This window comes from Pavona decussata, unplaced genomic scaffold (assembly GCF_977016875.1).
Source record: "Pavona decussata unplaced genomic scaffold, jaPavDecu1.1 SCAFFOLD_2, whole genome shotgun sequence".
Lineage (NCBI taxonomy): Eukaryota > Metazoa > Cnidaria > Anthozoa > Scleractinia > Agariciidae > Pavona > Pavona decussata.
The window spans coordinates 1532623-1673510 of record NW_028145426.1 but is presented as its reverse complement, the minus strand read 5'-3'; the positions used below and the strand labels follow the sequence as shown (position 1 = coordinate 1673510).

At 38.5% G+C, this 140888-nt stretch overlaps 12 protein-coding genes and 2 long non-coding RNA genes across 17 annotated transcripts in view; 7 read left to right on the top strand and 7 right to left on the bottom strand.

The window, feature by feature from the left end:
- The window catches only part of LOC146489939 (myb-binding protein 1A-like protein), a 33775-nt gene extending 21628 nt beyond the window's left edge, over window positions 1–12147 (bottom strand). For both annotated transcript variants that reach the window (XM_085113018.1, XM_085113069.1), the window contains exons 1-12: window positions 11938–12147; window positions 9478–9714; window positions 7918–7998; window positions 7466–7579; window positions 6912–7034; window positions 6611–6703; window positions 3258–3369; window positions 2553–2638; window positions 1920–2012; window positions 1000–1079; window positions 394–457; window positions 178–269 (exon numbers count right to left, since the gene is read on the bottom strand). In XM_085113018.1, coding sequence (XP_084969144.1) covers window positions 178–269; window positions 394–457; window positions 1000–1079; window positions 1920–2012; window positions 2553–2638; window positions 3258–3369; window positions 6611–6703; window positions 6912–7034; window positions 7466–7579; window positions 7918–7998; window positions 9478–9714; window positions 11938–12147 — 1385 coding nt within the window. The remainder of the gene's footprint in view (window positions 1–177; window positions 270–393; window positions 458–999; window positions 1080–1919; window positions 2013–2552; window positions 2639–3257; window positions 3370–6610; window positions 6704–6911; window positions 7035–7465; window positions 7580–7917; window positions 7999–9477; window positions 9715–11937) is intronic.
- A 107-nt stretch (window positions 12148–12254) lies between these two features.
- LOC146489938 (stomatin-like protein stl-1) lies at window positions 12255–26016 on the top strand. Its single transcript, XM_085116547.1, has 14 exons — window positions 12255–12410; window positions 13846–13929; window positions 14426–14500; window positions 14956–15055; window positions 15162–15220; window positions 15967–16039; window positions 17776–17835; window positions 17959–18015; window positions 18130–18176; window positions 19385–19430; window positions 20055–20153; window positions 20608–20687; window positions 20969–21097; window positions 23800–26016. Exons 1-14 carry the CDS (start codon window positions 12363–12365, stop codon window positions 24049–24051), a joined length of 1209 nt encoding a protein of 402 aa, XP_084972673.1. The 5' UTR covers window positions 12255–12362; the 3' UTR covers window positions 24052–26016.
- A 2421-nt stretch (window positions 26017–28437) lies between these two features.
- Window positions 28438–34509, top strand: LOC146489937 (G-protein coupled receptor 161-like). The gene is made up of 2 exons (XM_085116193.1): window positions 28438–28850; window positions 32367–34509. The coding sequence occupies exon 2, from the start codon at window positions 32404–32406 to the stop codon at window positions 33670–33672; it is 1269 nt and encodes a 422-aa protein (XP_084972319.1). The 5' UTR covers window positions 28438–28850; window positions 32367–32403; the 3' UTR covers window positions 33673–34509.
- A 6083-nt stretch (window positions 34510–40592) lies between these two features.
- Window positions 40593–44122, bottom strand: LOC146489936 (melanocortin receptor 3-like). The gene is made up of 2 exons (XM_085117640.1): window positions 41358–44122; window positions 40593–41283 (listed from the first exon to the last, which is right to left on the bottom strand). Exon 1 carries the CDS (start codon window positions 42718–42720, stop codon window positions 41794–41796), a length of 927 nt encoding a protein of 308 aa, XP_084973766.1. The 5' UTR covers window positions 42721–44122; the 3' UTR covers window positions 40593–41283; window positions 41358–41793.
- Window positions 44123–47402: 3280 nt separating this feature from the next.
- LOC146489935 (uncharacterized) lies at window positions 47403–66704 on the bottom strand. The gene is made up of 19 exons (XM_085084876.1): window positions 66602–66704; window positions 63019–63370; window positions 61882–61942; window positions 60968–61509; window positions 60138–60434; window positions 59526–59748; window positions 58562–58839; window positions 58236–58287; window positions 56483–57033; window positions 55567–55863; window positions 55054–55356; window positions 54006–54171; window positions 52984–53189; window positions 52380–52564; window positions 51129–51566; window positions 50359–50570; window positions 49829–49869; window positions 49256–49352; window positions 47403–48792 (listed from the first exon to the last, which is right to left on the bottom strand). Exons 1-19 carry the CDS (start codon window positions 66626–66628, stop codon window positions 48606–48608), a joined length of 4515 nt encoding a protein of 1504 aa, XP_084941002.1. The 5' UTR covers window positions 66629–66704; the 3' UTR covers window positions 47403–48605.
- Window positions 66705–70048: 3344 nt separating this feature from the next.
- Window positions 70049–74162, bottom strand: LOC146489934 (uncharacterized protein CXorf65 homolog). The gene is made up of 5 exons (XM_085119154.1): window positions 73963–74162; window positions 73144–73230; window positions 71643–71759; window positions 70949–71017; window positions 70049–70738 (listed from the first exon to the last, which is right to left on the bottom strand). Exons 1-5 carry the CDS (start codon window positions 73985–73987, stop codon window positions 70482–70484), a joined length of 555 nt encoding a protein of 184 aa, XP_084975280.1. The 5' UTR covers window positions 73988–74162; the 3' UTR covers window positions 70049–70481.
- Window positions 74163–74225: 63 nt separating this feature from the next.
- On the top strand, window positions 74226–91712 carry LOC146489932 (angiogenic factor with G patch and FHA domains 1-like). 3 transcript variants are annotated; one of them, XM_085114636.1, is made up of 14 exons: window positions 74226–74336; window positions 74484–74785; window positions 75123–75187; window positions 75773–75889; window positions 76424–76628; window positions 77333–77438; window positions 78055–78106; window positions 78468–78569; window positions 79701–79872; window positions 86959–87065; window positions 87469–87539; window positions 88471–88536; window positions 89553–89652; window positions 90484–91712. In XM_085114636.1, the coding sequence occupies exons 2-14, from the start codon at window positions 74506–74508 to the stop codon at window positions 90778–90780; spliced, it is 1740 nt and encodes a 579-aa protein (XP_084970762.1). In that variant the 5' UTR covers window positions 74226–74336; window positions 74484–74505; the 3' UTR covers window positions 90781–91712. The 3 variants fall into 3 exon arrangements, with proteins under 3 accessions (XP_084970762.1, XP_084970687.1, XP_084970818.1); XM_085114692.1 differs by having other exon boundaries at window positions 74245–74320; XM_085114561.1 differs by having other exon boundaries at window positions 74226–74785.
- LOC146489933 (uncharacterized) lies at window positions 80036–86032 on the bottom strand. Its single transcript, XM_085115429.1, has 3 exons — window positions 85080–86032; window positions 82305–83486; window positions 80036–81852 (listed from the first exon to the last, which is right to left on the bottom strand). Exons 2-3 carry the CDS (start codon window positions 83475–83477, stop codon window positions 81523–81525), a joined length of 1503 nt encoding a protein of 500 aa, XP_084971555.1. The 5' UTR covers window positions 83478–83486; window positions 85080–86032; the 3' UTR covers window positions 80036–81522.
- A 1253-nt stretch (window positions 91713–92965) lies between the features above and the next one.
- On the bottom strand, window positions 92966–98427 carry LOC146489931 (immediate early response 3-interacting protein 1-like). The gene is made up of 3 exons (XM_085120205.1): window positions 98271–98427; window positions 96166–96264; window positions 92966–94179 (listed from the first exon to the last, which is right to left on the bottom strand). The coding sequence occupies exons 1-3, from the start codon at window positions 98359–98361 to the stop codon at window positions 94124–94126; spliced, it is 246 nt and encodes an 81-aa protein (XP_084976331.1). The 5' UTR covers window positions 98362–98427; the 3' UTR covers window positions 92966–94123.
- A 106-nt stretch (window positions 98428–98533) lies between these two features.
- On the top strand, window positions 98534–105174 carry LOC146489929 (uncharacterized). Its single transcript, XM_085118799.1, has 2 exons — window positions 98534–99023; window positions 103910–105174. Exons 1-2 carry the CDS (start codon window positions 98923–98925, stop codon window positions 104505–104507), a joined length of 699 nt encoding a protein of 232 aa, XP_084974925.1. The 5' UTR covers window positions 98534–98922; the 3' UTR covers window positions 104508–105174.
- LOC146489930 (uncharacterized) lies at window positions 99637–102783 on the top strand. The gene is made up of 2 exons (XR_014866797.1): window positions 99637–100437; window positions 101986–102783. It is a non-coding gene; the product is annotated as an uncharacterized LOC146489930 (long non-coding RNA).
- A 2730-nt stretch (window positions 105175–107904) lies between the features above and the next one.
- LOC146489927 (A disintegrin and metalloproteinase with thrombospondin motifs 16-like) lies at window positions 107905–128281 on the top strand. Its single transcript, XM_085120719.1, has 24 exons — window positions 107905–107932; window positions 109366–109432; window positions 109603–109916; window positions 110723–110895; window positions 113014–113125; window positions 113334–113420; window positions 114209–114333; window positions 115939–115952; window positions 116403–116508; window positions 116946–117077; window positions 117689–117851; window positions 119122–119217; window positions 119304–119443; window positions 121298–121364; window positions 121459–121537; window positions 122085–122203; window positions 122721–122844; window positions 123428–123520; window positions 124485–124642; window positions 125425–125563; window positions 126576–126702; window positions 127241–127454; window positions 127785–127941; window positions 128215–128281. Exons 2-24 carry the CDS (start codon window positions 109381–109383, stop codon window positions 128229–128231), a joined length of 2808 nt encoding a protein of 935 aa, XP_084976845.1. The 5' UTR covers window positions 107905–107932; window positions 109366–109380; the 3' UTR covers window positions 128232–128281.
- LOC146489928 (uncharacterized) lies at window positions 119938–120839 on the bottom strand. Its single transcript, XR_014866894.1, has 2 exons — window positions 120455–120839; window positions 119938–120101 (listed from the first exon to the last, which is right to left on the bottom strand). It is a non-coding gene; the product is annotated as an uncharacterized LOC146489928 (long non-coding RNA).
- A 3183-nt stretch (window positions 128282–131464) lies between the features above and the next one.
- Window positions 131465–140888, top strand: part of LOC146489926 (A disintegrin and metalloproteinase with thrombospondin motifs 1-like) — a 21919-nt gene continuing 12495 nt past the window's right edge. Inside the window, exons 1-11 of the mRNA XM_085120606.1 lie at window positions 131465–131569; window positions 132671–132716; window positions 133617–133645; window positions 133739–133805; window positions 134241–134560; window positions 135908–136055; window positions 136876–137036; window positions 137448–137534; window positions 138316–138440; window positions 139309–139328; window positions 140667–140772. Of these exons, the coding sequence (XP_084976732.1) occupies window positions 131519–131569; window positions 132671–132716; window positions 133617–133645; window positions 133739–133805; window positions 134241–134560; window positions 135908–136055; window positions 136876–137036; window positions 137448–137534; window positions 138316–138440; window positions 139309–139328; window positions 140667–140772 (1160 nt within the window). The 5' untranslated portion in view covers window positions 131465–131518. The remainder of the gene's footprint in view (window positions 131570–132670; window positions 132717–133616; window positions 133646–133738; window positions 133806–134240; window positions 134561–135907; window positions 136056–136875; window positions 137037–137447; window positions 137535–138315; window positions 138441–139308; window positions 139329–140666; window positions 140773–140888) is intronic.

Sequence of the window (140888 nt, the reverse complement as noted above, 5' to 3'; positions counted from 1 at the left end):
AATTATTAATCTCCTGCTTCTCCTTATTCGTGCAATGCTAACATGAAGTGCCAAGGTGGAGTAGAATGAAGTGGATAACAACGCAAAACACGGTAAGAAAAGGAAACGTCTTGCAACTAAGAAATTTTGTTTCTGTATGGATTTTACCACGTGTTTTCAATACATTTACTTTCTTACTCTGATTCTGATTCTGTAGAACCGTCAACAAGACCCTGCTCAAAAATATCCAGCAGCCAAGCTACAAACTCCTGTGGTCCAGATCCTTTAAGCTGAGAAAAGAGATGGGAGTAATCATGCATTTAAAACATTGATGTCATCTGCTTGAATAACAGCAGGCAGGAGTTAATACTTTCACTGGACGAGTGTTACAATTATTGATGCATTAGTACTCACAGTTCCAAGTAGATTTTCCACGGTTTTTGTCTTGGTGAGCTTGTCAAATTGCATATTTCCATACCTACAATTTAAGAAACAAATTTACTCTCATAATGCTAGCTACATGATTCTGCAGCGAAATAGAAGCAAATACAACATCTTATTGTCGATAATAATTGGTTAATGCTAAGCGCAAGAAAACTGTATTAATTTTGCAGTGTACGAGAATGGAAAGAAACAGCTTCAAGAAGTGATGACATTTGTTGAACAACATTCACTTACAAGGAAAGCCTACGTGCCACTGCGTTACCTCAACACTTTGGTTATCCAACAGTTCAACAATACGCATTTATTTTAGCACACATATCTTGTTTCAGGACACTCCAAGACGGCTATATAAAACCAACCTGAACAGCCTGACTTAGGGGAAAATCTGATGCACATGCCGATGACCTGTAGGGACCATATAACTCCAGAAACCAATGTTCAGCAATAATACCTTAATCTCTTTATCGGCCCAACACAGATTCCTACAAATGCCTATTGCCTACGAGATTGACCAGGTGAAAGCAGGTGTAGTAAGACCACAAACGTCACGCTAGCATTCTTTTTTTAGTCACTTACTTTCCCAAAAGCTGCTTCAACACCAAAACAGGCACTTCTGGGTCTTTGTTTTGATTGGCTACTGCAGGAAGACTTGATGCCTTAACAAATGTGAAATAAAACAAATTACAGTTACAACTGTAGTTTGGGTGAGGGAGATTTCCTGAGTATATTACACACGAATTTACTTACTACATGATTGTACTATTAACTAGGAATGGCTTTAGTTTTGCAAGAAGTTAGAAGCAATGCCTAAGCACAGCTCACAATCCTGGCAGCAACTAATAAAATATACCAAATATCGACTGAAAAACACTGAGACCCTTCTTCTGAGGGATCTGTGTAAGTATGCTGTTTAAATTTCAAAACTTGTCATCTTGCAGTTTTGGACAGTTATAAATGCAATGTACAGGCCTGTCTCACGTTTGTTTAAACCAGTGACATATATCATAAAATTAATGGTAGGACCAGTTTAGCATCGGCCTAGTGACCTTCTCAACATAACACGTTTTGATGACTAACGTAAACACATTTTCAACTTTCTGAGCAACACTAAGTTGATGTTGAATTCGAGAAACACAAGACGGCTTGAGCATCCTTCTCTGACTCTTTTCTGTCGTTCTTTCATCGTTTATGCAGCACATTCCCTTTCCTTCCTGTAAATTACTCTTTAAGAGCCAGGTCGCTTTACTAAAATAGGACCTTGAAAATTAAGCTAATACTAACATAGATGTAGACAACGATTCCTCGCCAACATCGTTCTGCACGTTTAAAACATTTTAATTCACACCCAATTACTCTGTTCTTGATACATCTTCATCGCACTGCTGCTTAGTTAGGAAACATTATTCGCAAATTGGTTATGAGCAGGTAGATTGAGGATCTACTTATTTTCATGCAAGTAAACAACAACAACAACAACAACAACAACAACTTCTTACCAACTGTTTTGCAGCCTCATGAAGGTAACTCTGTGAGGATGACAGGCTGTTTATAAAGGTTCTTATCATGTGGCCACTAAACACAACTGGGACCTGAAGGTTATAAGTTAAGAAATTTATAGCAAAAATAATATCTTTCGTGTTTGGACAGAAATAATTATGAGAGTGTGCAAAGTAATAGCTTCAAAGAATACAATTCATGTAAGTCCAATGTTGCATAGATACAAACAGCATCCATGCTATGAGAGTAACATACAAAATGCAAACAATGAAGGAAATTTTAGATGTGGTTAGTAATAGGTGCAACTGTTCCCTAAGCTTCATCATCGGCATCACTGTAAGTGTGATGAGATTGACCACTAACTGTTGTGACCCATTCAACATGCTGAGTGATGCGGAATGGAGTAAAGTCAAGTGATTCTATCACTTTCTGAGTCAAGTTGTTGTTGTTGTCATTTGTTGAGCACCAAAGGTTGAACGATTAGAGAATATTCTATCATTCCAAAAGAGCAAAGTCAGTGTCTGAAATGGGAGGCTTTAACAGGCAGGAGCTACAAAAGCAGTCATCATTAACTAAACTATTCCTGTGCTAAATGTGGAAGTTGAGATGAATCATGTTTAATACAAACTCGCCTGATTTGCACTGATTTGAGGGAGAATTTTCTTCACTAGTTGGAAACCAAGAAACTTCCTGTCATGTGTTGACTGAAACAGGCACTCTGAAATGAATTAATATGACAGACATTGTTAAAACTACATCAATAAATAAATAAAACATAAAATAAATTAATTATGCAATTAACTTATTATAACTTCCAGAGTGACATTGACATATATGTGTATATTTATTATTGTTTATTATTTATTTATTTTATGGCAGTTGTAGTAAAAAATTGACACCCCTTCCGGCACACATGATAATTATGGTTGTGGCTTTTAACGTCTACTTTATAGTTGAAATTAAAATTTAAGAGTACACACCATTTATTGACAGTAAATCTTTATGTATCACTCTAAAGTTGTCCTCAACCTTGCAAAATTTGCCAACCAGATATAATTTTATTTTTAAAACTGTGTTGAGTCTGTACTTTAGAGCACACATTATTTAGAGACCTTGAATATAATTTTTCATTAGCAACTTCAGAGATGTACATGTATAAAATTGCGTACATGTATTCAGATTCTTTGATAGATTTAGATACAATCTTGGTTAAATATTGGTTAAATTTGCACTTTATTACGATTATAATATGCAACAGCACTGGAAACATACAAATGACACACTGAACGACATAAGTATGAGCCTCTCTAGAAAAATTGATTTGTAGCTGGGAATACCGTCTACAACAATGCTCCAGAACTGATGAAGATCACTTGCAGGGTTGTCCAACAATGAGAAGAAAATTTCATCCCAAACACAATGTACTCTGGGATGTGAAGAGATGGAATCCTGAAATTAACCATACATTTAGAGTTATTAAATTCATAAAACGTAAACAAAAGATTTCCAAAAAATTTATTATTTACTTCACAACGAAAAATGAGTATTGTATAACAGAACGTCATCACGTAAGTGGCCAAAGTAGAATAATGACTCTTGTGACCTGAGTATTAGAGAACAGTGATACTAAACATCACATGTCACACACAAAGGGCCCTCAGAAAGCATTACTTCATCTTCATCTTCATCACTATCCTCATTCCTATCCTCCTTATTTATGCTCATGCTTATACTCATCCTTAGCCTGGCCTTCGTTCACCCTTGCTTCATCCACATCATGCTCATGCTTATCAACATCATGTTAATCTTCTTGGCAATGTTCATGCTCATGGTCATCCTCCTGTTCATCATCATTGTGATGCCCATCCTCATTCTCCTCCACACCATGCTTATGCTCATCGTCTTGGTCATTGTCCTGTTTTACGTTCCAGACTATGCTTATGCTCATCCTCATGCTCGTTTGCATCCTTATGCTCATTTCCGTGGTCATCTTCATGCTCAAGCTTATTGTCCTGCCGACACTCATCCTTATGGCAACCTTGTTCTCATATTCATCCTCGTACACATCCTTCTACTCATCCTCATGCTTAGCTTTAAGCTCACTCGCATCACCATGATAGTGCCCATCTCCTTCTGTACCCATCGCTTTTATGCACATCCTCATTTTCATCATGCTTATTCTCATGCGTATGGTTATGTTTATGCTAATCCTGATGCTCAAACCCATACTCACCCCTCACGCCAGATTCTTGCCCATCCTGATCTTGTGCTCATGCTCAACTTCTTGCCAATGCTCACCTCTGCAGTCATGCCTCCAGTCATCCTCATGCTCCTCCTTGTGCTAATCCTCAAACTCATCCTCACGCCATCATCACAATAACCCTCTCCCCATTGCTGTTATTGTACCCATATTTTATACCACACTTACATTGTGTATGCTTGTCCTCCACCTCTGTTTATGCTCATCCTCATATTATTCTCGTCTTTACCCTCATCCTCATGATTGCACTCAAGTTCCTCCTCATTTGCATGCTTGTGGTCTGCCTATGCCCATCCTCTTGTTCATGTTCATGTTTGTCCTCATCCTCATCCTTATACTGATGTCCATCCTCATCCTCCTGCTCATGCTTGTGGCCATACTTATGCTCACCCACATACTCATCCCCACACTCACCTTCTTGCTCATGCTTGTGATCATGCTTATGCTCATCCTCTTGTTTATATTCATGTTTGTCCTCATCCTCATCCTCCTGCTCATGCTTGTGGCCATACTTATGCTCATCCTCCTACTCATGCTCTTCCCCATGCTCATCCTTTTGTTTATGCTTGTCTTTATCCTCATCGTCACGATTATACGCATGTTAGTCCTCATGTTTATGCTCGTGATTATCGTCATCCTCGTGCTTATTCTTATGCTCCTCCTCATCCTCATGTTCATGCTTGTGGTCAGGCTTATTCTCGTCTTCTGTTCATGGTCGTCTTTACCCTCCTCCTCATGCTTATACTCATGTTCCTCCTCCTTTTTTATGCTCATCCTCATGCTTGTGCTCACCTCCCTCCTTATCACCATGTTCAACCTCATACTCATGATCATCCTCTTGTTTTATGATATATTGTTCATACCTGTGGCCTTGCTAATGCGATTGTTTTTCCTCCAACTTGTGCTCATCCTTTTGTTGATGCTCATGGTCATGCTTATGCTCATGTCCATCCTCATCCTCATTCATATCTGTTTATGTCCATCATAATGGTTTTATTCCTCTTCATGTTTATGGTCATGTCCACCCTGATCCTCATTGTTATCGTCTGGTTCATGATTGTGGCCATGCTCTTATCCTCTTCTTTATGTTCGTTGCCATGGCATGTTCATCTCATGTTTATGCTCATGACCACCCCTATCCTGATTCTTACTTATCCTCTTGTTCCTAATTACGATCATCCTCACGTGCGTTATCATCTTAATGGTCATCTCCATCCTCTGCCAACACTGATCCATCCTGATGGTCATCCGCATTCTCGTCATCATCCTCTTGCACATCTTCATGCTCATCCCGACTGTCAAAGCCATACTTATGTTTAAGACCATCGTCATGCCCATGCTCATTGTCTCGACCATGCCACCTCACCTTCTTGCCAATGTTCATCTCTGTGGTAATGTGTATGCTCATCCTCTTGCTTATACTTGTGTCCATTCTATCCTCATGCTTTTACTCATGTTCCACCTCATTTTCATCCTCACATACTTATGGCCATCCTCACGCTCGTTTTTATCCTAATGGTCATCTCCATGGTCATCCTCATCCTCTCCCGGCACTGATCCTGATAATGATCCTCATTCTCACCATCATCCTCTTGCACATCTTCATGCTCATTCTCCCTGTCATAGCTATACTCATGCTTATGACCATCCTCATGATCATGCTCATTCTCTTGCCCATCCTTTTCTTCTTCCAATGCTCATTTCTGTGGAAGTGCTTATGTTCTTCCTCATGCTTACATTAATCCACAAACTCATTCTTTTCCCCACCCTTATCATCACACACATACTTGTCCCTAGTCTTGTTCCCCAACTTCTACATGTACATGTGCTTCTAACCATCCTCCTGCTTATCCTCACCCTCATAATCATAGTCATCTTTGGATTCATGCCAGTGCATATCCACAGGCTTATCCTCGTCCTCACATTAATGCTTATCCTTGTGGTCATCCCAAGGCTCATCCAAGTGTTCATGCTTAGCCTCCAGCTCATTGTCATCCTCATAGTCATCTTCATCTCAGTTGTCACGCCCATTATTGTGTTCACTGTGATTGTCATAGTCATTATTATGCATGCTTATGGTTATTCATATGCTGCACTCATTCTCATTCACGGTCACGTTCATACTCATGCTCATACGCCATTACTCTGCTCCTGCTTGTGCTCATCCTTATTTCTCATTCTCATCATGACGCTCACACTTCCTTGTACTCATGCCCATACTAACTCTTGTTGTCATGGTCATGGTCATACATAAATCCTGCTTGTACAGTGTAACATACATGTAATTCACCCTGTATGTCAATGTGTAATGACAAAACGTTCACCAAATAATGCTACACTTCAAAGAAATTGCAGTACAGCAGAATGTAATTAGAAAAATGTTTTAAGATCTATTAATGTGAGCTTACTTCAGATAAGACGTGTTTGTACCTGCAAAACAGCACCAATTTGTTTGTAATTCTGTTTGTCAGCAATGAAAGAACATTTCCACGCTCCCTTTATAAGCTTCTTATCAACATGACCCTATAATTAGTCAGAGAACAGTTTTGTGTTACTGCACATAATTCAATTATGAATGACTCAAAGTAAAGAGCTCTCCGAGTTGGCCAGGTGCTACAGTGTATCCCAAAGCAACAGCTCTGAAAGAGGACTAAGATAAAAATTGGCTAATACTCAAACCACCAGGGCAAAAATAATAACAACATACATGTAATTGTGCTGTAATACAGACCCCCCAACATCTCTGAAGAGCAAGAGAAATGAGAAGTGTCTCAGGCGTGGCTTGTGCCCATCCTCCCTCTATGATCTCCTTGACAGATGGGTACACACAGTTTGTAAAAACATCAGTGGACACCTGAAATACAATCAAGAGATTTTGGTCAGAATATCAATATCCTAGAAATATGATTGCCTATAATTAATGATTTATAGGAAATTTGATTTTGCATCACATTCAATTGCATAAACTGTTACTTTTATTAGCAGTGGCTAAACAATGAGGATATGAAAAAGTTTATGCGGCAAAAGTATGGATAAAAAAAATCTACTAAGCAATAAAACCAGAGCATGTACAATTAACCACTTAAAGTTTCTTTACCACACATTTGTGTCTTACATGTTATGGCCTTATCATGAATTACAAATAATACAAATTGGGTTAAGACATCAGAAGTCAAGAGGTGCTGTTCCTAGTAAAATTAAGTTTAAGCACAAGTATAATTTCCAAAAGCATCATTACAGTACTAGGTACATGCATACACAGGAACATTCACATGTCAAGCTTACCACTGCAAAGATGTCCACAATGACCTTCGCACACAGTTCTTGCAAGTAACTCTTTTTCTTGCTTAACTCTATGACTCTTGCTACCAACACACCAAGCCATTCTGAATCGGGTGACTGTTAAAGGGAATGTTATTTCAAGGTTGTTAATAATAATAGTATTTGTAACTTAACAGTTATTCAGAAGATACAGAAAATTGTTTAACTTTTTGTCAACATCTGTTTAAAATTATTTCCAGTGGATAAAGCAATATTATTTCTGACCTCTGCTTAGATCATGCTGAATTTGGTAAGGTTTACACTCAAGTCAGGTATCAGAGAAGCCTCAGAATGTTGCGTGCTAACACATTATTATGTACTTAATACAGTGTCTATTTTACAGCTGCTTAATACCCTCAGTATAAATTAACCCAAAACTTCTTGGAGGTGTAGTTTAAATTAGAAAACAAACTTACAGATATTTTGTTGTGTTTAAATTGTGATCTCAAAATGGATGTCAACCCAAACACTTGTCCAATGTAGCTATCCCTTTCTTCCTGCAAAAAATTGAACAATTTGAATGACGTTAGTCATTGCTAAATCCTCCTTTAAGTGGGGTGTTTAAATGAAAATTATAGCTAAATGTACAGCAGACAATATAAATTTTCAAATAGAAAATGATAGTTTGCTGTTTGTTGCCAGAATGCTCACCAATAAACCATATTTATCTTCTGGGTATTGAACTGGATCTAGCTTGCGATGAAGGCTCTTGTGGGGGGATTAAATATTATATTAAAAATATATTTGCATGTGAAAAGATTTCCCCACTTAGGCCTCATGTACAAACTAGTTCCAGTTCAATGCTGAGGATACGAATAATGTCTATTGTCAGACTCTACATGTACATATTGCAGATTATTGCCTGACAGTTTACAGAGTCAGTTAACAGTTTGTCAGTTGTCACTTAACCAACAGTTCCATGTACACTATAGGTCAACTGGCAGGTTGTTTTATGTCCGAAAGAACCAATTATATGTAATAATTTAAACCCTCAAAACTACAGAACTTACAGTGTACAGCTGTACATACAGTACCGCTCAAAAGTAAGTTACCACCCTCTCGCTCGTCGCTATTACATGTAAAACGAAACCTTTGAAGTGACTGCAGACATGAGGTTGCTTCGCGCATCGCTTTGCAAACTTGTTACTAAACGAAACCTTTGAAGTGACTGAAGACACGGTTTTTGTAAAATAAATCATCTCTTACATTGTGCACGAATCAAAACCTTTGAACTGAATAAAGACAAAATTGTTTCGAATCACATAACTCTTACAATGCGAACACATTGGCACGCGTTTTAAAAAAGGCACGGACAAACGCATCACAAGACAAGTGCGCGAGAAACTCGGTGGTTTCCTTCTCACGAGAAACTCGGTAATATTCCAAAATTTCTGCTTCAGTGATTCTCGCGAGACGAGATTCTCGTATCGAGAGACGAGAGTCGCGTCTCTCGAGACGAGAATCTCGTCTCGAGAGACGCGACTCTCGTCTCGCGAGAAACGAGACGAGACTGGTAACTTACTTTTGAGCGGTACTGTATAATCATACCCTTCCCTCGCTAGAAAGAAATAATTATGAACAGAAAGTACAGAATCATAAAAATAATGATAAAAACGTATAATTATGTAATGTGACGTATAATTTCTAGGGCCTAGGCTCGGTTGCATAAAGCATTAAGACACTGTAAGTGGGAGTTGTCTACAACCGTTTCCTGCTTTTCAAAGGATTTCCTGAAGTGCTACATGTATATTGAATCACTCTGCTGAAGGCAGTTTACTGAGTATGGGGGACACAAACAGTGTGAAAATGCACTTAAAGTATCTACATGTAAGGGGCTTTATGAAACTGGGCCTAATTCTTAATTAATGTCTTTTAAAAGTCTTCAGTCCATACATGCATTGAATACATTGTATATGAAGTGCTGTATAATTCAAGCAAGCCTTCATGTACTTGTACATGTAGGAGCAGTGTCTTACCCAAGCTTTTGCACTGCCAGTAACCTCCAGATTTTTTGCAATTAATCTGAGAACCTTTTCAGGGAACAGGCAGTCAAACTCTGAGAGAACTTCTGTTAACACTGTTGCAAATCCTTGTCTTGCTCCTTTCCGCGAAGATGCTAAACCTTTTACAAGTCTTGTCACACTGTATTTTAACTCATCACAGCAAGCAATCTTGTCGTCATCCTCTTCTTCATCCTCTTCATCATCATTCCCCTTTAATTTGAAGCATTAAGATTCTTATTAGCTATACTGGACAATAATTTAGGAGACTTCCACAGCTGCCAGTCAACCAACAAGAGCTGCCAGTGAACAGAAAGAAAATTCTTACACTGGTACATGGTACATGGTATGTTGACATCTATGGGCAATAAAAATTAATTTGTTAAAGAAGACTGGAGTTTGAGAAATGCAAGTAATAAATACTGGTGTTACATGTACAGACTTGTGTTTATTTTTCTATTCAAGTATTTATTACATGAACAAGCAATATTAATAACATTTTCATGTAATAAACAACATACCGGCAGCATAACCTATAATAATATAGATATAATTATAAAGCTGCTCATATGTATCTAAGAGTTGTTACTGTCACTTTGTGCAAAATACAAATAATTTACTCGAACCTGGAAATTGTTAATTAAAATAATTCATGTATCTTTCAAGAAGAAAAAATTATAATAATAATTGTTATTATAATTCTTGCCTTTTTTTTATATAAAAAAGTAGTGTATTGCAAAATTGTCTTCCTCTTTTTGCTTAATCGTAGTTAGACATTGCCCTTCCTAATATCATGGTAACCATTGCCTTTCTCCATATATTACTGATTGTCATTGCAATGTAAAATAGTAGTGTAAGTAATTATGTGTAGTGTTAGTAAATAATCATTCGTTAACCTAGTAATTGCAATAGAAGCAGTAGTGTAACATTTTTGTACAGTAGTTTATAATAATAATAATAATAATAGTAATAATAATAATAATAATAATAATAATAATAATAATTAATAACGGATTTATTAAAACAAATCTTTCAAGAAGAAAAAAAAACGTGTTGTGGTCTGGTCTTTGTGTGTATACTCTCATGGTTGGGTGGGTAAACGCTCCGAGAGATTTATATAGCTGCATTAAAGCTACTCTTAAAAATCAGAGGGTAAATAAAGATATAATGATGATGATAATGATGATGATGATGATGATGATGATGATGATGTACATGTACATGTTCAATTGAACATCAGCAAGTCATGTATTCAATTACGTTAAGAGCAGTTCAGCAGATTTTAATACTGATGAGTATTGATGTCAACCATCTGCTGCAGGTCAGTACAAACAAACTATAAGATATTTGCCAACTTAGGGCCTGTTTACATGGAGGGAGGGTAACCCTCCTTGAAAGGTTACCCTTCTAGGATCCTCTATGTTTTTCCCGGTTTCGTTTAGATGAGAGGTAGGGTTACCCTAGGAGGAGGGTAACCCCACCTGCTTGCTAGGGTTATCCTTCTAGGAGGGTCAACTTTTTGTTTGTTTAAGCCATGTAAATGCTCAAGGTAGGGTTACCCTCCTTGAAGGGTCAAATTTAGGGCGATCAGATTACTGTTACATCCCCATCAACTATAAACATGGCTTCGTACGGTTACAAACCTGGGTAATTATTTTGGAGAACTATGCTGACAAAGCGGCAAATCCAAGCTGGAACGAGGGCAACATATTGGCAGCTGGAATAAAACATTCTCCTGATGGATGATGTGATTGTCCAACTGATAGGCAAAAAAAACTTTTGACCAAAACAAAGGCTTAAGAGATGGAGCCGTACTTTATCAGCCACGCAGTAATTTGAATGGTAAAAGAAAAGCAGCCAATCAACCAACTTCTTGGTCGAAAAAGGCAACGAAATTGCCATGGACACCTAAAACCGTTGAACTGCTTCTTAAATAAAAAATATATCAAAGAGTACAAGATAAAGTGTGAATTCAGTGGCGTCGATTTCGAAGTAATGGCTTCAGATTTCTGCGGCTTTGTTGGCAGACATAGCCCTGGGGATAACCCTACACACGTAAAGGAGCCCTGCTATCTAATGACCCTTCTACAAGGGTAACTTTTCTTCATGTAAACAGGACCTAGCATACTTGGTTTGAGGCCTTCAAAGCAGGGTTAAGCCACCAGCTTCGAATGTTCGTTTACAGCTTACGTGGGTTCCCCTGAGCTAGTTCTTTAACTTAATGTCCCACATTTTAAAATATGAACTTAAAATATTACCAGTGGAGTCCCTTTTCAACAAGTGAAACAAAGGCCTCAGTTAATTTCTCGTCGCAGTTTAGCATTAGGTAGCTTGCAAGCAATCGGCCCTATAACGTGAACTTTTGAACGGCTAACATTTGCTAAAGGCTTACACGAGTTCGCTCTATAAAATTAAGGTTTATAAGCCAAAAGCTACCTTTTCTCTTCCGTCGTATTGTTTTTGAGCTTCATCTAAAGCACACAATAGCTGCGAGGCTGCTTTTAAACGCTTCGCTTCATCAGTCGATGCAAGGTCCCAAAAATGCGAAAGGATGTTTTCTGAGGGCATCTTCTCATTTCCAGAAAAAATGTCAACAAAACAACATTTACTCTTCCTTACCCACGTGCATCGACTGCCATGTTGCATTCGTCCGAGGGACTCTGGTGCGAGAAAAGTGTGAGAATCTTCAATGGAAACTGGTCAGCGGGCTTTATGCGCGACGCATCTTTTGATGAAGGTAATGCGCTGGTAAGAACACGTGCTCATTTTCATTTCCGGCTGGTGAAACGATAGGAGGTTATTTCAACTGTTTTGATCATCACCAGGGCAAATTACTGCACAAAAGGTGACCTGATTTAAAGATGCTTAGTTCTAGAGTCTTCAAACGAGTCGTCAGCTCTCCTTGTCAGGTAAAGGGAGCCTAGAATCCGGGGATAGTTCTGGGGTGTAAACTGGTGTAAAGCGTGCATGTGTTGGCCTTTGTAAGCTTACATGTCACTGTCATTCTTCTGTCCAGTTGTTCTGATTTTTAATGTTGTAAAAGCACCATGATTACGTATAATGAGATGATTTTTTCTAGAGTGTACAGAGTAACTTACAATCTAATGGGTGAGGTACATGTAGTTAAGGTATGCTTGTGGGTACATGTATCCTGTTACAGTGTAGATGTAATATTCTTTCAGTTTCGAAGCTTGCAGATCAGTCCCCCCCCCCCCGTAAACCTGAAAAAACTGTTGGAAATGTGACGGTGACCTGTCGGTGACTTGTAGGCAAGTTTTTGGCAGGCTTTTGATATGTTTCCAAGATTATTGTTCTCTGAACAACATGGGACTGGGACGGGTGGAACAAAATGTGTTTTATGATAAGCAATTCGCCAACAAACAGTCAACAGACGGCTGGCAAACGGCCAACAGTTGGTCAACACACTATGGCAGATGGAACATTGAGCATGCATTTTACAAAAAAACATTGTTAGCCAACACTTTACTGATAGTCGCCCAACAGGTAGGGGGGGAGCTGTTCTTCAATTTCGCCACCCCTTGTGCTTCACTTGTTTCCAATTTCCTTCTGTTCCAAATCATCCCAAATAAATTATTTAAAAAAATCCAAATTTTTAGCTAACAAAGCTGTTTGTGTGGTCAAATGATAGGCATTTACCGTGCATGTAATAAATACAACAAAACCACAATTCAAACAATGTAAAGTGTGGCTCTTTTTGTGTTGCAAGAGGTAGCATCAGCAGGTTTGTTGTCCTACACTGTAAATTTCTCAACAGAGTAAATTCACGGATTGAATGCAATATCAGCCATATCTGTATTTCAAATGTGATAAAAGGAGAAATTATGCTAACTAAGAGGCTTGGTATGTGTTGTAACCTTCTATGGGCCATTGATGGTACAGCAGGCTTGCATTTTCTGTTGACCCGGCATAGTAAATCGAACCCAATCGAACTAAATTTCAATCGAACCCAATCGAACTCAATCGAACTCAATCCACGGATTGAGTTCGATTGAGTTCGATTTTCGAACGTTCGATTTACTATGCCGGGTGTTGAGCAGTCTTATGGCTGTCATTTGCCTGGATTGATGATAACCATTGTAGTATGAGCTGTATAGTAGTACATGTAAATGAGTGTTTTTTTTTTTGTCAATTTTTTATTGATTATTAAATATTCAAGAATACAATTTTAACCATTACAAAGGAAAGAAAAACATGTAATACTAGTTAATTAAATAAAATAAAACTACAACAGAAACTTTAACGAACAACAATACGAAGTCAATTACAGGGACATTTTGTATTGATATGATAAATGAGTGTTTTTATTTTTCTGCTCATCTGCAGGTTCTTCAACCATCAAAACTTGCTGTCAGGTCAATGGCATATGGTTATAGTAGGGCAAGAAAAAAACAATTACCTGTGAATACAGTAAGTTAATTATGTAATTTGTTTACTGGTTGTTGGTAATACAGGGGCAGATCCATGAGGAGGGTTGAAGGGATTTCAACCTCTACTTTAAGGTGGTAAAGATTTCATATTTGCCTTGTTTAAAGCCATTTTTTTTGTTGTTAAATTCTGGTGTGGTTGAGGAGTTGCATGTAAGATTGTGGGAGATTTTTTTATAATTATTACATGTCTGAGCCCCCAACTTCCCCAACTGGGCTACTGAGTGATAGAGTTAGTCTAAAGCCCTGCCAATGGATTGAGCAACAGATCTGTAATCATGGGGTCCCACATTTACATGTACATGTAAGTCTTTCTCTCTGACCTTCTGGATTTTTCTCACGGTAGTCTTGTGATCTGAATTCCTATGCCAAAGTTAATACCACTGAATGGGATTTTTAAACTGTTTCAGTTTCACTTTGTGATATTACTTTGTCTAATTTGCAGTGTTCTCAATGACTGTTTATTTTTTGTTTTTCAGGTAATCAAATTTGTTCCTCAACAAGAGGCCTGGGTCATTGAGAGGTTTGGTAAATTTAACAGAATTTTGGATCCAGTAAGTGACAGTTACAAGGCATTAGTTTGATTATTTTTTCAGTATACATGTAAATACAGTGTAGATGTTGTTTTTGCTCATCACACATTCCTCTTACACTGTATGCAGAGGTCTGCTGAGCATTGACCATGCCATGGAAATAGGCCATTTCCGAGTTGCTGTGAACCTCACTATGAAAGCGAGGCTAAGTGCAAAACTTTTCATATGAAAATTAGTTTTGTTTGCATATGAATGAAAACTAATTTTCATAACAAAAACTTTGCACTTAGCCTCGCTTTCATAATGAGGTTCAAAGCAACTCGGAAATGGTCTATTCCATTGTGAAGTGCTGTGTGACATGTCTCTTAAGCTTACAGTATTTGAACAATTTGCATTCTTCTGTATGTTTATGTGCAACTCTAATACATGGACAATGTACAACTGCACATTCATTTGATTACTGTCTTTGTCACTAGGGTCTAGCCATTCTTCTTCCCATCATTGATGAAATCAAGTATGTACAGAGCTTAAAAGAAGTAGCCATTGAAATTCCTTCACAATCTGCCATCACGCTTGGTAGGACAACCTTCCTTCATTTTATTGATTTCATGTACATTGAGTTGTACTTGAAGTGCAAATATAACTTGATTGTTGATCAATATAATATCAATTTATTCTTCAGACAATGTTACCCTGCACCTTGATGGAGTCTTGTACTTGCGAGTGGTTGAACCTTTCAAGGTTTGTTCTGAACTGTCTTTAGGTAAATAAATATAATTATCAAACACAAGGAGGTGTTTAATGTCATTCTAAATGCCAAGAAGTGGGATGAAAAGGAAGGTGCAGCCAACTTCAAGGTGTTTGGAAATAGAATGAAAAACTCTTTTGAGTGTTTGATATAAATGTAGCTTCTCAAACCATTGATAATTCTTGGAGAAATTCAAAGGAAAAGTTAAACAAATTTTATGAAGTTTAAGATTCAATTTCCAAACCTCCTCCATGGTAGTGATTTCCTTTGGCATTTTTACACATTTGTAGTTTTCAGGCTGCGGCTAGGCTAACACGTTACAGTCCAGTGAGGAAGGAACTGTGTCAAGTTGAGTGATTCAAGACTGATACTAATTGTACAGTCTTTAAAATCTCACTCTTTTATAATTGTTTTAAGTTAATCATCAGATGTTACCTCTCAGTAAAATCACACATGCACTGTAATACAGTACCGATATTATGGAAATTTGTTCATGTCATTGCAGCTCCATGCAGCAGGCAGTTATTCATCAATGTACTGTTTGTGGATTATTTGTAGCTGCCACACCTAAACAGTATTGCCGCTATCTTGTTGCGTTCTGCAATAGCACAATGAGACGAAGCAAACTGACATTCAACTCAGTTAAGAAGTACAGTATCAGTCTTTTATTATAACGGGCCCTAGCTTGTTTCTGTTGGTGGAAAAAATCTGTTAGTGAATAATATTTTTGTACATGTAGGCTTCTTATGGAGTAGAAGATCCAGAGTTTGCAGTGACTCAACTGGCACAGACGACCATGAGGTCTGAGCTGGGTATGTACAATGTATTCATTTAGTTTATAGATTGTTTGACATAAGAATTACAAAATGTAGAAATGGTTTGAAGAGCCTTTTGTTGAACGTCATACATTGTACATGTAGTGAGTTTGGGAGACCTTAATTTTCTCAAATAATTGGCATTTAATGTTTTAATCAGCTGTGCTGGTTAAAGAAAACTCATAAATTGGTAAAGTGCATATTAATTAATATTTTCATGATCATTCATCTGGTTCAAGATGCTACAGTTTAGATGTGAAGCCAGTCTGACATAAAGAAATAATTTTTTTTTTGTGCATTATGTTACATGTACATGTAGATGTACTGGCTAATTACACATGATTGAAAACAGCCTTGTTAAGTACAAATTATTATGTCATGGAAATACACTGTATGAGGCCCTGCCAGGGAGGGGGAGGGGGGATCCCGTGTTGCTTGTCTGAATCTTAAAATGTCCCGTGTCGGTGTTTTGTCAGTGCTTCATGTCGCTGTCGGAAATTTAATGAAAATAGTTTGTCCTTGTCGGAATTTAAGGTTGGGAAAAACGGTGCCTGATGCGGAAAATAGATCGCGAGCCGAGGTTCTTTATCATCTCAGACCCGCACACGCTTACCTTGTGAAAAGGTCTGCTAATAATGCAAATCAACGGTAAAAAAGTATATGGATGAAGGCTTCACCACTCGCGAGTCACGCCATCCTCTGGATCGCCCTTGCTCGATTTGTCACTGTCTTTATTTTTATTGCCCAAACTTTCCCCTTGTTGGCCTTAACATCACACTAAAATTAGTGTAAAAACATGAAATCACCATTCTTTGTCGTTAATTCTCGGCCTTATTGTCACTGTCAGAGTTTTGTCGAGAAAAGTTGTCTTTTGTCGCGAATTTATTTCATGCGCTGTCGCTACTTTTTGGGCCATGTCGCTTGTCGGAATTTACCTTGGCATGGTAAGATCTGATTTACATGTAGCATGTGTGTACTTCATATCTGGGGATTTCTATGTTTATGCATGTAAAATGTTTATTTATTTTGTGCTTTGAAAACTGCATGTCCCTTCAAATGTACAGTACAGCTCAAAACTGTTGGTGCATTAGCACATGGTAGTCGTTATTTTGAAGCGTCAGATTTTTAATTCATTGATTTAAGTTTTGTATTACACATAAGATACATTAGTTTTTAGTAGCATCTTTTAGCATTTTTATTCATTGTAAATTTTTAATTTTTAATTTTCGAGGTCCTTTTTGTAAACCACTTTTTAGTGAAAAAGTTTCCTCATTAAAGATTGTCATTATTATTATTATGGTAAAATCTTGTCTTTGCTGATCATGATTTCTGTGAATTCAATGGGGTTGTATGAAAACCTTGACAGCAGCAAAGATGAAAGCAACCAAAAGCGGTGGTGTATTAGACGCAGCAATGCCTTAGTAAAAATACTACTGACATATTCACTCATTACTGGATTGTATTGTTAGGGTATTGTTAAATTTTATCTCACCTTTCATCCTTTAGAAGCCCTCATACAAGAGAATGTATTAAGACTTAAAGCTTTGGACTCACCAAATCAGAAGCCGAATGAACAAATTCAATTTGTAGAGCATAAATGTATAAAGATACCAATTAAGATTGAGGGTGCAAAGACTTTAACCTCAATCATTTGCTTGATGTTTAAAAGCCCAAAAAGTGTCTTAATTCTGTGATTTGATTTGTAAAATAATGTGATTTGCTTCGTACTGTAGGTAAGATTAGCTTGGACAATGTGTTTCAAGAAAGAGAAAGACTGAATCACAACATAGTAGGTAAGGGAAAGTAGTGCCTGTAAATTTAGATGTTATTACGCAATTGAATCTGCATATTACATGTATTTTGAAATTCAAACACTAGTGTGTACTTTTACTGATTTCTTTATTCCTTGTGTGCAGAAGCCATCAACCATGCTGCAGAAGTGTGGGGTATCAGATGTTTGCGATATGAAATTCGTAAGTTGATTAAGCTGTACAGTGTATTTTGCAACTTTCCTTGGGGCAACAAGTAATGATGTTCCCCAATGCTATGTAGTATTCTGTCTCACTCTTCTTGGTTTTGCTTTGCAGGAGATATTCAGCTTCCAGAGTCAGTAATTGAGGCCATGCAAATGCAGGTAAACTTGTATAGTCATCACTTCTTTCCTGTTCTTGTTGTTGTTGACAGTTGTTTCAGTGGCTTCTTCACAATCATATGTAGAGGTTTATGCCTACTGATAACACAAAAGTGTTGCATTTCAATCTGGGATAAAATAAGTTCTTTTTACATTAGTTTCAAACTCTGACTATTTTGATCAGATTTCACATGGTATCATAAATGATGCGACCTGATGGAATTATGGGGTGATCAAATCAGCTGCAAATATTGCGTGTTTGTTATTATTAATATTATTATTATTGTTGTTGTTGTTGTTGTTGTTATAATTATTATTTTTATTATTATTATCATTATTATTATTATTATTACTACTACTTGTCCTCATGAAAATCATAAAAATGCAAATAAGCTCATAGGTCAAACACTTCCCAGTAAGCTGTTGGGTCTTATTGTTCATTGTTTGTATGCATGTATATGTATATGCATGTATTCTCTGTTAAATTTGTCCCAAGATTTAAAAAAATTGTGTGTTTTGGCACCTTTTAAATTTAACTTACAGTGTAGAATATAACTAATTATAGTGTATGTCAGGATTCACTAACATACACTGTACAGCTATAGTATAGTTTTCTTTGTCCGCTTCATCTGGGTAACAAAATTCAGTTTCACCATTGTAGCTTTCATCAGAATTCATTGCTTTTTGAGAGAAATTTCAATAATATCACTGCTCTTGAAGTGGAAACAATGCTGAAATGGTTAAGACAAATTTTATTTAGAACTTTGCACAGTGCTTTGCTCACTAGTTAGCGTTGATCTTCTTGGTTACATTGACCATGGTCAAAAAATAGGACAGTTCCAGTCACTCACAGAGCCAATCAGATTGTAGTATTCTTAGGATACCACCCACATATGAACAGAGATTCTGATCTGTTTTAATTGAAGGAAACGGTCAAAACTAGGGAGATTTTTTTGGAGAAATAAGTTTATCTCAGAGCTCTGCAATTTGCAAACAGGTGGTAATTTTTGTTGAGCCTGAGTTTCTTATGATGCTCTGTCTCAATACCTCATGTCGAATCCCATAATATCACAGATTTTATTTCTTTTAGCATCACGGTTTGCTACTTAGTTTTCAGGCCATTTGAAACGATGGACTGGGATCAGAATGTTATTAGTGTTTAAATAATTTACTGGGATTAAATTTAAATGTTTTTCTTTTCTTTCAAAAAGGTGGAGGCTGAAAGAAAGAAAAGAGCTGCTGTTTTAAGGTCTGAAGGTAAATTTGTGAGGTCTCTGTTTCTTCTTCAACCAATTGAATTTTTAAGGCTTTTTGGTGTTTGATATACAGCTATTTCAATTAATGTTGTCAGATGAAAGAATAAAGGTATAAGACAAGACCTCAAGATTTTGTGGATTTTTTTATGAATAAGTTCATTAAAATCAACTATGCCTCGTCTGTCCAGTGAAGATATACAATGGGAAGCCATTTGGATAAAAACAAATTAATGTTAGGATATCAAATGGATGAGGTGGCAACCTCTTTGAAGATGTCTTAATAAGCTCTAAGCTTTGATCGACAACGTTGATTGAAATAGCTGTCTATGTAGCTTCTTAAACCATTGATAATTCTCGGAGAAATTCAAAACAAAAGTTCACCAAATTTAATGATATTTAGGATCATATTCCCACCTTCTTTCATGGTGGTGATTTCCTTTGTTTTCTCTTCATGAATTATTAACGAGTTCAAGAAAACTAAGTCACCTTTTTTGCATACAATGTAGCTCCCTTGATATAGATTACTTTCAGTTTAGGGACTGAATGTAAGTCAAGGACGTGGCTTCTTCATTTTCTTTAATACTACATGACATATAAAAGTGTATTCTTTATCTTTCCCACCAAGGTGAAAGAGAATCTGCCATCAATGTGGCTGAAGGAAAGAAACAGAGTCAGATTTTAGCATCAGAGGCCAGAAAGATGGAACAGATCAATATCGCAACTGGTAAACAACTGTACTTGTTATGGTAGAGGTTTGTAGGTGAGCTTAATTACAAGGAAAATTTGAGGGGCTGGAGGTAGGCTGTGTCACAGTGACCAAATTTGTTGACTGTGGAAATTTAAAACAGGCATTTCCAGTACATGGCCTTGCACCAGCCAGTCAAAGAGGCTGTTCAATTGGCTATAGTGGTTCTCAATGAATTTCCCATTTTATGCAAACACGATTTACGCATATGTACTGCTACAGGTACGTCCACTGAGGAGCAAAGATTACTTAGCCTGCCCTCAGACGGCTCCCTATTTTCTTTGAGTGGAAAGGAAATAGGAGATGTCAACGAGCAGGTTAGGATCACTCAAGAAGCTCGCATAATTTATTATTTTCACAGAAATTAGACATGATGAGCTGTTGTGGTCATGTACAGCATTTCCTGATTTGTTTATGTGTTGTTTGTGTTCAGGTGAAGCCAATGCAATCATTGCAAAAGCCACAGCACGTGCAGAAGGAATACAGAAAGTCTCCCTGGCCCTGCAGGAACAGGTCACTAGAGTGTTATGTAATACTAAGTTGTATGTACAGCTGTAGTCGGTAAACTCAGGAAGTACCAGTTCCCCCAATTTATCTCCTCCCCCCTCCCTCCTAATATGAACCCATTGCTCCTGTCCAAGTGAAAGTCGTTTTCGGCAACGTGAGTTTTCCTACTACACCAATAAGTTAAATTCTATAGATTTAGCCAGCATGGCATGCTCTTGATCTTGGAGGGGTTAGCAGTTTTATTTTTAAAACAACTCATTATTGTGTCGTGTTCGTCCTCATTCTAGTTGGGTGAGAAGGCCGCCAGTCTTAATGTTGCTGAACTGTACGTGAGTGCTTTCTCCAATCTGGCCAAGACCAATAACACGGTGGTATTGCCAGCAAATGTAGGAGATGCTGCTTCGATGGTGGCGCAGGTAAACTGAGATCGAAATGATGTACAGTTATTAGACGGAATAATTAGCCTCTCTCGCGGACGCTCTTTTGGCTCGTTACTCGTGACGAGCCAAAGAGCGTCCGCGAGGGAGGCCAGCGAATAATAGGCCGTTCCTCGTTTGCTTTGAACCTCATTACGAAAGCGAGGCTAAGTGTAAAGCTTTTCATGCGAAAATCAGTCGTGTTTGCATAGGAATGAAAACTAAGTTTCGTAATTAAAGCTCTGCATAAAGCCTTACTTCAGAATGAGGTTCAAAGTAACTCGGAAATGAAAAATTTATCGTCATGTGCTCACGTTCTCCACAAAACCTTGAATTTGGTTATTTCACGTTGTTAGGGATCATACGCAGCGACGACGGCAACGCCAGCGAGAACGTCACTCAAGTTTTTGAGCTAGTTCGCGATTATTCCAACTCATTCAACTTGTTCTGAGAGGGCATGATACTATCAAGGAACTAAATTGGTGGGAACGGTGTTCAAGTTATCAAAGAGAATGAAAAATTCACCAATGTTTGTTCATGTTTTCCACAAAACCTTGAATTTGGCCATTTCACATTATTGTTTTGCGGAGGAGAAAGCAGAAATAGTATACCAAATTCATAATTCACGTGTAGAGCCTTTGTTTTTGCTCATCAAATCTTTTTGTTTTGTGGCGTTCGCGTTGCCGTCACCATCTTCGTTGCTTGAGTTTCCCGGCTCTTGTTTGGCGGAGTACCGCGAAAAAATGTACCAAAATTTATAGCGCACGTGCAAAGCCATTGTTTTTGCTCATCAAAGCCTTGTGTTTTGTGGCGTTCTCGTTGCCGTCTTCGTAGTAGCTTCTTAAACTCCTTAGGCTAGTCCTTCGACCGACGGCCAACAGTCCTAGCGGTAACACTGGCATCATCATAATCGTAATTGGTGTCAGATTTAAACCAGCTCTTTTGTGCCTAGAGGATTCCGACTTTACATGTAAGTTTCTAAAGCTTGTTTAGCCAGGCAGCTTCTGCAACAAACTGTGTCCACACTGTACCATGTTTGTGGATTATCAGCTGCTATATTTTAATGGTGTGTCGCTATCTTGGTGGGTTCTGTCATAACGCACCGAGACGAAACACACCAACATGCTACGGTGTTTTTACCAAAGTGATTTTTTTCTTCCTCAACCTGGAGATGGATGGCGAAAGTTATTTACTGTTTAATTCTCAATAAAAATGACTTCGCTAGTGATTTTCCTTTAAAACAAGCTAGTCATTATATAGAGCAGGGGTGAGAACCGCTCTTGCCTCAGTCTTGCCTGAGGCAAGAGCGGATTTTTCGACATCCCACGGATGGTTTCTTGTTAAGTGTACCAAATACAGTCAACTCCCTTTATTGCAGACACCCTCAGGACCGCGAGTCCTTAATAGCGACAGTCCGTAATAGCGGGAATTTATATCAGTCAAACGTCTGTAAATTATTTATGCAGGAGATTTAGTTGCTGTCCGTATTATCAGGGTTTTCGTAATAGCGAGGTGTCCGCAAGTCGAGAGTTGACTGTATTTCGCCTTTGAAACTCAAGTCGTGTCACCGACTTGTCAGTTGCACGGCAAACTCTGCCTTGCACCCCGGCTGTGCCAGGACTTGGTTTGAGACGTCTTGCCGAGTCGATTATAACCCTTTCAACCCCGATATCAAGGTGCATATTCGGTTCACCGTTCGCCATACATTTCTTATTGCAATAGTTGAGAGAGTGTCTTCAAACTGAAGACATTTCATCTGGAGTGATCATTCTCTTCATTCTCCTGACCTGAAGCTCGATCAAGCGATATCACTGTCAGGAGTCAGGAGAAATCCACCGTAAGGAAAAGATGGCGGCTGTACATTTTACCACAATACCTTGCGCATCCAATACAGCCCATAGGCACTTGGAAAGACATATATATATTTTTTTTTTGCGAAATTCGTCCCTGTGCTAATTGTGTATGCTAGGTTTGAAGTTTTTAGACCTTTTGTGTGCGTTTTTTTATGAGCGTTTTTAGGGTTATCGTACATACCAGTCGCCACCCTTTTTCGGTACGGTAGAGTAGATGCTGGCCTTTAGAGGATTAATGCGATCCATTTGGTTCGGCACAGCACGACCTCTGGAAAGGGCCAAACATTTGGGTTCACTTCAGTTTCAGCCGCTAAATATCCGTCGTTGGACGTAGGCCGTCCCCGTTGGCCTCCACTGGAACACGTTTTGCGCGACACGATGCCATTGCTTTAGGAAACTATCTAAGTCTTCCCTCTATCTCGTCCTTTGTCTTCCTCGGTTCCTTGTGTGTCCCCGGGGCGTCCAGAATGTAAAGCGGGTTGTCCAATGGTTATCTGTTCTTCTCGTTACATGACCAGCCCACTTTCATTTGAGTTTACTTATCGTTTCCATGATATCTCGTACTTTGTTTGTTTGTTTGGTTGTTTGTTTTTGTTTTGTTTTGTTTTGTTTTTTTTTCACTTCATTCAGGAAAAAAAAAAAGAAAAGAAAAGACACGGGGTGGGCGGTTGGAGGCAGAACGTGCCGATATCCAAAAGATTGAACTCCGCACTTCCGAATGAGTCCGCTCTTTGTTTTACGATTCTCAGTCGAAAACCACTCTATGTCTGTCATTACAGAAAACGCATCGTTACAAATTATTGCATTTTCTAATTAGCTAAATTCTTTGTCTTTTGTTACGGTGTCCAGGCCATGGCAGTGTACGGTCAGTTGACTGGAAAGCCGAAGGACGACCCTCCTCCCCCTCCCCGGGGATTACCAGATACTACACCAGAGGACCAGGGATCACACGATGATGGTTCGACGAGGGTTAGTGACGAGAGTTCACAAACATCAAAACCGTTTGCTTCAGCTGCAAGAGACTTCAGGCAGGTTGAGGGTTCAAAGGACTTGCATATGAAGTGGACACCTCCGGCGAATTACAGAAAGGCGGGAAGCTAGCTCGCTTATGTCACAATTCACTGGTGCTATGTCACTTACTGGAGCATGTGATTTCCACTGTAGATTGTATACAGCCGCCTGCTCTGTATTTGAGAAGTGTTGGCGGCTGTACACCGTCTAGAAATGCCATCTGAAATACTATAGGATAGGTTCAACTCAGCCAACGGGAAAACATTGTTTTTGGTAACTCTTCAGTAGAAGAAGCGCGCCGCGTTCGAGTAGTTGCTAATATAGACAGTACCTTGTAGTAACAAATGCACCTTCGTAGGTCGATCCTTCCACTACATTTCGGATGAATGGTGCAAATAAACGAATCTTTAGTCTGGATTATTACAGGGACTGTCAGTAATAATAGAATAAATTTGCTTGTCAAGTAGGCTATCAAGTCGTTCATGAGTCGACTCGAGGCTCTGGAAATGACACGAACACTTGTCAATAGCTGATCTCTAGTCATTTCTATGAAAAAAAAAACCTTGAAACTTATCTGACCAACTAATACGTCTCATTTAGTCGCGTTGAGTTTAATTCAAAGTCAGATAGACAAGAATCGTAGAAAATCAGCCCTGTCACCTAACAGACAACATGTCTTATTAACGGCTATATCCGTGAATGTGCGATTCTAGAGTTTTGATTGGCTTAGCGGCCATGCCCGAGAAATACTGACCATTAAGTCGTCTTTTGGTCTTAATAACGGAATGAAATCACCATGATCAAGGCATATTTCTTAGTTGTTTTCAATAAACAGTTAATCCCACTCGCGCTTATTCGATTTGGGATGATTATAGCACACATTGGCTATCTCTCTCTTCAGATCAACGCGCACTCGTGGAATAATTCTTAAAAACACATTGAAAGATGAACGGCCAAAAAGTAGTGGGAACAGAGCGCAGATTTGGTTCTTATATCTAAGAGGACTGCATATTCTGCATCTCGTCCAATTTGGAAATATTGGATGGGAAAATTCCGAGCTCTGGCAAAAATTCGGCAAGAGTCCAATTTGGCAGTCAGGAATTTTTTGAATCCTTTTCTCTCCCAAATTTCGCTGTGACTCCTTAATTACATTGTGCGGGCAATACAAGAACATTTACATAATCTGTCTTAGCACATAACACACACTACACACAATCCAATTTCAAAAGTTATCCAATTTGAAAAATAATCTAACAACTATTAGCCAGAGATACTATGGTTGCCTCGATGGCATTTCAGCATAATAATATAATTATTATCTGAAACTTCTTTGGACGTGACTGAAACACAAGAGGTAAACAACTTGTAACTTCAACGAGACAATATAAACCAGCCATCTCGAAGTTGCTATCGTTTAATGTGTAGTTGCCGACTCCATGCGCACAAAAAGTTATTTTAACCGTCAAACGTTGGTGCCGTCGTAATGTCAATGCTAATTTCCTCAGCTCCGGGTGATCAATCGAGTATGTTTCGGGTGTTTTGGTAGAAAATGGAGAGGCTGAATTTTATACATAATGGTCGAACCTTCCTGATTGGAATTCCTTGAAACTGGCCAGATTCGACTCTCCGCCAACGAGAAGTGTTCGTCTTCGGATAATTAAAATGTGGTACAAGATACCACTGCATGGCGAATGCTTAGAAGAAGGGTCCGTCTTTGTGGTTGGCTGTCAGGGTAGGTTCAACAGCTTTTGCTAAAGAAATGTTTGTGTTAATTACGCGGGAAGCCATGGAGCAGACTGCGTCAAGGTTTCGGTCGGGTATGTTTAGTAAGCTTCCTTTTTGACCTCTTCAGTTATGTTATCTTCTTCGATTGCAAGAAAACTTTTTTTGGTCAGTGTCAATACGAAAATATGTCAAGTAAGTGCCTGTTTAGAATGTTAGTTTTAGCGTGCCGGTACAATTATAATTATTTTCCTTGGAAGAGTTTTACAAACTAGTGTTACTCGAAGGCGCAAGAAACTAATTGATAATAAAAAAATGATTTAAAAAACGCGATTCAATTTAGAACAACAGTTGGTGTGGAATATTGATTTCTTATGAGAGGTTGCTCATGATAAACTTGCTCGATGTCAGAATAGAAGTTGAGGTCTGCACACAATTAATAATAATAATAATAATAATAGTAATAATAATAATAATAATAATAATAATAATAATAATAATAAAAACAAAACCTCAATTAAAATCCTATTTACATTCAAAATCCTATTTACAATCAAAGTAAAGAATTCCATCATCCAGAAATATTAAGATCATACAATCGAATCATACTAATGACGGCTAAACTAGTGTCCATAAAAAGCCCTAAGTATAAAAGCATATAGACACGTATTTCACATATCTGCACTAGCGACATTTATTTCACAGTCTAATGGTTGCTCTATCTTTCTACGAAACAGCGTTCGCGAAGCATGTACCGATCTTAAGAGTTCAAACGAGATCTGTGTCCTGAGCCAAATAATAATAATAATAATAATAATGTTTATTTCTTATATTGCGCAGTCTAACATGCAGTAAAGGTATGATCGAATGCGCATTACAACAGTAAAATCTAAATAATAACTAATCTAAATAATAACAACGATAATAATTTACAATCTCCGGTCTCCGGGAAAACAATTATCATCAGAAGTCTTTTGGGAGGCTGTAATAAAATGGAAGATTAAAGGAGTCTAAAGTTAAACCATTTTAAAATTCCAGAAAGAAACGTTTTAACCTCCCTCCATTTCTTCCACATACTTACTTTCAATGTCAAAGGGTTCGAAAGCGGGAAACGCTACAGAAGGAGTAGAGTTACTAAACTTTCCAGTGTGGTATCAGTATAAATCACTAAAAATAAGTTGAACGTAAAGGCCCGGAAAAAAGGCCAAATAAGAGAGGATTTCTCAGAAGAGCTATGTTATGTGGAGCTTGGACGGAATTGGAACGTATTGTACAGTCAGAAAAAGGATATAACCCCAGGTATTATATACCTTTGATCGTTCTTAACGGTGCCTACTTTTGCTGCTGTTTAAAACTATGTGGAGAAAGCAGAACTTAGCAAGTGCTCTTGGTATCTGAAAGGAAAATTGGGGGGTAACCAAGCATTTTTCAGAGATAATAGAGCTTCATTTTGGGAAAAAAAAAAAAAACGCCATGCATTTGCATTTTACTGCTTTTAAGAATAGTTGTTGCTCAGTTAAGTCTAGAAATGCCCCGCTAACCCAAGTTTCTTTTTGGATTCGAGTTGCCCATACTAACTAGATCTGCTTTTCCCGCATGGTCATGAACTGTGCAAAAATACTTTGTATTTGGAGGTACCGTCCTTAAACCACTCAAAATGATCAGCGGTGTTAACAGCAGGCTTTCAAACTGGACTGAGTTGCTCGAAGCATGGTTAGCGCTAACCATTGGTTAAGAGGTATTACAACCTATAGGTTGTCATGGCATTTAATCCGGGTTAGCGCTAACCATGCTTCGAGCAACTGGGCCATCTGGCTGTCATCTTCAAGGAATTTACCAGTTGACAAAAGAGCTAAGGGTTACGCTCGGTGTTGGTTGTTAGATGACTACGTCTATTTTATTTCTAAATTAAGCTTGAGCAAATTTTCGGTCAGTTTTCAAAAGGGGGCGAACGCCCTGTGAGGCAGGGCCTGGTGTAACTCTGAATGTCAGACCTTCACTCCGGTCAAAATTCCCAGACGTTTGATTGATAAAATGGATGAAGGGGGTAGATTGATCGCTTTGATTCGTGTGATAATCTACTTGAGAAGATTTGAGAACGCCCTAACTTAATGTATTTCGTAGCTATTTTAGTTGCACCGCTGCAATTTTTATTATCCTATTTCGTTTTTTTATTGGGCACCCTTTGACATCTACTTTTTTGCTTTGATTTGCTTTTGTGGATTTAATGGGTACAAGTGGAACTGAGAGTGATGGACTATTCAAAAGTGACATGCGCAGTTCACATCCAAGATACGATTGGTTGCTGAACCGAAGCCAATTAAGAAATGTGCGGTGGAAACCACGTTTAATGTTTTTGTACCGTATTTTTTTTTGTGGGAAGGAGGTAATACGAGTCCCCTAAAACGACCTCGTGGAAGGCTATATAGGAGATGGCTTCTGTGAGCAAGAAAATGGATCGTTTCGAGACAGGCTCAAATTGTCTCTCGTTAACCGTTTAAGACGCTGGGCGCATTGCATTGCTCTTTGGATTAAAATACTTCTGCGTATTAAACAAATTCCTACAACACTGACAACTTCAAATCGCTAATCTTAAACACAACAATTGCACCCTTTCGCGATGGAACAAGCCCACAATTTTAATATAGAAACAACTCAATTTCGCCGGATCCTTTCAATGGCCTGCTCTTGTGGTCAGTTAACTAAAGTTGAAACTTTGGGAACATTCAAGGGCCGTAGTATCGTCTGCGACCCAAAACGCTGATTTGTAAACAAACAATACCCCAGCGATTATAGATGGCTATTATTAACAATGGGTCGTCGCGGTTTGTGCCCTCCCTCGGCTTATTGTTCAGCGTCCTTAATTGCCTTTCAAATGCAAACGTTGAATCTATAAGCTGGTCGGCTTCACTTCATGGACACATTTACACCGTCGGTCGGTCGGTCGGTCACTTTTGGCGCAATTTCGTACAACGTGTACAATTTCCAAATCGTGGGTCGACAGTTTTGAGTGGGGGTCGAAAAGTGGAGGAATTTTACTTAGTCCAACCAGATTTGACTAGTGTTCGGTTGATTTTACCGCGTTCTTCAGACATTTGAACAAGTCAACAATAACTTCATTCGCTGATAACAAACCTCTGATTTTCGAGTGTTCTACTCTTCGCAAGGTAAGGTTTCCTTAAAGTTTCTTTAACTTACGTAGTTTTACACAATGTTTAGAACACTTGACAATTGCTTTTACTTCTAAGTAAGCACAAATCAAGAACTATACAAACGTTGTCAAACTCTCGGGTTTAAAAGCTAAAACAAACACGCGAGAACCAAGCATGGTGAAAGTTTGAATCTCCTCGGCATCTGTTCAAAGTCTCGCTAGAATTTTCCGATACATACAAAAAGTGGAGTAATATGGACACTGTTAAGTACGACAAGAAAAGTTTCTGATCGTGCCAAAAAAGCTGTAGTTGTTTTTGTTAGAGGAATCAAACGAAAATATTCTGTCTGGTTAAACAATTTATTCTCAAACTTTTCCGCCGAAACAGCTTACATGATTCAGATCCTTGAGGCACTAGTGATCCGTTTAGTTGGCAATTAATCATTGCTTTCCCTTTGAAGTCAACCTCTTCCGGCACATGCTTTGTTGAAATTCTTTCATTACTGGGTTCTCATTTAAAGATTCTAAGTTATCACAGTTTTTTTGTCTTTCAAACCGACAAAGAAGCATGAATAAAACATCTGTTGTGTCCTTAAAAGAACGTGTTTAATTGCTTCACACGTTTCTTTCTAAAAGTTCGTGATGAACACCGCAGAATACGCTGGATAATCGTCAAAACAATTAACAGCTCGTTTAGTGTATTGATCTTGAAAGGAAACACAATTGGTGTGTTCTTCACGCAAGAAAAACAACCCCCTTGTAATTTCGTGTGACCGAGCTACATAATGTGATGACCTTGATATTGTGCGATAATGGAATACCTCCAGAGAGGTGCTTTGTTGTGAAAAAAAAAAATTGAAACAGGGGTCACAACGTTATCTTGAATTTTAAGTCTTTAATGTTCAGGAGGACAAAACGACCCAAATCGCCAAAAATGCCCATTTTGATCAGAAAATAGCTATTATACTATTCTGGAATCCATGTGATTAATTTTACAGTGAGCTGGGAGGATAAAAGCTGTTCTTTCCTGCCAGCTCACCCTTGTAAGGGGCAGCCAGCCCGCCAGCCAGCTGACTCATGCCAGCCAGCCAGCCAGCCAGCCAACTTGCCAGCCAACTAATTCTCCCAGCCAGCTGCCTGACTTTCCTAGCCAAGTGCCGGCTTTCTAGCAACAAGGCACCCGCTCTCCCAATTTCACTCCCAGACCCTGCAACCTCGCCCCTAATCTCGTACCCAAGTCTCCCACGTTCAGTCATTTCGACATTCCCGAACCGACTGAGATCTGGGTACGAGTTTACCTCGCCCCCAGGTCTTCCTGGCGATGTTAGGGCGTCGGCCTGAGCTAGCTCAGCTCCTACAGTCCAAGCCAGCTGGGCGCATTGAGCTTTCTCCCAGCCAAGTCTTAGCCAGTTTCTACCAGCTAGGTAATTTAAATAAGTTTCTCGCAGCCAGGCGGGTTGAAATAATGTTTCTCCCAGCCAGACGAGTTGAAATATTGTTTCTTCCAGCCAGCAGAGAGGTGCATGAAGAACAGCTTTTTTGTGGAACAGCTCCGTTTTGTCCTCCTGAATGTTCGGCTTCAACATCACAAAAAGCACAGTAAATTTATGGACCAAACCCTTAATCACCTTAAATTTAAACGGATATATCAAAGACATTTGCTTATTAAAAATGCTATTGTAGTTGACGGTGAGTTTGCGTGGGCACTTGTCATTTGATTTTTTTTGTAAACACTGATTTGCTTGACCGTTCATATCAAGCACTCTGGTACACGCTTTGGTATTGAGAATAACTGGAGCGTTTTGTGAAACAGGCCTACGTTTCCTGGCACCATTATTTCCCCCTGCTAACTAATGGAATCACATTTTAGTTTAATTTTCTGTCTTGTGTTTGTCAGTACCAATCAATATCTTTGAGTTTTATGGGCCTTATCACCGTTTTCGACGCCATTTTGACGAGTAGGCAAACACGTCTTGAGAAAACAGTATTGATGGAAATTCGGTGTCACATAATTTTCATAAAACATCGCTTCTGAAAAATTCATGAATTGGAAACTTAAGGCACTATGTAAATAATTTTACAGAAAACAATTGAGGAATGTAGCTGTGCTAGAAAGCATCTAGTTGCCGTTTGACATTTCCTACATTTGTCTGTATAGCGAACCAGCCGTGAACTGCTACTAAAAATAGTTCGCGGGAAAAAAATACAGGGAAATGCATGGAAAGTTCAAACACGACTGGACGATTTCTGCACAGCTACATCCCTCCAATTTGTTTTCTTAAAATCCTTATCCTAGTGCCAAAAGTTTCCAATTCATGAATTTTTCAGAAGCGATGTTTTATGAAAATTATTTGAAATCGGATTTCCCTACAAACACTGTTATTTCAAGACGTGTTTGCCTACTCGTCAAAATGGCGTCGAAATCCGTGGTAAGGTCTATTGGATTGAGCGTGCGATTGTGGTTTTGCCTGTGATAGAGACCAGCTTCCACAGGAAGCGCGAGTTTAGAAATGTGTTTGCTACTCGGATGACGTCACAAATAGCACGCATACACAGGTCAGTACTACGATGCGTGAGCCCACGGTTTTTGTCTTGAAGATGACGTATGATTGGATAATAAAAGTGGGAAACTTACGAGGGTGTGGGCGAAGACTTGCCAAAAACGGCTCTTGCTGTCGTTATTCTTTGACGGCGTTCGTTATTCAGATTAAGAGAGAAGGATAGTATCATTCTGACTTTATGCCACTCAATTACAATAATGATAGCGATCATTTTCTATTGTTTGGTGACCGAGGCGGTTAAAAAAAGCAAAATTGGTAACCGCAGCATAAAATACATCTCTGCCGATGCAACATCCTCGGAGACCCAGGGGCAGATAGTGGAGTGAGAAGTCAAAACGGATAAGTTTGCAAGAACGAACAATCGAGCCCCTGGGATTCTACTCTTAACCGACCAGTTCCAAAACCCATTGAAATCCTTGTTTGTGATTGGACACAAAAATATTTTTTTGCCCAATCACAGACAAGGATTTCAATGGGTTTTCGAACTGGTCGGTTAAGAGTAGAATCCCGGGGGTGCGCTCGTACTTATCCGTTTTCACTTCTGACTCCACTATCTGCCCTGGGTTTCCGAGGATGCAGATGAAAAGCAACTGATTAAAACCTTACAGCCGATGAACTAGGCCGTCATTTGGTGAGCAGATCTGGAAGGGGCTATGGGCCGGAGCTAAAGTGAAAACTTCCGACATGTTGTAGCAAAAACGACATATTCTAACCGAAGCCCGAGTAAACTTGTTCTTGAATTCCTGCATTCTGAGTAAGACTTTCAGACCACAAGTAGTTGAAATGATTTCCCCATATGTTTGACCAAAATGGTTCAAATCCGACATGATAACCCCTTTTTGCGTCACACACTGATATAGCTTACATCAAAAACAATATCCATCACAGGACCTTCGTAAGGATTTGTAAGTGTCAGAATTCTTTAGTTCTTTTACTTACTGATATTTTGTACAATATTTTTTTTACTACAGTTGTCACATCGAAGACGTTTCCCATGGGCTCAAAAGAATGAACGATCCCTCGGCCTCGTCAGCTAATCGCCCCCAGTCGGAAAAGGTCGTCGAAGCATTCTTCCTTGGGGTCCTTTTTGTGGTGGCTTTCCTATCGAACGGCACAATATGCTGCGCTATGCTACACCCCTACCGTCTAAAGACCCCTTCAAATTTATTCCCTTTTTCTTTAGCAGTGGCAAGCTTAAGTTTAACGCTTTTACACACTCCTTTTGCGTTGGTATCAGTGGTTCTGGACAAATGGCCATTCAATCATGGCTGGTGTCAGGCGTCTGGCATGCTGATAAATCTAGTATCAATGGCGTCGAACTTTTCTATTGTAACCATAGCACTCCACCGATATTACCTGGTCGTTAAACCTCTCTCTGTCACGATTAGCATTTACCGAGCAAGAACGATGGTGGCATTTGTGTGGTTCACTTCATTAGTTACTGCAATCCCTCCTGTCTTTGGTTGGAACTCTTACAGATACATCTCAGGAAAAGCGTTTTGTGCAGTTGATTGGGAGGATGGCGGACCAAGCCTGGTTTATTCCTTATATCTCGTGGTAGTGAGCTTTCTTGTGCCCTTTGGAATTCTTGTTTATATTTATCGAAGTATTTATCTCAAGACGAAACGCCAGCGTATCATTACAGACTACAATACACTTCAAGGACTTGGCAGTGAGTATATTTCAGACTATCCTCCCCGAAATTCACAAAACATCTATCAAAAAGTGGTAACTTGGTTTAAACCAAACAGAAGAAGAAGTTGGCAGTACAGTGTTTCATCACCTACATCCTCTGGTGGAGGAAACCTCTCGTCGCCAGGAACATCTGCATCGTTTTCCTTTGAGTCGTCTGCGACTACAGAAAAACTTAAAGAGAGGGAAATTAGGAGGAGGAGAGAAGCAATAAAACAGACTCTATTTCGACAGAGTACTGTGTATGAACAGAAAACAGTTCAAAGCGCGTTTATTTTGCTTATATCATTCCTTGTCAACTTATCACCTTATTATATTGTTGGGTTATGGTCGGGTTTCTCCCAACGAACCCCATCTATGGTATTAGACTTCATTGTGTCGTGGGTGTTTGTTTGCATGACAGCTGTTAACCCCATCTTATATGGCTTTTGGAATCGCCAAATACGGAGAGTGGTGTGGAAGTCCACCATTGGCCAATTAGCTTGTCACGCTTGTAACTTCTGCAATGTGGAATCGGGTACACGGGGCTTCTACTCCGTTAGTGGAAAGGAACGGACAAACGACGGTCTTGAATCAGACAGATAAACAGAATGTTGCACGTTGGAAGTTCCTTATTTTAAAATGACGGAGAAATTGTATCCCACATTTAATTATGAAGTTTACTGGTATTGTATTTTAAAAACAATGCCCTGGGAATGTTCTGCCGGAAAGCTTTCAATTCAGTGATCACGCTCAACCCAATAAATGTCAAGCTATTTTTCCCTTCTCGGACCGAAAAGGAGGTGGGAGGAGCGAATTGCATTCCCCCGTCTTTAACTCCAAAAGTCTTAAACATGATAAATGTGAGTTGGGGGTGGAGGCCGGTGGATTGCACCCCTCTTCCGGTAAATGGAACTTGAAGGGTGAATAGTACGTCCAAGGATGTTTCCTTCGAGAGCTACAATAAAAGGTGGTGGGGTCAGATGACGTTAAAATGACATCATGATTGGCCAAATAATAGTGATCTTTGATCCGCCATCTTGGATTTCTCTATAACTATTAAACTTCAGAATCCACCAAAATTGACCTAAAGGTGATCAAAAACCGAAACAAGAACACAGCAATGATTTAAGAACCGTAACGTGAAAAGCCAGAAAGTTACTTTTTCTCCATTACAGCAGTAATATTCCAATTTATGTACATGGGTCTATTTAATCGAATTGTTCCCGAATAAATACTGACAAAGTCGCAAAGTGTGGTAGTGGCTGCTCCCGTATATAATAAACCGTCATCAGTGTGAGGAAAACGTTCCGCAGAAGGAAAGTGCATCTTCAATCTCAAACGCACTGAATCCAAGTGAAAGCAAGTTAAAAGGTGGAATTTTTGTTCCCTCAAATTTAAAATTTCAGCTCTGAATGTCAGCCATGAAGAAACGAACAAAATGAGCTTAATTATTCACTATGTTGTTAGTTTCCTGGCTACCTCTGCTTATGCTACATTTACTGTAAATCATTAAATCATTAACTCACTATTTAATTCCCAGTCGACTCTAATTGGCTAAGAAAATGTGGTTTTTCAGGAAACACGATGCAGAGGAAAGGCAAATCAGTGCAGAAAAAAAAAAAGGGAAATTCAGTGCAAATTACAACGATTACCAAAGTTAGTACGAAGGAACTCCAAGACATGCCCACGGTCGCCGAAGATCATTTGAAAACTTCCGATGATTTCCGATTTTACTCAAACACGTCCGAAGAATTCCGAAGATTTCCGAAGATCAGTCTATAATATTTCCAGGATTTTTCAACACAATTGGAAGATCTGCGAATACTTTATAATTCTGTATAACAAGAGAGGATGTGCATAATTATGATAGGCTATCTCGCCCTTTTTTAATGAATATTATAAAATAAGTAATCACATGATTTTTCTCCAGCAATTTGGAATAAATAAGCATTAGTAAATTCAGTTTTCAAGACCACCCTACGGGCTCGCGCAATTTTGTTAACTAGGATTTTAAAAAAATTACTCTTGCTTTATATTTATTCCAAGTTGTACTCGAAGTCATGCGATTTCCTGTACAAATTGTGGCCTACGCGACGTGGAGAAAAGTTTAATTTCATTGCTGCAAAAATGAGGAACAAAATACAAATTCGGTTCTTATCTTGTTCTTGAATCGCAGTGGAGCAGATTGCGTAATATTTATGATAAACAAACTTTTGTTAAGTTGCCCTTGAATAGAAAAATGCGGTATCTTTAATTACAGTCCTTTTCAGGAATTCAAGAGGAAAGATAACAAGTGAGGAAAATATTGGTGGGAAAAAGGAGAGAAGCCGACGGCAGGGACCTCCTCTCCGTTGGTCTCCACAATAGGGACCTTTAGCAATGACGTTATTGGGGGCGACAGCGACGCCAGGAACCGAGTAGAGACTAGGGAGAGTTTGTTGTCGTTCCCGCCAGGTTCAAGTACTTTAGCTGCCACTTCTTTCTTGCGACGGCGCAAACAACAAATTTTCGTAAAAAAATCAGAAAATCCAACTTGTTTAAGAATGGGGAGCTTTTAAGATTTTCGCGACCTTTTGGTGATTAGTTACGACAATAAAGTTATCTCTGGAGAAGAGTTCCTAGTTTTGTACGAAGAGTTCCAGTCTAAAAATCTTGATTTTGAGTGCGAGAAGTATCCTGCTTTTGTCTTGCACAACATCACCACGGCAAATTGTTGTACAAAATTTCGCTTTGAAAAACAAGATATTCCACCTCTTGCCGAAGCACTACAACTTCCCCCAAGGATTAGATGTGAACAAAGATGGTGATGGTGTGATGGTGAAGGTCTGAAACGAATTGCGTACCCTTGCCGCTACAGCGACTTGATTCCACGGTTCGAACGACCTGTGTCTGCCCTCAGTCTTATGACTAACCACGTGATTGATTACATAATTGCCAATCCTGCACAACGAATAATTCAGTGAAACAACAACATTCTGAACCCTCCAGCTTTGCAAAACTATGCATTAACAATTTCGCAGAAAGGGGCAGCCTTGAGCAACTGTTTCAGATTTATTGATGGAACTGTTCGTCCCATTTCTTGACCGGGAGAACACCAAACGGGCAAAAGGGGCTTCACGCGTTTTAAAAGTTTCAGTCTCTTGCATAACCGAATGGGCTCATTGGACACTTGTTTGGACCAGTAGGTGACTATCAATATTAACAATTCATGAAAAAGACAAACTTCTCAAGTAATTCTTCAAATCACTTTTGCTGAATGGAGCAGCACATACCAGAGAGTTTATTTCGCCAAAAGATGACCTTATCTGCTTATCTTTTCTTTTTGAACAAATGACTTACTTGTGAAAAACAGATTTTGATCAGAGCTAACTGAGTTGAAATTTGTTTCCATTTATTTTTATTTTCTATATTCCCCTGCTTTGGTGGTAGGGATACTCAAGCTATGATAAACAACAAAAAGGTATTATAAAATGAGAAACAACAACAACAAAAACAAGGGAAACAACTGTTTGCTTTAAGATTAAGGGATTCAGAGAAACGTAGACATGATGCTGGGATATTGGTAGACTCTGGACTCTTGTATGACGTGGAACAGTATGCTTTTTCTCCAGCTAGCCAACCTATGTGCTTATATGGGGATCTGGCTTATCCCCTCAGGGTTCACCTCCAAGCACTATTTAATCACTTGCCACTTAAGCCATTGATGGAGGAATACAATAAATCAATGAGTAAGGTGAGGATTGCTGTTGAATGGCTCTTCGGAGATGTCATCAATTCATTCAAATGCTTAGACTTCAAGAAGAATTTGAAAATTGGCCTCAGCAACATTGGCAAGATGTATGTTGTGTGTACATTGCTTTGAAATGCTAACACCTGCCGTTAATTATGGCAATCAAACTTCCGACTTTTTTTTAACTTGACCCTCCCACCCCTCAAGACTACTTCCAATAACAATAGTATTAATACTCTTACTCATTTCAGTGACTACCTTCCTTAATTTGAGACAGCTGCTGCCAGGGGAGGGGTGGGGCTGTATGAAGTTAAGAAATGAGGTGGACAAGAGCATAATTGCTTTTCTTGCAATTAGACTGGTGTAAGCAAGCAATGGAGACTCATTTGGGGTAGTCTCAAGCTAACAATTTCCTTTTATCAGAGTTTTATATTAATTTCCATTGTAAACTAGTTCTAGTTAAAAAATATAGAAGTAATTGTTAGTATCAGTATAACAAAATGTCTCTTGTTACGCATGCTTCGCTTTGTAGGCGTAGTGTACTTACTAAACAAGTTGTATATTGCTATTTCATTTAAAAGATTAAAGCAAGTAAAGGATAGATAAGCCATTGTTTGAGGGAAAAATCAATTTATTGACTTTTTCATATAATGGTTTTCAGCATAACGACTGTGGTAGTAAGGAAAAGAAGTTGCGTTTCCAGTCAGTAAGAGTAGAGCTCAGCTAGTTTTATCACACAAGGTGGATTAACCACTGCTTTCCCTGTACTAAAAATCTTAACATTTACTGTGACAAAAGTGCAAAAATCAACACTGAAAGTTTTCAGCTGTCTAAAGTAAATATTTTGGCTCAAGTTTAGCTCTGACCTTTTCTAAAAGAAGAATTTAAGAACAAAATCACAGCTTGGATAGTGGTTTCTGCAACAAACCCAACAACAGCTACTACCCTGCCTATTAAGCCTTTAAAAATGAATCTTAACCTTGAGAATGATGTATTATTCTAGAAAGTGACACAAGCATACTCGGAAAAAAGAAATCCGAGTGCTGCTATCAGGAGGAGAACCTAAGACCTTCCGTTTACTAGTTCGGATGCTCTACCATTGAGCTACAGGAGACTCGTGGGAGCTAAGGCCATTAAACTAGGTTCATTTACCACACGTTCGACATTCAATTCCTAGCAGTATGCAGGATGTTTAATAAAAATCTTTATTTCCTCACATGTCCCATGAACCTAGTTTAATGGCCTTAGCTCCCAGGAGTCTCCTGTAGCTCAGTGGTAGAGCATCCGAACTAGTAATCGGAAGGTCTTAGGTTCGACTCCTGATAGGAGCACTGGTCACTTTCTAGAACAATACATCATTCTCATTCATTCACCAGGCTGGAAATATACCATCACATTTATTTCAATCTTAACCTTCTTTCTAAGTTGTGAAAAAATTCTCGGTCGTGTGATTAGCTTCTGTAATAATACCATCACCAGCTGCATTTGCTGTTACTGTTGGTTCAGGGATTGAGCATGAATTTCCTGTGTTCTCCTGTTTTGCTCCTGCCTTTGCTGGAGCAGCAGCTGTTGCTGCTGCTGGTTGTCTTGCTGTGCCTGGTTTAAAAGCTTCTGTTCTTTTCTTTTCAGTGCTAGCTCCTCTTGATGAAAGTCTTGCTCAACTTTCATTTTTCCTGACAAAAAGCCCTGTTCTTCTTCTGGTTTTCTTCTCCTGCAATTCACCTCTGGTGAGGAAAATACCAGTTTCTGTAGACGAGAAAAAGATAAGCACATAACTAACATACAGGATCTCTGTGTTTCATAAACAACACTAAGGGAACACCGAAATTAGTCCCTAACAGACACTAGAAAAGAAAAAATGCACATTCACAACTAAACAAATAGATTCCATTTTGCCGTGCGTTTGTACATTGATAACGCACAAATGACGTCAAAACATGGTGGGAACAAAGACGTACGCGGCGAGTAGCGTGACTGATGTTCTTACCACGTTTTGCGGACGTCCTCTGTGCTTTATCAGAGTACAGACCCACGGAAACAATGGGATCAATTTGTTTTATACAATAACCAAGACATTTCAACACATTTTGTGAGCGAGCACCTCGTTACCTGAGCTGAGTCTCTAAATTAGAGTATAATCCGAAAAAATTTCACTAACAATATTTTCAAAACTAACCTTTATTCCAGAAGGAAATCCTGACCCCAAAATATTACAGCATATAAGTCGCTTCACTGCGATTTGTAATCAATAATTTACTCGCCATTACCGGATTTCTATCGGCGACATATTTCGACAGATATTTGCTTCCTTTTCACTTCACAACAAAGTTCTAGCTTTTTTATCCTGGTTGAGGTCACTTCCAACGGTTTTTTTTTTCCAGTTTTTTTATCGGGCAGTTTTCCTTTCCTGCGAAAATTTGCCTATGTTTGTCCGCTACTCGCCCATCCTCGGAGACCCAGGGGTAGATAGTTGGGTCAAAAGGAAGTCGAAGCGGCAAAGTTTACAGGGGCTCGCTCTTTCGTTCTTGTAAACTTTGCCGCTTCGACTTCCTTTTGACCCAACTATCTGCCCCTGGGTCTCCGAGGATGCTACTCGCCAAAAGAGTTTGCAAAACTTTCAGTTGACCAGTCACTCTGGCTGGACTCTAGACTCTGATCACGTGCAACAGTCACACCACCCGATGACGTCAATCGTGCGTCTATTCTCTCATCACAAACTCCGCTACACCAATCAAAACGCGAGTTTTACACTGTTCATTGTATAAAATAGAATAACAAAAATAACGCGATTGAAATACTCACGTTGTCGAACGACGTGAATCCACTTGTGTCACGTTGGCGGGGAGAGGGCGACGGCCATTCTTGACTCCAGAGCTCTTCCCTTTTGCGCATGACTGACAAGCCGAGAGGCCCTGGGGTCGAGAATGGGCGACGGCGAGTTGTGCAACCAATCTGGTCATGCGCAGAGTATTTCCGGAAGTTATTTAATGTAGCCGGCGCCGAGCCTTCCCGTCGTCGTTGCTAAAGGGTTCGAAACTATTATATTAAATAAAATCCTACAGTGGCAGACGAGGAAAACTTTTGTGGAATTCCCGTTCGTTAATTAATCGGTTCGGTGAACTTGAACCAGCAACGAACAAACCAACAACCAACTCATTATGAAGCCAAATAAATATAGCACGTCAGTCAACAGCACGGTTGAATGCAGGTGGTTCTTGGAATGAGCTGGGATTAAAGTAAAGTAAGGATTCTGATTCTCTATTTAAGATGCAGTAGAGAACGAATGTAAATCTACCCAGATTCGCCATTAATCCTAAGTCAGCTTAAAGTTATGCTGGCCGACCAAACCCCGCCGGACCTTCCGCATGACAAAAGTTTCCAAATTGGTATAGGATGTGTCAAAAGTACCCTTTGATAAAAAATCCTATTGCTTTACAAGAAATAACTAGATCCTACTGGGGTCTATGCGGCTGTACTGAGTTGTCGATTTAACTAGCATTATTCGTCGAGTTCAGTGAAAATTATGCGACGTGTCATCATAGCAGGCCCACTATCTGTAGCCGTTGGCAACCAAATGATCTGTTTTTAAAAATCTTTATCACCTGTTCTCTTGTATGCCAACAATAACCCTGCACTGTTTAAACAGAATCCCTAAAAATGCTTGTTTCCTATTGTGAGAGTTGTTAGTATTGTTCCGATGCGATTGGCATCGCTAAAAAAGACAACTGTAAAATAAGATGTTAGATGACGTTATTTTAACTTGAACAAAAACAACAACACAGACAGCTAAGTCGTCATCTAGTTTTAATTTTGCTCAACAAATGTAAAGAACAAAACGTTGCACTTTACAGGGCTAAGTTATTTTATACACACAAATTCAGTTTACGGCACATGATCATTTACATGTTGATCTACTTGTTTTTTTTTAGCTAATTATTATTTCTTTATTTCCTTTATTTTTCTATCCGCATTATTTCCGCAAGAAAAAAAGTACTGTTTCTGCAATTCACTCAACATTGTTTACACTTGTAAGTTGAACAAAAAATCATCTTTTTAAAAACATTTCTAAGCTGTGCAAAAACCAGGGCTTATCGGTTGCTTCGAGATCTCTTAACTCAGGCGATTTAACGGACGACTAAAACCGATCCCGCTTTAAGAGCTACCCAATATTACGCTACTAAGCGACAATCTACTCAGTCCTTGGTTAACACATTTGCATGCAGTTTGGTTATCAGTAATTGGCTTTAAAATTTAACACAAAAAATTTGTTTAGATAACCCCAGGCGCATATCGATCTCCATTAAGTGTTTGGGGTAAGAACTTTTAAAAGATGCGCCTGCAGCTGTGTCTAAGGCATTTACAGTTGACTCACTATAACTCGAACCCTCGCTTAAACTCGAACCTCGCGCTAACTCGAACCAAAATCGATTTCCCCTGGATTTCCGTCATTCATTTACTTTAATTTTACCCTCGATAACTCGAACCTCCCGCTTACTGGAAGCATTTTTCGTTTCCCTTCAGGTCATCTTCTATATAATCTTACCCTCGACAACTGAACCATGTTTGTCAAGACATGCATGACAAGTCAAAAAAACAGTACCGTAGTCCAAAACATTGAATTTATTTGGAAGCAGCCGTATGTGTCCGTCCAGTTCAGATTTCACTGGTTTAATATGCGATTTGTAGCACGGCGATCTGCAAAGTTCACGGTTTCTAGTTTTCTCCTGCTGCTTTCCTTTCACGTTACGTTAAGTTCGGAAATATTGTTTCGTTTTCACCCGACTTCTCTACAGTTAAATCTTATTGAAACGCACAACGTATGAATAGAAATAAAAAGTAAACCTGTTTTTTCCCTTATATCCAGTCATTTGTTCTCAACTCCAGATCACTCGAATTTTTTTCAATTTTCGTTGAAGGTTCGAGATATCGGAAGTCGTTTGTAGTTAACAAGATAAAAATAAAACTGAAGTTAATACTTAAATTAAATTTTATCTTTACGGAGCATTAGTAATGCGAAATATTTTCTTCACTGTGTTCTTCACAATTCCACGAATTTCCTGATTTCGCCAACAATACACGAGAGGGTTCAACGAAGAATTGAGGGCAACAATGAAAAATGTGGCGTGATAAGCTGCCAAAACGGACATTCGAGAATAATCAGCTATGAAAAACATTACAACGCAAAGGTGTGGAAGATAAGAAAGAATAAAAACAGCATGGATAAAAAAGGCATTTGAGGCAGACTTTTTTTGTCGGATTAACTCGCTTACTTGAGCAGTTTGTTGTTCAATTTGGTTCAGGTGATATCTTGCAACTTTATAAATGCGAACATAAGCCACAGCCGTCAAGAGAAGTCCAACAGTTTGAAGTGCCGCTGTTACCACGTAAGAGCTCCCAGAGAGTTGAACTGAAATATATACAGCGGAAGCAACACCACTTGTGACCCATAGGCACACCAAGGCTGTGATAACACGTTTTGAAGTAACAAGTTCTTGATATCGCAGATGGAGAGAAACGGCGAGAATTCTATCGACAGCAATGGCAATTACATTCAGGAACGATGCACAGGCGAGGAAATAGGCAGAAAAGTAACTGACATTTATAACTGTTGGACAGAGGGAATCAAAGTTATAGTTTCCATCTGCGGTCATCTTTAACACCAAAGCAATGGAAACACCGTACATAAGTTGTGCAACCAATCCCATAGCAAGATCAGAAAATGCGAGACTCATCAACAACTTCTTAAAATTAGTGGGAATTGCTGAAGCCTTCCAGAGTGCGTGAATAGCAAGGAAATTTCCAAGAACTGCCACGAGAGAGAAGATTACATTTAAAATGCAATGAGTGGTCATGAAAGGTCTGTTGTGGTGAACGAGTTTCACGAGTCCTTCCAACCTGTGAGTGCAATCTTGGGCAGCCATTGCGAATATGAATGTTTAGAAAGTTAAGTCTTCCTCTTCTAATCTTAAGCCCACAACATATTGTTAGACCTGTTATTAGTCTTCTCATCGGAGTTTCTAACTAATTTTAATTTTTAATTTTAATTGTCAGCCATCAGGTGTTTTCTTACCCGATTCACCAATGACTTGGTCACAAGTTATCTACAAGCCTTTGCTGACTAAGTGCTGATTAATACTTTCCTTATTTTATTTACTTTTTTCTGCAATATTCCCTCATTTTCTCTATGTGATATATGATTCATTCCGCATGCACCTGGCCGTTATTAGAAGCTTAGTGGCGGCTTCTTGACAGCTATCCCGCCGTTCTGTAAACGCCGGCTGTGTGTGCCTGTGTGTGGTATATGTTAAGTATGAAATGTCGGAGTTCAATACTTTTGTTATGCATATGTCTGTCGGCTTTTAGCCTTGAATTTGTAAGCAAGGGAAGATCGTAGAATAGCCATAAGAGGCGTAACGAATACATGCAATCGTTGTTTCTATTTATCCTTATCCATACGAAAACAATGGTCCACCTGCTTGTGAATGAGTAGGCAAAAGAAGTTTCCAGTTGGGTGTAGTAAAGGTGTCAGTTTATTGGACTAACATAGGGGAAGTTTTATCAAAATTAACGCATATTAAAAAAGCTAACAGGTGATCGTGAAATGTAATGCCTTTTTATAAACCTTAAGTTATTTGCAAGTTAAATAAACGCTTAATCATATAAGTTGAAAACAAATTCAAGGATTTTCTCTTTTTTTGCTTCTTTTCATCTGAATGGAGGTGATATCCGCAAAAAAAGTGTGAATTTTTTCTCAAACGTTCTATGATTGTTTACTACTATATAATATTTCGAAAAAATGCAATAAAAATGACGCCGCGAAAGGGCTACGATACACTCAAGTCACCTCATAATCGCTTGCAATATTCGCTTTCAAATATTAGTTTATTTGATCAGTTCTTGCAATGTCTGATGGTAACAGAATTACATCGTTAAAGTAGAACGTAGAAAACCCTTGTACATGAAGCATGAAGCCTGCGACTGGTAGGCAAGCTTGTATTCTTGGCGGGTTGACTTATTTTTTGTTGTCAATTTTATCTAAAAACTAATCTTTAAACATAAAGAGGTAGCTAAGTTAAGATAACAAGCTAAAAATGGTTGGTCACCGTGCTCTTTTAGGAGAAACTAACTTTTTATCAATTGGCTGGGCTAAGCATCAAGTAACCAATTTCAGAACTGGTGTTATTTTCTTGCGTGTTTCAGGCGAGCGGAAACAAAAACGAGGCGAGCGCTCAGTGCGATTCACGCGCGACTGGAGGGGCGCAAAAAATTCTCATAATCACGTGATATCAAGTAACCAATTGGATAGCTGCGTTAATATTTGGGAGCCGGAACAGCATGAACAATGGTGTGCGGACAGGTGATATTAATTATTTTTTTTGCGCTTCTCCCGTTGCGCGTTACTCGCGCTTGCATCCCCTCTCCTAAAAAGACGCGACAAATAAGTCGTTCTGCAGGCTAAGCATCAAGGAAACATATCATGTTCTCAACTTGCGCGCATGCGCACTAATGGAATCACCTTAGATATAATTATTCCACGAGTGCACGTTGAATATGAGATGAGTAGATAACTATAATCATCTCATATCCAACAAGCGCGAGTAGAATAATTGTTTTATTAAATTAAAAGCAATCAAGAAAATATTGCTAGAGCTTGCCGATTTCGCTTTCACTAACAACCAAAAGACAATTTAATAGTATCTATTGTAATGGGAATGGTATAATGGCTCTTATTATTCAACACATTGTAACACTGCCCAAATAAGGTCATGCTGAACTCGATATACGTCGTCCGCACATAACAGATATCCTACGATATACGTAATTTCGTCTATCAGGAAGAAAAATGGCAGAGCGCTTTCAAAACGTAACGACCTCGCAAGTACAACCAATTCTTAATAATTCCGTTTCACAAAACGCAAAGAACGCAACCAAGTTTGCTGTCAAGATTTGTAATGGTTAGTGCAAAAACTTTTCCTGTTTACCTTTTTGTTTATGAACTCGCAAATTACAGTTCAGCTAATTTTTTATTTGCTAGACTTTTGCCTTGTCCCGTACACTAGAAAAGGCTCGGAAATTACAAACAGTATTTCTTAGAGTGGTTCTCGCAACAATTAAACAGAGTTCTCGGCTAGTCTTGAAGAGATGGAGAAAACCACCTGATTAAACCGAACACTAAAAGTGCCACGATTTTATCTCTCTAAGACAAAGAGATAGAGGTAGTACCATGCAATTACTCTCAGAAGCATTAGAGCTGGCTGGAAAAAAAAAACGGTTTAGCATCATAACAGATCCAGAGTTCTTACAAGCAACACAGCACTAGATTCGTTTGTCAAAACACCGAGGAAAGATGGTAAAATTGCTTGCTCAGTAAACAAAGAAACACTCACCCGAGAAATCGTTGAAAAGCTTTTCCAGTCTGTTCAGCTCGGCCTAGCTTACACAACAAATCCTTCTCAACTTCAAAATACTGTTTGGTTTCGGCTTTTGATTCTATAACTTTTTGGAAATTTTTACCGGAGCGATTGGCGCACTAGACGAGTACTCAATTTTGAAGCAAGTTCCGTCAACGCTCTCGATTTCATTCAAACTTGAACAAAGCTGCCACTTTCATTCATGCACGTCCGCAAGACTGCAAGTTTCTTTTTTGACAAATAAAGATCGCCTCCAGCTTTTCTGTTATAAACCTGTGCTTTGTTATCAATATGTTAATTAATAAAACAATTATCCTGCTCAATCTTGCGGATTATCGCCTAATTTATTGTTAAATATACCATTGCCGCTAAGCCAATCGAATCCTAGAATTGCATTATACAATGATCCAGTTTTTAGTATGAACCACAACACCGCTTTTCTGCGCATGTGTCACTTGAGTCGATAATTTGTCTGGCGCAAACCACAATCTAGTTACTTTAAGGTATTCTTGCGGCCATCGCTTAGCGAATTGGAAATTCTGGAGCTATAGAAGAGTAGAAAAAAAAGTTGACGAAGCCTGTTTGGTCTTATTTTGACAAAAAGGGCTCGTGAGCCTAAAGGCTTATGATTAGGATTTGCCAATTTGAGAAAGTTACTTGGCTAGTTCTCCCATAATAATTTTTTATATCGCGACGTCTGCCTTTTAAACCAGCCTAGTGTCAAACGTGAGCTCGAGCTCTTTGGTAAATTACGCAACCGAGGAGCGCAGAGAATAAAATCACACAATTGTGTTGGATGAATCTGGCCACGGATGTAGCAGGCTTAATTGAATCAAGACTAAAGCTGACAACACCGCAATACTGATGTAAACAGTTAAACTTAATTAATAAATGTGGGGCGAAAAAGAACGCCACTAATATTGACTAGTAGACAAAGAAACAGTAATAACGAAAGGGCAGGGGGAGAATTAGAAAAAAATGTCTCTTGATATGAACCTTCTGATGGCAAGGGAAGGAAGGACGCTATTAACAAGGAATATCGACTACAAACCTAGTCGGAATCTCTCTTACACGTCATTGGTTAGACTTTACGCAAACTTGGTACATTACACCGTTGAACTCAACGGGTTATAACGCGGGCATCATGTCGCGACATAAATAACATTATAGGTTTCCATAATGTTTGCTTTTTTGTAAGCAAAGGAAGGCATAGTTTTGTCTGTGGCTTTGAGTCGATAAAATTATCTTAAATGTTCAGCCTTTAAGTGTTTCTATTGCACATACTTGCTATTTGGGGTAAAGTTTGCATGGCTTAAGTTTCTAAGCAAAATCAAAAATAAGTATCCTCTGTAATTTCTGTTTCTGACTAATGCAGATAGTACAAAGAAATTAGAAGTACATGTATGCACACTTACGCCTTCACCAAGCTACTTAATTCCGCTGCTAAAAGGTCGCTTTGCCTTCAGAAATACGTCATTCCCACCTAAACCTTCCTCACTGTGGAATAAATTGATAGTGATAAACTGAACTTTATACCAAAAATACTCCAATATTGCTATCCTGTTTTTGTGAGCGATACGGGAGTTTTCGGACGCCTCGCAAATGGTGACATGCGCACACCCACATTCTTGCAAACGCATAAATATCAGACATTAACCTTCCCCGGCTCATTTGAAATTTGTTTTAAAGGAAACCTCCTCTGTTGAAATAAATTAACGTTAAATTGTTCATAATACCATCTAATTTTAAGAAAACATGGAAACACTATTTTTGTGTCGGACAAAACAGGATTTGATTAATGCCAATTTTCGCTTTTAAAATTCCCGGGTGCCTTCATGTTGGATTTCATGACGTAATACGGTTGTTCAATTGTTTCACACAAAAGAACTCCCGCTCACTGACAATAGCGACGTGCGACGTGCGGGATATTTGAAAGCGAAAAAAGATGATAATCGTATTTAATTTTTAGAATACTTGAATGTTATTTCTACTTTTCAAACTTAAATTTAGAATTTAGACATTTCCTTTGATTTAAAGTGCACATAACCTCCAAATTTTTTTTCTCTTAAATAAATCTTTGCACCTTTTCGAAACGCATTGAGCCTTTTGCGCCTTTTATCAACCAAATCTTGACTTTTTATAGGCTGTAAAAGTTACGAAATCTAGCCATCATCTGTCCCATGACCGAGCTAGTAAGGGGCATGAGTCTATTCCTTACTTGAGGTCAAAAACTGATTTGCATTGTATTACGTCTTTGTGAAAATGCATGGAAAGCAGTTTGTGACGTCATGTAAGGAATAGACCCATGCCCCTTACCAGCTCGGTCATGGGACAGATGATGGCTAGATTTCGTAACTTTTACAGCTTATAAAAAGTCAAGATTTAGTTGAAAAAAGGCGCAAAAAGGGTCAATGCATTTCAAACAGGTGCAAAGATTTATTTTTGGGGTTATGGGCACTTTAACGTCAAAGTTTGTTGTCAGAGTAAAGATTCCCTTTAACAACAGTGACTGTTTCGTTGATGGCATTTCACGTATAACTTTGTTCCGATAAGCTGGAAGGCGGCAAGATGTTTCTGCAAGCTTTGGGTCGAAATGAAGTGTGATTCACTGGAGGAGAGGGAAAAACAACAGTGTCAGGGGACAAATTTCTCGGAGCAAGGATGAGAGCCTGAAACACGCGCAACCTGCATGTGACACCGAGCCATGGAACGAACCTGAATTAAACTGGTGCATTGGATGCAACCGTTCTCACCATGAGTGCATTCCTGCTCTATTATTGCTCTTGTGTTGTTTTTACTGTAATTATGCTTGTATCAGAAAACTTACCATGCTTTCATGTATTTTTCCCACCTTTCTTTTTCATCCCCAAGTCATGCACTCATCACATCGTTTACTGATAGAAATGGTTTTTGTTCTTTGGTATTAATTTTATCACACGCTTTGTTGGGGCTGCAAGAACAACCTTCCAGTGCACATGCCTTGACAACAAAAGTGGCACAATTAGTTTACCCTTTTTTTGTTTTGTGTTCTTAATATAATATAACATTTTTTTGCTATGCAAGATTATATAAGCGTTTCAAATGTTATTTTGAATACTAAAACGGGCAATATTATAACTAAAGTATGGTATGGTGGCGTAAACATTAAACATATATTATTTTTATACCTATAAAAACGTCTTGCAATTACAAGTTTTATCATAAACAGCACGAAATGGGTTTAATAATAATTGATTCAATAAAAAAAATTGCATTTCAAGCTAACCGTTCCACTAAAACTGCTACAAGCTAAACGATCAATTGAATGTTCAGAATCATTTCTCTTCCTTTGTACTTTTACTCAATGACAACATTGTTGCTGCTGAGTGAATCAATGAGTCAGTGAAACTCCTCGGCTAGGTGGCGTCCACAACAGCATCCTCTTCTGGAATCTCACTGTAATAATCATTCGATTCGTCCAGTAATTCAGGATCAAAGTAAGGAGTATCCTTCATTAGCATCGCCTCCAATAATTTGGTCACCTGATCAAATGTTGGTCGCTCACTGGACGTCTCACTCCAACAATCCAGCACCAGTTCAAATCTAACAAAGAGGTAGGCAGCATTATGTAATGTTTAATAGAGGGGTTGTATATCAATAAAGGCTTCTTTATACACGTTCTCTAACAAGATAAATGAGATTAAATGAGATTTTTATAACTGGCTGATGTTTATCATCACCGATTCAATAGTATACACGAAACATAGGTAAGCCTTGCGTACCTGATTCAATTTAACTGGTCTTAACTCGCATTGCACTTTTCACAGGTTTGCCAAGCAATTGTGGCCACAAAAGTGTAGTGGTAGGTTGTGCTCATAGCATCCTGTTTCCTATTACTTGGTTATTCGGCTGATGATAATGATGATGATGACGATGATGATGATTATGATGATGCAACTCTTGTTTGCTACAACAGCTTAGTTATCCTCGGTGAGCACACCCGTAACAAATCACACATGCATGAACATCATAAAAGGAACCCAAAGGAACAAAAACAACAACTTACAGTTCATCTGAACACGTATTTGGTTTTTGCATGCGATATCCCGTCTTAAGAAGACTGTACATCTGTTTGTTGTTTATTCCAGGATAAGGATTTCCTCCTGCAATGAGAGGTTTTCATGATACGATTAAGTTTTCAGATTGACTTGATTTGAGCCGTTCTTTTTTTCTCTTTCCCTCATATTGAGCCTGAGGAAAACGCTAATCCATAACAGGATAAAATATGTTTATAATGTAAATAAAGGTTTGATATCACGAGTTGCAATTTCACCGTCTGTCACTATAATAGAAAACAAACAATCAATCAACCAAGAAATCAAACGAGGAAACAAGCAAGTGGGAAGGCAAAACGGCAAGTGGGCAAGCAACAAGGCAATCAAACGTGGAAGCAATTAAAGATTAGGTCAATCTGTCAGTCACATAGGTCAACCAATCATGTTAATTTCTACTTGAAAGCATCAATTAATTAATTAATTAATTAGTTAATTAATTAATTAATTTATTTATTTATTGCTAGCGTCATTACAGTCACAGGACAGGAAGTAATAAAATAAAAGCTCATACTTTCTTCTCTTACCCATTGTGGCAAGTTCCCAGAGCAGAATGCCAAAAGACCATCTAAAAGAAAAATGAAATTCCTTTCAGAAAAGTCTGTACGTTGTAATTTGGGAGAGAAAATGACAGATTAAAATAAAATTGTAACGAATGTGACAGAAAGGATGTCACTATTAAACATGGCTAAAACAGATGATAGAACCTGCAACGTGAGTACCACCTAAAGAATACAAGAAAGGATAAAAACCATCGAGGGTTTTGTAAGTTGTAGAGTAAGCCGAGTTGAAGATCACAGCATTTTGACGACTTCCAACTGATATTTTCATTGCCTTCTAGCCTAACGTTCTAATTGTTACTGGTGTCGGTCCTTTGAGGAGCATCTTTCAAAGCAGTCAAACAACCTGGACACTGTTGCTTTAAAGTTGATCACCCGAGATTGCAACAAGAGACACTCCCAGGTAAGGACCGTTCATAGTAATTGGTTGGGCTAATTAAAAACAGACACTAAATGTGTTAACAGTATCCAAATAAAATGTATGCTGCAACACCTACACATCGCTTTTCATGGTGTATTCACTGTTAAAAAGTGCCTCGGGTGCCATCCATTTCACGGGTATTTTTTGTCCTTTCTTGAGGTTGTGATTTTCTTCCTGAATGTGACGCATCAGCCCAAAATCAGAAATTTTGACAACTTTCCCCTCGCCAAGGAGAATATTTCGTGCCGCTAAATCACGATGAACAAATCCTTTACTTGACAGGAAGCTCTGAGATGGAAAAACAGTAAATAAATAAATAAATAAATAAACAACTAGTGCGAGAGAGAGAGAGAGAGAGAGAGAGAGAGAGAGAGAGAGAGAGAGAGAGAGAGAGAGAGAGAGAGAGAGAGAGAGAGAGAGAGAGAGAGAGAGAGAGAGGTGAGTGATAACTTTCCTCCGTCCTAAATTGCACTATGAAGAAAATGAACCAGAAAGAAACCACCTGAACATGTTTACCCTATATTTGCCTCTCACTGTTTTCAGTATGTCAGTAAAATTAAGTAGTTAGGCGTTGCCATCGAAGTTAAGAATTGTTTTGTATTATTTTCATCTTTGTACTTATTTTTTCAAGAAATGATAACGCGAATTTCACGTTTTCCGTTGCCTTAAACACAATTCTAAATCTCTCCAGCAAAAGCACTCGGCGCAAGGTCTCGTGCATTGAGCTATTGTGGAGGAGGTTGAGGCCCCCCCCCCCTTTTTTTTGACATAATGTGGTTCTGTTATAGTGTTTTACAGGTAAAATACAAAATGCCGCAACTAAATATTCACTTATAATATTTTTACCATTCCCTGCGCTATTTGCCAAGCAAAACGAAGAAGATCCTTCGCCGAGAAATCGTCATCTGCTGGCTCATCTCCAAGACAACCGTTTTCTTCTCCATCTTCTGCAGTTTCCTGAGGGACATTTTTATATATTAACTTACAAGAGAAAACCAGTTCTTCATTACTCCTGTATTCAGTGTGATCCACGTTTGTCTCCCCACGGCGGTCATCTGACTCCTCACTTTCTTTCATGTTATCAGCAAAAAACTTGTTGGAGCTGTCAAGCGCACTACAAATCTTAGCATCTTTAGCATTCATGTTGTCGCGACAGCTAACAAATCCGTCCCCGTCTCTGGTGATGTCAGACAATGATGCTTTAGAATCATCTCCACTGCAAATTTGTATGTTTTCAGCGTCTAATGTAAAATCTCTGTTATCGTATGGCTTCCGATAGCTTTTCTAGAGAAAGAAAATGGAAAGAAACGCAAAGCTTGTAATAAAAAAAAAGAAAATACGCAGAGTAAAATTCCATAGTCGTAGCTATTTAGCAAATATATATTAGGCCATTTGAGGTCTTTACAAGAGTTGAAACAAGTTCAGAGGGATAGCCAATATTGCTATCATTCGTTACATGAGCTAAACACGGGTGGTGGAGTAGTTTATTCTTAATGCAGTCTTCACTGCCAAGAGGCCACCTTAAGTATGTTCTACAGTAAGACAACTAAAATGAGGAAGGGAGTGACAGTGTTTCTGGATGGAAAACGAATGAACAACAGGTATTAAAAGAAACTAGTACTTACATTCAATGTAAATTATTTTTTAGGTAATCATTTTTTAGGTAATTTTATTTTTTATTTTATTTTTAATTTGCAGGGCCCCACTGAAAACTGCCGAGGCGAGTGGGCTCCCTGGATAAATATTATTATTATTATTATTGTTATTATTATTATTATTATTATTATTATTATTATTATTATTATTATTATTATTATTATTATTATTAGTATAAATTAAGGTTCATTCTTTGAATATTGCTCTTTTTGTTTGCTAATAGTCGCTACGGCACCGTCTTTTTAGCTTAATAGGAATGCGGTTGTCCAAACATCTTCTATATTGTGGGTTGTCCAACGTTTTCAAAGGTTTATTTGAAACATTATGAAACAATGTTTCAAGGATCTCTCGAAGTACTCAGAACACACTGCCAGTATTTTAGGGGATTTAACCTTTACCGGCTACTGCAATCTACTGGCAGTTATCTGCCAAAAATCGTACCTTTGTTCTCTTGTTTCTAAGCCAGTTTAGTAGATCCCCATAAGGGATATATTCTAGCAACAGAAAGATGGGGTCTGTGTTATCCCAAAAACCCAACATGCTCACGACGTTTGGATGTGAGCCGATTGCTTTCATGAGCTCAATTTCCTCCAGGAGCTGTTCCCTGGCTTCTTTATCAGTCGGGTCTGTAAATAAAATTAGATTGAAATCAAAATAGAGTATTAGAGGGGTGTTTGATTGACTCTCTTTGATTGATCTCTCTTGTGATCCTTTTAGTTTTGCATATTTTGAACTAACTAGGTAAATAGCTAACACTTAAATCCTAGTGCAATCTGGTTTAACCAATAAACTATAGAAAGCGATTAACCTTGGTTAAATGGCATTCAGCCTTCCCAGCTTTGCCATCTTAATTATCTGTTTATGACCCATCTCTGGAGTTTGGCCGCTTTAGCGCTTTTGACCTCTCCATCGAACAAAGCACGTTCAAATCTATTCTTTGTCCGCTAACGCGTGGCTTTATGTAGTTTAAAAATGACATTAGCACCATTATATTCACTTCCTAGTAATGTATAGTTGTCCTTGTGAGAGGAAGAGAACCACTTACCCCCCAACTTTTTAACAGCTACTGTCCTGCCTTCTTTGAAGTCGACAGACTGCGTTCTTGACTTATAAAATACTTCGATTCCAGGGGCCTCTCTGAAAATTCCTCTTAACACTTTACCAAATGCGCCACGTCCAATCTCCTCCTTGAACTCCACCTGCTCTGGCAGAACTTCCCATTGGCGAAGGGGGACAATGGTCAACTTTGATCTGTAAGAACAGCATCAAATTATTTATCCAGCGAACAGCCCTACGTTGCATTCTGGATTTTAAATGTTTGATATTGGTCACAACCAATTATAATTTCCTTCTAAATATGCAGTTCAGCAGCCGTCAGCTTCGTCATGTTTGAGCATTGGCTGCACTGAGGAAACATTTTATCTCGGTATCACTTTTTTGAAAAATGTTCACGCCGTACCTTTAAACAACCGCGACTGATGATGGCAAGGCAAAGGTGGCGTCCATGCGTCAAATTACTTTTTCTAGGGTAAAATTTGTTTATTATAATAATTACTTTTTTTCTTGAGTTTAATTAAATTCCATTCCAGGGCTTTTTTCTAGAAGGAAGGGTAAACTAAAGAAAACTTTCGGGTGAATATGTAAAAACCATTCTCTGTTTTAGGGCAAGTCACTTGGTGACCACAGAACCCAGGAAATTGCTGAACGCTTTCACCCTCTTTCCAGTATCCTCTTTTAAGCAATTTGCAACTGAAAGCCAAAATAAAAGCTTTTCTGTACAGAATTTAACCGGCTAACTATTATGACCAGTTTCTAATGCAAAACTGTAAACATCCTGAACCCAGGAATCAACTCACAAGTGGATAAACTGTCAGTGATCATCTGGTTGAGTGTAGTCCTGAGAAGGACTGTTTGAGGTGACATTAAGTGACATTTGGATAACTCCCTCTCAAGTTATCAAATTGTCAGCCAATGACAATTTTTTGGACTAGACTCACCCAGATGATCATAGTTAGCCGACTTACACTGAAGTAGAATTACAAATACTTTGAAACGTATGTCGATTACCTCCTACATCTTGAGTTACGCGCCAGTTGCTTCCTGTACGTTACTTTTCGATGCAATATAAGAGTGACTATAAGAAGGACAACCAAAGCCGATATCAAACCAGCTAATTGCGATGTGGAAAGAAGCTTGCCTCTTGTTGGGGTCGGAGACGTGCCAAAGCTGGGATCTGAAAACGTTGAAAAGGTAAAGGTCTTTTGTCACGAAAGGTGTTAGTTATCATGGTTTGAAAAGGTCTAAGTTACTGAGGGCAGCTCTGTGCCGTATTTGATTAGGGGCATGCACAAAAATGACATTTCAACTTCCGTATATACAGAAGCAAAAGGTAGACAGATACGTCATTTAATCTTCACTAATATGACTCTTTCATTACTATCAGAGAACTTTTGGGATGCAGAGAAATGAAAAGACTACTTCAGAGTGGAAAAACTGTCCTTACGTATACTATTCAGAACACAGCCAGCGCGTTGTAAGGTAGACATTTTAGGACCAGCGCAAACTATGAGAGTTTTCGGTCAGAAAAAAAGATGTTATATCTTCCCAACCGGAAGTTTACAGAAGCCGTTCACTTTAGCAATGTGTCCTTTGCACCAAGAAGTTTAAAATAATCTTACATTGCCCTTTTATTAACGTTTATATTTACTAACGCCTAGAAGCACAATAGTTCAAGTAGTTGTTTCGATCATAACTCCGTTTGTTCTGGTCTCATTTGTTCCAAGATTTATTTCGTTTTGAGCCAAGATCCGGCCGTTTTCTTCAGCCGGGACCTTCCATTTTCCAGAACAACCGTAAAAAATAACCTTACACTTTCATTCAGTCGTTGCTTTTAGTTTTCACCGTCAAGTACACTGGCACATTGAAGACTGTTATTAAATGCACACCATGCGACTTCTACATATGCAATGTACCCGAGTTACGTATGAGTAGAAGAGCTGTGGTTTTATTTGGCCCAGACAGATGGCCTCGTATACCACCATCTTAGATTTCATTACCGAGACCTTAATGTAGCTCATGCAGAGCATGGTAAGAGTGCAAATACTTGGAAACTTGCCTGATTTTGTTTTTATTATCCATTGCTTAGATCTGTCGCTCTGTCCCAGGTCATTCCAGGCGGACATTTCGATCGCATACTGCGTGTTACAGCTCAATGATAGAACATAATGGGTCTTTAAAACATCAACGATTTGAACCTCAAGCCAAGATGCACCTCTTTCTTGCGGCTGAATATGTCGGTAGTAAACTGAATACATGGTGAATGGACATCCATTATCAACAGGCTTACTCCAAGTAATGTTGACATCACAGCTCAATGTTTCCGCTTTTTCGTTGATTATGGTTGGAGGCGAAGGTAAATCTGCAACATTAAAGGAATATGAAGGAAAAAATTTTAATTATTACAGTTTAAAATAGCCCCAAAAAAGTTATTCTCCTGTAAGATTATCCAAAAATTCAACATGCTCCTGACCGTGGCTGTCCAATGAACTTATTAAGTCTCACAATGGCACCTGCTTTATAGGTGCGCTTCAAAACCCACGGATGAAGGTTGTCATTAGGCTTGTCTTACCGCTGGTTATTTTGAAGTTCCATATGTTGCTGGCACTCACTTCACTCTCTCTGTATGCATTTAGCGAGGTAACTGTTACGTCATACTCTTTCCAGCAGTCAAGATAAAGGGTAAAGCTTGTCGTGTTGCCGCTGACAGTTCTCAGGTTCCATTTGCTTTTTTCTGTGGGTGAAATCACTTCTCTATAGAAGACATGATATCTCTCAACTGGACAAATGCCCTCAAAAGGTGGTTCCCATCTGACTGCAACAGCGCTGCCTTTTACTTCCTTGGCCCTCCCTATGACCATGGGAACACCTTGGCAAAATTGTAATTGGAAACATCTGTCATTACATTTATCAATAAATTGATAGGAAACTCGAAAATTAAGTTAATGGTCGTGCACCATTAAACGACCAAATATACAATGAAATCACTAGTAAATGTAAATGCTTTAGGTCAGCAGAGCATGTGCGCTGAGCTGTCCAGATAGTTTTCAGGCTCCCTTCTCAGATACATCATCATCATCATCATCATCTTCATTTTCGTAGGAGTCGTCAATTCTCGTCCATCGTCAAAGTCGTTATCATGATTAAATAGTGTGGGTGCAAATATTCCAAACTTTTCAACTGAAAGGGGGCACACCCGTGGATTTTTACAAACGTAAAGAGAAGGTAAACTCGGGTTGCGTGAACCCAGGATATCGCTCCAACTAAGTCCGGTGCCTTGACTTATTGGTAGATTGTCCTTGAAAGGTCAGCAGATTTTATGTCACAAAAAATGTTTCATTTTCAAGTCTTTCTTTACCCCCAACTCTTAAGGCAAGAATACAGTGAAGGTTACCTCTTCCACACAACTGATAGATAAAGCGTTTCGCTAAATTCGTGCCCGAATACTGGGAAATTCTAGTCCTCTAACCACATACTGAAACACATACCTCGTAGCTTACTGATTTCATCTGGGGACAATGCCGTGCCAAAGACGTAAAGGTCCATCACTGATCCGTAGAACTGGTGATCCTTATGGTGACCATCATTACCAATCCCGTACGCCTTTCCCGTGGGTTCGAAGAAAAATGTGTCACTTGGAGGATATGTTCTCTGGCCTACTTCAATACCATTAGCGTAAATTAAGGATGTCCCTTTCACGTGATCCCACGTCATTATCACGTGTGTCCAACTGTTCAAAGCAACTTCTGTTTTACTGACAATCTTGTACCATCTGTACTCCTTAACGTGGCTGTGACGCTCGAAATCAAGTTTCCTGTTTTTAATGCCCAGGTAAAACTGCCATGGATAATGCCAGTCGTTATAGAACACTACCAAGTCTTCAATTAGCCAATTTGTTGGATTTATCCAACAAGAAATGGTAAAACTCCTGCTGTTAAGATGGATTATCGGGCCAGTAGCGAAGGAATTTGATTGGTTAAATATGGGAGCCTTGCTTCCTGGACACCATCCTTCAATAAAGGATGGTGATCCGCTAAAACTGAAAAGCAGGAACAGTCAATCAACAAGACAGAACGCAATCTTGATCACGTTTTTATCACGTTTTTATCGTGTCAAATTGCGATTTTACGCAGATTCAGTTTTTGAGCAATCAATTGAACTGTCCATTTGATGCAATACTGAATTTTTTGCCGGGTTAACCGATGTTGTATTAAAATAGAAATATGTCGCAATATGTCGAAAAGAGCTACCCATAACATAGTTAGCGATGATAGCCTATCAACTGACAATCAAAAAAACAACGCCTTTTCTTGCCTGAGAGACTTGATACAGATGTCGTATGAGTCGTACTCCTATAGGGCTACGAGGATCCAGATAAAGCATTAGCATATGAATGTACATGTAATATGCGCACTGGCTATTAAATGAAGCTTTGAACACGTCAAACAAGTATTGTCCAATTATGCTTATGACATCTCCAGAACACAGAAAAGTAGAAAGTCTAGTTTACATCAAACATGACTGATGGACAAGAAACTAAAAGTATAATCGGATTATGAGGGAACCGCATACCAGCCAATGATAAGCTAATCAACACTTTGAAGATTTCAAACGGCGTTCTTCAATCAATGTTTAGCACTGTTACTGAGACGATGTGTTCCAATAATGCAAGCTACACTGAACGATTAATATCTGTTGATACCAGCTGCTTTTAGTCGTATTCATTCAAATGGTAGATCTTATATATTTGATTATTGTAAGTGAATACACATTGCAAAGACTGAGTGGTTAATGTCTTAGGATAAATCGATATCCAACGTGATACTAAGGGTTTGAAAGGACTTGGGCATGGCTTTTACGTTTGACAGATATGTCGTTGATGGTTAAATTTCTAATCAGATCCTTGAAGGTTAAAGTAATCCGGTCCAAATGTTTCCAATTGCCAAGAAAAAATTGCCATTATTTGACGGTTGACGGTAAAAAGCCTCCTAAATTATCTGCTGGGGGTTTAAATTTGAGCCATTGAAGTTTAACTACAATGAGAACCTCAAAAAATATCTTGACACAATTTCCGGATATGTTCAAGAATCTTGACCAGATGTAAAAGTTGTATTATACTTATTTTTCTGAAGATTTCCATTTCACATTTGGCACCGGCAACATATAAACATAGCCAATTGTTTTAAATGAATTCATCACACCCTCCAAGTTCACGCTTAGGTTAGCCGTCTGTTAACAAACCTTATATCTCGATCATGGCCACTTAGTAGCCAGTGGCCAAGGACTACCATCTCTGGAAAAGAAAAAAAGAATGGTGACGGTGATTTTTTTCTTGATAGGTTAAGCTCACAAAAAAGGGAAATAACTGAAATAAAATTACTGAAAATAAATTTCTCAGATAAAAGGCGGGAGACAATTTCCGGCAAACTCGGTACAATGCTGTAATGAACTGAACTGTCAAGCAAACAGAAAGTGACCCGCATACTGGTGAGTGCACAGATGCCATTTGCGTTTACTGAAGGTATGTCATTCGATTCTACAAATCAGATGCTAAATATAGGCTTTACCTGGGGGAGGCATCCTGCAGCATCTGAAAGCTTCAGTACAGTTCAGCCCGTCACAATCTCCTTTGTACAGGCCCGCCAGATAAGACCAGTCTTCACACTTCCTCCATTTTCCAGAAAATGAAATGTTCACATTGTGTTCGACACAATCCAGGGGAATGTTTTTGAAGTTTTCAGGCCTGCAGCACGTTGCTTTTTCAATGCTATGTAGGTAGGTGTCATTTGAATAATAAAATCCTCGTAGAAAATATCCGTCAGGACAGGAAGCCCAGGTGTGTTCTCTAAAGATCCACAGATAAGGAAATAAATGACAAGAGTAACAACACGGTAAGTACATGTAGTTGGCAGACACTGGATTTTATTGGATAAGTCATCCTCAATGTAACAACAATTACCCTCAGTTGAGAAACCTCTGTATCGTTATATATAGATGCTCTCAGCAGGATTGGAACTCCAATCGGGAGTCCTTATCACAACCTTAGTGCAGCTTTAAAAGACAAGAATTTAAGTCAATGTTAGGTTATTCTATTTGAAAGGACATTGGAATGACGAGAAAGCTTCAAATTGGAGGTTTAATAAAATAGGAATCAACTATTGTACTTTTATGGACGTTTATAAATAGATTTCGAGAAGTTTACTCAAGTGAGTTGACTTTCGACCTAGCTGAAACGAGTTTTAATGGTTTGCCCAGACCTTTAGAAAAGTGGTTGTGTCCATGTGATACATAATCATGCTTTCACCTTACAGAAAGTCGTGCGTGTCTTTATTTTGAGATATATTCTTAATATATACAGTAGATTCTTCCTATCTCGTACATTGAGAAATCATGAGTTCAAAACAGCTGGTTGTGAACCATTGTAAAGTGTATCCAGTGAAAGTCCACCTTCAAGGCAGCGAGAAGGTCGATACAATCGATGTCCGAGATAGCAGAAGTCTACTGCATATTGAAATCACTTCTTTAATTTACCCTCTTAGTGAAGATTTCCAGTCCATTGTTTGGCAAACAAGTGTTTCAACCTGGTACTCCTGTGGGGGCGTGCAGCATCTTCCTTTAGTGACAAGGTGCATTCCGTTATGATACGAAGTTGAAACAGTCCATAGTCCATTCAGGTATCTTCCTAGTGTGCAATTTGCCCAGCCGGGTTGATATTGGGTGATATGCCAATCCACGTCAACGCAGCAGTTGTTTTCTGTATTCAACAAAAGCAAAATCACCTTTACATGAAAATGAAGGTGATGTCCAAACGAGGTCTTTTTTGTAATGACTAAAGCATCTTATACAGTTAAAGTGATTCAATTTAGTTATTTCTCAGGTATTAAAACGCCGGCCTGAGAATTTGATAAACTAAGGAGAGACCAAAAATGGACTTAAATGCGAGCAAAATGGGAGGAAATTCACAGGAGGAAACCTGGCTTATCCCATTGTGTCGGGTCAATTGTATAATCATCCGAATACAAGATAGAGGCATAAAACTGCATTATTAGGGTACATTAGACGCAATTAGCTCCCATATTACTAAATAATTACTTCAACAAGAAACTGTTCCATAGTCATTTAAAAATTATATTTTTTTCCTACCTCCTCTGGTTCTAAATTTCCACACTTCGCTGTCGTTGAAAGCACTTTCCTCATTGGTATTTACTGAGGTAACTACTATTTCATATTCTTTCCAACAGTTAAGGTAAAAGGTGTAGTTAGTGGTATTTCTGTTGACGGTCACTTTGTTCCATTTGCCTTTTTCTTCGCGCGAGAAAACCTCTCTATGGTAGACATTGTAACTTACAACTGGACACGCCCCTTCCAAGGGAGGTTCCCATTTGACGACAACAGTTCCTCCCGCTAACTCCCTCACCTGGTCTACGAGTACTGGGATACCTGGAAATAATTGGAAAACAACGAGAGAGATTGATAGGAAATGTTGTAATTTATTTGTTGTTACTGTTTTCTAAAGCCGAATCATATGCGTTGCTAAATAAACATCTTCATTCTGTTTTTGTTTTATTTCACAGGCAATTAAGCAAGAAATAGAATAAACAATCTTTTTCAAGTAATTGGGGGAATAATACTGGCCTCTGGTTACCGGCGCACGTGATATCTCCATCTGCATCAGACCTACACTGTTACATAGACCTCCAATTAGTTTGAATTTCCATTTAATGGCTCACAAACCTTTATATCTGCAAAACGTTGCCATATTAAGAGATATTAAGTATTGAAAATGAATAGATGATGACACACTCAAAAACAGTTTAAAACAAAGATAGTCTGTAGCTTGATCGATCGGCCTATCAAAGGACTTGCATCTAAATTCTTCTTAATATTCTTTTATACAGCCACGTTACTTTGAAATTGCTTCCCTTAAATATTGTTAACATATGTATTTGTCAATAAATCCAGGATTTTTGTACCTCTTAACGTAGCAACTTCATATGGCGACAATGCCCGGTCAAAGACGTAAAGATCCATCACTGATCCGTGAAACTGATGGTTGTCACTAAGACCGTCATTCCCAATCTTATATGGCTCACCCGTCGGTCCGTAAAACGTTTCACTAGGAGCATACCTTTTCCTGCCTCTTTCTTTACCGTCGGCATAGATTAACACAGTACCTGTGTCGTTGTGCCAAGTGACTACCACGTGTGTCCACGCACGCAAAGAAACATTATTACTTTGGAATGAAAACCATTCTTCACTTCCAGTGGTATGACGGTGGAATTCAATACTCTGATTTATGGTGCCTAGTAGGAACTGCCACGGTGGATGCCAGTCGCCATAAATCACTCCAATCTCATCAGGGCTCCATTTTGTTTGCTTTACCCAACAGGATATAGTAAAACTTCCGTTGCTAAGATTGACGATCGGTGCAATGGCGAAAGGCATTGACTGGTTAAAGATGGGGGCTTTACTGTCAGGACATCGTCCTTCGGTAAAAGAAGGCGATCCATTATAGCTACAACATGAAAACAAATTCGTGATTACCCGAATTTGTATTTCAACAAAAGATGTAATGAAGTGTATTAATATTTTTGTCTTGTTTTTCTTAGTAGTGCAAGCTGTATTTTTCGACCTTTGTCAGGAAACAGTATATAAAGGACGTTGCTCCCGTATAAGTTACCTCGATTATGCGCTGGCAAAATTTGTTGTTCGAGTAAGTTGATCGTAACAAAATCAAGCAGGCTTTGTTAGTTCTGTGGTTGAGACGTTGCTCTCGTAGCTAAGCCATCTAAGCTTCCGCATAACACAGTTTCAGAGTTCATGCATTTACCATTTTAATTACTTACTTACTTACTATGCTAGTAACGATACGACTTGTATGACCCACCTTATGTTGTATTCTCTGCCATCCAGAAGCCAGTGGCCAAGATTTTTGAATGCCATAAACTCTGAAAAAAGCGTATTGTTGGTAAATTTAAGGCCTACTAAAACAAGAGGGTCGGTCTTTAAAAGCCCGCACGTATTCATTCAATCGTATATATTTTTTTAATGTTCTTTTGCGGATGGAGATCACACTTTCCTTTACCCGTTTGTATCCTTCCGCAGAACTAGCCCGCGGCCGATTGGACCACATTTCGAGAATTGCCCACTCCAGCGACTTAAAATAGATACGTTTATCCAGTCCCCTCAGATATGGACTCTGTTAACTACTTTCACCAAAACAGGTAATATTTTATGCGGTTTCTGTAGACTGCATATGTTGTCCGTGTTTTCTCTTTGGTTGCATAAACTCGAAGGAAACAACTACCAAAAACATTCTAGCCTGCAATGTAGGCGTATTTTTGGAGCGGGAGTGCTGAATAATCCTTCGTTGCTGTCATCTTGGGCGAGGAAGCGCGAGAGGGCTGGAACGAGTCAAAAGTGACCCTAAGGGAGAGGACGACTGGCTGAGAAATAAAGGAGGGGGGCTCTCATTTCCTGCCCCCCCCCCCCTTTCCCCCTCAGCTTCCTTCAAATACGCGAACGAAATTTATTATTCAGCGCTCGCCCATGAAGAGCGTCTACTGTACGTCTTTACATGGTTCAGATTTCAACAACACATGTACTAAATTAAAGCTAAACAATAAAATTTAGGTTTTCTGACAATAATCCCTACAAAATATGATCCAGGCAATGTAGCAATGCAATACAGCCTGTATTGCATTGCACACGGTGCCGATATGTAGTGCGTCAAATCGGAACTCAGATAACGAATCTCTACGGGCATTAGTGGATGTCTTATGAGAATGATCAGAGTTAATTTTCTGCATTTTGAGGCTTTATTCAAACGTTAACCATGTAGATACAGATTTACTTTCTATGATTCTTGTGACACTATTTTCTTGAGGGAAAGCAGGCGGCTTTTTAGAGGTAATCGCAATTTTTTTTCAAGGTGTAAGCGGAGTTTCTCGGGCAGTAGAATAGCTGTGGTTTATAGTAACCGTGAAAACTTAGATATGAAGAAAACATATTTTAAAACTCTTACTTAACTTCCTAGAGCAGATCACTGATGCATCTTTTATATGTTTACAATTCTTATTATTCCATCCGTTGTGCTGACAATCTGTAATGGTGCGTTCAGTACCAACACATTGTAACTTGTTCAGCCATGTGGCGCCACTTCCCTCGCCAAAATGAGCACGTCTAGGAGCACTGAGAGCCTCGTGGAACCCAAGTTGACGACAAACGACCCGCGCGTCATTTATATCCCAGAAATCGTCACAAACAGTTCCCCAAGTGCCATTGTAAAACACCTCTACTCTTCCCTCTCCTTTCCAATTTCCATTGACTAGCCTCAGGATATTTTCTGCAAAATTGTCTAAAATATCGTATTCAATCTAACTTTGATTAACGGGAAAGAAAAAACTATTGCTCTGTATTGTGTGGAAATGCTGAAGGCAGATAAAATCGCCATTAAATGCTTTGTTCCCCATTGCCTGTCCGACCCATTTTTTTTAGCAGAAAAAGGCGTAACTTTACATTTCATTGCCTTTTCTCCGGTGTTTCCGAGTTCACTATGCTTTGTATACATCTTAATGTGGACCCGATGTTCAAATCCGTCCTTATAACGACGTCTTCCGTCTTCGAACTTGTTGCAAAGTAAAACATACGCAAACAGATCGCTTGCAATTTATCAATAACATTACCTCTCTTGCATTACCTAGACCAGGATAAATTCTACGTGCGAAATTTTAAAGTTTATAACGTTTTTAATATGTTGGTAGGCGTCACTATACTTCCCTGACTTTTCCTGAAATTTATTTGGGAACAATTTGGTGTTTACAGACCAATGTTCATGACATTTAATGTTACCCACAAGGAGATTTCTAAAAAGTGGCCTTTTTGCAATGACGATAACCTTGATATTCTTAAAAGTATGTTAATGTTGTTCTATAAGCTTTCATTACTTTTTTGGTTAATCAGTTTGGTGGCTTTAATTTCTTAGGTTTCGAAGAAATCAAGAAATTAAAGATGGCAGATTCAAAATGGCAAACGTTTGCAATTGGAACTCATGACGAACTTTTCACTTCTTGTGGCGTCATCAGATCCTGTTGTGTGTATTATTCAACTTCCAAGTTAGTCAAAGTCTTAATACACTCGTGGAATTATGGAGGGCGTGCAGAATGCTCTCCCTTCCCAACCTCTCCTTCCCGAAACAAATAAAAAACTTGATCAGCAGTCCAGATAAGTGTTAAAATTAAGCCTTGTAGATTAGTGTCAGTATAACTTTTGTCTGCTTTTTTTTTTATAACCGATGCAACTGAACGGCTCACTTTCAGGAGATTGAGGGACAAGGGAAACAAAACACTGTACGGTGATCATCGCTTTTAAGGACAAAAAACGAAGACTGATTTGTAATAGCAAGAGTGAAGCGCACAGCCTTCATTATGTTTTGAGGAGTCAAGATTGGCATTGTTTTAGTATAAGGGATACAGAAAAATGCTAAGCCGGCATTGGGTCTTATCTGAAAATGCATCATGATAGGGAGACATCTCCCTTATTCACTTTTGAAAGTGCAGAATCTTAAGAGTTCTGAATTCAAAGAGCCGAGGGTAGGTAGTGTTTAACACTGAGTTAACCTTGTCGTCATGAATTTACCTGTACAGCTGCATCTACCCGTTATAAAAGAGCAAAGAGCGTTGACTTACCCGAGGCCACGAACGTGAAAGTGGTGTGAATCTGTCAATAGAAAAAACAAGGGTAAATTATGAAAAAATAAAAATTCTGATGCCCTGCCGGCGTAGCGAGTATTTTTTACATTAGGCCACGGCAAATCCTTTGCAGTCTGCACTTGAAGGCCTTCGGGTCCAGCGCAGGTTATCGCTTTCCGAGGCTTATACGCTTGTCACTTAAATTATCTCATAACCTCATCGGAAATATAGCGAATCTCAGTCACATTATGACCAGCTCTCAGTTTGGCTTGATAGCTCAATTGGTAGGGCACTGCACCAGTATCGCTGAGGTCATGGGTTCGAATCCCGTAATGAAGCCTGAATTTTTCAGGTTTTTCGCAACTGCAGAAATTGATCATTGACTCATTTATAAGCTCTCTTTCCATTTACTGTTGTTTGTAGTAATGTACTCAAATTCCATTCTAACAGCCTGATGCCAATTTCCGACGAACATCTATTTAGTTGCCACTTGGCAATTCCCCGATGGCGGCCGCTGAAGGTTATCGTGTACCTTCAGGGGTGGCTTCAGTTTAACGGACGTAGTGCCTCTCCGGCAGTTACATCACAGATACCCAAAACTATATATTTTGGAAGTTTGTTTTTTTCTCCAGGTCAGGATTCAAAAAGCTTAAAAAACGTGTCGAGGTTGGTGGTTACGTCAGCAGCAATATCCTGTCAATCAGAGTAAAATTTAACTTCCGGTGGAAATCGCTTACGTCTGGCAAAAACTCGGCAAATGACTTGTCTGCCTATTCATCTGTCAAATCGACAGGAGAATCTATAACATCCACCTCCGAGCAGCCGAAGAGAAACAATATGGCTTCCCGTTTCGCCACGGTTACTTAAGAGGAAATTATTTCGATAAACGAGGCGGCTGTTAAAATAATAATAATAATAATAATAATAATAATAATAATAATAATAATAATAATAATAATAATAATAATAATAATAATAATAATAATAATAATACATAAATGGCAATCAGAAGTTTGGTTTGACGGCATTTTAAAAATGGTAACTTATTTAATCTTTTCAACCTCATCTTCTAAGGGGAAAAATGAAAATACAATTCCTTGTTCACGACAACTGCCGAGCACTAAAATTACAGTGACTCAATGAAACATCTAATATTTTCAGCATGGTTTCAACAACAAGACGAATTTCACATAAAAATTGAAGAAATGACGCCCTAGGAACTAAACAACTGTCAAAAAAAGTGAAAGAAAGCGAGACGGAACTTTCTACAATAAGAAATCGCTTACCGCGTGGTGCGCGAGATTTTAAAATTTCATACCCTTTGTCGCTATATATTGTCAGAAGTAAAATAATTTTTTGTTACATTAGTTATTCAGCTTGTGTGGTATATACTAAAACAATTATTCGCCTCAGGGTCGGTGAAAATGATGGATATTTATCTCGCCGCTTTGCGGCTCGGTAAATATCCCTCACTATTCACCTCCACTTCAGTAAATAATTGTTAATTACTGTTCAGTGAAAATTAGCATTTGTGGTTGCACAAACCATGCACTCTCATGATCAAAAGTGGCCACGCATAGATCTCCTTCGGAGATCAGTTTTATCATAGTATACCAACTCCCGGACCAACTATGGTTTTATAGAATTTTTTTATAAGATCCCCGTTGGCGGTACCCTAACTGACCGATTGGTAGTGAAACAGCTGCCAAACTATTTTCACTGGTTCGGAAAACACTGACTCTTCTACTGCGAAACTCATTCATCATAAGTTGTAATAAGTGCCTACATAAAAGTTGATTTTCTTGGTGCTATTCTTTTAAGCGCCAACTGACAGAAATGGAGTAATTTTTAGAGGAAACCTTGCGCTTTAGACAAAAGGTCTTTTATCACTTTTTTTAGCTCAGTGTATTTACGTACCAGCAAAATGATCCAAGCACAGTCCATCTTAACCAGACTTTAACCAAAACGAACCCAAACGAGCTGAAACAGACAGAACGCTAACTAGTGCATTTAGAAGAAGACAACAGTTTGGCAGATCGCTATATTTTCAATCATGTAATAGCAGCACTTTATATTCATCAAGTCGAGCAGCAGACAATGAATTCTCTCTGCAATTCAGTGTTCAATTGGCAGACCCATCATTGGCAATGATGACGTTAGAAATTTATTGAAAGAATATATAAGATTCGCGCTTCTCGTTTTATCCGGTTAAACAGTTAGTGTACAGCTCAGTATATTTTCCCCTTTTCTCAGCGTTGAAAACACTGAAAACTTTCCAAACTTTTCGATCAGAACGATGTTTTCACTGTTTAAACTACTGGAAACAGCTGGCTGCAGCTGCTTAGAACTACATGTGATAACAATACTCAGTTTATTAGTCTACCGCGTTTATGTGAATCCATTTGCCTAACTCAATAGTGAATGCTCTGAACAAAACAACATAACAATTAAACGGCGGCTGAGTTCCTGATTTGCATTCAAGTTCATGTCTCTCAAGTCCTTCCATTTGGAATTTGTTTTAATAATGTTTTTTTTTTGTTATTCCTTTCCTTTTTTCTTATTGACGTGGGGGAAACCAACCAGATGTCTTGTGTGTCCACAAAATGTAATCACTATTAAATGTCAGCGAATGAAGTTCCGATTTGAGTACGACGTCTTGAAGTTGTCGTAGGCGTTTGATTTAAAACGCTTTTGGCATTGGCCATATTGTCTAAAGATTATTTTTAGATCTGAAATATCCTCGAGCTGTCTGCTACAAGTTGATCACGACAACCAGACTTAGGGGAGTGAAATTATGCCGATTAAGCTAGCCTGTTTAGCCTGCGTCTCTGTAGGGTTCTGTAAATTTTTCCCTTTCTGAGCGCGCGCCTTGCGGTGAAAACGCACAAAAACCCATGGAAACGTTTGCTGCGTAGGCTAGGAGAAACCTAAAGGATGAGTGACTGCTGTATTCAATAAATTCTTGAAGAAGAACACTTGTAAAACATCAACTCATGTCCCGAAAAAATCATTCGATGTTCGGTTTGTTTTATATAACTCACTGGTGAAATGTTTGATAAGAAAATCAAACCAAAAAATAAATAAGGAAAACAAACGAACGAAAAGAGAACTAAAAACAAAATGATCACGAAAAGAAAGTCTTTACTCTTTACCAGCTGCCTCCCCGGTTGTTTATTTTGTCATTATTTTAAGATTAACATATTTTCTTTTATCACTCAACATACAACATTAATTGGTATTGAAAGTGAAGGGAAGACTAGATAAAGTAGCAGGGAAACACGTCGCTGAAAAATTGAATGATGAGCATTGATGAGCGTCGCTTGTTTAAGCGTTTACTGTACTTTTTCTAGAAATAAATGGTGAATATTGCTTTGAAACTTTAACAAATATCATAACCCCAGTACGTTTATATATTCCATCACTTATCTTAGTTTCTAAATCCACGCAGAAAATACATAACGTTAAAATCAACTCAAAACGGTTCGTTCGCTGAATTTGACAGTTGTTTTATCGCTGCCTAAGAGCAGTTCTTTTTCACACTGCACCTTTTCACATTTTGCTGTTATCTATTCACCCACTGGGGCTTATTTGGAATAGATCCTGACGCACTTCGTTCTCTCAAAAGGCCGACAGTAAAGAATCTTACCCACTTATAGTTTGCAATGAGCGTTCCTATTGTTTTTTACATCCGGGATACTTTTGTGTTGCTCCCATATTTGGTTACGCGAATTGTGTTTTCGCGTGCGATTGGTCCGCCAATAAGCCGGCGCGTTTTGATAAGTTCTGAAATGCAGCTATTCCGCCAGCCACGACGTTGTTGCTGTCGTGCCTTTTTCCCATTCCTTAATTAAATCGTTTCATTGATCTGTTTTCGTGGCCAGCCCTTTAGATTACGGTGCTTTATTGATAACTCAGCAGGTAAACTGCTCCTTGTCAACTTCCCACCGCCCAGAAGACGATACACTCCCCAGCGATCTCCCCTACGGCGGTGGCCATGGGGGAGATCGTTGTTCCATCTATTGCAAAAGAATGGTTTTGACATCAACAAAGAAGAGTGTGGACTCTCGAATTACAATGATAATAAGTACCCTGAATAAATTAATTGCATTATGATAAATACAATAAGCATTGAATTACAGTCACTGTTTAGCGCAAAATCTCTGTGTGGAATAAATAACCGTGGGGGCTCTGGGGACGAGAATGGTTCTGGGGTCGGTACAATCTCGTTTCAAGGGACTATGTTTTGTTCAGCACCAAGGAAGCAAGACCTCTGGGTTAATCAGTGTCAAAAGATAGCGAATCGAAATCTGATTGGCTTTTATAATTTACCGGAAGTATCTTTGAATCGGAGGTTTCAATTCAAAACAAGGATTGAAATAGACTGTCAAAACCACTGCCAATACAGACATCAGAAATTGGGCGAAGCAAAAACCACCATAGAATCGAAATGCAAACAAATTTACATTCACTTTTATTCAGAGGGGGAAACACGAAAAGATAACAAGTATGTACCACGTGACTAAACGGAAAAGGCTCGAAAACCTTTGTGATATATTGCAGCGTTTGACAAGGCTGAATAAACATGACACTTGGGTCGAGGGTGGCGTCGAAGTAAAGGATGGAAAACAATTCTTGGAAAAACTCCTCTAATTATCGAATCTGAAATGTGGTTCGTAGTCAATGCCGGCCATTTCAAATTGTTCCTATCATTGTCTAAAACGGATAAGATCTAAAAAAAGCTCTCCCGTGCTGTTGAAGGAGCTGAAAGAAGCAAACTTGTAATCCATTCGCACCGTGGAGTTATCTGCGAGTTGATCTGACTGGAGCGGTGAAGTTTATTGCTAGCTCCCCGTGATGTTCAGTAAACATAATATGTTACCTTTACAGTGTAACAGCCAAAAACAACAAAAAATGTCAATAAAACTCTCTCATAGAACTAGTTTAAACACGGTATGGTTGTGAAAACAAACCTCTAGATTTCAAGAAAATCAAGTCAAGTAAAAAGGCAATTACGTCATTGCGTTGCCATCGTAGCTCACTTCACTGAGTCTCTGGTCTTTTTCTTGTAAACCGGGAGCCGGAATAGTTCCTTTTTCATGTGTTGCGTTTCGTGATCGGACTTGGAAGGTATCAGTACTGAAAATCCAATCAAGCCTTCTTGGGTGTCAGTGTTGTGCAAAGCAATGCACAAGGTGCGTGCTCTGACAGCTAACTTAATATTTTAGAAGGCTGTTTCTGAAAAATTGAGGGTGGGTTTCCCATTTACATTTAAGTATCAGTATTCCAAGCCATGCATGATTGTTCAAGGTGCAATTATGCTATACTCCATCATTAGCATTAATTTTAGATTCAGAGGAAGATGCACCGGTATAAATAATTCTTTTTATTCATCTTCTACTTGTGAATTACAATGAATTAATTGATCAGACTGAAACTTCTATTCAGCGGCTAAAAAAGCTTTGATTCTGAAATGGCGTTACTCGTCCGTTACATCTGAGAGAAAGAAATGAATACTGAGAGAACATCATGACATTTGGAATAAAGTTGTTGTTGCATGAACCTCAAAACTCTTTTAAGAGGCTTTATATATTCATTATAATTAATTAATTAATTAATTAATTAAACACGAAACACGATGATCTTTTGAGCCTCAGGCGTCAAGCAATAATCAAGAAAACGATTCAGCGATACATACAATTTCTCACATCGTGCTTCAAAGGCAGAGTTAAAATTTCTGTGAAAAAGTCCTTTCACAGCATAACAGTGCTTTATATTTCAACTTAAATGACCATAAACGCTACCGGGCTCGTCTGGAAGGATTAAAGGAACCACCCGGAACTGGGGATTGGGCGAGTTGCACACTTTGGCTCCTCATTCTACTGCCCCTCCTTCCAGGGGACAGTGATCTTGTTGAGCTCGGTGGAGGAGCCAGTTGGTTTTGTTTGGGCCTGGGTGCTAGTGATGCTCTCTTTCCTCGCGCTCCGTCATTGAATAGCTTGCTTGGGGATGCTGAGCGCACTTTCTCTGGTTTTGGCGGTGGTGGATTGAGTCGTTCTGAAAAAAAAAAAGATGCTATGCGAATAAATAAATAAATAAATAAATAAATAAATAAATAAATAAATAAATAAATAAATAGAAAACGCAGACAGGCTGATGGACATGACGAATTTCAGCTGACTGTTCGGTCAGTAAATCTACAGTGACGTTGATGGTTTACGCCACTAGAACTACGTTAAGTTTCAAAGTCAAAATTAAGTTTCTTACCAAGGAATGCTTTATTGGATTCCATTCCTTCCAGTAGAGGAACAAAGGTCATATTCTCGCCATCAGTTTCTGCGAGGTAGAAGTGGAACGCATTGGTAAAAAGCTGAATAAACTAAAGATTATTCAACTTAAAGCCATAATTGACAATCTTAGGTTATGGTCGTTCAGAATGTGACTGAAAATATAATTTTCGAAAACAATCGTACGCATGCTGTTCAAACAAAAGCTAGTGGTTCGAATGTGAAACACTTTTAAAAAGGGAATATCGGCTGAAAAACGGTTGTAGTGCCAAAAGATACTTATAGTATCTTACTTAACTGTTCCTTGGGTTTTACTTCGATACTTTTAAAACTGGTTGGAATGCGAAGCGTTTAATTCTCAGTTTAAAAATTTCGCTCGCCGCCATGTTTTCTTTCGCAATGTTTCATAGGAGTTGGTGACGTTACTGCGGTGTCGGGGATTTTTTTAACACGGCGTCTGCGAAAGGAGATTTCGCAGTAGCTCCGTACAGTTTTGAGCCTAAATACTCAAAGCGTGAGGAAAGCTTTGATACTAGTTCAGGTGAAGAATTTGAAGGTTAGCGATGAAGAAATTTTGGGGCGTTTGCTAAAATCTGGAGTCTGTGGTTTATCGGTATTTGAAGAAAGGATGGTCAAATGGCGTTCTGCATAAGGATAAACATGGAATCTCATACTTTCTCCTTTCACAAGGATAAGAATCTCCCTTTCATTCAGATACTTGGTCCCGTAGTCAAGAGGATGACGCTGAAGATGTTTTAGTAAGCCACTCTCATCAGAAAGATCTATGAAATCTGAAAAAAAAAAACGAATCTTCAATTAAACCTCATGACCGATGAGCTATGGTATTCAGACATGCTCCTGTTACTATCATGAATGGATAACTCGACAGACTTATACGTTTTTCTAAATTTATAGGTGTACCACACACTTGTCAAGAAAACGGTTGAACTGTCAAATAAATCAGGCCGGCCTTTTTTTTTATTTGGATAGCGATCTCGAAGAGAAAGGCCATCAACTTTTAACCAAAAGGTGCAGGATCTTAATAAATTTCTAAAAAAAAAAAGAAGAAAAATTCATTTCATTTCTATCCTGGTCATCTTCAACTAACCGCCACAATCACGCTGTCATATGTACTTTTATAGTACACAAGTTTGCAAATTAACCAATTTTGCGCATTTTCGCTGACACCAGTAGGGGGAGCGGAAGCGAGAGAGACCTCACATGCAATACAAACTAACACAGCAAGGTTATACACAAATGGACGGGAATTGAGCCCGGCTGTCATACAGTATGAGTGTCATCGCATGACAGGACAAAGGAAGAAAGAAGATAGTGACTGTCAAGTGTTTATGGCGGCTAGCCTGCGAAGCAGGCGTTAATTATCTGGAGGGGGGCATGGTAGCGAAAAAAGTGTGAGAAAAAAATCCCTCCTTTTTTTCTCTGACTTTCTTTTTTCGCTCCCAATCGCCCTTCCCGATTGATGTTTTGCTGGCTTTATGTCGGGTGCGACAGATCACCAAAGCAAAAAAAACAACAATAACAACAACAAAAAATTTTAAAAAAATGCAAAACTGGACTCTTTATATAAGCAGTGTTATTTCTCATAAAACCGAAAAATTTCCATCTGTCACAGAATTTTAATAAATCCAATGCGTGATACATTTCATTTATAAATCCGGAGTTATCTTAATTCAAAGCCTGACTTAATGGCTAATCCATAGACAAAGAAAGCACTGTTACTTCACCGACTTTCCATGGATTTAATTGCTTTTTTTTTTGTTTTTACTAGTTATTGTTCGCGGACTAGCAATAGTTTAAAGCATGGCAATTTACATGATTAATCACTCTCTGAGAAAAAAAAATTAATATTTCCTCCGTTGTAAATGAATAGAAAATCCCCTAATACTCTTGTTATCAAGGCCCCAGAGGTTCAGGTACTTTTCTGGTGGGTCATCTTCGCAGTTTACGCGATATGGAAAAGTTATGTATCGAGAACATGTGATGCTAAAATTTGAAGCCTCCGATTACTGACCATAATTTCCCTGAAGTTGCCAAAACAAACTAAAAGCCGTTCGCTGATATTGCGAAATTAATTCTACTCAACAAAATTTAAGGGAACTCGTATAAATTAAAAGGTACGATGTTTTCAAACAGTTAAATAATTTGAATTATTACCGTCGTCCTCACAATCGCATCTCTCCTTGATATTGTTGAGAAGAAGACAATTTCGACAGTTTGGATTAAAAAGCTCGATTTTGTCGTCTGAAAATAGAACAGTAGAACAATATTATTTCTCTATGAGAAAATGATAATCAACATGAGCGTATTGTATGAATGTAATCTGTCGAAAGTTTGACAGTTTGTCACAGTAGTCAATGGACAAAATTAAGCATAATCGTCGCTTTTTCTCATGTAGCTTATAATGCATGATGGAAAAATATAAAACGATTAGTGTAAAAAGTTTTAGTAAACCAGTAAAAATTCAGTGGTGAACTTAAATTGCTCTCCCCCAATGGCCTTGTGCCAATATATTCGGCCTCTCAGAAGGAAAACAAAGAGAATTTCCGTTTAGATATAATATCTGTTTGCTTTTGTTGCAACCTAATTTTCATGCGCTTGGATGTTTTTAACTGAGTATAGCAAGGTTATATATATATGTATATACATATTTTTTTATCTTATAAAACCTCATTAGTTCCAAGTTACTTACCTTCTTCTAAAACCTTATGAGGCGCATTATAGAAAGCGTCATTGTTCAATTAATGCCTTTAACTGAGATATCTCCTCCGTTCGCCTTTTGTTTGTAACGTCTTTGAAAAAGAAAAACTCACCTTTCAGTCGCTTCCGACTTTAAACCATAAATTTGAACACAGCACCTCATTTGCTATACTAACTTAGGGTGCTGTTATTTTCAGCAAGCCTAGGTAGCTTCGCCCAAGGTAAGTATATTTTGTACCTAAGTTGTTATACAATATGAGGAAAGATTTGCCTAACCTGCAAACCTCACTGTTATAAACATCCCTCCAGCTGAAAAGGGCGAAGCGTTCGCGAGTCGCCAAACCGAATAAAATACCACGAAATCCTATGCCATGGAATTGAAAAAATCTCAAGCAAAGTCCTTCTTTTTTTGTGATAAAATGTATGTACCGCTGGAACAAAAAGACACGCTTTGGTGATTGTTTGCCTTGGAAACGTGAATTCTGAATAGCGCACCTGCCGGAAAGTGACAGGGAATTTTGATCGACCGAGAAAAGACTGGGTCGAGACAAAACAAAGATGGCCGCTAATGCTTCGAAGTGAAACCAGACCAACTCGAAGTGGAATTGCAAGTGTCTTGGCCGTTGGAAATAGCGTTGGTCTTTGTCAGAGTAAAATTTTCAAAAGCTTTCAACCGTTTACACAATCTGTACCGTCAATAGCGGTTTTGCTTGTCATGTTGCAAGCTATAAGCGAGCAAGATCTTGGTGGAATTCGAAGCATTTTCATAGACCGACATGTTTGTATGTTCTTTGTAGATCCCATCTCAAATGATTTCGAATGGATGACGACGAAGGCAAGGTTGAAATCTCAACTGACGCTTCTAAATCCTCTACAGAGAATGACACAGTCGCGGCCTTGAATGGTCAAATAGATGAGTTGAAACGCGAACTTGACGCTGTTAAGAAGAAACTCCACAAGGCTGAATTCGAGCGAGACAACGCGCAGAAAAATGCCGAAAATCTGAAACGTGAAGTGAAAGAGTTGAGTAAGAAGTTGCAAGAAGAGAGAAAGAAGAATGCTGGCAGCAAAAGGAAAAAAGGCAATGAAACGTTTCAAGGTTGGTACATGTACGGAAGAAAGAAGTGGGGGGGGGGGGGGGGGTGGACGTGGTGCTGTTTGGGGAGGCTTAGGTCCATCAGCGATTTGTGTTTTTCTTTCTGAGCCCCAAACAGTTTGGCCTGCTAGACTTTGGGGTTTTAAAATTTCTAGCCTGTTACAATGCACAACAATCTTGCTGCGTTATGATTTTCATGAAAAGGACTTACTCATGTCCATCATACTCACCACTTGTTCAAGTCGACGTAAAAGTGAAGATTCGACTCATGCAAGTGATACATACTGATTATGTCTGGCATCTGATAATTCCCATTATTACCACTATTATACATGTACAGATGGAGAAGCTTGCAAGTTGACTCCAAACAAACATGCTCAAAGGTCAGAAGCAACTGAAAGCAAGGTGAGAGTATTAGCCAACATCCCTACTTCTGTCTTTTCATTAAGAAATGGAGTTAGTGTTGTTCTTCATAGTAGTCATTTCATTAATAAAGTACTGTACATAATTTATTGCCACAATTTGCATCTACAATAGAATTATATAAAAATACATATATGTACAGTTATAATCTACAAGTATGTTATTATGTGCTCACTAAACCACAAATCTTTATTAGTCACTGCAGGACTTAGAAGTCTCCTTTGGTTGTGTTTCTCTGTTCTCTTGTTTCTAAGTTCTAAGAATTTCAGTCTATTTATCCTACCTAATATCCACCCTTAACAAGTTTAGGCCGAGTCATGCGGGCCTGTCATTTAGCTTGTCTCCATTTCAATGTTTTTTGCTATATCCTACACCCTTCTGCAGATGTAGATTATTCTGATTGGTTGTTGCTGTAACCCTACAGTGCCTCAGTCTGGCAAGTCCATAAATAGTCATTGAAATCATGCAATGCAAACTGTAAAAAAAAAAAAAAAAGGAAGAAAAAAAATGACTTGCGTCTTGTTGCTCATACATAGTTTATTTGATGGGTAATGTGATTCTCTCTAGGATCTCCGAGCATCACTGGAGGAAGCAGCTACTGATGCTATGAGTCAGAGTGGCTTTGTGTATGATCACCGCACAGGACTCTATTATGATTGGAATACTGGGTATTATTATGACCCTGTAAGTTGATTTTAATGCTGTGAAGTATATCTGTGGTGGCTGTACAGTATCCTAGGGCCAGTTAAATAAAATGTTTACAACCGGGGCCCTAGTAATGACATGCATTTGCAGAAAATGAGTCCAGCAAACATTGCTAGAAGTCTTTAACAAGGATTGATTTGAACAGGGGGTTACCAATGAAACAAATTCGTCTTGTGGTCAGAGAGGGGACTCGAACCTTGGCCACCAGATTAAGAGTCTGCATCTCAAACCACTCAATTCCTTACCACCTCCCCTACCCCCCTCAAATAAAGGAGGGCAGAGGAAGGGTTGTAATATTGGCCCATGCTATTTTGAAGGGGGGAGGGAGGGATTGTTTTGGCCCCAGCTTCATTCATGTATCTTGTTTTCATTTAGATGCCAGTAACTCCCATTTTTGGCCACCTTCTGCATATATCTAGGCTTAATCTTGCCATAAACACTGCATTGAAGTTCACTGCACTGTACAGTTAAGGTCTTATTGTCATTCCTGGTATTTTAATTTTTTTTTTTCAGAGCAGTCACCTGTACTATGAGAATACTACTGGGATCTACTATTATTATGACGAGCAAAGTGCTACTTACAAGTTTCACTCCAAAGTGGATTTACCCAGCAGTACAAAAGAAACAGCTGATAAGGGTGGTAAAAATGAAAAAGAGGAAAAGGAAAGTGGTGAAGAATGTAGTGAAGATGAGGAAGCAAGTGACCAGGATCTTGAGGGTAGGTGATGATTGAAAGAAATATTGTTATGAAATGCGGGGAGTGTCTAGCGTCTAGCTGTCTGGCGTGTAGTGATTTTACAGATTAGAGATATGGAACATGTAGAAAAGGAACTGCTTACTATTATAAAAACTGATGTGAAGTGTACATGTAAAAGGGGGACGTTTTCAGGTGTAATGGTTCATGACGATGGAAGACAGAAACAAGACTGGCAATACTTGTAACAGGGTTGATGATGGAGGAGGAGAGAAGTGTTAAACCAACCCTTAAGCCTGCAGAGCAGGCGTATTTAATTTTTAGGGGATACGATAAAGGATATGAATACTCTACAGTATGCCGCCATCTTGGATGATAAAGCTGACAGAGGGTTGGGGTGAGGCCAAAAAGGATTCCGAGGGAGAGGACGACGCCTGCCCCTCTTCCACTAGTCCCAGTTCTCTATGCATCCAAAATGGCGGCCTTCTAACGCGCGTTCGAATACACCCAAAAACGCCTGCTCTGCAGGCTAAACCAACCCGAGAGAAATAGTTTTGTGTATGAGGGTTGGCATAATGCAATGTCATGTTTTGTTGTTTCATGTCACATCACATCACACATCCTCTCATGTCATGTCGCTATGATTGATATCCCATGTAAAGTGCATGCCAGTTGGTTTGCATTGACTTGGCCTCACAATTTTTTTCTTGGTCTGTTTGTGGTTTTAGTTACTGAGATACAGTTTCCTTGCATCAGAGCAATTGTGATCAAGTCTGCAAAACTGAAAGTTGGAACTTTATTCATTGTCACTTACATTGGTGGGACTATTGGGAGGTAAGTTTTGAAAGCACGTTGTTGTCATAAACTTGTTGTTCATAATTTGCCATGTTTTAATTTTCAGTGCATCCAGCATAATGTACTGTCAATAGCAGCCAACAAGGGTTGTATCACATATTAGTATAAATCTACTAGCGTAATGTATCACGAATGCTGTTCTCTTATTGGCTATGCTACTCACTATCTATTCTGCTGTAGATAGTGATTAAAGTGAGTACTGCCTAACAATGACCTACAGTGTATTTATATCATTGTTTGAAAAACATGAACCTATCTTGTAAAGTTTTTTTTTATACTATTAAGACAATAATTGTTTTATAAATTATTCACTCTCAATTTCTATACATGATAGTTGAGCTTAGAAATTTTTCTTCCTAATGGAGTTCCTATTAGTTTGTCCATGAGAAAAAAATGACTACAAGTTAAATATATTATTACAACTTATAATTTACTATCTTTGGAAATTCGGTCCTCAGTAACAGAGCTTGTAAATTGTCCATAATAGGGCATTGTCTCAGTGTCTTGGGGATGCTGTTTAAAATTTCATCTAAAATTCCCTTTTCAGACTTTACAGTGTACAATACAATGTAATTTTTTTAACTATGTCTTGTAGGGAGAAAGATTCTTCTCATGTTATCAGAGTACCGGATGTTGAAGTCAGCAAGGTATTTATTTTGATTCATTTCATACTGTATGCAGTTTGTAATTACTGTGAAAAAATTTTGTCTTTTGGGATCATTTTTTTTGCGGGCTACACCACTGTGTCTTGAGTTTTTTCTCAATTCAGAAATGGGCCCTTTGAATCTCGGGGAGTGTGACCTAACTAACAAGTTAACAAAAATATGCCAGACGTGAAAACGCATGAAATTACCCAGATTTCCAGTATTTTTAGGGTTTGGATGAAAAAAAGGTAGTAGATGGTACAGTTTCTTGTAGGCCATTATTTAGAAAGAGACAGATCGAGGATCCCTGCAGGTCCATTGTGTTTCTTACACTTAAATTTGTATCCTATCACTCTATGAACAGATGCAGTGCAAGGTCGAGTTTGATAAAGAAAGACGACAATTCTTTATCTGCGACGTTGGAAGCAGAAACGGGACATTTCTCAATGGAGTGCGACTCTCTGAGGTAATACAATTTTATATTTATCTTTGATCAACAGTTTTTGCACAGGTATCTCCCCCCTCTCTCCTATTGACAGCTGAAAGAAAAACCTGAGTATCGTATTTATTTGATTAACCGCCCACCTTCGAATAAGCGCCCACCTCGAATAAGCGCCCACCCTGAAAGCCCAAAAAGTTAATAAGCGCCCACCCTCAAATAAGCGCCCCTTCTGAAAAACCAAAAAGTTAAATAGCGCCCACCCCTCCTCCTCCCAACAACAACAACAACAACAACCAAAAAGAAAACATTTATGTACTAGCCCAGCGTGAAGTAAAAGGAGCGTCAGTTGTGTTCCAAAACTGGTTTTAGATACGGTAGTCAATGAACTTTTATATTGATAATGGCTTGTTCATGTTAGCTTTTGCACTTTGTTTTGGCTAAATGAAGCGGAATAAACTTGTTATCCTTTGTTTTGCTATTCTCTAAAAATGTCCTCGCTTGCTGAAAATGTTGGGAAAACAATAAGAGCCCACCCTCGAATAAGCGCCCACCTTCATGGTCGCAAAATGCAATAAGCGCCCAGGGCAGTTAATCGAATAAATACGGTAGGTTTTATTTTTGTCTTCCGTGCTTTACCACATGTAAAGTGACGGAGTTGGTTATAGAAGAAGACGTTTTGAAGGTTTCATTGCACTGTACTGTACATGTCTGTTTATCATTGCTGAACTGAACTAAATGAAGCAGAGACACGTCATCATGTCGTTTCTTTGTTGTTTTATGTTTTAGTTAATGGGAATTGCTAGAGAATTTGTTACTCAAGTTTTCACAAAACCCCAAACATCACCTTTTAACCAGAAAGGCTGCTTTGATAGAAGTGACCGTAAGAAGGAAAGAAAAGTACGAAATAATAGACCATTTCCGAGTTGCTTTAAACCTCATTATGAAAGCGAGGCTAAGTGCAAAGTTTTTGTTATGAAAATTAGTTTTCATTCATATGCAAACAAAACTAATTTTCATATGAAAAGTTTTGCACTTAGCCTCGCTTTTATAGTGAAGTTTATGGCAACTCGGAAATGGCCTATTATCAAGTAGCCTTCCTTCAGTACGGACTTCTAACTATTCCAAGAACGTTGATATGTTTCTTCTCTGTTACAGAGCAAACAAAAAAGCGAGCCACAGGTCATCACTCATGGAGACGAGCTCACACTTGGAAGCACTACACTGCATCTGCACATTCACCCAGGGTCACAAACGTGTGATTCATGTGAGCCCGGTCAAGTACAGGCCCATGCCCAGCAAGGCCCATCATTTGATCTGGATGATGAAGGTAACTTCTGGCGTTCTATAATGTTTTGGTGCTTTATGCAATATTGTTCTAGCCCATTTCTTCACGACGTTGATGTCAGTAAATTAACGGGTTACGGGTTTGTACCTTCTAAAATTTTGTTGTTGTTGCTGTTGTTCTTGTTCATTTTGTTGCTCGTTTATTTCCATGTAAAACATGTACATGCACATGTAGTTTGCACTTGTCATTTTCTTGTGTTGATCTTGCTCCTCAACTTGCTGTAGCTATTTGCGGGGCAAGCAAACCACTACTTATGTTATACACCTGTATTTTTGAAATGCGCGTAGACATTGATTGATTGATTGATTGATTCATCATATTCAATGTAGCTCTTAGAAACACTTAACCGGGACTAAAAAGAGTCAATCTGTCAAGAGAACAGCTGTCTTTAAGAATTTGCATAAATGGACCTTCTATCGGTAATTCCCCAAAGTCGCCAGTCCCCCAAATTCTACTACCGCAATGTTTCATGTACATGTACATGTAGAAACGTCATGTTTTTATAGGTTTACAGGGTTTACACAGTTTTGAAAAATCCTTCAATTTTATAAAAAGTCCTTGAAAGGTCCTTTTAAGAATTTTTAAAAAAATCTTTTATCCTTGACAAGTACTTGAATTCTTTCTTAAGTAGAGGAAAGTCTTTGATTTGTCCCAAAATAGAGCATGGCCGAGTTGAAACAAAGTTGACATTGCCTAACATGGACTTGAATATTTTTCTTTTCCTAATTGGTTTCACTTTTCTGTACGAAACCTGGTTTAATGATGTCAGCGTCCCGGCTTGTTATTCTCATCCTTTCCTTTGTGCTTCTCTTCTGGTATCGTCCTTTTCAACCCCCATGTATTTTTCTTTATTATGGCCTTTTACATGGCCAATAAATACCTCCACTTTGGTTTTCGAATAACATCAACGGGTCAGTTCATTTTAAAAACTTTAACAGTGAACAGATTTATTGGGGTTGGATTTCAAAGAAGGTACAATATAGAATAAAGTTCCCGATCATACATGTACATGAAAATCAATTGCAAGTTGCATTCAAATACTGCAAATGTTTATGAGTCGTAGCTCAAGACTACAAATTTTTGACTTAAAAGTCTAGTAGACATATTTTCACTGGACCCTTATAACCTGCAGCTGCATTGTTTTTATAGGGCTGGGAGCATTGTTCTGTTGATCGTTCTTTTGTCCTCTCGATCAACCATATAAGACTTTGTAAATGGTGCAGTTTGCACCTAAAAGTCTGTATAAATGACTTGGTTTCTGTGTAGGCGCCTTAAAAGATTTGTAGCCAGAACTTTTATTTCCTTGGATGGGTTCCTAGTCCATCCCAGCAGTATGTTTTCGGCACCCATATATGAAGGGTGAAAAGAGACAATGTAGAGAAAAGTCTTTTGCCGAAGGACACAACACCGAGGCAGCGGCCAGCCCTCGCGCTATCCACTTTTAGACCTGACCTCCAACGCGCTACCCAAGATATCACCGTCGTTTTTGTTTCGCTTGACATTTTCACAAACTTAATTAATATATCGTCGTTTCTGTACATTTTCAGACATAAAGGGGAATATTTTTTGTTGTGTATTTAAAACACTACCAAAAAGGCATATTGTTCTTGTGCACTTCGAAAAATTCGAAACTCAGGTATTTTTCTGCTGGGCGCTTTTAAAAGACTGCAAAACTGGATCGTCCTTCTTGTAGGTTTTCTTCTTGTGGTAAAAGTCAAACACTTCGTCCTTCTTAATGGCGACCATCTCTCCATAGTCAATATTTCCGTCGTTGTCCGTATCAAGGATTCTCACCAGTTTCTTCAGTTGCTTTCTTGTCATCGGGATCCCTGCTTTCTTCACGCCGTTCATGAACTCTGCCCTGGAGATCTTTTTACTGTTGTCTTTGTCCAGCTGACGGAAGAAGTCCACTACGCGGAGTCCTCTGAGTTCTATGTACTCCAACAACAGGTTCAGAACGTCCTGTGTCAAAGGAAAGGTATATGTTTGGCATCTTACTGCAAGTAGCCATTGGCTGTCAAGTGTGAGGAAAGCGGCCTAACCTTCATTTATAAAAGCCCGTTTACACGTGCGATTTTTTATGCAACTTTTGTCGCACCCAGTCCCTTATTGATGTCTTTCTCGCTCAGGGCTGCGACTTCAGATCGCCCGTATAAACCAGCTGCGATTTCAGCGCTATATCGCTGTACGTTTTCTGAGAAACCTTGCTAGTTTGCATCACGTTTTAAACATGTTCAAAATCCCTGGAATATCGGGCAGACAAATCGCACTGAAAGAGCCTCTAGTTTACACAGGCAATTTGAAACTGCAGCTTGAACGCGACAATAGTTGCACTAAAAAGTGCGACAACAGTTACACAAAAAATGGCACATGTAAAACGTGCTGGCGTGCAAGCGTAGTGTTTGCTTACTCACCACTTTTTTCTTCATTCTCTTTACTCTGTCTTTCCCCCTCATGGCCGTTCCACACTGTACGTTCAGATTCGCTCTTTCATCAAGTATTTCCTCCAGTAATTCCTCAAACTCTGCATTTACGGGAATGTCGTCGAAGTACATTTCCTCGATGGCGCTTTCCTTATTCTTAGCCACAGCGCTCAAAATCTCGTACGCACCCTCGCTCTGGAAAGGGTTCTGACCAACTCGCAAGATCTGGAGAGTGGAATTTTGGACCAGTCCGTTCGCCAGCCACTTCGCTCCGACAACAGAAATCCGATTGCTTGAAATGTCCAGCTCTGTTAAAGTGTTGTTTGCACTGAGAGCTTCACCGATGGATTTCGCACCGTCGTCTGCGAAACCATTCCAAGATAAGTCCAGGAATTTTAAAGCGAAGTTGGTTTTCAACCCGTAGCCAATCGCGACCGCTCCTTTTCTCCTCAAGTGATTCCAGCTCAGATCCAGATATTCTAACCCTACGTTTGCGTCGATGGCTGGGCCCAGAAGTTGTCCTCCGAGCTCACAGAAGTTGTTGTGACTGAGATTTAGGGATTTCAGTGTGTAATTCTGTTTCATGGCTTCCACAATCGGCTCTGCATCCTTTTGTTCAAATCCGTTATTTGAGAGATTCAGCTCCAAGAGCTCGTTATTGTCCCGCAACATCTCCGACATGGCATACGCCCCTTGTGTGCGGAGCTCATTCTGCGAAACGTCCAGCTCCGTGATGAACGGATTTTCTGTCAACATCTTAGCGATGTAAATCGCGCCGTCGGCGCTAATGCAGTTGTCGGATATATTCAGCGTCAAAACTCGGTTATTCTGCATCAAGGCGACTGCAACAGCCTCTGCGCCCAACGGCCCGAGGTTGTAATGCTTCAAGTTCATTTCCGACTTGTCCAGTTGTCGGAGAAACGGTGTACATGGGATCAAGCCGAGATTCGTGCATGCAGTGAGGTAGTGCCTTCTGTCCAAGCTGTCTTTCTCAATGGCGTCGTCTTTGAAGTCACTTTCCAAGTCTGTGTCGTATTCTTCGTCACTGCTCTCTGTTTGTTTCTCTGGGTTTACCAGTTCTTCGATTAATTCTACCTCCTCCTCCAGTGACGAATACGGCACCTGCCTTATGCAGTCTACTTTAACTGGGTATTTTGTTGTCATAACTGCAATCTGCAAATAGAAAAAAAAAATCTTTGCCTTATTTTACTAGCTGTTCCTTTTTTTTTATTATTTTTTTATTTTTGCCTTTTATGGCATACTGAACCGGCCTACAAAAAGTGCTGCATACGTTAAGGGCCCTTGTTTAAGCAACCTAATCCCGACTACAAAAGCTAGAACCGCCTGGTACGGCATAACAAACAGCAAGACGCAACATGATAGTACTCAATAGCCTTTATGTGAAGATTATGATGACAGTTCAGCGTTTTGTGTTTACCACCTTGTACTTGGCAGCACTAAATTAAAAATTATCGTTGTGAGTTCCGGCCCGGGAGTTTTCGTAAAGAAGGCAAAAGCGCACTTTTTTCCTTTGGCTCCCACACGACAATCATGTAAACCAATTACCTTTTCTATAACAAATGTATAAGGGGGTTAGTTTCTAAATACATCTGTAAGCTCTGGAGCTGCGTCGTTGGGGAGTAGAAACAAATGTTTGGTTTTATCAATGGCCACCTTAAAGAGATTTAAGGTGGCTGAATAAACGTATCAACTCGTTTGATAAAACCAAACATACTTTTTCTGTACTTTTACATGTAGTTTTTATATTGTACTGATGATTTTCGTGTACAAATAAATAAAATAAAACAAAATTAAATTGAAAAACGTTTTTAAATTCGTGCAGCGTGAGAAGCAGGTTAGTATGACAGCACTGCTTCAAAGCCGGCTTCACAGCACAGCCAGCAGAAAAGTTTTCTTGAGTCACTTAAATGCCAATTATACAGTACACAACTCAAAGACTCCTTAAGTGGTAAATATTTACCGTCAACCAGTTCAAGTTTCTAATTACTTTGTCTCGAGCGTGGACTAAGTTAACGTATAGAATATTTTTTTAGTTAGATATTAGATATTAGTAGATACGAATTTAACTTTTTTCCGAAGCAAATATGCGAATATGTTGCTTCATGCCAAGTCACAGTTTTGTTTTAGAATAAAGGCACTTTAAATACGCGATATAGAGGTTCTGTAAATTATCAATATTATCAGCCTTCTAGTGCGTTCGAATCGTTAATTTTTTTTTAAAATAAATATCTTTAACTTGAGAAAATATTTCCATAACTCTTCAAACGTATTCATTATATTTTCAATTCAGAGTAAGGCTACCTGCAACCTCAAATAGAAATGGCGTCAATTTAAACAGACACTGTTTTTAATGGCTTAAAGTGGCTGCCTTTGTTTTGAAAGAGAACTTGCTTCACTTCAAAGAGTTTTCTCGTTGAAAGGAAATATGTCGCAGGATAAGAAAGTTTCACTTAACAATATAACTCAGTTTGCGCTTTGTTGTAAAACAGCTTGCTTTAAATTGTAAATAATCCCGTCCTTATAAAGCTAAATGATCGATAAATTTCAGTAGTACAGAAATACTCCAATCATTGTTATAAATTTTATATTTCGGGTCCTGTAGTTTTCTTCGACGAGAATTCGGATTTGATGTAATTTGAATGAAAGCTCAGTGCTCCCACGTATTGTTGTCTTCTGTAGCTTGACTTCCACAGGCAAACGCAAGTCAATTTTTTCCCGTCATTTCCAAGGCCAATGTATACATACCGTTTAGCAGGAATGTTCACTGACTGAATATCGAGCGGCTCTCACATAAGTGAAATCCTCAATTATGCATTCATAAAGGGAGTATAAAAATTATTCGAAATGACGGAAGGATTTAAACACACTGTTGCTAAGGAGAATTCATGCCCGATACTGTTGTGGAAACGGCTGGTGGTATGAGCGAATGCCGTGTAAAAAGATCCACAACTTATGTAGATATCTTTTGTGTGAAAATGGGAAAAATATGAATCATTTATCATCTGTGTAAACATGAGACAGGTGGACTTTTCGTGTTGATAATTAACGTGTCGATTTATTGAAACTTGGCAAATTTTTAAGCCAAAGAAAAATAGCTTTTGTCAAAATGTTGAAAAAGTCAATTCGGCTTCACCACTGTGAGGCGACATTTCTTTAAAAACGATAAATTACAAGACCCAATGGCTACTTTTGTATTGAAGAATCGGCGGTGGATATTTATTAAGCTTGTTAAAAGGCAAACCCCAATTATACAACCCTGGGCCGCTTGCATCTTAATTTTTTTAATTTATGTGCTCCGGTTTTTGCTTATAAAGCAAATAATTTTTACCAAAGAAAATAGCTGTTGATGTGAGCATATCGCATTACTAGTTTATGTCAGTTGTAAATGATTTTACAGATTCTGTACTCGTGCGTTTAGTGTTTTCCGTTGTTAATTACTCTGTATTATCGCTTATGCACGTGCTTTGCCATGCAAAAATGATGTAGGCACGCGTTAACATGAGGTAATGGATTTGATGTCTTAGCACAGGACAACCAGGCACACAAGGCGGCCACGTGCACAGGAGACTACTTCGCTAAGAAACATAGATTTCATAGTGCGATAAGTACTGATTAACGGCCGTTTTTCCATTCGTTATTTACTGTATTATCGAGGAAAGATTTGTACGACGAAATCGTAATCAATTTTCACACGTACGTGGAAAGGCCTGGCTAAACTAGGAAACATTGTTGCGGAAACACTGTTGCGGAGGCAACTGTTTCTCAGTTTAGCCACGCGGGAAACATATGTTGCGGAAACAAATTTTGCTGCTCGGAAACAAGAAAATGTTTTTGCCTTAGGTCAAAAACATTTTTGCTACCCGGACACAAATTTTGCTTCCGAAACATATGTTTCCCAGTTTAGCCACTGTGAAAGCAATGTTGACTAGTTTCCAGTGCTGCTCATTAAAATGTTTCCTAGCAACAAAGTCAGTTTATTATTATGCGCATGCGTGACCCTCTGTTTTCCGAAACAATGTTTTCTCATCTAGCCACCGGGGCAGCAAAACATTTTGTTTGCTTCACGCTAATTTAGCCACCTCGAAAACATAGCAAGAAACAATGTTTCCGCAACAATGTTTCCTAGTTAAGCCAGGCCTTCAATGTACCGATGTGATCCTAATGACAAGGCAATGTAGCACGGTGTTCTTCCTTATCGTACTGACTAATTTTCTTGCAACGCCTACTTCATCTTCAAGATGGCACCTAAAAGTAACAAACAACCAACTAATAACGAAGTGGCAGCTAGCTAACTGTCTGACTGACTGATTGACTGATTGGAATCAAAAAAGAAATTATCAAGGCTCTTATCATAACTGTACAAAATAGCGCTCATAGGGGTACGTTGCCAGAGTTGGACATGACGTCTTCTACTCTCATTTTGAAAGAAACTCATTCCGCGCAAGCTATCCGCTGGCACTAATGATGTCAGTTTTATCGGTGCAACATTGCATGGTTACTTTGAAAGAGTTCGCACATAGAGTAGTCTTACATTAAGAGCTTGTTAAAGAAACGTAGAATATTTATTGCTTGGTTTTATTTCTTTAAATGGCGAAGTCGCGTTTCTGTCTCGTCTGATTTGCAGTGTGCATCACCAAGGTGGTTCAAGGCGGCAAACCAATCGATTCATCATCAACACAAGAACAGAGGAAGTCAGTTTTAAAGAGAATCAAAAAGGCGTATGCTTTAGAGGTGAGCCTTTTCTGTTAAACACGACGAAGCGTGCCAGGCACTACTATTGGCATGCGAGCTGCAGAAGCGAAGTTTTCTGACTCTAGTGATACTGCTGCCTGGTCAGAGTGCAAGAAACATCGCCGTAACTTTGAATGAAAACACGCCGGAAAGTTCACAGTGTGATTTCTACTGAGGTCACCTTGACGATGTCAACCAATATATCCTCTTTCTCTGTGACATTTGTTAGTCATACTCGTGTTTTGAATATTCATTTAGCTTTCCATTGTTGTGTATTCTGTGCGAAGTTCAACGAAACATTTGTAAAATTTTAAATGGAAGAAACGTTGCCACTACAGAGATTTTGTACAATTAGACAAACCCACCAGAATTATAAAGATTAAAATTAATTCCTTTGTTCTAGGAATCCGACTACAGCGAACAAGTCCCCGATGGAACTCTCGCAGGAAAGTACAAAAATCGTGCTGACGTCAGGTTTGTGACCATGTTTCTTTAATCAAATTCCAAATTGTTCATACCATATCATGCATTCTGGCCTGTACACGGCTACCTCCTGTAATAGATTAACATGAACAACGTTAGATTTGAGCTTTTCAGCCGCGCCATGTAACCAGGGTTACCCAGCGGTTGGTTTTGGTGGAACATCTGTTCGGAAATTAAAGGAAATACCCGTCTCAGAAATTCGGATTAAATTGTGAAGAAAAACTAGCGTTTCCTTCAACAAAAGGTCCCTTCAGACTTTCGCAACGCTAGAAAACTGATCCATTTTGTTTCCTGACGGGCAAATACGTCATTGAAAGTGCAAGAAATAGACTGCAAGCAGTCGCTTTCTGGTTAGTCAAGAGGCTGCGCTCACAGCACAGCGAGACTGGAGCGATGAGAAATAAACGAGAAGAGACTGGGGGAGAGACGGGAAGGAAAGGAATTTCCTTCTTTTCATTTCCCCTTTTCCCCGCCTCTTCTCAAGCCCCCCTCCGCTAGTTCGCTCCAGTTTTTACGCGCTCGGCTATTTCGCGCGACTTCTCGACTATCTAGAAATGGACTGCTTGCAGTCTATGCAAAAAGGGCCAGCAAGCATTTTCAAAAAACGCCAACAGCAGCTCACAAATTCAGGGAATAAGATAACGTTCCCAAAAATGTTTGCAATTTAAATTTCAGCTAAAGGATCCGAAGAGGTCAAACTGTGTGAGCTTAATTTACTTTTTGAAAGGCCATAAATGATGTGCGAATGCAGGAAACAATATTTTTAACCATTTTGTTTTAATGTTCTCGTTGTTTGACCCTGGTATTTACAGTTTATACAAAAGCGATTTGCGTTGTTTCTCCTATCGTTTTAATCAAATCTCAACAATTTTGTTACTTCTTCAATCATTTCCTCATTTATGTTGCTTACCTTTCCCGTTAGACGTACAAAGGTTGGAAGTGATGTTCCTGTGGTGATTGCTGACGACGCCCCTGCGTCTGTTCATAGGTAACGTTCATTTGCAATCCTGAGCTTGTTTCCTCGTCGTTCTCTGCCGACGTCTTTGTCCACAGTCAAGAAACGTTGCTCCATCCATTTCTTTAAAGAGGTATCAGCGAAATGCTAGGAGTACCCATGTAATGGCCAAGAAGTATCCCATCCGCCAGGAAGAGGGAGTAACGCTTCTACTTACCTCACGCCACAAAGTGTAAACTGAAGGGTCGTTTACACGCGAGACACAAAAAGTCGTACGAACCCGTTGAAAAGTGGCACGGTACCAATTCTGCTTGTAGAGAAAAACCTGCTGTTCTGGATCCACAGGTGCCTATGGACACAAAATGGCGTGGGTATTTCTCTCAACTAAGATTATCGGTACCGTACCACTTTTCAAAGGGTCCGCATATGTTTTGTTCCTGTCGTGTTAACGGCTCTTGAGCATCGGTCCTGTGGGATGCGGGGCAATAACCACTTACTCGCACCAACTGACTGATAAAAATGATGTGTTTAAATTAAATTTGAGTGTGGCAAAAAATGTATACGCATCAACTGGGAAAACCTCGAGGAATGTCGATGCCAAAATGACGTTTAGGAGTCTGATAGGAATTAAAGGATTCTGGGGAAAAGTTGTTAGATAAAAAGCACCCAAACGACAATATCTAACTTATTTATGAAGTCTGAAGAACCGGTAGGCCACGTTTTGGAACATTATGCTGTTCACTTGGGGCATTTCCAGTTTTAAGAACTGGCCTGCCAGAGCGTTCATTTCGTGGACTGAACTTTCCAATTCGAATTTTTTCACAATGACACACTTCTCTTATTATGCAATTTCGAAGAATTGTAGATTCCAACCGTAAAAAATGGCGCACTCCAGTTACGAACTGAACGCACGTCTTGAAGACTTGATTACTGACACTTTCTGGACACTTTGAGACAAACAAGGAACTCCTCCTTACTAAGTTTATTGTGATATATCGGCACAGGGGTTTCTTAACCGTTTTTTTTTTTTTTTTTTTTTTTTTTTTCAGGCCGATCAGTACAGATAATGTTGGACGCCAAATGTTAGAAAAGATGGGCTGGAGCGAAGGAGAGGGACTGGGACGAGAGGGAGCCGGCCGCCGGGAACCAGTGAGCATCAATAGACCCTTATCACTTGGCGGCCATGTTGAGTCTCGGGGGAATAATAAGCTTTGTTTTCACACAGCAAGCCTCGGCCAGACGCGAACTGAGTGCGAGGCTTGCCGTGCTAAAACCAAGGTTTTTATTCCCCCGAGACTCAACATGGCCGCCGAGTGATAAGGGTCTTTATAAAAAACTGGATAATTGTATAATGCAATTCCAGCGATTTGATTGGCTTAGCGGCCATGGTATATGAGCCATTATACCATGCCCGAGGAATGGCGACCAATAAATTGTCTTCTGATTGTTCTTTCAAAGCGAAATCAGCAAGATCTAGCAATAATTCTTGATTGTTTTTAATAAAACAATTATTCCACTCGCGCTTGCTGGATATGAGATGATTATAGTCAACTCGGCGCTACGCACCTCGTTGGCTATCTATCATCTCATATCCAACGCGCGCTCGTGCAATAATTGTTAAATAGTTTGTAGAATTGCGGCAAATCCGCGGCTGTGGAATGCTGAGTGCCACGAACATTAAAGTTTCCTGCACATTCAACAACAACAACAAAAAAAAAACACACACACACACACACACAATAAACCCAATAAAGAAGGCAGCACAAGAGAGTTCTCTGGGGTTGTTTACCATTTACCAAACAAATATCGTTTCGTGCAACCCCAAGAAACTGTCATTTCGATTAAGACAGTATTTGGCAGGAATGTGTAAACCAAAGATCTGTTACTGTTATGAAAGATGCGAGACATGCAAATGGAACACGAATTTCCATTTGGAACGTCGCAATTTGCTTGTTGAACAGTGAGTATTTTTTTCTGCAGGTAATCGTTGAAGTCCGTGATAGCCTTAGAGGACTGGGTACAGGTATCAAACGGAGCCTGGATGACGGAGACGGGAAAAGTTACATCCGGGCTAAAACTCGCGAGAGGTATGGACAAGCTGTTCACGTCATTTCCGGTCCTCAAAGATTCGTTGCTGCTAAAACAATTCAAACAGAGACAAAATCGCCTGTAGACTTAGTCCAGGATGAAGGAACTTCCCCGAAAGAGGAATCTAACGCAAATAACACACCAACTCAATCAAAGGAAGAGGAAACAATAGATATTTTTGCGGAATAAAACTTTGGTATCAAGGATAAATGACCATGAATTGCCGTGAACGCTTTTAGAACGAGAACATTGAGGAAGAAATGTTGTTCCGGAGACAGCGACTTGAACTCGTCTGAGAGGACTTGGATTTTCCAATATCATCAGAGTCGTGGATATAAAACCGATTTTTGTGGTCGCATTTCGACTCAGCCTGCACATAAGACGCATCCTAGATTTTCTTCCGTCCTTGTTTCGACGCGGGAAGAGATGTGGAAGACATTTGCACGTACGTTAATTTTTGCCTGATTCTTCCGTCAATTGTACCTCATAGTACTTCTCTGAGACGGTTTTGGAATTAGTCAAAGTGGTAGAATGTTAAATTTCATTCTACAGGTCTGCGTTGGAGAGTTTTTTATTTATTAACTGGCTCTCTTTTCTGGGTTTTATGCTTTATACCTTAGTGCAGTACAATTAATGCTTACAAGAAACATCTTTGTAGGGAAATACTGAAAATCATGATGGATGCCTATGAGAAACTTCAACCTGACAGTCGCGTAGTCAGTAGTGAAACTGAGCGCAAGCAATGAAGATGAAAATCTGTGGTTCAACGAAATAAATCAGGTAGTGAAATATGGCGCGTTTTTGCTGTCAAAATTCACCTTTGCAAACTGAGCATGATTTACACAGCAGAAGGAGTCCATTAATGGGCTCTTGACAGCAGACGTTTACAAATTGAGCGGCGTGTACTCATAATGAGCGGCATTAAGAGAGGATCGACTAGCCTGCGAGAGCTTGCTCGCAGGCTAAGGATCGACCACAGGGAGCCCGCACAAACGGTGTGACTGGTGACTGTTTACAAAATATAAAGGATTTGTATGGAAATATTACAAGGTTCGTATTAAAGCCAAATGTTAGGGAAAATGTTTATCTGAAAAGTCACAATAAATGTAAACTTACCTCAATCGTTGTGCTTTGTCGTTCTTTTGCCCGAAAACGGCGAATTTAGGTGATTTTGAAGGTTTTGCTTTCGACGTTTACCTGAGGCGCAAACGTGTTAAGTCTATGGCTTTTTGTCAGAAATGATCGAGGTAAAAGTATTGATTGTAAGAAATAATAGTTGGTATACCTGTCACATTTAGTGCCTTTTTGTAATCTGAACCGGCGCAAATAATTGATAACCGTTCATGCTCTAAGTAGAAGGGCAGTGCGTAATGGAAAACGGGCACTGCATAATTATTATTATTATTATTATTATTATTATTATTATTATTATTATTATTATTATTATTATTACTATTATTAGTTAAGATTATTCACAGAGAACTGAATAATTATCTACAGAGGGTCTACAATCCCACAAAGTCACAACGAGAAGGTAACACCAATGAGACACCGGCATGTTTTTTTCAAATTACCTTTCACTGGTCCTTATTCTCTGTTATTACAACGTTAACTAAGAAGTATTGTAAGGGGATAGATATTAGGATTGTTTTCACACCTTTTAAGTTACACCTTATAAAACATGTTTGGAGTGAAGGACGCTTTGCGTTCTCGTGTGGTGTATAAATTCACATGTAGAGGCTGTCATGCCTGTTATGTCGAGGAAACCACTCGACATTTTGCCAGTGTCCACGAACATTTCCACACATACCACATTTCTTACATCGTCAGGCATTTACAGCCAAATTCATTGTTTCGCTCTGCGCGCTTTGCAATCTTCTGTTCCGTCAATCAAGATTGGGGGCGGGGTTATGCAAACAACGCAACGCGCTCGCCCAGTTTCGCCCGCTTGCAATTCTTACGAGACGAGGGAAAATAGAACTGAAAATGACTCGAGAATATCCAAGAGAATTGCGATGGAGAGTGGTATTTTTGTTGAAAGGAGGATGGAGGGTAGCAGACATTGCTTCAGTCTTGCAAGCTAGGGAGACTTTCGCAAGAAAGATCAAAAGAATTGTCGACGCAAACCAGTCGATTGAGTATCGCCCAAGGCAGGGAAACTTGGAACGCCTCTTGAGCGATTTTTCGACTTCAGTTATAAGGAGACTGCTCATGTTCAAACAGTATTATCTTAGTCCATGATGCATTGCAACTGTCTCTGCAATGTACTCTTTTCACTATCCTTGTGTATCTGGGATGCAATCTTGCGGCTGCTACGGTGCACATTTACATTTCACTGCCAGTGTGGGACTACCATGACAAAAACAACTTTCAATAAAGCTTGTAAATTGAATTTTTAATTGTGTATGTTCTCTCCCTAACAAGGTCAATGTACATTGATATTATTTATACCACACTGTATGTATAATTGTTGCTGTTATAAAGCTGGAATGTCCTATAACTTTTTGTGTCAATCATTGCTTTTTTTCTATACAAGTATTAAAAAGGAAACCCTCAGTTTTGATTCACAAATCTCCGGATGATTCTTGTTAAATGGACAGTGAACGTTGATGATGACCAATTAAGAACTGTTAGAGCATTTGTCAATCAGATAAATTTGTGTATTTGGTTCAGGGTCTTACTTAAAAGTAAGCTTTGCTCAAACATTTAGGGGTTCGGGGCACTGATTTCGGGCCCGTATGTAATTTCCGTTTGATTATTAGAACAACCAAGTTTCAGAGGGGGGGGAGGGGTAGGGGAATGGACTTTGTTTGTCAAATAAATTGTCACAGGCCACTTACCAAAAATGAGGGCTATCTCAAAAAAAAAATAATAATAATAATAAATAATAATAATAATAAAAATAATAATAATAATAATAACAGGAAAAAATATATATTTGGAAATTAAGGTTTTTTCCTTTGTTCTCTTTCGACTTTGTATTGCTCTCATTCTTGGAGTAATGGCGCATGACAGATCATTTGAAAGCCCATGCCAATTCTTTTCCAGGAGCTTGGTCGTATCAGTGGCGAAAAGCAGCCCCCAGCCCTTCAACTTTCCTCAGTTTTTGTTCAACAGTCTTGTTAGTAGACATAATAACAGCTGACATGATGTACAGTGTACCAACAGTATTGTATAATTTGTAACTCCTTGAATGTTGATGTTTCCTTTTGCCCCATCTTTGAAACACTGAGAATCTTGCAAAAATAAGCCCACAAAATGTGGATGCATATTATGTAGCAACAACTTCAATTCTCCCCATGAGCAAAAATAACAACAGCATTCAGAAACCAGCTTCATGTATTATTCAGAAGCACAGGACGTTGGTCTCAAGGCATGTTGCTCAAACAGTTCAGTTTAAAACCAAGAGAGTTAGCCGCCGGTGGTTGACCCTCAATTTGACCACTGTACATTTTTATCTGCATACATTAGAGCAGGGCATTTTTAACAGTCAGCATTGTCTCTTTTCTTGAATTTTACTTTTAATCCTTTATCATCCCATCAGCAACAGTAGCACTATTGTTAGTGAATTCAACAGTATAAGAGGAACTGAAATGTAAAAAAAAAAAAAAAAAATGCAGATATCAGTAACTTGGTTCAGCTTATATTAAATTCCTACACAAAAATAACTGTACATTCACCTTTACTGAGTACCCAAAGTGGGCCTACATGTATAATAAAAACAGATCCACAGTACATGAAGATACAGTACAGGTCAAATGATGGGTGCCTGGAAAAAAGCCTTAAATGACTTCTGATAAATAGCTAGATTCTCCTTCCAAATTTCATTGTATTCGCCTATGAAACAAAAGGAGAATTTGACCTTACATCAAAAGTCACTTAGGGCCTTATTCCACGTAGCCCTTCAAATGTAAGTTGAGAGTCACTCGAAACTCGAATGATGCTACTTGATTCTCGATCTTCAAAACTCAGAAACCTCAAGTCTTGAGTCGAGAGCTCTGAGATTAAAGTTGGGTGCTTCAAGTTTTGAGTCAGGTGTACACTTTACATACTGTAATTCATATCATTGTTTTCAAATCTCACCCAATCTAAGTTATTATCCTTTCTTTCTGTTAAAAGTAGTTATACTGTCAAAAAAGGTAACCTTCACTGTTTTCAAGGGGCTTTTAGATAGAAATTAATTTTGCATGAAATCAGTACCAAATCCAGGAGAGTGGTGGAGGACAGGTTGGGATGGAGCCCACCCACAAAGCCTTTCTCATGTATGAAATCAATCTACATGTTCAGCCTGTAAAGCTGCTTCATGCCTGATGTTAGAGAAGCTTCTTTCCAAGCCTTACTCAATGAAAATCATGTTTGAGTGCGAGATGGCAGACAAGATCAGATACAGGTGTAGATCTTCATTACACTGCAGCCATGTTGAGTCTCAGGGGAATAAAAAGCTTTGTTTTTGCACGGCAAGCCTTGCACTGAATTCACATCTGGCCGAGGCTAGCTGTGTGAAAACAAAGCTTTATATTCCTCCAAGACTCAACATGGCCGCCAAGTGATAAGGGTCTATATTTCTCTTGCTTTGTGAGTGTGAGGGAGGGGGAGGAGGTTGCACTATCTGGGAGGAGAAGTGACCACACAATAAGTCAATAGATTCCCACAGGCAGGTAGCATGAAAAAAGGAAAAATCAAAACAGGTGGAAACAAATTGGTGAAAAAACCACCTTCTTGGGTCAATTTTTTTCCTGCCCATTTTGACTTATTCTTCCATTATCTGCACCTGGGTTTCTGAGGATGTCTCTACTGTAGTTGCTGCCAGGCTCTGGCTACTAATCCCGTGGGGTTATGAATGTTGCCTAGAGTCCCATCCCTCCCCTTCTCCCCACCCCCCCCCCCCCCCACAAACTAGAATTCATAAACAAGAATCTGTAAATTAAATATGCAATGTAAATTCTGATCTTTGGACTCAATCAGAACATTTCTTAACCCTCTCTCTCCTACATGTACATGCGCGTTTCTTTACCTAAATTTCCAAAATGGTAAAGAAAATTAATACAATGCTAGTCTGTTTAAAAGGTCTTGATGAAAGTAGTTCTCATTTCTGATATCAAGATAAGTGAAGGGAGCTGGGTCTTTTATAGCAATGGTTTTAAAAATTAATATCAAAATTAACTAAAACTATTAAAATTTATGGATCGACACTCACAATAGGTATATACCTACATGTACAAACTGCTCATTTATTTTGCATCTTTTAACATACAGACCCACCCAAAATATGTCAGTCCGTAAATGCATTGCATTTAAAAAAATCCACAAATCATAGGGGTAGTAAACCGCATCACACATGAAGAAAACCAGGGGGTACCATTTTTCCTTTAGATTTATGCAAAGATCTTTCAAAGACCAGTTTGCTAACAAAATTTCACTGCAATTGACCAAAATCATATTGACCAAGTTATGATTTGGGGACCCAATGTAGTAGGTCTCCATAAGAAAGGGTCAACAAACAATGACCTGATTTGAACCACTATCACATATTGTACATGCAAAGAGGAAAAGAAGCCGTTATGTGCATCTTACTTCTCATGACAGTTCGTATAGAGTGTATAAGGTTGATAACTTGATGTTTTGTTCCTCTATCTTCTCCAAATCCTGATAACTGGTCAGTTCCCCATCCCACTAAAAAGAAAGATAAAGAATAATGAACATTGATCCTGTATTTTAAAATATATATATCAGTCAGTACACTGAACTCAAATGTTCAGTTGCAGTGCTGACATTAGGGACCTTAAGTAGAGACAATGACGACGCCAACAAAAACGGAACCTAAAAATTACATTTCACGTTTTCTGAATAAATTTGCGATAACTACTACTCATTTAGTTTGTGTTGTGGCCTAACTATCCAGAAGCTTACATCGTGGGGGAGGCTTTAACGTTCAGAAAGAGAAATGAAAATTAATCATCATTTGTTCATGTTCTCCACAAAACCTTGAATGTGGTCATTTCACACTGTTGTTTTGCAGAGGACCGCAAAGAAATGTACCAAAGTTTGTAACGCACGTACAGAGCCAGTGTTTTGCTAATTTTAAAAAGTATTGTTTTCTGATGTATTTGTTGCCGTCGTTGTCGTTGTTGCTTAAGGTCCCTACTGTTAGAAGAACTGGGAAAAACAATTGATGTAAGTGAAAGTATGTGTGAGTGTGTGTGTGTGTGTGGGAGGGGGGTGGGGGTGGGGGAAGGGGTCAATTTGCTTGATTGTATGTGTATGTGGCTGACCAGTGTATTGAAGTGCACTGCAAGGAAGTGACACTGTTGTAAGGTTAAAAAAAAAAATCACGAGACCATCAAATGCCCTGGAGTAGGCTAATTACCGATCCTGGAAACAGACAATTATGTATCAGTCAATTCCAAGCGCGATCATCCCCCCCCCCCCCCCCCCGGGCAACCCCCGGGCATTTGACCCCTGTTCGGCTCCACATAGTGGGGCATTTGACGCGAATAGAAACCCGACCCATCGGGCATTTGACCCATCGAAAAAATGCTGGTCAGCGGTCACGTTTAAAAACGATTTGTACTCCATGTAACATGTCACAACTCCTCGTGGTTTTCGACAAAATTTATGTTGATATATGCGAGCTCCAGCGTATTAAAATATTTGGAATTTTCAAAAGGACGTGAGGAAAGCTGTTTTAGCGTCACATTCGAAGAATTTGTATCAAAAGGTAAGCTGTGAAGCCTTTCTTTAGCTAATCTTTAGTAATCTAAAGCGTAATCTTAAAATTATCGCGGCGTAAAATTATTGGGAGCAAGCACACTACACTAATGAAGCGTTCAGCACAAAAAAGCGTTAGCCATGCACTGAGAGTCTAGTTGAATCCTTCGAAACTATAAAATCGCTAGCATAAGTACATAACGATTTTGGATGATGATGCATTGATGCGTAAATTTTGTTCGGGCTTCGGTTTTAATCCTTGTGTCGTACTTTATGAGAATATTTCGTTAATAATTCTGTCGTCAATACCAGATATTATATTTATATATACATGTAAATAGAGCTAGCGAATACAAAAAAAAAAAACCAACACGATGACTTTTCAGCCCCAACCAGTGGGGCATTTGACCTAGAAATCGGCCCATATAGCGGGGAATTTGATCAGGCATTTTTAAAAAAGTCAAATGCCCGGGGGTTTGCCCGGGGGGGGGGGGGGGGGGGATGATCGCTTTTGGAATTGACCCAGACATAATAGTGGGAAATGGGAGAGGGGTGGGCACTACTGGAACAGACTGATGCATAAATTCACCTACACGTTCTCTGAGGCCTACCTATATGATAATGTATCTATACAAAATAACAATACCAGATGCGGTGACTATTTTGAGCGGATTTACAAAATTACCCTTTCCACTCCACTAAAATAAAATCAACGTACGGACCTGGTTCGATGGATCACCAAAGCATGCTGTCTCTAAATAATGCCACCATTGACTGTCATTACGAAATGCCACTGATGGTTAGTGATTATGAGAAAATCATACTCTACGAGGTTACAATCATATACCGTGTATACACGAAAGTGAATATTAATTTGATCGCTCGATCCTGTTTAACCACCGCGTGTCACCTCTGTATACGATTGCTTAGATCTTTGCTCAATTGTTTTACTACAATGGAACGAATATTACCTTTCGCCAGAAAACGCTCCTCGTGAAGCACAGCTACAGCATTTACGAGTAATAAACAAGCTTCCAGCAAACTGTAAAACGTGAGCGCCATCTTGGATTTTCTGACGTGTCGACATGCGCAAAAGCATCGCCTGGAAGTTCATCCCCAGTGTCTTGCGGTCTTTTTGTCAACAACTTCCGGCGGAAATGAGTGTAAATGCAACATGGCGGCTTGATGATGCAGAGAATACACTTTTATTCACTGTTCAAAGTCTCGTCATCTTAGTAATAATTTTGCTTGTTGTCGAATTTATTATTTTTTCCCAAATACTGCAGAATGTTTTCGGGATAATTCGATCTTGACAGCCAAATTCGTGAACGTGCAATTCGCCACCGATTTTTCGATGATATCAGAGTGAGTCATGGAGCAGAAATGATGCAATTTGAGTGGAATATTTCATTTCTCCAGCGGCAGATGAAAACAAAACGGTACTTTAGAAATATGAGGTGGGAAGGTGTACGTGGCTTTCCCTCAAACAGCCACCTTTGCATCTTACGTGTCCTTAAACTTAGTAAAATTTGCCTCCCTTTCTAAGCCGTGTTAGTCTTGTTTACGAGTCAGAACCAGTACAGTTTCAGTCACCCCTTGGATTATACAACTGAGAAGACAACAATGTTCTTAGTAAAGGTGTATGTTTATTTCATTTTACTGATTGGATTGAGTGATCTAACCTACGCGTCTCTGCTGATGAATTATCCTTTCCATAATTCTGGGTGAGTATTTTGACAGTTCTCTTCCGAGATCTTTTATTCTCCCAGGTGGAAATCTTATTAAGATCTTGTAAGATCTTACAAGATCTTGTAAGAATCTTATAAGAATGAAAATAACACTAAGATCTTAATAAGATTTTGTTAAGATTTGTTAAGATTTCAGATCTTAATAAGATCTTACAACACTTCTTAATAAAATCTTAATACAAACTATACAATCTTCAGCATTTTAAGATCTTACAAAATCTTACTAAATTCTTGTAAGATACTTATAAGAATCTTAATAATATCCTCAACCTAACAATCAATAAGATCTTAAAAAGTTTTTAATAAGATCTTATTCATTTCTTAATATTTTCTCATTAAGATCTTGTAAAAATTGGTGACAAGATCTTACCAGCATTCTTGTTAAGATCTTAAGAGTTAACTAACAAGAATCTTGTTAAGATCTTACTATAAATTAAAAATAAGATCTTAAACAGATTTTGATAAGATCTTACCTATTTCTTAATGTTTTCTTAATAAGATCTTAATCCAGATTTGCACCATGATCTTACAACCATTCTGATTAAGATCTTACTAACTTACAATTATCTTGGTAAGATCTTAGCTTAGCATAAATTAAGAATAAGATCTTTAAAAACAGTTCTTATGAAGATCTTGTAAAACAAAAACAAAAACTTCTTAATAAGATGTTAGTTCAATTCTTTATTAAGATCTCATAATATCTTACAAGAATCTTAACAGTATCTAATAATAAATAAACATGCCAGCAAGACTCTCACACTGACTGTGATATGCTCTTTACTAGTGTTTTGTTATTAACAATAAAATTTAGTTGTTTGTTGTGACATCTTGTACATCTTAATACTGTCTTCTTCAGTGTCCTAAGTTGATAAACGCTATGTAGACATGTCTGTTTCTAAACAAAGGCTTTAAAGATATGACTGTTAAGACTTACAATTTGCAGTTTACAGATTGTATTTAGATACAAAATAACTAAATCCACGGTCCTACGCTGAAACTCATTTGTGAAAACACAATTACTTACAAACCTTCTTTGATGAATCTCAACTCCATGTAAAGCAAAAATGAACAACAATGTTTTGAATCATAATTCGTACGACTTTCATGCACAATGTTAGCTTTTAAAATGAGCAAGAGAACGTGGAAAAGTTAAACGTGGTGTCACAACAACACCGGCAGCCATCTTGGATTTCATTCGGACTGGGAAGATTGGGCACGATTTTGGTCAGCAGATATGCCACTGCAGGCTCGGAGAAAGACCGTTTGATGTTAGATTTTAGGCGGGATTCAAGTATACAGCACACATTTCCTCTGGATTTTACCTCTGTTTAAGCTAAAAAAAATAATGGCTTCATGCAGCAAACTGTGAACAACCACTTTTTAGAAAGAGGTAAGTTTCAATGCCAATCATTTTGTGAAAGACTGCATGAAAATGTGTGATCGTCCACGCGAATTACAGACAACGTGCATGCACTTGTGCTTCTTGAAGATTAGGGCCATTTATACGGGAGAAAATAAGACACGTCTTATCCAAGACGCGTCTCAAATAAGACGCGAGCTGATCGTATAAACGGCACAAAATAAGCGTTCGTGTCTTATTTTAGACGCGACTAAAATAAGACGCGTCTAACTCTGGAACAGGAGCTTGAGCTGTTCTTGTCTTGGTCGCGTCTTAAATAAGACGTGAACTTCCTCGTATAAATGGTACACGCGTCTTAAATAAGACGTGAACTACAAATGAGCATGCGTAAGAGCGAGTGACGCGTCATGACACACGTCACTGACCGCTCTCAGCTCTTCAAAATGGCTTCGCAGTGTTCACAGTCCGCTTTGCAGTGTTCAAAAACACCAGCAACACTGGCAGCAAAAAAGAAATACGTGGACTACCACGGAAGAGAAGGAGTTTCTGCTTATTTGCAAAGAGAGGGCAATTGCCGAAGAGCTGGACAATTGTGTTACAGGCGCCGGTGTAAGTTACTTCTGTTGTCACTCTTGTTTACATTCAACGTTTATCCTTTCGCAATTGGTACAGATGAAAAGTTGTTGCAAATCATTGCTAATTAGCATGGTTGCTAATGGTAACGTCGCATGTAAACGAGGCTGTATCAAAAATAAGACGCGGGTCGTTTATACGTGATTTTCATGTCTTACGCAGGACGCGATCGTATAAACGGTACAGTTCGCGTCTTATTTAAGACGCGTCTTAAATAAGACGCGTCTTATTTTCTCCCGTATAAATGGCCCTATTGTTGAGGTGGTCATTCCCTATCATTGTGATCACTCAGAAGAACTGATTTAAAGTGCACAAGTTTCTGTTTTACTGTAGATTTTCAATTCCATTTTGTTGTCAAGGTTGGGACTCAAGACTGCAGCTTCAGAGTCAAGTCACCAAATCCTGCTCAATAAAGTCACTTATGTTTATGACCGTTGGAGCCTATTTTAACTGATTTAATTTTGTTGTGAATTGTGAGTTCTGCTACTTCTACTCAGGAACAATAATACTAAATAAAATTTTGTAACTTGCATTTTAAATGGCAGTATTTGATCAGTACTTGATATCATAGTTGAAAACAGTAAGCAAAGCAACAATTCTTTTGATCATTGCAATCATTTTTTCTTAAAGAGTGACCTATTTCACTGCAGGTGCAACTACAATGTAAGTTGCACCACCCAGACAGTCACATACAATTAACAATGAAATCATCATACTCATCTTTTTGTACTTGAGCTTAGAATTTTCTTTTTACATCAAAGTTACATGTAAATTTAGACTTGGGTTTCCTATGAACAAGGCAGCCAGTACTGAGTTGTCTGCATGTGCTGCTACAAATCATTGTGAGAATGCTGACTGAAGTAACCAGTCAATTATTTGGAGAATGACATAACACTGTGTAGGTCAGGACATAAGTTAACACAACTGTCTTATTTTCCTGTTCAGGTCCCTCTAGCCCTGGATGTGCAGCTAAATCAAATGTGGGAGAAGACTAATTTTTCAATATTTTATTGATTTCATAAGTTAGAGCTGGCAAGCAACACTTGCAAAGTGAAAGCTTCCGTGGTATTTTTCTGAGCCACCACAAACTGTCAAAGTGCATGTTTAGAGCCAGTTGAACTGAGTGACCATCTGTGAGTTAACAACTCTCAATAGTTGTTGAAATGCTGCTCCCCTTTCCTCTGGGCCAATGTTGATTGAGCGAATTGGTGTGCACGTTGTCATTGCTTCCATTTTACTTTGCTTAGGAGGGGAAGGGAGGGAGATGCTTCTAACAAACAGTGTTTCAACATTTTGACGCCAATGGTAGGTTGCTGTCGGCATTTACTCAGAGGCAAATAGTAGATGTGACTTGACCAATGGGGGCATACACTTCATTAAAACCTTACTTAATAAAATAATAATTATTGTTCTTATTGGTGGCTTTTTTAGCAAGGAAAATAGCATCAAAAAAATTATATAAAATTATCTTTTTTTTTTGTAATTTTCTTGTTTTCTCCACTGGGGCCATACAGGATAATTTCAAGCTTTCGTGTTTCCTTGCTTTTAACATGCAGACTGGTTATTCATCTTAAATTCTTACTTAAACTCCTACTTTGTGATTAAATGTAGTCACTCAATTTAGGTAATTGTACAAGAACATAGCTAGTGCATGTGAGTTGCTAAAATGTAAAATTGTTAAAATAGGAGCTAGTACTAAGAGCTTGTTAAGTCAAATAAACTTCATTTTTTGGTTCCAAAACATTTGAGTATGCAACTCTCGTTGATTTTGATGTTGATGTAGTGGAAACCCTTGCTAGAATACTACAAGAGTCTTGCGATAACTTGTAGGAATCTTGAAAGAGCCTAGAAAACTCAGGAACTACAAAACATTTCTGTCAGAAAGATTATTGCAAGGTCTTGTAAGAATATATAAGATTTCTGCAAGATTCTTACAAGATCTTGGGTAAATCTTAAAAGATTGTGTAAGGCTCTTACAAGATCTTGTAAGAATCTTAAAAGATTGTGTAAGACTCTTACAAGATCTTGGGTGAATCTTAAAAGATTGTGTAAGACTCTTACAAGATCTTGTAAGAATCTTAAAAGATTGTGTAAGACTCTTACAAGATCTTGTAAGAATCTTAAAAGATTGTGTAAGATTCTTACAAGATCTTTTAAGATTTCTGTAAGATTTCAACCAGATCTTGTAAGAACCTTTAACATTTCAGTAAGATTATGTCAGAATCTTATAAGAATTTGCAATATCTTACAAGTTCTTTTAAGAAACTTACAAGAATCTTACAAGTATCTTACAAGATTCTTGTAAGAATCTTACAAGAATCTTACAAGTATCTTACAAGAATCTTGATAAGAGAATTACTAAGATCTTATTAAGAAACTTAACAAGAATCTTGTAAGATCTTGATAAGATTTCCACCTGGGCTAGTTTAGCCGCAGGTTTTATTCATGAATGCAATCTCTGGCAACATCAACTCAGTCCCCACAAAAAAGAAAAAAAAAGTGTCGCGAACGCATCCATTTTGACCTTGGTATGGAAGAACAGCTTTTAATTATTTCTGTATTTTTGACAAATTCAACATGTGTTTATTTTACTATGCAAACTGTCACTATTACATGTATACACGTAACGCAAACCTCCACTCTCGCGCGAGAAGCAACAGCAGTCTTCTTGCGTTGCGTGACGACTCACAGATAAATAGGTTATCAAAAAGAGAACTTGCTCGCAGGTTATTGCTTGGAAGAAGGGGCCGGCTGACTAAACTTTTGCAGCCTCTATTAAATCAAACAGTTCTTAGTCTTACATTTTTAAGTGTAGATGTACACAGCCACTGTTTGGATTCCAATTTAGGTAACTTTGATCTTGTTACAGATTGTGGCACAGACAGCACATCCTTGACCTTGTCAACTGGGACCCTTTCGAAGATGACCCTTTTGAAATTGACTTCTCCCACAACCATGATTTGAACTTTCCCAGAATTCAATGGCCGGCGTGGGCTGACAATCACATGAGAGTCCCACACTCTTTGGTAACTAGAGATGACAAAAACAGTTATCAGCTCTTCCTGGACGTCAAAGGATTCGATCCCGAAGAACTGTCATTGGAATTGGTCGGTCGAGAACTGGTGATCATTGGCGATCACACCTGCAAACATAACCAAAAGGAACCGTGCTTTCAGAGAAGATTATGTTTTACACGTGTATTGCCAGACAACGTGGATTTAACCTCCGTGAAAGCGACTATGACCGAGCGTAACTTTCTTAAAATCGACGCCAGTAAAAATACGGCTTATGATGGCTATGGTGATATTCACATTGTCGTCCGTGAGAGGACTGAAAAGAAGAAGCAGCAGAAAACTGAGAATCGTTTTGAACATGCGCATGGTACCATAAGAGAACCGGACAAGATGGAGGAAGAAGCCACTGTAGAAGTTGTTTCTGATGAGGCAGAAGCCATAATGTCCGAGTAATGAACTTGATGCATTGATCATTGTCAAATGCTGCAATCCCAGCTATCAAACTGACATTATAACTACATAAACGCTTAATTTTTGATACATTGTGTGTAAGAGCTGATTTAATTTTGACGGAGAATGATTTGCATTTACTGCCAAACAACTCAGTATTATTATTGCATATCTAATGCCTTGTCGGACAGCAGAAAGAGTAGCTGTTGTTCTTGCGAAAATGTTTGTTGTATTTGTTTTGTATTATACTTCCCCAATACGGATCAGATCGGATATAAACTAAACTTCAGTGTGATGAATCGAATGTCAAAGGAATTTGACGTTCTAAGTTGTGATACAACTGTACTAGAATGCTGCGAATATTTTAAGCGTGCCTTGGTTTGAAATTATGTGATGCACAAAGGAAAATATTATTCGGAAATAACTACGACATTTGAATTTAAATGCCGCTTTTTTGACAAGCTTCATAAATAATCGTACCTCCCAGGGGTACTTTCATGTAAGGGGCATGGTTGGTCGCTGTCGTTTAGGGTTGCACACGAAGAAATGAAAACATTTAAACTTCATAGTTTCTTCACAACTACCAGCCTCAATAACAAGCATCAGCATGTTGTTTTAGTAATGGTATATGGTTTAGGGTTCCGAATAAAGCTTGCGTCACGAGCCCAAAGAGGTCTCCTTTGGAGGTTTATTACAAATTTACCAACCAGCATACCCGCCCTTTCCACTCTGGAGTCTCCACGGAAATGTCCCTATAATTTCCAATTTTGTCACATTCGTGAGACTTAAGTTGAAAGTTTTCCTTCTTTGACGGGCTAATGAAGTACTGTTTTCCCTTTGATGAAAAAATCAGTTGGTTGATGCTAATAAGGAGCGTTTAATATATAATGAATCAGGCTTGCTACTTAATGAACTAGTCCACTTGATGTATCACAATAGAGTGATATCAACGAAAGCTATCAGTCAGCTGAAACGGTAAAGCACTCATTAATTTGACTTCTTTTATTCACTTGGATATGTTAACGCTGAAGCTTATTCCCACAAGCTTGTTTATGGGCAGTTTTCTAATGCTTCAAGAAACCAACGTGTGGAACCAATTTGGAAAAGCGATTCAGTGTGTTTCGTCATATGCTCGTATCAGTACGTTTATATATGAAGGCAGAAACTAAAGGATATGATCTGACTTGTATTCGCGTTAATTTATATCAGTAGACGAACTTCGTGTCGATTTAATCAAATGTTGTTTGCCCAGATTAGTCCAGATTGTGGAGTTTCAGTGTACAAACTGCCGCTGAAAAATGATTTTTAAAAACTTACTCAGTTTCATTGCTTCAAATTTCCGTGGAATGTAGGTAAACCTTGTTAAGTTTTCCAAACCTTAAAATATTCAGTTTTCATTTTGTTACTGATGAACCATCTATCTAATGAAGACTAATCGTATCTCCCAGATTCCGGTCCTCTTCATAAATGCCTCAATGATACAATTAAGACACCTCGAGACAATTCAGAGGCCACTGTAGGGATGTGGTATGCACGAAATGCTCCTTTCGTTTATAAAAGTTTGTGATGCTAAAAGCTTTGTATGTACTTTGAAAAACGGACAATGCACACAAAAGAGCTTTCGGCGTATTCAAAGATTTTAACAAACTGAACAGCAGCGGACTTCAAAGGCAGCTGTGCCATTTCACAAGCTAATTTCTTTTGTCGGTGTTAGTTTTCGCCTTAATAGAGATTATTCCAACTGATATCAACCCGACGATTAGATAGAGCATTTTAATGACATTTAACGGATGCCTCATCAACTTCACTTTTGCTGTAAATATCGGCTACAAGCCGCACAAAAGTAGGCCTGTCAGAATTGAAATATTTTGGTCTACGTCCAGATTCTTTTGAGGGTGGATTAAATTCAGTGATCGTAGATAAACTTTATCACCTGGGATTGGATTAGTTTTCGTGCCGTTTCAAGGGTAAAGTGAACAGTTAATCGGATCGACACACCGCACAAAGGTATTACGGAGCTGTTTCGGCTCGAAACCTATCCTATGTAACAGTGTTTATAATGTTTACAATTGTGGGCCATATTATGCTATTGTCTGTTCACATTATAATAGAGGATCGATTTCTGTGTGGGCAAAAAAATCGATCTGGTGTATAGTTGTGATTATAAGAAATGAAGGAGAAATTTCTTCAAGGCTTCGACAAGTGTCTTTTTTTAAAAGCTATAGCTTGGAGTCAAACGCAAATGGTGCTTCTGTTTTCATACTTAGAATCATTTGTTTGTTTTACTGTTTCAGAGATGCTACATGTACCTTTGTGCAATTTTGCGGTTCTCTCATTTGTTGTTGTAGGTATGTTTCTTTTGCTTCACAAGATTTTAGTATTTCCATACCATTAACTTTTAATTTAGTTGTCGCTGTCAATTTGTAAACACCAAATGTATTTGTATTTAGTTTAGTATAGACTGTACCTAGCTACCCGCCTCGACTAGCTTCAGCTATTTGCGGGTAGGTATATAACTAACTTGTAACTGTCTGTTTTAATGAAGTGTTGTTGTTGTAACTTAAAAAAAAAAACCTCATTTGAGCTAAAACTGAACGTAAATATCAATCAACGGAATATCTCACACGTGCAATCAACTCTAGTAACAACACAGCTCCCTGACAGGTCCTTTCTTGGAGGAAATTTGCTTGTCTTGTTTTGCTTTATTTCCGCTGTTTGTTTCCTTTTTCTTTTACCTAAAGGTTTCTGTGCTCTTTAATTTGCCTACCAAGAGCCCATAACTAGGGGCCTCTATCTGTATTTATTCCTTGAGTCAATCCTTTACCGAGTAATCCGATTTCTAGACCTGCTTTTTCCGTCGAAACGGTATGACCTACAACGATCCGATCCGATTTTTCGGATCGTCATTCTCAAACCTACAAACTTTTACAGGGTTCAGAGTCTTGTAGGAAGATGTTGTGGAGGGTGTTTTTCCATCTTGGACTCCTACCTTGACTGCTTTCTTGTTATCGTTACCATGTTTTCTTTTATAGAAGTATTTCGCTGTATCCCTTTGGTATTATATAATAATTTGAAGATTGGTATCCGTACCACTTTCTTTTGCAATTCACTAAATTTTTTTAGGCCTCAATACAAGGGTCCCAAAAGTATTAAGTAATATTTTCACAGATTATTAGTACGTCCTCGTTATCTGCTTTACTAAACGGCCACAAATTTTTAAACACCCTAGGCTTTAACTGACGATGGATATTGAAGTATCAGAAACATGTCTTCTAAATTCAAACGTTGTTTCGTTATTTTGAAGAACTTATTACATTTGAAGGCCGGTGTAGCGTAGTGCGAACATTTTAAATGGTATTTTTTCATACTGTTCAGGGTTGCTGGAGTTTGTTCCAGTTGCAGGATCAGCGTTACCTGAGAATTACAAGGTAATTTATTTTTTTTTTTTTTTAGAGTAAGGTAAAGACAATGTCATCGGATTTAAGAGCGGATGTCTGTAAATATCAACCAGAGGTGTGCAATAGCGAAAAATTCAAAATTCTCAAAAAAATTCACAACATAGCCCACGGTAAACTATTGCAAGAAATACATGTTTTACTTCGATCCGATAATTATTTTTGATGTGAGGCTATGATCTTGAATTCACCGCTCCTGAACCGGGTTTTCGGTGTCTGACACCACATGTTGCGTAGACCTTGTTTTAAAAATCAAACCAGTTTTGTTCCAAACGAAATACATCCAGTCTGATAATATACATAATTATAGACATCATGAGTGGTATGTTACTCATCTGAAGTGAAAATTAAATATTTAAGAGATTTTTCAATATTTACAATTTTTTAAGCGATTTCTCGTGATGCCAAATTGACAAATTTGCGGGGCTAAAATCATCAACTGGTACATGGCGTTGAGGATAAAGATTTACACCACGTGAAAGAGCATCATTTCGTGTTATAAAAACCGCTTTCAAAGCTATGGGCAACACAAAAGGAAATTTTTGAGGCCGCGAATTACAAGTAGTACTTTAGTGAAATTTGAGCTTTTCTGTCACGGCATTCCGATGCTAAAACTTAGATAAACACAACATGAAAACGTTTCAAACAACAATGGTTTATTAATTCTTGCTACAGGGCACTGCCTGTGCATGACCTTTGCTTATAAGACTATTTTCCTTGGTTTGCTATCTTTTAGGGCAGTGTCAAAAGATTTTAACGGAGTTCAAAAGCCGTACACGGGCAGTTTACGTTGTCAGCCGGTCGCAACACTAGGTTGTTTTTTTCTAGATCGATCAATAACAGGATCCAATTACCTAGATCGGAGCGTAAATGCACAAGTCACAGCGTTTTCACAGACGCGTTTATCCAGTTTCGATTGAAGTTATCATGAATTCAGACCCCCCACAGGACCTCTGTTAACCAAAAGAAAAAGATTTACGTAATTCTCCGATATGCGGACCGAGATTTAAACTTCGTGGAAAACGTAATCTATAACTTTTCAAAGAATAGACCCATCTGTGAAAACTCGTGACATGGCCTTAGTATGGGAGTTGCACTCTCCGAGTAATCTTGATACGTACAACAGATGATATGATTTCAGCGGGATTGTTTTGGAAGACAGTATTATACATTACTTTTAGCGTTGACCAACGGGAACAGGCCTTCTGGAACGCCCACCCCCATTTAAAATTACGTTTTTACTTTCAAAATGGTTACAGCTGTTCTCAGCTGCCACCATTTTGAAAGTAAGGTATTCCTCCAAACTGGAACCCACAGTTGACCAGGAAGTCATATTTGTACCAGGACTTCACGTAGTTTCTGGAATTTGCAACTGAAACTAATGGCTGCATGTTTATTGTTAATAGCCTCTTCATCATCACATGTCAGAATCAGAGATACAGAAATTCTTTGGCGTCCAGTCCTTGGCGGATGGTAAGCTTAAAATTCATGATAAAAGATCAGGCAATAGAAAAAACAAAATGCAAATAAAGACATAGCTCTTCTGTTAAATATATCAATCTTTATTATTTGTTCCTTTCATATCCTCATGGCTCAATTTTGGAGAACGGGGTTATGTTAATCATCTAATTTGATTTCTTAAGTTCCTGAGTATGAAGTGACCGAGCCATATCAGTCAAATGCAAGAGGAGACTTCCTGTCGCACACGCTCCACGAGAGGCACTCGCGTGAGGTACACGACAGTGGTGAATGGCACTACAAGATGGGTGCGTTTGGAAACAAATTGCACCTGAAACTGAGACGAAACACACAACTGGTGAAACCCGGCCTCGAACTGGAAACGAGGTACGAGAACGGTGACGTGACAAGGACATCGGTCAAATCAGGGTCATTTCTGCTTGGGGAAGAGACCTCAGATCCAGGGTCTTTGGCGGCTTTGAGCAATGACAAAGGACTGGTACGTAAGATTTTTGTCCAGAAAATAAAAAGTTTTCCCATTGCTGATTTTTAGGAAATTTATTCATTCGTTGAAGCTTTTTTAAAGTTTTTATCGAAAAATAAGAAATCAAATAATCATCTTTTGATGTGTTGTCAGGCATTAACATTGAGATACCGGAACCATTGCCAAGGGTTTATTTCTTTATTAGCATTAGTTTGAACCCAAGTAACATTTTTGATATTTGCGCAAACGCCATGAATCTTAGTGGCTTTTTCAGAAATTTATTTGGAAAAAATTTGACGTGGTCGGTTAGTGTTCATTAAATTTGATGTCACTACTGCAACCACTTTTCGACAGATCATTTTTCTACCAATTTTTTTTCGCTTTCCTGAAGTTAGTTTTAGGGGAAGTCCAGAAATCCAAGATGGCAGATCCAAGATGGCCGCCATTTCGCAATCATGAAGCAATTGCCATGTAATATGACGCCATCACTTCTTATTGCGGACCTCAAACGAGCATCGTTTACTTTAGGAAAGTACTACTGCGGTTGAAAAATATTGAAAAAGAGGCTAACAGTTATATTTTGATTGTGCCAAAAGCCAACCAATAAAAAAGCTACTGAAGTAAGAAAAAATGGGGTAATCCAGTGCAATAGCAATCGCGGTCCTTCTTGTAAGCTTTAATTATCAGATATTGCAATTTCCTTACCTTCGAAGACAATAATGTTATCTTTACCTTTTTTATTTTATCTAGAGGCCGCGTATGCCACCATTAATATACACTGTATCTAAGTTTCTACCAAATGACTATTATTTTATTTGCAGACTGGTATGATCAGACTATCACGTGATACTCTGTTTGTACATCCTCTTCCGGATCATTTGGCAAAACACGTGACGGTCGGAAGTGGAGCAAAGCCGCATCTTGTCTACAGAAAATCAATAGACCCAATCAACTACCGAACTAAAACAGGTTTTACAGAACTAAAAGGTAGTATGTTGTCACCAAAATACAGTACAACAGATTATAAAAAGAAAGTGCTCCTTCTTCTGTCTTCTTTTCGGATTTTTTCAAGTAGAAGTAGGTAAATGCATGAGGGTGCTGACATTACGACCCTGTCATGGTAAACGAAACCCTCTTGGATGGATAGGAAAGGGACTATTGGCCAGGTTACCAATTTTCATACATTCTCTTCTAATTGTTGGGTACGAGTTCGTCGGAAAAGTTTGAGTAATCACGGCCAAAAAATATTCCCATGTGCTGAAAGGTGAGTAACTATGTTAATGAAAAATCGTCAGTTTGTAGGTTGAAACAGTCTTGGGGTTTGCGAGAAAATATAAAAATGTACAGAGAAATTTATCGGATAACTGAAAACTCAAGTGGCTCAGGCATCTTAAGGCATGTCCAAAAGCCTAATTTGCATAAAATCAGAAAACGATCATAACATTTTGTAAATTGAAAAAAGAAATTTCAAACCTGGCAATAATATAAAACTTGATGACCTTAACTGATTCTTGCTTTAAAGTGTGGGACATTTAGGTCACGTGACCATTAAATGATGATTAAGGTCTTAAATGTTTGAAGTAAAACGGGGTATATAAAACAAAGTATAATCAAACCTTTTCGGGTGTTATACTATTACACTATGAAAGTACATTATTAATTAGCCTTGTATTGTGGTACCTTTAATTCCTATTAGAAGTTATTAAGTCATTTCTAATGTCACGTGACCTATTTCCATTAATTGCAGGACTGTTATTAAATGTGGACACGCAAAGAAGGCTAATTCATTTCAAGCCCATGACATGTAAACGTATGACACCAAAGAAGATTTAATTCTATTTCATTTTATATACCCCATTTGGCTTAGAAGATCTTTAACAATCAATGATCATTTACAGGTCACGTGACCAAAATGCTCGTCACTTTGAAGCAAAAATCGGTTAAGGTCTTCAAGTTTTATATAACTACCAATTTTGACATTTTTTGTTTAATGTACGAAATGTTATGATTGTTTTCTGATTTTATGAAAATTAGGCTTTTAACCATGCCTTAATATGCCTGAGGGCTAAAATAAGTGTATTGCATAGTATTAAGCCTTGCTTTTTACAAATTGTTTGCTTATTTCATCCTCAACGTGCATTGTGTGATACCCAAAAAGGTCAATCTGCACACGGTGTTTTAAGGACGGTGCCTACTTTTGTTACTGTGTATACATTCTACGCATCTCGTGATTGTCCGAGAAAGTCAGGCTTCTTAATTATGGTGCCTGCTAAACAGAGATATTTTCCCGCGGTTTATAACTATGCGGGAAAAGCAGATATTGGCAAGCGTTATTGGAATCCAAAAAGAAAATAAGGGTTAACCGTGCATTTTTCAGAGATAACTGAGCTTCAATTAGGGAAGACATTCCGTACATTGTTACTTAATTATTTCTAAAAAATAAGTAGTTACCCCCAATTTTCTTTTTGGATTCCAATAGCCCTTGCTAAGGTCTGCTTTTTCCGCGTGGTCATTAGCCGCGCAAAAATACTTCGGTATCAGTAGGCACCGTCCTTAAGGGAAAACACAACATGGTTTCATCCTACAAATCGGAAACTTGAAAGCAATAGAGAACAATTTCTCACCTTTCAGTAGCCTATAACCTTTTTTTAAATCTAAAGGCCGTGATTTCTCAGACTTTGCGGACGAACTCGTACTTAGTAAAGCAATTGTAAGCTAAAGAAAATGTATAGGAATTGTTGACTTGGCCTCCAATTACTTACCTCCAATCCAGCGGCGTCATTTATCATGACAAGTTCTATCAAACCGGCGAGCACATGTTTGAGGAAATCATTTACAACGTAAAAGCCAAGAGAAACTTCCAACTAATCCATATAGTTGACAGAAATGAGAGTGAAATATATTAATATGCCCAATATATTTTTGTTTGTTCATGTCTCTATATGGAATCAAATACGTAATTTTCTCGCGGTTTTCTTAAAAAAAAAATTACTAAGCATTTGATTTTTAATTGATAACGTATAACGTAAACTTACTTTCTTCTTGACGTTATTTCAGATGCATTCTCAAGCTCTGTTACCGAATTCAAGAGAAATGAGAACAAAGTTACCAGTTCTGGTGCTGTTGCTCATAAGTTCTTACAGGTAGCACTCGTGGCAGATGAGAATGTGGCAGCTAAACATGGCGAACAGACTACAAATTTTCTGTTAGTCTTAGCAAACATAGTAAGTACTATTAACATGAATGTGTTACTTCTTGTTTCCTTCCATAGGTTTACTGTCCTTCAAAATAGCAACAGTTACCTGCAGTTTAATTACAGTCCAAATTATGGCATAATTATCAGATAGTTTTTTGTACGGATTCCCATTAGCTATCCCTATTACCTTAATTTCCCTTGGAAGTATTTCAAGTTCACACATTACGTTCCTGTAGGTTGCTGGGACATTCCGCGACAATTCAATCGGAAAACTGAAAGTGAATTATATCGTCAGCCGACTTGTTATAGTCACCAACCAAGAGGTAATCACTGTTAACTAACCACTTGTTAGATTAGTATAGAAGTAAGTTTAGAATAGCTCGGCCTGTCAATAATTTTCATTGGCAAGGTCAGAATGGTTTATCTTAGGGACAGACCATTAGAAAAAACCGGAGAGGGGATGACAATTTCCAAAAAAAAAAAATTCCTGCAAGGGAAACTTGTCTAAAAAAAAAATCCTGCTAGCGATGGTACCTAAAAACAAAAGTCACACAGAGGCGTGAAAAAAATTCCTGCAGACAAGTGGGTTTCAAAAAAAAAATTCATGCACCGAAAATTTTTCACCCCCCCCCCCCCCTCCGGTTTAATCTAATGGTCCGTCCCTTACGTGCAGAGTTGTCGACCTTTTTTTCTTTAATCTATAATGAACCATGAACACACGGAATTAAGAAAGTTTCCGGCACTGATTAACATCGTAGCCTGGTTATAAAATAACAAAAGTAAAATTATATCATAACAATTACATTAAATTACACTATGCAAAGAGAAAAAAAAAAAAACTTTTACCCTCAAATGCTACCTTATTTTGTGATCAATTTTGCTCCCAGTTGTCACACGCCTGCAGAGTATCATGAAAGATTCATTCAACATTTAACCGCGTAGCTCAGGAACGTTTGACAAGTTCACACCACCATTAGAAATTAAACTAATAGAGAGTAAATTGTAAAGCAACTATCACAAAATGAAAGCGTGTTATTGTATAATTGAAACGTAAAATTGTTGTTACGGTGTTCAAGGCGCTCTCAGGCTAACTATTTTTTTTTTTGATAAGCTCCAAGTGGAGGTGAGTTCTTCTAGCAGAGAGAAACTGGACAAACTACGCCAATGGACAGACAAACATAAGCCTCATGACAAGAACGATCCAGAGTACTTCGACTTGGCCTCTCTGATTCAAATGTAGGTTAATCCAGTGACAGGTTTGAAAGTCTGGTTCCCACTTGTTAGCAACATTGCCACTTTTCCACATACACACGCTCTTTTCTGTAGAGTTCTTTTTATTGTGCTTGTCGGACTATCTCACGTTGGTTTCCACTTGTGACTGATTAAGCAAAAACGCATCCTAAAATAAATTCAACCATAAGGGCAAGATAATTTTCTTTGTTGTGCTTGTGCCTATCTAACCCAAGTAATTAAACAATTTTATTTAATCTCGTGCTTATCGCACAAATGGGAATCAGGCGTAATGGCCTGTGCTTGATCGCATTCTTTTTCTGTTTCATATACTCACCAGTCGTTTCTTTGTTAACAATAGGAAAGAATCCATTAAACATCGTTGTTCTCATATCTGGCAGCCACTTGGTGTGACATTTTTCTTTGTTCGCATGACTTGATGTTTCCACGTATCAGCGTTTTGACCAACAAGTATTTGTACATCTTTACGTTTTAAACGAAAAACAACAACAACAAAAAACGTTTATCGTGGTATCTTTTCGAATCTTACATAATGCATTGCTCTACAACCCCATCTTAATCTCACAGCTAAAGATATTTTAATTTAAAAATTTACTTTGTCAACAAAACTTGCTCTGTCAATGCAATCTTTTTTGCAATGTACGGTGATTAGACGACCTCTCTTCCTTAGTCTTTGGAGAGGTATTCAATCTTATACGGTCGTTCAGATTCAAAATTCAACTGAGGATATGCAAAACTGATTTTTAACTGCTGTCGGAAGTTACAAACCGTTCTCTGTCTTACTGTGGCTCTTGCAAATTTATTTAACGTACAGTGTCCATACAGCTATCGTGCTAAACAACTTTTCTTAAGGAGGCTCGAAAGGGTTTTAGCCGCGTGCACGCGCGTAACCCACCTACGCTATAACTGGTGTACGCGTCAGCTAAATGAACAAAATGTCTATCAAATTAGCGCAAGCAGAACACGGAAGTGGAAATGCAGCGTAAAATCGCGCGAACTGAAAAATAAAAGCCGCAGGAAACATTTGTTTTTATCTCGTACTTTTGCGCGATGACCTATCTTGATTTTTTGCATGGATTCAGCATTCAATATGCCACTTCAAATAGAAACGTTTCGTAGATAGTTATCCAGTGGAATTTTCTGTAGAAGAAAAAAAAAACTTTTTTTGATCTAACACAAGATCTTCTGGATAACGTCTTGTCATATTTCCAGAGGAGTTAAATAATGTAGGGTGCTTTCCAACAAAGCAATAAAAATGGTAGGTCACTGACTTAGTTTTTGAGTTAATTTGCAAAAACTGAAAATGAGAGGTCCTTTTTTGTAGAGCTGACCTGTTGGCATGGTAACCTCTATAACGTCAGAACTAGCCTCAAAGTATTGCCCAACAACTGAGTTACAAAGATGTTTCTAGTTTGTCCACATGATTAGAAACAATTTTTTGTAATTTTCAATCATTTCACCAACTCTACAAAAATGAAAACCCTTACGAGCCTCCTTGAAGTAAATATATCATTGTTCCTCGGCTTGAAATTTATTTGTTCACGATAAAATGTTCACATTATGTTATTTGTCTTTGTTTTTCTTGAACAGAGGTCCTGGTGGAGGTAACCATTGTTCTTTTGTGTTTCTTCGTTTGTTTGTCTGTTTGTTTCTTTGTTCCTTTGCTTATTGAAACAAAGACAATAAAACTGTCGATTAATGCCTCTGGCCAGAGACGGAGTAGGCCGGTATGGATTGAAACTTGAAAAATGTTAGGCTAATGTTTAGAACAGATCACGAGTTGTTCCTTTCAAGAATTGAGTTGATTTCTTTCCTCTCGTCATTCTAGAATTATTTGGCAGCTGATTGAAGGTCTTATTTCGTCATTTTTGACAAAAGATATCAAAAACCTCATGATACTTCCCCTTTAACAATTCAAGTACCAACTGTAACTACTGGTGTAAAAATCGACTGAGCATCACTTTTATCAGGTGACTTTCTTTCCAAATTGAAATGTAAGAAATCCTTCAGCATGACAGTGATGTAATCGATAAAAATTGATATTTTCTTGTCAGGTCTAGCTCTCCAAGGAGGAATATGTTCATCCAGAACCGTTGCTAATGTAAATAGATACCAAGGACTGCAGACTGCTAAGACTCTGGCACATGAAACTGGACACAAGTAAGTACCATAAAAACTGGAATGGATGGAATTTGAATTAGAAAGATTCGCGGAACTTCCGTTCTGAAGGCAATTTAGACCCCTTCCCATCCCTCCCCCCCCCCCCAAAAAAAAACATGCTTTTAAAAGGGAATCTTGAATCTCAACTTTTCCATGCTTCAATTTGCAGCAACGAACTCTTTCTTGACTTCGGAAGGAGCAAAATGTATTTTAGAGCGCGAAGCAACAACTTATAATATTCAGCCCTGATGTTCTCATGGGCATTTTTTGTAGTATTTCGTCCTTTCTGATTAGGACCGACTTGGTCAACCCTTATCTCATCAGCTGTTTGTTCCGCCATTGGGCTTGCGCCATTGTATATTGTCCATTATTGACGTATTGACCTGAGGTAAAAACTTTAACGTCTTCACGTCAGTGGTATTATTCTTGTTTCGTAGCTTTGGTCTAAGACACGATGGAGACAATGGGTGCCAAAGTGGAATCAACATCATGGACGGCGTTTTAATTGGTGGAACAGGGGCTCTGAAATGGTCTAACTGCAGTCGAGAAGCACTTCAAAAGTTTCTAAAGTCAGTTATAACAACGATGTTACTAGAATGACAATGTAACATAGATTGCTGAACATCTATCACTAGCAGTATTTTTAACTGTTTGTTCGATCCTCTTTTACCCTTTATTACAGCCACTCATATTTAGAGCTAAACAGAGACAACAAGATTGTAAAACCATATACCAAACGATGCTGGGAAAAAGGGAAATGTTTCGTTAATTTAGTTTGTTCGCTGGTTAACTAGACAGTTAAAAAACACTCGTGGTCTGCACAATTTAAACGTAATAATAGTGGTATTGTTGTATATGCTTTTCGTTTTATTTTTAATGAGCCTTAAAAGCGTAACTGCGTGACTGTGGAATCAATTTCCATTAACTCTTACAATAAAAACGTTTATTCTATCGAGGTACTGGAAATGTGTTTTATTTCAACGTTCCCTTAGAAGCAATATACAATATCTAAGTGCTTACATATAAATTTAAGATAGAAAATGTAACACAGTTACTCGAATTTCACGCACTAAGCGATCATCAGTCTGATGATTGCTTAGACATATATATTTAGGGAGAGTTACTCAAGAAGTCATTTAAGAATAAACACAAATATAGCATTTTTCATCACATTTTTCAGTGGATCTCGTTCTAAGTGTCTGGATGATCCTCCCCGTATATCCCTTCCTGGTTTTACTGGCACATCAATAACTGGTAGGGAATTACCTGGTGTTGTCTTTGACGGAGACACACAGTGCGAATTTCTTTATGGTGAGGGATTTCGACGCTGCTACCAAATGAGAGTAAGTAAAACAAATTATTTATTTATTTATTTATTTATCATTTTTAGTGTTCAATAGTTATCGGGAGGAATAGGGGACTACATAACTTTCATAGGAAGGGATTGTGTTACCAGGTTCAAGCCCTTGCCTTTTCATAAACAAATTTTTATTTAAAGTGGTACCCCTTCTAAATACAAAATCAGCTCGTTAATCTGGTGATGTGATTGGTGCCTGACGGCTTCAAACTATCTAGAGTTCGTGTTGTATTTTGTTTTCTAATATTTTATCTCCCTTTTAGATAGTTTAATTTAACTGCCGATTTCCCTTCAACACTCACGCATCCTTATCACGCGTACCAGACTTGCTTCAAGTCGTCTTTTTATGAGCCGAAAAAAGCTACCAACGAGCGACGAAGTCGGGAGGACTCGCACGAAAACAAATTGTGAAAAAGTCTTCATGCGTACCACCTTTATGAGATAAAAGGGAGTCTAAGAAACTACTACGACGACAGCAACGAGAACGTCACAAAACAATGGGATATAATGAGTTAAACAAAGGCCCTGCAAGTGCGTTTGAAATTGTGGTACATTTATTTTCTGCACTCGGCCAAACAACAACGTGAAATGACCAAATTCGTGGTTTGATGGAGAACGTGACCACATGACGGTATACGTAAATTTTCTAATCTCTGTCTCAACTTGAACGCCATTCCCACCTGTTCTGTTACAGGATAGATGATTGGCCACATTGCATGTACAATGTGAAAGAATTGGAATAGTCGAGATGTAGTAAAAGTTACGCGAACTGATGCTCTCAAGTGACGTTTTTGTTGGCGTTGCCGTCGTGGTTTCTTAAAGTCCCTAAAGTCAGAAACAGACGAGTGATTTGGAACTGTATGGAAAATCATACATGCCAGTATACTATGGAGAGTGTTTAATTCCAATCACCAAACGTTGGATTCGACTGAAACAGAACAGAGCCTGTTTAAAAGAAGCAATAAAAATAAAGTAAAACTGATTCCCATTTTATTCTATCAATAGTAGTTTGTGGCGTTATTGCAGTGGATTCAGAATCTTTTAACTTGGCTTTCTCCTTCATATAGGAAGCACAATTGTATTCCCTCAAGCTATGTCATGGGAACCTCACCGCATCATGTTTGTTTCCGTAAATTAGAATTTCGCCCGTATCAGTGAACCAGTTTAGACATTGGTGTTTACTTTAAGAGATCATGTAGCAAATCGCAAATGTTCGTGATCTGGTTTGTGTGTTTGCGTTTTTTCTCTCTGAATAGACCAACTGTGGCTCTCTGTACTGCATGAAATCATGGGGAGACTGTGACACGAAATTGGCCGCACCTGCCGATGGAACAAGCTGCGGACCACGTCATGTACGTTGTCATCGTTTTGAAACCTGGTGTTTTCAGTAGTTTTACCAATTACGTAACGCTTTCATGCATCCAATTTGATTCATTAGTGGTGTATCCAGGGCAAGTGTGTTGACAACGGTTCTCCAAGAGTTAATGGGGGGTGGAGTGAGTGGTCTGCTTACAGTCCATGCAGCCAAACATGTGGAGGAGGCATACAATACCGACAGAGGACTTGTACCAAGCCATCGTAAGTGTGAGCTTCCCATGAGAGTAAGAAATGGCTTTTATGTTCATTTATAAAATAACTAACATACTACGCGCGTTCTGATTGGTCAATAGAGTTGCCAAACCTATGTACTATTGTACCGGTAAACTCCCGCTGCTCTCCCGCTGGAGATTTCTCGATAATGGCCGACGAGCACGACGAAAACTTTCCGAACTTCGACATATTGTCAGGCTTTGATGTGCTTTTGTCGCACAATAAAAATTCGGAGCCAAATTCTAAAAAGGAGAGCTTAAATACTGAGGCAGAAGAAGAAAGGTCGAGCAAAAAGAGAAGATTTGCCGATGTGGAAAACGAAGAACTTGACTCGATCGTCGAAAATGCACAAGCCAAAAAAACCAAGCAGGCAACACAGTGGGCAGTTTCCGTATTCACAGGTTGGTTTTAATTACATGAATAATCTTTTAGCCTGGCTTTTCACTGAAACTGTTATTTTATAAAATAAACGGCTCAAACAGTATTGATAAACAGTACAAAATTTGTAATTTATTGAAGGTTATGCCAAAGTCAAGTTGTTTACAAATAACTTGAAGCGTTTAAAACAATATAAAACCGACTTCAACCCGAGTACAAGGTATTTGATATTAACTGCTCAAATCACAATTCCTCTTTCTCTGTTCACCTAGAGTGGAGTAAACAAAAGGTTATTGGCGTAAGTCTGGCGGAAATGGCGGTCGAAGAGCTGGACAGGAATCTGAGGCAATTCTACGCCGAAGCAAGAAATAAAGAAGGCGAAAATTACAGCCGTGCGGCTCTTCTGTCAATAAGAAATGGCATTGAGAGATATCTAAACACACCACCACACAGTTTAGGAATAAGGTTCACTCACGACCCACGTTTTGTCCTCTCAAACCAAATGCTTGACGCCAAAATTAAACAGCTTAAGCAAGAAGGCATGCAAAACACCATGCACAAACCAGCAATAGAAAAAAAAGACCTGGCCAAGCTCAAAACAAGTGAAGTTTTTTCACTCACCAAGCCGCTGTCCGCTTTTCATCAGTAACTGCTATCTGCTGATAAAAAGCATTCTTTCGCCAAGGCATTAACCTTTTTTAGCCACATTTTTGTGAGAGTTAGACAGTAATTTAACTTAAAAAACACTTTCATTCATTCGCTCAAACTGCGATGCGTCCTTCGGCGATTCAACAGGTTTATGCTCAAAATAGATCCCGATTTGTGATTGGTTCTCCCGCCTTACTGATGAATTTGAAGAGAATAAACAACTTGATCAAGTTACAAAATAAAAAGCGCCGATTTCTAAGTGTTTTTGTCCAAGTAGTTATTTCATAAAAGCAATAGACCACACTTTCCAGAAGTTTACCAGCGTAATAAAACCACTTGGGATGTTGGGAGTACACTCGAAAAGCTTGTAAATCACTCGCCTGCGGCTCGTGATTTACAAGCTTTCTCGTGTTCTCCCAACATCCCGCGTGGTTTTATTACGCTGGTAAACTTCTGGAAAGTGCGGTCTATAGCTTAAACAACTTTCAATATACTGAAAGAGGTTCCTGTGTAAAACCCTATACGGGCGGATGGTGGTGCGAACGTGTTAACCGCATGTAACATGTTTGCATATATTTTAAACATTTTAAAAAAAGTAAAAGGATTTTTCATCAGGAAGATGTTCGTCGTTAATTGATGTATTTTGGTTTAATTTTATGCCAGTGGGTTCATTCATTTATCGAGATCACTTTTAATAAGGTATGATCTCTCTTCAGCTACAAATACTTACATTAGGCCAATAGAAAAGTACAGAAATTTGTTTATTCGTTGCTGATACTAATAATACAATATTCAAGTCGGTGTTTGTTTTCGCAGACCACAAAATGGAGGCGAGAAATGTTCCGGACAAGATAAGGGTCATTGGAAAATATGCAACTCAGAGGTATGATCTAGCAAACGATGTATATTGTTATTTAAATCTACTAAAAAACGTAATCATATTGTTTCTAACAATAACGCGGCATGTTATGTTTTAGGTTGAATGTTCACTACCATCGTTCCGTGATACACAATGCGCGAAAATCAAGTCTGGCAGAGTCGCTCACTATCTTCCGGGTAGGTGAACTTTACGTAATGCCATGAAGACTTTAGATTTTTCCAGTTTTGCTGTGGCTAAATTAAAAAGAAACAAAAACGGTGTCAGTTGCTGGCATCTGACGTGCATGATTGAGTTAAACTGGCCTTGGGTCTGATTTGTTGTTGAATTTTAAGTCAATTCTTGACGAAAAAAAATGAAAACCCTCTTTATAAGCAAATAGTGGGTAAATTAGACAAAATCAAAGATAAGAGGAAATATTTTCAAATCGTTATCGCATACTGCTCATCAGCTCGTCAGTAGCTGGTCGGATTTTGAGTCGGATGTTGGAACTCGGTGTAGCCGGAACTTAACGTATTTGACAGAATTTCTAACTAACTAGCTAACTAACTAACTAACTAACTAACTAACTAACTAACTAACTAACTAACTAACTAACTAACTAACTAACTAAACAAAACTCGCTTGTACAAATTGTGGAAACATTATTTTATTAATGAACTGGCTCAAGATTGCAATTTTCACTGTTTTCGTCAAAAATGTTAAATGATTTGCTATTTATTTTAGATCCCTGTAAACTTGCCTGCAGGAGCAAATCAATTTCTTTTCACGGACTTGTTGCTGATGGAACACGATGTACCAGTCGGCCAGATGTGTTTGATATCTGCATAGGTGGAAAATGCTTCGTAAGGGAAAAGGCCATTCACTTCTTCTTGTTTCCTTTTCAATGTTTTTGGAGTTAACATTACTTGAAATTGAATTAACATTTATCCTACAACTATGCAGTCTTCAACACTAAAACGCACAAACACGCCAGCATCTTTTTGTCTAATCTACCGTCGAATTACCTGCCACGCGACCTTTTGGCTGATGCACCTCCTTCCCAACTAGCCGTCATTATAAAGCCGTAATGTCGTCTCAAAATCGAATTTAGTTTATAGTATAGGTCTGTACAAATGCAATTTTGTGTAATCGCCTTGTGGCGTTTGTCCTTTTCTTCCTATTTAAACGTTTTGGAATGCCAAGTGCGATTGGAGTAAATCCGCCCAAGACCCACACATACAATAGTGTTCACCACTTGAAATGGTTAATGGCGAGAATATCAAACTGGGTGCGGATTTTAACTTTTTCCTAATAACTTGAACTGTATGCGACACCAAATGATTTTTTGAATGCAAATACACTTTGTTGCTTTTACCTAAGGATGTTGGCTGCGACCATGTTTTGGAGTCTGGAATGAAAAATGATCGCTGTGGAAAATGCGGAGGAACTGGAAAAACGTGTGTCTTGGAGAGATCTTCTTACACAAAAGATCACCGAAAATTTGGTAAGAAAATCCATCAGTATATTCCGTATGTGCTACATAGTGAAAGGAGGTAGAAGTATTTAAATAACTTAGAATTAATACAATTAATTGACAGGCAAAACGGCTTCGACTAGGTTAAAATGTTTTCATTGCGTACTTTTTTTTATTGAAAACAGTTCAACGGATACTGGAAAAAAGTTAATTCCATTATTTTAATTATGAAAAGTTTATTGCATAATGGAGGAACCGCTCTAAGGAGATTTTAAGATATTTGGCATTTATAACGTTACATTCCGTTATAAAATTTGGGACCGTTACGTGGAGCCGTTGATTCCTTGAAGTTTCAACGGATGGTCCCTTTTTAGAACGCTGATGGTTCTAGCTAGCGACCATCATTTGACTATCGTAAAAGCTGTAACGATATATTGGAACCATTAAGGGGACCGGCGTTTTCTTGGGACAGGGATACTTCGTTATAATTATCGGACTGGTCCATCTTTGTGATCTAGCCAACACATAATTAACCAAGTAGATATAGACCAATGAATGCTAAGGGTCTCCTTAAGTTATAAACCATTTCTGTAAAACCACCGTTCTATTGCAGGTCCCTACAAGGCAGACACCATTGCTGTTTTACCTGTGGGAACTACGAAAGCCATTTTCAAGAAAAGATCAGACAAAACGGCCAATGTATTGGGTAAGTTCATTCATGTCATGAACTGTTATTTTGTACTGGAGGTATTATCGATCAATTTTATAAAATTTAAGAAACAAGTCGATTTTTATGCTTGTTTTTTTGCTTATTCTGGCTGTGACAATTCAAAGAAGTTTTAACCCTTTAGACAACTTGTGGTGATATGTAATTTATTTTTATTAGCAGCCTTTTAGCATGCAGGAGAATCAAGGGAGAATAAAAACACGTTCATTTGGCAAAACTATGGATTAAAGGCGCAGTGAAGACGAGCGCTCTGTCTCAAATAACTAAAGATTCTCGTTAGTTTTTTAAAATTGATTGGTTATTGACATGGGTTATTGCCTTGGGTGAGCTCTGTTTGCCTGATAATGTAGCCAAACTGTCTGTGATAGATTCTCGCCACAGGTTTGCCGGGCCTTTTAAGCACAGCAACATTTAGTTTTTACGTCAAAAAATGAAGATTGAAATATGTAGCGACATTTCTAGATCTGCGATATAGGGGGCAGATGCAATCCACATGCAAGCTGGATAAGTCCATAATGAATTTCACTTACTTATTAAACCGGAAGGAAATCTAATTTATTGACCAGCTTCAATTATCTTAAAGTTCCGCTCATCATGTTTTGATTCAAGTCTTAGACAGCAAAATTTTTTTCAGTTATTAAGTTTTATAAGTTAATCAACTAACCACCCTTTCCCAAAGCAATTATTTAATCACTTCTTGTCAACTGAACCGGCACTGTTAATGAACGGCTCCCGTGGGTGAACACCTCTAGATCTCCAAAAGGAAGAAACACCGAAGTGGGGTAGCACGAACCGAGGGTGTCCACTTAAAAGGTTTTCAATTAAAAAAAAAAAACATTCGTACATTTTTATACAAGAGAAGAATAAACTCAACATCAAACTACGACGAAAAGTGATTACGGTGTCGCTCTAACATGCTACATATATTTTCTGCAATTTATAGGTATCAAGGACCCTAAAGGGAAATACATAATACGTCTTCCTAGCTGGAGCCGAACGGTTTATCACGAAGGATCAAGAATTGAATACAAACATGACAAAAAGATGTGGAAAGATTCAATTACTGTGGACGGACCTACGAAGTCCCCTCTCACGGTGGTGGTAAGTAACCCTTTGAAAATCATGAGTTTATCTTCAAGATTTCTCAGCCGAATCCTAGAATATTAATGCTTCAGGCAATTTTGAATTATTAAAACTAGAAACTAAGTTTCTATTCTCGTCAGGGAAAAAATTGTCTTGGCAGTTGGGGCAAGGTATTATAGTAACTAGAACGACAAACTAATGATTGTACGCGTAAGTACGTAACTTTTGAATGCTGTCTCTATCTTGTGATTGGACAAAACGGAATGAGGCAAACTTGGAAACAACCTGTACCCTTATATGCTCCAGATTGCCTCTAAGGTGGGGCAAGTGGCGGTCGTTCATTAGGCATTTGGAGGCCTTCCGTTTAATTGGGATACGAAAGAAATGACAGGAGAATCCAGTTCACAAACGGGACCATCTCTAATGAATAAGACATCACCTATATCTAGGGAAGTGTAATCCACTTCTTATAAATTTGACAAAATGGTGGGGCAAGGTGGGACAAGATAAGGCAAGTGGTGGTCGTTCTTTGGGCACCTCAGGGGATACGAAAGACATGTTAAAAAAATTCCAGTTCACGAACGGACCATCTCTAATGGATATACTATCATCGAGGGAAATATAACCCACTTTAATACATTTGACAAAATGCTCAAATAATCCAACTGAGTAAGGCTACAAGAAACGAAAATAGCAATGCCTTCAAAGGGAAAAGTTCAACACACCTTAAAAAGTAATCTACCGAAGTCCAAAACTTCAACTGTCTAACGTTATGCTTTTCTCATCTTTTCTTCGTTTAGTTTATTTATATTCGTGGAACCCCTCAGGGAGTGGATTTTGAATACTACAGACCATTGCTATGGAATGAATCGGCTCCAGCTGTTCCCTCAAAATGGATCACTGGAGATTGGTCTTCTTGCTCCAGGACATGTGGCCAAGGTAATGCAAGTGTTCGATTTTCAGCTGCAGACCTTTTGATGATCACGCCCTTTAAGAGGAACTTTCATCTACAACCATGGAAGATAGAAAAATCGAAAATTGCCAAACTTTGTGAAAGTAAAGGACTACTAAAACAATTTGTAGAAAGACAGGTTTCAGTTTGTTTAAACAATTATTTCTGCTTTGCAGTGACGTTTTCATCCCGGTTCATATGAGCGAGTAAAACCGACTTAAGAGTATCAATTGCAATATTGAGCCGCTCGTCTTGAAATAACGAACGAGTAACATAAAAATCGAAAGAAGTCAGTATAAGCAGATTAATCCTTCACGCTTCACGATTTTTTTGGAGGGGGGGTTGGGTGGGGGGAATGACCATTGTAACAACAATTTTGCCATGTCACTTATGAAACAGGCAGGTTTTTTTTTGCAGCTCTCTGAAACGTGTCTTTCCAAAAATTGTTTTAGTACTATTTTATTATGAAAAGGTTTGGCATATTGCGATGCATGCATGGTTGTATGTGAAACTTCCCGAGGAGTGCTCTTAAAAATCATTAACCATTCCATGGTAGAGTCACATTTGAGTCGTGTAACACCGTTCAAAGTATTTAGAATCTTAGACGCAATCATCAGATTTGTTAATTCAAATGGAAGTTGTCAAGCCAGTTGTAACCTTTTGATGACCCGAAAGGTTTCTTCGATGTTTTGAAAAGGAAAAGTTTCCTGTTATAAAGTTGAGTGTTCACAGTATCCAGCAGTAAAAGACGATTTCGACCGATATCTGATTTTGATCTGTTATACACAAGAAAGGATTTTTTTCAACCAAGAGAGCAGACGTTTGTCTTCCAGTAACAAATTTCTTGCTACATATCATCCAATCGCTTTTTTGTGGACTTTTGTGAAGAGTTCGTTCCAACTGTAACTTTATTATCTTGAATCGATTGTTCTTTCAAGATACTCACATCAACTTTAAATATGTATCCTAACCATAGTAGTCGACTGTGACGTTTTGTAGGAGTGTCATCTCGAGAAGTGAGCTGTGTTCGGTTAGATGACGAGACTCCGGCGTCAGTTGGCTCCTGTCCTATCACAACCAAACCGGAATCAAGTGAGGCCTGCAACGCTCAAAGCTGTTCTTCAGAGTAAGTGACTTAATGAAAACTATTAGAAAATACCAGACAGCACCGTGGTGAAACAAGGCGCTTTGTCATTCCGTGCTTTAGAAAAATGGAATTATTTAATTTACAGCCATTTAAACGGGAAGGTCTCACGTAAACAACTTTAGGATCAAAAATCAAGTAACTTTAAGAAGAGTAAATTATAAGTCCCTTCTTCAGAGACCCGGGGGCAGACAGATGGTCAGAACGTGGGAAAGTTGAAACCGGTGGAAAAAAATTCGGCCAAGAAAAGTGTCAGCGCCAAATCTGGCTTATTTCCTGGCGCTGCGGAAAGTGAAGTATTATTCATTGATTAAAAACAAATCTACAGCAGCAGAAATACTGCCATTTGATTCTTATATTGAACATCACTCATCCAAAATTACTTTTTTCAATTCAACCGCAACAACCTAATTGTGCTAAGTTATAATATTGCCGAGAATACAATATCCACTAAATTTAATGAAATGTTGTCAGAGAATGACAACGTTTGAAGCAATTTCTCGATTTCGTAAACTTTAAGGTGGCACCTAACAAGTTGGAATGAGTGTTCCAAAACGTGTGGAAATGGCGAGCATTCTCGGCTTCTCTACTGTCGAAGACAAGTCACTGACTCCTATTACGAGAAACTTGCTGACTCGTCGTGTGACACGCGTTCCAAACCCAGTGGACATCTAATTCAACGGTGTAATGAGATATCGTGTCCGGCAGAATGGAGACCTTTGCCATGGTCGGAGGTAAAGTAATTACCCTGTTAGATACATTAAAACGAACAATATCACAAAGTTAAGTTCGAACTTTGCCTATATGAAGTAAAGCGAAACCAAATAGTAAAATTAGTTTTGTAAACAGTACAGGTTTTGTCATCATCCACGTAAGCAAAATCGACCAAAAATGTAAATGTAGGCGAACTTGTCACGTGAGCTATTTTGAATCATATATACAATTCCTCGGCTGTAACAACAAGCAAATAATTATTACTTCGTACTGGCCATCAACAATCTGTATACTTCTGCAAAGAAAGAGGCATTTTATAACCGTTAGCTTTGGTTTTTGTTGTGTTCTAGTGTTCTAAGACGTGCGACGCTGGTTTAATGACTCGTGAGTTAGAGTGCGTCCAAGTAGACGAACGTGGACAAGTTCAACCGGTGATAGAAAGTCTCTGTCAGCATGCCATAAAGCCTCCAACAGACGTTGTTTGTAACGAAGATAAACCTTGTGGTAGTAAGTAATGAGCTTAAAACTGATTTTCCGAGGAAAAATATTCCCAAAACATTAAGTGAGGAAATAATTTGTGCTCTAAAGTACATATACGTGGTAGGGTAGGGTAGATCGATGGTGCAGTATTCCATCCAGCCGTACCGTTTTTACACTCGTTAAATTTGATATACGATCAATTAACGTTCATTCCCTTTTTCATTCATAGATATTAGAAAAGTATACTTTTAAGGAAATAACTGCAATGTTTAATGTACTGCTGTATTTTGTTTTGAACAGGCGAAAGTATCGAGTAATCCGGGCCTCGTTCATCGAAGGATGGAATCAAAATTTACCTCTGCTGCGCATTTAAGTGTTTCTGGTTGTTAAGAACATACAATAAATCAGACAAAAGGAATAACCTCTGTGAAGTTATTGCGTGTCTATTTTTTTATCAATATAGGCGAAAGGGAATAATCTAGTTGTTTTTACCCTATCTAGACCAGGCAATTTTTTTTTGGTTTTTGTTTTCTGGGGCCGATGGGGGGCAGGATTCCCTCCCCTCCATAACTTCGCAAGTATAAAAGCTATGACAATGAGGCTTGGTAGTTTTTACGTCCAAAGATAGTTCCTTTGAGGTCCGCAACGGCAAATGATGATGTCACATGACGTCGTTATTACGTCATGCTTGCCAAATAGCGGCTATCTTCGCCAGCCATCTTGGATTTCCCAAAATTGAAGAAAAGCAATCAAAACTAATAAAGGAACACTGATATGAGATAAGAACAGAAGAGTTGCAATGTTCATTTTAAAAAGGGGTTTTCCATTATCTGAAAAAACTGCTTGTCAAGAATTGGTTGCCATGGTAACATCAAAGTCAATGAACATTAACCGACCACATTACATTTTTCCCGGATAAATTTCTTAAAAGTCCTGAAGTTTCATGACGTTTGCTCTAATGTTAAAAAAATTATTCAGGTTCAAAGTTCAAGCAGGCAGAATCAACCCCACCGCCCCCGGGTCTAGATAGGATTAAAATAAATATTGTTTGGTATTTCACTAAAATGAAACTTCATTACATTGATTTTTTGAAGTTTAACCTGTGTACGTCGTCCACCAGTTCGTAAATTGCTGACACTAACTCAGTAACAGATCTAGAAAGGTACAGAATTCGTGATAGAGCATTTATTGATATCATGCTTTAGTAGATCATCTATGCTTATAATTAAACTGAACATATAAAGAAAAATGATTTAATATTTATGAAAAGCAAGGGCAGCTCGAAAGCGCCCTCAATCCTTTACTACGGGCATTTTATCCTCAGTCAATAAAATCACTGGATCAGGCACTCCTAACCCTCAAACGAACAGCTCTGAAATGAAAAATTAACCGATACCTAGATCAAGTCCCGTTTGGTTTCTAGTCAGTCAGACTTCGAGATATTGTTTGTTCTACTTCAATACACAACATCTCACTTGATGCTTCATTTACACCTGTATTGTTTGGGAATAGTGAAATTGCTTTTGATGTTTATTAAAAAGGACATTAAGACCTCTACATGGTAGTACAATCAAGAGAATTTAGCTTTTGGAGAAGCTTCCTCGAATTAAAGGCAAACGAAACGATAATAACTGTTTAATAAATGTTAATGTTACTGAAAATTTTACGAAACTCTTCTCGCCCAGTCGCCTGTTATTGATTTACAGTGCGACAGTTAAGTCAAAAATACTGTATAAGTTTAAACAGCTTGCATATGAAGGAAACTAGTACAGTAGAGTGATCAGGACGGTTCTTTGCGTTGGTCGTTGAAACTACCTACCAAGATTAGTATTTCACTTTGTCTAAGATATTTTGGAAGTGATTAAGCTGATAGTTCTACTGAGACATTCGGGTATTTTGTGTCTCTTGTATAAGGTATGAGTGAGATCTTTCTGGCTGGGAAGTATGAGTTGAGTCTTCAAGGTCACTAAATTTCTGAATGCCCGAAATTATATCCAAGACTTCTTGAGGAAACTCAAGTTCATCCCTCCGTATTCACTTTTGAGTATTCTCTTCAGAATGTACCAAGTTTCTCCAGCTAATACAACGAACTTGAAAATTATAAAAACTCAGGAATCTAAAAACTGCCATCAAGATCAACTTCTCTTAGAAAAAATGTTTCCAGTTAAATAAATACATTCTGGATAACTTCTGAGGTTACAGTTACTCGGAATGACATTTTAGAAAGTCCTTTTAGGCAACATGCTGTGCAATTTTAGTTTTAAATGAGATTTTGATTTGGTATCAACTGAACAACATTTTGTTTTTCAATGAACGGTTCTTTCTGATCATTCATTATGCATTCTAATTACTGGAGACACTTGCATTCACGATATGTCGGAAACTCGGCATTATTAACACGTTGTAATTCTTACGGCTAGGATAAACGTGTCAGTAAAATATGTACACACCAAAGAACGCCCAGATGGCGTCTGTTGACTTTTGTTCTGACGGTACCACAGGCTTGTTTGGGTTTGTTGACAGATATATCAATAGCGGAACCTATTTGATTTGATTCACTGCCATAACACATATGTACGTATGCTAGCTTATTTGTGGTGAAATAACATTCCCCTTATTCAATCATATTACAACTGAAATGAATACCATAAGCCCACTGTATTTTTCGTTCTCACGAATTCTACAGAAGGACAAGGTGGTACGGCGAGGGGGTGCATATAAAATCTCACGGAAAATAGTCATTTGACGTAAATTACAGGCGATGATCTTTCGCGACATTTTGCAATTGTTTGGTGGCTAAAAAGGTACATTCCACGACGATGAACTAAAAAGTCAATTCTCGCGTAATATTAAATGATTATGGAACGTCATGGCTCACGCCCATTTAGAAAATCATGTTTCCGACGAGGAATACACCAGGGAAATGGAAAATCATTGTTTGCAAAAAAACTTACTGCATCTCCCAATATGATAATCTAAAGACAATATGTCTGAAAAAAAAAACGCCTCTGATGATCGAGAAAAATTGTTTTCAGTTTATTTATTTTGAATTTTTGTTGACATGGTGGTTTTGAGGGTATCGGCCTGACTTGATAAAATATCATTGAAATGCGACAGATTTTCGAAACGGGCCGAATGTCAAAATGTATCTACGATTGTTGCATCGGCGCAGTCGGGCCGACAAATCGCATCGTGTAATTAAACCACTGGGTAAATAACTCGTACTCCGATTTATAAAGGTATTTGATGATCAAAATAAATCTCTAAAGGACAAATCATCGGATGGAAGAAACATTATTTGCTAGCCTAAAATATATTTTGTTTTCTATCGCATCAGAAATCAAAAGAATGATAGTTGTTTCCTTGGAGACTTTCGAGTATCCTAAACATTTTAGGCAACACTATTTCATCACTGTATGACAATAAGAATGTGTTTCCATCAAACAATGACGGTTACATATGTGTCTTTCACAATTTAGAATCAGTTGTTGTTAGCTTTAAAAAACAAATAGGATTTTTGAAGTCATTATTTAAACCTTGGGAACTACGATTGAGATCACTACCCTTTGGAAAGGGGTCCTTACGAACAACCTTGGCAACGTCAATGAGCCACACACTAAAGTGGCACTTGAGGTTGAATATATCTGGAGTGAAGGTAAAATCTAACATTTGCTTTTCATTTTGACAAAAGTATTTTTAAAAATAATACACATACACACACTGAAAGCGCATCTAAAAAGTGGTATTATTTACATTATTCACTTCAAGTTGGAGAAAAAGGTTTAATTCGTATACAATGTTTACCACTATGCTTGACTCTGTGAATGAGAACCAAAAACGTTGTTGGTGGGTTGAATTCAGATAGGGCAAGGGACTGTAGAGGCTGTGTTGACACAGTTACAAATCCCGTTTGGACAACCAACCGCTTTCTTCTTGTTCTATTCAATGACATCGCCTCAGTCGTCCTAGATAGGATCATCAAGTCATTTAGCAGAGACGAGTTAATCCGATGGCCTTGTCTCGTCGCCATCTATTCTCACATAAGTTAGTAAGGGTTATTTAAGATTCTACTTCACTGTTCGAAAAGAGCACCGACATAATTTCCGTAGTTGTGGTTGACCCACTTACACTGTACTTCAATTTAATTTAACATTTATTGGGTAAGGTAGCTGAATGTAATCAGGAATGACATATATCTTTTATTGAGGTTGCGACTTTTTTTATGGTAGACGTACTTCGGATCAAACTTCATCCATCTTCAGTACAGAGTACAGAAACCGCTAGTAGGTGTGATATAAATTGAAGAAGTATACAATATGACTGATTACAACGTGACAATAAATATAGATCAACTTGTAATCAGCTATATTGTATACTTCTTGTATTTATATTACACCCACTATCGGGTTCTATACTGAATATGGCTGAAGTTTCATCCGAAACATGTTTACCATTAAGTACGAAAGAAGATAGCAAGAAGATAGTAGAGCCGGGTGTGGTTAATCAAACTGAATTGTTCCACGAATGTAAAGTTTTAATATCCATTGTCATGTCTATTATTCTAATGTCGACAAAAACAAATTAAATTGAAAAAAGAGTCGGATATGATAACCAAAGATAACAAGTTGTATAACTTACGTAACGATTGGTATCTGTCTCCGCTGTCCGTATGTGGAACAGCTTCTGTGAAAATTTTTTTTGTTAATAAATTTTTCTCATTTATTCAACTTTTGCCTTGTTTTACATTTTTCCTCAGATGGTTCCTTATGCCAGTGGTTTGGTTCTCTTTTCATTTATGATTGGTATGTTTTTTGTACTTCCAGCTTCAGATGTCCAAAATGGCTTTCATGAGTTTGTTTAAGGTGGCCCGCTCCTTTTTATTGGAGCGTTAGTGGCATCTGGCCCTTGCTTTGGCAAAATAAATAAACAAATAAATAAATAAATAAATAATAATCATAATAAATAATAATAATAATAATAATAATAATAAATAAAAAAGTAAATAAATAAAATAAGATTTGTTTGAGTTTTGGCAGAACGAATGAGAAATGTTTGAACTTTAAGAAGATATCATTCATTTTGTTACGGTTGTTAAAGTTCTTACGAAATCAGCTTTGTTGAAAACCGTTTATTGTTTTACAAAAAAATTCTAAGAACTCTGAAGAGGGTTTCTTCCTTATTTTATCAAATAAGACTCAGAGCCCTCAAGTTTTACATCCACACGTTTCATGGCGATCACGACCATACAACTCGCTGCACAAATGCTGTCAAATCTACTCTTGAAAATGCTGTGGTCATGAATTTGTCTTAGCTCAGACGCACAATATTTCAATTATTTCTGAAATCATAAGGATGAGTTACGATGAAATTTTTTGTTAAAAATGTGTTATTTGGCAATGATAAAATAGTTTTGGATATTATGAAACAACAAATGTACCTTCTACTTTATACTAGGAAAGAGGTTAACAATCTATCGGTTTCCTATGAAAACAACTGGATCATATCTTTGCTTTAAGCGCTGTACTTGATCAGATAAAAATCGGCGTTTAGGAGTTACTGTCTTGTCCAGGCCAATTTAAAAGTAGTAATGCCGAAATGTGGGTGTTAATAAAGCGGTATTAATTATGCAAAAGAGGAGGATCGAACTCCTCTAATTATCCAGTTCAAGGCTCTGAATAATCTGTTGTTCTCGGTTTTTTCAGGCACAGTGTTAGTATCTGCAAAAACGAAGGTAAGACGAATTTAAACGGCGTACGTTTTTGCAGCATGAATTTAACATGCATACGACGTCTTTACATTTCCTGTTTTCGTTCTGTCCCAACAGCCTCTTCATCATCACATGTCTGCAATGGAAATTCAAAAGTACTTTGGTGTGCAGACCCCTGCAGATGGTAAGACAATATTTAACGAAAGATACTGTTATTATATGGTCAGGATTATGGGAAATATCTTAGCTGTCCCTCTCACAGGGTCAGAATTTATGATAACAAGCATCTCATAAAATATTGGACGCACTTTATTGAATCATCCTTTCCAATCCTTTAAAATACCTTATGAGGTGTTTGCCGTCTTAACAGATAACGTACACGTAGCTGTACGGCTAATGAGCTATGGAAATTCGTCTTTGGCGAAGTGTTGTCATTAAATTTTGCTGAGTTTACTTGCTTTATATTCCAAGGTCCGCTGCAATAATAGGCCTTATATGAGCAAAGAAAAAGAGTGAGCGAGGTGTCATTTTAAGCTCAACACTCAAAACCCTACGTCCCTTTCGTGGTCTAAATAAGGGCGACTGAGTGCCATATAACAGCGCGTCCTTTCTGTTTTAGTTCCTGAGTATCGAGTAGCCGAACCCTATCAGTCAAATAAGGATGGCGAGTTCGTGTCCCACACGCTCCACGAGCGACGAACACGTGACACACGCGATCATGACAAGGGTGCATGGCACTACAAGATGGACGCGTTTGGAAAGAAAATGCATCTAAAACTGAGAAAAAACACACAGCTGGTGAAACCGGGCCTTGTACTGGAAACGAGGCACGAGAACGGCCAAGTCAGCTGGAGTCCTGTTGAATCAGATTCATACTTTCATGGGAAAGAAGTTTCGGATCCAGGTTCTTTGGTAGCTTTAAGCAACAATAAAGGACTGGTAAGGTTGTGTATTTTTTTTTCAGGTAAAAGTGCAAATATTATACATCTTGCTTAACTAAAGATTATAAAAATAAATCAGGCTCTATTAAGTTACGGTCTTTCAAAACTGACAGATCAGCCTGCTTGATCAAATATAACTGTATTACACATTGCTTAATGAGTTGCAAAATAGTAAAATAAATCAAACGTTAAAGTTACAGTCTATTGAAACTGACCAGGGACAGCTGGTTAATTGTTGATTGATTGATGGAATGAATGATTAACAGGTTTAATTTGTTAATCGGTTGATGATTGATTGATTGATTGATTGATTGATTGATTGATTGATTGATGCCAATGTTTTTTAAGGAGACCAACTTCACCAGAAATGATTTACGGAAGGGACCTCTTAAAGACTAAATAGATAACCTGAGAAAATCATCATATGGAAATAAAAAAAGAAATAATAACTAAGATGGATAGATACTAAAAAGAACAAAACTACAAAATTGCTTTAGAGCCGGAGACCACCATACCCACGTCTTAAAAAATAAGTAGTGAGGAGGCTCTCCTGAGTGTGGAGTCAAGTGAATTCTGGGTCGTTAGCAGCAAAGTTTATGGTACTCTAATGGCGCCATGTCCTATTGGCTGCCGTTTTCCAAGTTGTAGTATTATGGTTATTGGTTATAAATTTCTAAAAATCACAGTTAAAATTAAAACAAAATGAATGGGAAAAATAAATGTTGGGGAGCAGGGATGGCGTAGTGGTGAGAGCACTCGCCTCCCATCAATGTGGCCCGGGTTCGATTCCCGGAGTTGACGGCATATGAGTTTGTTGTTGTTCTCGTCCCTGCTCCGAGGGTTTTTCTCCGGGTACTCCGGTTTTCCTCCCTCCACAAAAACCAACATTTCCAAATTCCAATTCAACCTGGAAACAATGGACGAATAGCCACGCTGTGGATGTGCCACTGAAATTCCCATTTATTTATTTATTTATTTATTTATTTAATTGTCTAATAAGCAAAATTAGCAAGATGCTCAGCACTGAGAGGGGTTGGAATGACTTAATCCATCTCAGGAGGTCAAGCTTTCTGTTGATGTTACTATGGATATGATGTACGTGATCACTCCATGCGAGGCTCTTATTACTTTGCCCAGATAAGGAAACGACTTAACTTCCTCCAAAAGTTCGATCTCAGAGAAATTACAATAGAATCAATCTTATTAAGCCTGACAGTACTTCCAATTAACACAATTTTCGATTTCTTTATGTGTAAATGAAAATGATTGACAACACGACGGGCAGTGAAATAAACTACATAAATCTGCTTGTTAACTTACTCTGGACTATAATGGTACTTTTCAGACAGGTATGATAAAACTGTCACGTGATACTCTGTTTGTTCACCCTCTTCCGGATCACCTGGCAAAACACGTGACCACGAGAAGCCGGGCGAAGCCGCATCTTATATACAGGAAATCAGCAAAACAAGTTCCCTGCCAAACTGAAACAGGTACAGGATGATACTTGTAAAAAAATATTTTACAAAAATAATTAGCATATCAGAAAGAAAAACGTTTGAGACAAACGGATTCTGTTTCGTGCCGAATCATGTCCTCTTTTCGGCTTAATAGAAACGTGGTAATCGGTAGTTCTAACTATATATGATTACTGTAATTACAGTTGGTGCTTCTCATCTTTTAAACTGGCTGGCCGTGGTGAACGGTTAGTGTGAAAACGGATTGTACCATTTAAATCGTCTGACGCTGAAAAATTCTTTAAAATTAAGCATTCTGAAAATGATGTACGCAACTTTCAAAGAATTGGAAAGACGGCATACAGCCAGTACTCCAAACTGGGGCATTCGATTCGCAACCTAACCAATCATAAACACCAGTTCTAAAAATGGAAACCGCCCAGTATGCCTGCTTAATTTCGTTTGATCTTGAAGTATTTATTCTATGAAATCATCATCCGCTTTTTGGATTTGAGTCTTTGAGCGACAGGGGAAAACAAAAAAGCACGAAACCAGTTTCTGGGTTCACGAGTGCGGAGGTGGATTTTCTTAGTAAAAAAAGAAGCACCCTAATTTAGCACAGTGCTTCCTGTCTTTTAGGGACACTGCATTTTGTGTTTCAAAGGCATGCTTCACATCAATCTTACCAATTAACCTACAGTAGGCAAAAGTTTGAAACCACAGTAATTTCTTAACAACCATGCCTTTCAAACTTTTGAGGGAAGTTAACATTGACAGGCACGTAAGTTATTTAAAAAATCCACTCCAAAAGCAGCATCCCGATCAGCTAATTGAAAATAAACATTTAATGTCATAGCTTCAAGCTTTGAGAATAAAGTCAGCAAGGACCAGGTCAGTGGCATCGAAGATGGTGCCGTTTTACACAAATATCTTCAAGCATCACTAGTGACGGATGAGAATGTCGCAGCTAAGCACGGCAATGGCACCGCAGACTTCCTGTTAGTCTTAGGAAATATAGTAAGTACCTCGTTCTGATCTGTAGTTAAGTATGACTGGAAGCCGGGTGAGAGTGAAGGGAACCGCTGAGTACCACACAGCAGCGACAGTGGTTTGACGAACGAAGGGTATAGAGTGTGTTCACGGCAGCCATATTTGAGCAGCGAAACAATAGAAAGATTTTCCTTTGGGAAATAAATTTTCTTTTTGTGCAGATATCTGTTATTGTTTGGCTCCTTCAACATGGCCGCCGTGAACACACTCTATAGTGGATGTGGATTCAATAGTGTTTATCCCATTAAGAATTTTACAACAGCAAAAACATGTGCATTTGTTCATTGTGATAAAGTATGTTGAATTGCCCTTTTAACATTTGCTTCTGCCGAGTTTTAGAAAGCAATCATCCAATATCTAACTTTATGTTTTTTAAAGGTGGCTGCAACATTCCACGATAATTCTATCGGGAAAGTCAAACTGAATTATGTTGTGAGCAGACTTGTGCTAATAACCAACAAAGAGGTAAATATCTTTGTATTTGTTAGCATTTTTTCCTTGTTACGTTGAGCTGGAGCTTTTTTGAAACTTTAAAATTCGGTTTTAATTACATGTTTTTAAGTTCCGTTGTTACAGCGGTTACCAATAACACGCGACCTATCTCCTTCAAAAGACTCCGATAAAGTTGCGTTTTGGTGGACGTCAATCATAGAAAGATAAATATGCATTGACCAAGCGTGAGGTCAAGATGGCTGGATATTGGCCAATTTCTTTTTTTTTTTTTTTGCGTTTTTATGGACCTAGACGAAATCGAGGTGCATAAAAAAGTACTCGACTTGAGACAATAAGTTTTACAAAATCAATCTATCTACATACAGAGCAACTCACCGATTCAACTCACATTCATTGTAGCTGAAACAAACTTTTCACAAAACCAGGATGATTCCATTCTCTTTCCTTTCCTTTAGGTAAATGTTGACAGTCTACCAAACATTTTAGTGAGCATTTTCCCCCGGAACAATGAGAAAATCGAAGTAACGATTGCATTGTTGCACGGGATTAAACTTTCGATGCCCATCAGAGGGTAATCCCGAGCGGGCAAGATAGCTCCATCTTGCCCGCTCGTGTAGCCAATCACAGCGCAGGATTTGAGTCACCTTGCCCGCTCGCGGTGCCAGCAACACAATAACCACAATTTTAACCCTGTAAATTCATGCACCTTATGAATCCGCCCGACCCTCTCCCTCTATCTTTGAATGTGTGTTTCAAACTTGGTAACAAGATTATTCGCGTTTTGGTTTTTCAGCTTAAAGTCAACCGAACCTCGTCCAACGGACTCAGGCTGGATAGGATATATGATTGGGCAGGTAAACACAAACCTGACAACAAAGACGACCCATTGTACTTCGACGTTGTTTCTTTGGTTCACGAGTAAGTCAGCTATGTATACTTCTACAGTTCCTCTCCTTTTGTTTGTTTATTCAGACACGAGAAAGAGTGTTCCGTACGATTTCCAAAGACCGAAAAGACAGCTGGGTTGAAATAATGAGGCGCATTAGGTTTTTTTTGAACCAACTTCACTGTTTGGAAATGGACGAAAACATCTTTCGAGAGTTTGCTATACCTTCTTAAACCATCGGTAATTCTTAGAGAAATTCAAAGCAAAAGTAAACCAAATTTTATGATAATTAAGATCCTGTTTTCAGACCACCTTCTCGCTTTATAACTTGTCACGAAAATTAGTACAGAGCTGTGGGCCTTTTGACGTGACCTTACGGTGGATTTACAAACTTCAATTCGGTAGTTTACTGGCCGAAACGATTTAAAGTTGCATATATAGACAGGACCGTTCACAAAGGCGATGTTGATGCGGTTTGCCAGCGATTTTTTTTTATTTAAGGTGCAATTATGAGTGCGATTTCAAATCGCCAGTGTAGGCGATTCTCGCTGCGATTTTTAAGCAACTTATCAGCGATATGGATTACAATTTTGAAGCGACTAATTAGAGCAGAGTGCAGGTGATGTGAGCATAAAACACGTCATATGGTTCACTAAGTATGAACCCCTAAGCTACCCTTTATGCTGAGATCGCATGCCCAGTATTCTCTCATATCAACAAACCGCAATACAATTTTCCTAAACTTACAGTCAAAATCTGGCAGTATCGCGAGGTAAAATTGCCGGAAAACTCGCTGCCAAAATCGCACAAAATTAAACTGTGTAAATTGTAAACAGCAATTTAATATTTGGAGGCGTGACAACATAAAACATTGCTATACATTTGTTTTTCTGCCTACAGCTACGATGCCTATGGTGGAGGTATGTATACATTTTCACAATATTGATCACTCTGAGTTGGACATTTTTACACGCTGTTTCAGATAGACTCTATTAAAATTTAGGTAAAACTGTTCACACACTTATTCCACTGGTGCTGTGCCTTGACCTGGCGAAAAAGCTTGCATGTCTTTGTGAGCCCCAGAGCTGCGAAGCCGTATTAGTCTGCTGAAGAGGGACGAGACAAAACAATACCCTGGTTCTCCGGGTTGGGGGTTTTGCGTGGAGCTAACAACCATGCCCTTTTAAAAATACTTTGTTATTGCGGCTATGTTGTCCGGGAGGCTTGAGGCAACACAATGCAACTATGGACAGCAAGGTTGAAAGCCAACCGCATACCCATACTGGGAGACCAACCCTCTTGGATTCTAAAACACGCAAAATTAGCGCAAGACAGATCGGCCTGCAGGCGCAATCTCGTTCAGACTTTATGTACCACACGGGCTCTATGAGGAGGCGTGTGTAATTATGTGTTCACACTTGCTAATCGCTTAAGCAACATTTAGCTCCTACAAAAGAGACCTTACAGTTATATTGCGAAGCTAAGCGATGACAAAACTAGAGCCTTCATCCCTCTACTACACGTTGCATAGTTCTATAAGACTTTCCAGCGTTGAAAACAAGAAGCACACACCTTGCAACGGAAACAAATTGTCGGGTCCGGTAGTAAGAAGACTGTAACAGTAAAGCTTATTCCACGATCAGACCATATCGTTGCGTAAATCTGATGACGAGAATGAAACGACCCCAGGTAAACCTAGCTAAAATTTTTCAAACAGCATAACAATCACAGCCGCTAAAAAGAATGAACAAGAGTAATATAAACAGACGAAAGCCTAAGAACTCGTAACACGAAATCACTCGTGAGATCAAAATGTAACAGGCAAATCCTCTAAATCATCATATTAACCTGCAGCTCTGGAAACAAGCTAAATTGGTCGAGAGACCGAGACGAGAAGCCACAAACATGTTGGTAAAGAGTTGTGTACGCCTTCCAAAACTACCAAAATCATTTTACGCGTGCCCTTCCTTTAGAGAAATTACTGAATGCGAAGGATCCCCCGTTCCTGGGTAGACGTCACAATAGCCGTTAGACCCATTGTCCACAAAATTCAACCCTTTTTTGGCGCTTATTTCGAAACTTCGCCTGACCACAGAAAATATATGCATGGTAGATTCAAGAAAATCCAAACTTTTTTTCGCAGAAGTGCTTGTAATTTTAAGTACACTAATTTATGTAAAAAAAGTTGGGTTAGATGCACTTAAAGCGCTTATTAAAAGCAATAGATGACTCACCTGTTTAAAATGATTTGCTTGAAGGTTTGGCCATACTGGGTGGCATGTGTTCACGTAGACTTCATGGTAATGTAAATGGACATTTGGGCCTTCAGACTGCTGGGATTATCTCGCACGAAACCGCCCACAAGTAAGCTTGCACCACTATAACACGAGTTTCCTGTGTTCTTAAGATCTCTGTGATAACTAAAATAACCACCACTGCAAGACGATTTTGACGTTTGATTCAAAACTTCAGTTAATTAC

Coding starts and splice junctions, on each gene's coding strand:
- LOC146489934 (XM_085119154.1), bottom strand. CDS start 73,987: ATGTTTATAACAGTGAGGTTTGCAG. Junction 71,760..73,143: donor ATGCGATTGTGAGGACGACG/GTAATAATTCAA, acceptor TTTTTTTTTCAG/ATTTCATAGATCTTTCTGAT. Junction 70,739..70,948: donor ATCCAATAAAGCATTCCTTG/GTAAGAAACTTA, acceptor TTTTTTTTTCAG/AACGACTCAATCCACCACCG.
- LOC146489927 (XM_085120719.1), top strand. CDS start 109,381: ATGTCAGAATCAGAGATACAGAAATTCTTTGGCGTCCAGTCCTTGGCG. Junction 121,365..121,458: donor GGAAAATATGCAACTCAGAG/GTATGATCTAGC, acceptor GTTATGTTTTAG/GTTGAATGTTCACTACCATC. Junction 126,703..127,240: donor GCTCAAAGCTGTTCTTCAGA/GTAAGTGACTTA, acceptor GTAAACTTTAAG/GTGGCACCTAACAAGTTGGA.
- LOC146489929 (XM_085118799.1), top strand. CDS start 98,923: ATGTTCTTAGTAAAGGTGTATGTTTATTTCATTTTACTGATTGGATTG. Junction 99,024..103,909: donor TATCCTTTCCATAATTCTGG/GTGAGTATTTTG, acceptor ATCTTGTTACAG/ATTGTGGCACAGACAGCACA.
- LOC146489938 (XM_085116547.1), top strand. CDS start 12,363: ATGCTTAGTTCTAGAGTCTTCAAACGAGTCGTCAGCTCTCCTTGTCAG. Junction 18,016..18,129: donor ATGTTTGCGATATGAAATTC/GTAAGTTGATTA, acceptor TTTGCTTTGCAG/GAGATATTCAGCTTCCAGAG. Junction 20,154..20,607: donor ACAGATCAATATCGCAACTG/GTAAACAACTGT, acceptor GTTTGTGTTCAG/GTGAAGCCAATGCAATCATT.
- LOC146489937 (XM_085116193.1), top strand. CDS start 32,404: ATGAACGATCCCTCGGCCTCGTCAGCTAATCGCCCCCAGTCGGAAAAG.
- LOC146489933 (XM_085115429.1), bottom strand. CDS start 83,477: ATGACAACAAAATACCCAGTTAAAGTAGACTGCATAAGGCAGGTGCCG. Junction 81,853..82,304: donor AGAGAATGAAGAAAAAAGTG/GTGAGTAAGCAA, acceptor CCTTTGACACAG/GACGTTCTGAACCTGTTGTT.
- LOC146489931 (XM_085120205.1), bottom strand. CDS start 98,361: ATGGCGCTCACGTTTTACAGTTTGCTGGAAGCTTGTTTATTACTCGTA. Junction 96,265..98,270: donor GGAGCGTTTTCTGGCGAAAG/GTAATATTCGTT, acceptor CTTTCTTTTTAG/TGGGATGGGGAACTGACCAG. Junction 94,180..96,165: donor TATACGAACTGTCATGAGAA/GTAAGATGCACA, acceptor TTTACATTTCAG/TTCCTCTTATACTGTTGAAT.
- LOC146489932 (XM_085114636.1), top strand. CDS start 74,506: ATGGATGACGACGAAGGCAAGGTTGAAATCTCAACTGACGCTTCTAAA. Junction 76,629..77,332: donor AAGTGACCAGGATCTTGAGG/GTAGGTGATGAT, acceptor TTGTGGTTTTAG/TTACTGAGATACAGTTTCCT. Junction 77,439..78,054: donor ATTGGTGGGACTATTGGGAG/GTAAGTTTTGAA, acceptor TATGTCTTGTAG/GGAGAAAGATTCTTCTCATG.
- LOC146489936 (XM_085117640.1), bottom strand. CDS start 42,720: ATGGCTGCCCAAGATTGCACTCACAGGTTGGAAGGACTCGTGAAACTC.
- LOC146489935 (XM_085084876.1), bottom strand. CDS start 66,628: ATGGACTGTGCTTGGATCATTTTGCTG. Junction 63,371..66,601: donor GTGCTTGGATCATTTTGCTG/GTACGTAAATAC, acceptor AATCAAAGTTAG/ATTGAATACGATATTTTAGA. Junction 49,353..49,828: donor CTGGGAACTTGCCACAATGG/GTAAGAGAAGAA, acceptor CTCTCATTGCAG/GAGGAAATCCTTATCCTGGA.